At 40.8% G+C, this 133,775-nt stretch overlaps 2 protein-coding genes across 2 annotated transcripts; one reads left to right on the top strand and one right to left on the bottom strand.

The window, feature by feature from the left end:
* Positions 1 to 16,437: 16,437 nt before the first annotated feature.
* Positions 16,438 to 93,454, bottom strand: Cd96 (CD96 molecule). Its single transcript, XM_057765222.1, has 15 exons — positions 93,394 to 93,454; positions 90,890 to 91,246; positions 80,186 to 80,304; positions 69,427 to 69,634; positions 66,177 to 66,232; positions 54,360 to 54,450; positions 51,922 to 52,110; positions 47,034 to 47,126; positions 35,795 to 35,867; positions 35,276 to 35,343; positions 27,435 to 27,548; positions 22,691 to 22,753; positions 21,866 to 21,952; positions 18,752 to 18,875; positions 16,438 to 16,546 (listed from the first exon to the last, which is right to left on the bottom strand). The coding sequence occupies exons 1-15, from the start codon at positions 93,452 to 93,454 to the stop codon at positions 16,438 to 16,440; spliced, it is 1,812 nt and encodes a 603-aa protein (XP_057621205.1).
* Positions 59,753 to 60,295, top strand: Zbed2 (zinc finger BED-type containing 2). The gene is given in 5 exon segments (XM_057763696.1): positions 59,753 to 59,791; positions 59,894 to 60,098; positions 60,101 to 60,157; positions 60,160 to 60,237; positions 60,240 to 60,295. Coding segments are annotated over 5 exon segments (435 nt in total).
* Positions 93,455 to 133,775: the final 40,321 nt, after the last annotated feature.

Consider the following 133,775-nt stretch of genomic DNA (forward strand, 5'->3'; position numbering starts at 1 on the left):
TTCTGTTTGTTTGTTTTGCACGTATATGTGTATTGAATGTTTGTATGCACAGTTATGTATATTGGTGCAAGTGTACGTAGAGGCCAGAAGTTAACACCAGTGTCCTGTTTAATTGCTCTCTACTTTATTCTTCGAGTTGGGGTCTCTAACTAGACCTGGAGCTCACCAAGTTCAGCCCCTTCCTTGATAAACTAATTATATGAACTATAATAATAGTGAAAACCAGAGAAAGGAGATTTGTCCAATGTAGTCATATACTTTGTGAAGATGGACAACGGGATCCAGTGACCCCCACTAAGTTCATCTTCAGGGTCATTATGAGGGTAGGGTGTAAATAGAAGGTAAGATATATATTACTAAACAGTACAAACAAATTGTCTCCCATTCTACCTCCACTTCCATTGTTTTGGCTCCAAATTTCTCCTGCATGGTCATTTGGAAAATTGTAAACCTTTATCCAAAGATGAAAATTTAACTTCTTTGGATTCATTGCTTCAATAGTCTGATTGCAAAAGAGAGAGGTACAGATGTCTCTAGACTATACTCATATAATGATATTTTATTTGTATTTTAATAAATAAAACTTGCTCGAGACCAGAGAATAAAACAGCAGCCCTGGTCAGCCTTATAAACTAGGCAGTGGTAACATACACCTTTAATCCCTGTAGCACACTTGTTTGCCATAGATACCAGTGTTAGTGGTACATGCCTTTAATCCCAGCACTAGAGAGGAACATAAGAAGGAGGAAACAAGCCGGGCGGTGGTGGCGCATGCCTTTAATCCCAGCACTCAGGAGGCAGAGGCAGGCGGATCTCTGTGAGTTCGAGGCCAGCCTGGTCTACAAGAGTTAGTTCCAGGACAGGCTCCAAAACCACAGAGAAACCCTGTCTCGAACAAACAAACAAACAAACAAAAAAACAAAAACAAAAACAAAACAAAACAAAACAAAAAAACAAAAACAAAAACAAAAGAAGGAGGAGACAGCTCTCAGACACGGTCTCATTCTGAGGATTCCTGGAGGCAGGATCGCCATTTCAGACTGAGGTAGAGGTAAGAGCCAGTGGCTGTTTTGCTTTTCTGACTTCAGGTTGAACCCCAATATCTGTTTCTGATTTTTATTAATTGTGCTACATATTCATTTCTTCCAGACAGGCTGTTTACAACCTTGTTTGTCTGTGTTTTATTATTTTCCCTTTCTCCTTCCCTCTATTCCCTCCTTTGTCTCTTCTCCCTTTTCCCATCTTTTCTCCCCCCCACCCATTCATTCCTTTCCTTTTGGAGTGTGGACATGGGTCAAAGAATCCCAAGCTAACACCAAAAGGTTTCAATTATTATTTTTGCTTATTATAAGGAACAAACTCACGGAACAGGAATGAGAAGTCCAACCTCAGGTGCGTAACACGGGAACCAGAGAGAGCAAGCCCTGGATGCGCCAGTGGTTTTCTCTGAGTACCCAAAAGTTCATGCCCTAACCTGGTCCAACCTCTTAAAGTTCATTGACTGACAGATGTTCCCTATGGCCTCCCCCTTTTGTCTAAATAATAGAGTTTCAAACCCAATACAAAATTTTATACACTAGGAACAGATATCAAGTATAAAATTAGGATTACAACCAGTGTAAACAATATTAAGCAAGGAACACATGTTAAATGTTTTATCCTAAAGAGTTTAAGTCTTATATTGGAAATGGCTTGGTTAAATTATACGAGGAAGATAACTACGACTATCTAATCTTTAAATCCATCAAATGCCTAAGAAGGGAGATAATATTACTTGAGTAGGCAGGAAATGCAATCAAACAGCTTCCAAAATGTGCAGTAGATGACAGAGACAACTGGCTGCCTGAGCAATCACCCAAAGTCTCATTCGCAATGTTGAAGCAACCATCTTTGGCTAAGGCCTAGAGTAACTGACAGACCATTTTTCGAGGCAGGAAAAATTTTAGAACTGTCTTACCCTGTCTTGGCAAGGTTTGGCAGTCTTTTTTCTTGTGACCTGCTTATCCAGCCTGGATATCATGTACTTTGTCGGTGGTCGAGGAATAGGCAATTTCTTGCCCAAAGGTCAATTGTGCCAAGAAGAAAACAAACTCCAAGTGGAGTGAGTGTCTTTGGTACTCAACATTTTCTCAGGAATAGATGGGTGTTGTCATGAGCACTCGTGTTTCGCATCAACAAAACCCTAAGTTATTTAAATGCCATGTTTTACAGATCCTTGACGTGGTTGAAGATTACCTATCTATGTAGAATACAATCTCTATGTAGCTAAAGAACCTAATTAATCTGACTATATGTATAACAAACATGAATAACTATTGACTTATAATACTAAATACATATATAACTTAAAAACTAAGACTTTATATCAGAATATTAAATAATCTGTAAATAACTGTGCAGTAAATGAGGACAATGACCTAAAAATGTAAATAATGTATAAGTATCTTAATCAGATGTAGAAATATATAATGTAATTTAAAATATCCTAAAAATTGTATCAATATATAAAATGTCTTAAACAGAGGTAGAAACATGCATGCATACAATCTGACAAAATAACTTTTCATAGGTGTACAAATATTGTAAACAGAAATAGCAAATATGATTTGAACTTGTATCAATATACAGGAAACTATACCAATGTAAATTGTTCATAAATCATAGCTCACAAATATTTACTCTATTACTCACTATTATTATTATTATTAGTGTGAGTAAGTTTACACTAAATTACCTATTATCCCATTCAATTTTCCTTCTCTCCTCTTTTTTTTAAGGAGATCTCTGGGTCTACATGATTTTTACCCCAACCCTCTACCCTATACAAGTAATAATCAACTCCTAAATGGTGTCCCTAGCCCTGAGGAAAATCTATGTTGGAGTGTTGATGCAAGTCAAAGAATCCCAAGCTAACACCAAAAGATTTCAAATACACACACACACACACACACACACACACACACACACACACACACACACACATTATAAAGGGCAAACTCACAAAACAGGAACAAGAAGTCCAACCTCAGGTGTGTAACCAGAGAGAGCAAGCCCTGGGTGGTGGTAGACTGGTGGTTTTTTCTGGGTACCCAAAAGGTCACACCTTGACGTGGTCCAACCTCTCAAAGGTCATTGAGTAATGGAGGTTTCCCATCACTTTCTGTTTCTCTTTCTTTGCAGAAAGGGCCACAAAGAACCAAGCATACTCTAGAACTTACTATGGGACTAAATAGCACCTTGGACTCCTGAATGGTGAGGTATTAGGTAGGAAATGATGAGAATAAAGAAGATGAGAACTTCTTTATTAACTCCTTTACAGAAGGAGGACGAAAACAATAGCTGGGCCCAGGAGATCTTGCATGAGCTGATGACTTGTGCCAAGTAAGTGTATTAAGAAGTACAGCACCATTTTTATGATTTGCAGGGGGAAAATGGTCAAGGGTAGTGGAGAGCTAAGTCAGACAATGTTGGTAAAGAGAACAAGGTGTCCTTCTGACCTAGCTGCCCAAGGGCTATATAACCATAGCCCATAGAGAAGAACCATAGTCCCCATAGTTCCCAGAAGCTGCAACCTTGACTCCAATGTGGCACTAGCTCCATCATCAGACAGGCCTTGCCAAGTCCATTCCTGGACTTTGCCCTTTTATAGGGTCCTCTGAGAAAGTCTCCGGTCAGCAGGCTCCCTACCCTTGATTCTTGGTAACAAGTTCAGGAAGCTGGCTCTTTCCCTTCCCAGGTTCTTTTACTTTCCCCTGTCTGTCCATGATGCCTCAGAAAGAAAGAGGCGATTAAGAAAGCACCAAAGAGCTCCTTGCGGTGGACCATGCCTGTAATCCTAGCACTTGTATGGCTGAAGCAGTACGCCCAAGAGCTCTAGACCGGAGCAGGCTACAGAGTGAGTTCCGGGTCTTCCAGGTCATGATGGGCGACAGTGGGAGAGACCCTGTTTCAAAAACAACAACGACAAAACTACTACAGACATTTACAAACATCATTTTCAAATAAAAAATAGTATTCAGAAATTGAGTGTTCATGATACGATGCTGTCAAAGTTGTCGAGGGGACAGGAAACTAATAGGAGGGAAGAACATGTAAAATTAATGCTAATAAGTAGTCCCAACCAGTTGGAGTGCTTACCATGCACAAACCGTTCCGACGGATTCCAGGGATGGAAAGAAAGCGGAATGACTCCCAGACTGTATATAATCAGTAAAATAAAAAGAAAGTGGGGCCAGGGGAAGGGAAGAAAAGTGCATTGTAAGTAGTGGGGTGACACGGAATGAAGCCATAGCCCAGACGTTTCCAGACACAATAAAGAGGCATAGAATGTGACAAGGAAGGACGTGGGAGGCAGTCAGGGAAGGACTTGAGTTCTAAGAAGGTCTGCTCCTGGAAGGTGGGGGTGTGGTGGAGTAGAAAGGCGGGTACAGCCGAGAAAACACGAGCAACGCTGTGGCAGCGAGTGTAGGTGTGAGCAGACAATCACACCGGCGCGGCTGTGAGAATAAATGGACACGCAGCACTACTGTTTTCGGTTAACTTTCCCAGCAGCCTCTGGAACTCGGACTCTTGCTGCTCTCCTGCTCAGAGGCTGAACACGTCCCGGTTTTTAGGAGCGGAGCTGTGACTCCAAGGCTCTCCACCATTATGCCAAGGACTCCCTGCTCTACGCTACCTATCATTATCCTAAATCAGGCAAAGCATGTTTATGACCGAAGCGTATTAAAGCGTTGACCCTTTTCTTTGGGCAAGAGAAACGATTGTAAATTTTTAGAACAAGGGAAATGAAACTACCTGGTATTGTAGGAAGATTCCTACAGCAAAGTGGTAAATAATGGGAAAACAAACATAATTTAGGTAAATGATCAAAATCGATTGTCTAAGCAAAAATAAGTCGGAGAGCCAGGCAATAAATGCATGGCCTTCCTTAAGTCTGCTGCTTGTCTTTCTCAGCCTATAATTCTGGAGCCTGGGTGGGCATCCAGACAACCTCTTAAATTATATTTATCACGTTAAACCCTCATCAAACTCTTCATCCCTTTTTATTTTACATATATAAAACCAAACCTGTTCCTTCTTGCAGATCCATTTACAAATTTTGTTATCTGAAAGGTCCTCTCTAAGACTTAAGTAAGGAACATAATGGATTCCTGAAAAGATGGCTAAAGCACTTGGCCCCTCCTTAAGGGCTATGCTATATTTGGAAATATCTATATTCTGACGCTGGTTTATTTGTTTTGTTTGGATTCATGGTATAAATGATGAAAGAGAGTTCCAGGGCAGCACCTAAATAGTTCAGCACCTAAATCTGTTTGACAGGATTCCTAGCCTGAATTTTCTATAATTAGAGGCACTCAAAGATCCTCAAAACAAATATATAGTCTTAGAGGTGTGGGAACTGGGGCTGTCTCTAGATTCAGAGCCTACTATACCGTGTAGGCTTTTCCGTCTGGGCCATGTGCTAGGTGAAAAAAAGTACAGATCTCAAACAGGATCAGCAACCAGGCCAGGTATATCTGATGCAGGGATGCTGCTTGAGATATGAGAGGTTATATGATGCTCTGAGTTCTGCAGGGGTCTCCCCCCCCGACTGTCTTTCCTTCTCTGTCTCTGCTCTCCTCCCCCCAGCCACATATGCTTATTTCTTTCTTTTTCCATGAGAGTGTAGAAAGGGAACTAAAATGAGCAGCCAGAATGTAGAAGATGGAATGTCATATAAATGTAATGTAAACTGTTTCGTCACGTCATGTCACCACAGTCTCAAGAACATGTGATACAACACACATACGCCTGACCATGAGGCAGCATTCATGTGTTTGGTCCACATGTTTCGTGCTCAGGGCTGGAGCCCCAAACCCTTGCTCGGCTCTTATTGTGACTCGGGGCCTTGACTGTACCAGGACTGTACACGTGTGAAACAGGGTGAGACAGCAGGGTCTTAGCAGGAAGTAATCATGGGCTCTTATCACATGCAACCCTCTGTTGGTGGTCCACCGCTGAGACTGCAGAGGGAGACAGGAGAGGATGTGCCAGGGGTTGGCTACATTTGTAAGCACACGTGTTTAGTGCACTCGTGTCTAGTCAGAGCCTTTGTGCTTTCCAAAAGTATGGCGCAACACGATTTTGATCTCTAAGAAGAAAATTTCCCCTAGCAACAACGCAGTATTTCTGCAGAATTTCCTAAAGGAGAGTTCCCCAAATTGATTATGGTAGCATTTGTTTTCATATCCATTTCCTCCTCCAACACCTTCTTACTCCTGCGGTCAGACCCGCCTTATATCTCAGGCCTGAAAGCCCTTAGCCCTGAGGCAACAGCTGTGATTTCAGAGGCGAGAGCGCCACCTGCTGGCACTACAGCAGAGTGTCTTTCAGTTTCCTATTACTCCAACAGGTCTAACCGCCGGCACCAGGGACAATGGAGAGATTGTTCCTGAGGTTCCTGGTTCAAATGCCAACCCTCTTGGGTGGGGTAACATTTACCAACCTTTAAGAAAACTCCCCTGGGAATTTTTATGTCCTAAATATTTGAGACTTAGTCTGCGAAAGACCAAACTGTCTTATGTGTGTGTGTGTCGCGGGGGGAACAGGTAGAAAGAGAGAGCAAGCAATTATTCTACACAGTGCATATCAATTTACATATTTAGAGAAATGTACCTGTGGCAAAAATAGTTCATCTGAACTAAATTGGCAGGAAAACCAGCTCCTCTGCCCCCCCTTATCTTTCTTTTTTTTGCTTCTCCCCCTTCTCCCCCATCTCCTACCTGCCCGTCCCCCTTCATTCTCTTCTTATTCTCTCCTATTGTTCAGGATGGTTTCCACCTCAACTCAGGACTGGCCCTGCCTGAACTCCTGATTCTCCTGCATTTACACCTCCAGTGCTGGAATTATAGGCCTGTGGGACCATTTCAGCCTGTGTCCCCCGCCACCTCACCCTGAGACCTCACTTATTCAGAGACTTTTAATAACATGTCCCTTAGTGAGAACTCAGATTGTAATTATAAATAGATGGGTCCCTGCCCATGCCTTATCATTTAACAAGCTCAGTCTTCTAAAGGAATGCAAGGAATGCTTGCTTTCAGCCAATTTGGTTGACTTTGGATTTGGTGTTGGTGGTGTGAGTTAGAAACATCACAAGGCTACCTTTCTTTCTTTCTTTCTTTCTTTCTTTCTTTCTTTCTTTCTTTCTTTCTTTCCTTCCTTCCTTCCTTCCTTCTTTCTTTTTTTCTTTATTTCTTTCACTTTCTCTTTACTCTTTGTTTGATTGTGAAGAAGTTTACCTACAGGATTCAGTCAGTCTCATCAGCAACAAATGATAATATCCAAGTCAGATAAAGAGATCTCTGGGCCACCAAACCCTCCACTCTTTTGTAGCCAGATGCCTTTGGCCTTCAAGTTTTAGACCACTATGACTTGCCTGATTAGACTGGTGGTTTGTAGCTACTTATTTGAGATTTTAGTGATTCCTTGCTCATATATACATATATATACATATATATATATTTACCCGTTGGTACTTCCTTGCCACTACTGGTCCATATTACGCTATAACTGAACACATATACATATATTTCAATATATATAAATATGAATAATATATATGATTCAATTGTTCATTCTAAGTCATTGGCCAAACAAGCCAGTTAGGTGTTAACTTCTCCTAGCCTCAATGATCTGCCACCTGAAGAATATTTAGAAAAGCATTGATTGGAAATGTATGCATTGACCTGTGATTGTTGTGGGTCAAAAATAGTAGAGCTCAGCTGAGCTGAGCGAGACACTTTTACACTCTTGTAATTACTTATTACACCAGGCATTTGTTCCCTCCTAGTCAATCATTTGCCACTCACTCTCCTAGCATCCTACCGAGGACTGACTTGTCCCGGTCTCACCCCTAAGCTAGGGATGCTGAAGGATGCAAAGGCAGCTGTCCTTAGCCCAGAATGCTGGAGTCCAGTCCAGGACTTCATAACCTGATCTTCCTAAACCAGGGGGACACTGCGGCCATTGTTCTTATTCTTGCATTTCTTTCTTTCAGTGTGTGCGTCTGGGGTGGGGGTGATACCAGGGTGTACGTGGAGGTCAGAGGACAGCTTGCTGGAATCGGTTCTCTCCTTCTACCATGTGGTTTCTGGGAACTGAACTCAGGCTATCCGGCTTGGTGCCAAGTGCCTTCCCTTAATGCATCATCTTGTTGGTCTGGCATTGCAAATTTTGATTGAAATGTTATGGCTGGAGATGGGCAGATGACTCAGTGGTTAAGAGAGCTTGCTGCTTCTTAGAGGACTGGAGTTCAGTTTCCTGAACCCCAGGGGGCAGCTCACAGTTGCCTGTAATTCCATCTCCAGGATATCTAACACCTGCTTCTGATTTTCACCTCTTATCACCATGTATGCACAGGGACATAGATACAAATAAATAAACTAAATATTTAAAAATAAGTAAATAAACTTCATACCAACGACAACAGTGAACAAAATTTTCATCTCAGTAGAATATTGAGTAGATGCGAGTTAAGTGTTTATTGACTATTTACTGACTTCTTTATTGAAGACTGGATGTCTTCTATCCCAGACTAGTCTCAACCATCTTGCTGAGAAATTTGGCCTCGACTAAATTTCTCATTATCGTACTCCCAGTTTCTAAGTGCTGGGATTAAAGGTGTGCACCATCATTCCCAGTTTGTGAGGTGCTGGGGACTAAACCCAGGGCTTCGTGCAAACTATACAAACACTCTATCAATTGACCCACAATCCCAGCCCCTGCAAGTTAAGCATTTATTGAATAAATAACTAGTGATCAAGTCCTGTACTCAAATATAAAGGTGATAGAAAGAGGTCTTGTAACTTGTCTGAGAATGGCCCCCACAGGTTCATGTATTTGAAAGCTTAGTCATCAGGGAGTCGAGATTCTTGAGGACTAGGAGGTGTGGCCTTGTTAGAGGAAGTGTGTCACTGCAAAAGGGCTTTGAGGTTTCAAAAGTCCAAGCCACAGCAGCTCTCTTGGTCAGCTGCCAATAGATCAGGATGTAGCTCTCAGCTGCGGCTCCAGCAGTGTCTGTCTGTGAGCTGCCTAAAGAGATCGGACTCACCTCTGAAACTCTAAGCCAGCCCCAATTAAATGCTCTCTTGGTAAGAGTTGCCATCATCAGGCGTCTTTTCACAGCAATAGAGTATTGACAGGTCTAGAGGAAGAGACAGGAAGTGACTTCAGAGGCTGCGGGAGTCAGCGCCACGCGGGTACCCACAGGTTCTCTGAACTGCAGTTGCCTCCACTGCTCTCTGTGTGGGAAATTCTTGCTGCAGGGCCCTCGTAAACTGGGCTCTGTTTCCATAGTTCCCACTAAGGCTGCAACAGAAAGCTCCGCCTCAGGGTTTGGAGGAAGAAGGGAGGTCTCACTCTCATGGGTGAGGTCTGGGCAGACACAGCTCAGCTTCTTTTGATATGAAATTGTTTATGGGAGGGAGGCTAAGTCTGCCCTAGAGTTTTAGGGAAATCAAAGAACCTCATTCATTTCCTTAAAGGGGAAAAAAAACTGATTGAAGTTTTAGTGGATCCCAGCCAGGACCTAGGGCAGAACAAGACTCAGCAATGAAATAGAAAGAGTGAACTTGCCAGATAAAGCCGCCTTCATTTCCTTCTGAACTTCATGTGAAGCCATGCTTAGAGAAAACAGGAGAGCTCTCTTGGAGAGCTCAGCCCCACGAAACAGACTTTGGCATTTGTTGAAAAAATAGGCTGTTTGTGGATAAATAAGCATCTTTTGTTAGGTCCTTGCGTGGGCACTTTTATTTACCTTTTCTATTAGGACTTGGGAGCTAGAGATAGGAGGATTACACCTTTGTGGCAACCCTAAGTAGCATATTGACACCCCTCTTTTGGAGTGAAACCAAACAAAGCCATATTTGTATTTGAAAATATTTTCGAACTTAGAACAAGATTGAAAAATGAAAACTTCATAAGAAAGTAAGGCAAACTACTTCTATTCCTAGATTAAGCTGTTTTTAATAATTTACCCCCTTACAACATCGTTTTCTCCTTTTCTCCTGCTGTGAATATGTATGTTTGTATATGTGTGAGCAGGCACATACATGAACACACCGTGTGATGGTTGTGTACATGCATATATGCCTTTAATGCTCAATGTTTCAATGTGTATTTCATGAAAATATTAATACCCTTTTAATATAGCATTAGCTGAGTTAACAGTACCAGTCCTCAACCCACATTATGTTGTTCTCAACTTCTCTCCCCATACTCCTTATAGTATCTTTCCGCTTTTGGTAGAAGATCCAGTCTGGGATCAGGTATTGCAATTAAAATGTCTCTTTAGTTTTGTTTTTTTTTTTTTTCCGTTTCTTTTCTTTTCTTGGTCGGAAATATTTTTAGAGTCTTTCTTTGTCTTCTAGATAGCTACATTTTTGAAAAATACAATCCCCCCTTTATTCTGGTCCCAATCAGATTAAGAAACAAGACACTGTTTTCCCATTTCACTTAAACTACCTTTCTAGTGCTTTAGAGTAATTTTCTTAATAAATCGGTGCCAAAATGATACTACTGTTATTATTTTTCCTCTTGCTTGTTTCTGAGACAGGATCTCAAAGTACTCTATGTTAGCCCCAAATTTATCCCGTACTAAAGATGACTTTGAACTTCTGATCCTCCTGTTCCCACCTCCCAAGTGCATTGATTATAGTCCTGCAACCCCACAATCCTATCTATGTGGTGCTCGAGACGCAACCCTGGGCCTTGAGCATGCTCTCTACCAGCTGAATGAACTGCACCCCATCCCTTGTAGTCGGCTTTATTTGGTTAGATATGTTTTCCTAAGATAGTATATTAGAAATAGTCTGACAAAATTGAGGGAAAATGGGCATATGCTCCTGGGGTTTATCTGAGTGCTTCTTGTTTATAACTTGATATCTGATTTGTTGTTTTGGGTCTTGATAGCCTGAGTTCCCACAATGGCAGAGCCTTTGAACACATACCAGGAGTCATACAAATAATTGAACAGTTATTAAAGGATTCCTAGAGGCTAGCTGAAGAGCGAGCACTAGATTATTGTTCCTATGTTAATCTTCCTGCAACTAATGTCAAGATCCATCATAGTTGCACTCGGTATATTTTTGGAATAACTTACGTAAGTTTTCTCTGCTCCTGAGGTCATACTCTCTCCTCTTGCTGGCAATGCCTTCCTGATTCAGCATGCAGCTTGTTAGCCATCTCAGCATCTGGAAAGAAGCTGCCTTGTGGCAGCTGGAACACAACCTACTTTCGTCCCCAGTTTCTCATTCTGTGTTGCTGGTTGGAACATCAGCCCATTTCTGCTGGCTAATGGCTTTTCTCCTGTGGTAGCAGCTCTCACTTGCCAGTGCAGCTGCCCCTGCTCGAGGACTCTCACTCTGTTCTCCTGGCACAGTAGTGGGTGCCGCTGTCAAAAGCACGCAGTTTTCAGCTCTGCCTAGGAGATATAGTCTGTTTCTGCAGAGTCAGCCTTCAGGTTCAAGGCAAAGTTGCCTCCGAGGCCCTCCACTGCTCGGAACCTCTGAGGAACAACATTTCATTGCCCATGACGTTGGCAAACTTCTCTAGACTTTCTGTTCTGCTTCTGATTTTACTCTATTTTTCGTTATCTACTCATTTCCCCTTTCTTTCTAGGCCATCTCCTCCTCAGGGATCAATTATTTCTGCCTTTGTTCTGTTTTGTTTTCTGTTAAAAATTTTTGAAGTATATTGCCTAGACAGTTAAAAAATCACTAATAACTTAAACAGGTCGTCTCTGTAGTGAAAATAAAAAGGAGGTATGGAAGCAATCAAAGATGGGGAGCACTGGAGGTAGGAATGAGAAAACTGTGCCACCATTTTGGTGTTGCTGCATCTAGCTGTATGACCCTGGGCAACTCAACTTTATGGATTTACCTCTCTATTTGTAAAATGACCTTTACTGTCCATCCTTGTTAAGGATCCTATGATTTTAAAGACTTAGAATGCAAAATGAATTTTGTGAAGCCAACTATACCTTCTTTAGTTAAAATTAAAATGTAGGCTGTCTGTATCAGAGCAAGAGTTCTTTTCTGGTTGTGGCATGTTCTTTATCTCCAAGTGTGGGCATTTGCCATTAATAAAAATACATCTTTCTTGATCTATGTGTACAAATATTGCTACAGCAATGTTATATGGTCATCATAAAATTTCTGTGATATGCAAATACTTATGTATCCCAGGAGGTCGTAGGTTATGGGGTTGGCTGGTGTAGCTTTGGCTTGGCTTATCCAGTTCAGTTCTACACCATGAGCTTCTCATCTTGTTCTTAGTATTATCAAGCAAGCTTGAAAATGTCTCACAGCAATGCAAAAAACAAGAGTGTAATTCCAACATCCATTCAGTTTTCCAAGCTTGAGTTAGTCATGCCATGATATGCCATTGATCAAAAGAAGTCACAGGACCAAGATCATTATCAAAGTGTAATAATGGTGCAAGGAGGTGAGAAAATTCTTGTGTCTGAATAACAATGTCATATACAACAGGGTGATTCTATATAAATTTCTCTTAGTGAAAATGAAGGCAGTGGTGAAGATGTGTATACTACAGAGGTAAAATATTGATATTTCTGTAGAACATAATTGTGTCAAAACACACACTAACACACACACACGTATTTGGAGATAGGGTGTTCATATAGCCCAGGCTAGAACCAATCTCTATGTAGTAAAAGCTCACCTTGAATAGCCTGATCTTTTGCCTTCCCCTTCTGATTACTTGAACTACAGGTAAGAGCACCACTGCTGGCTCTGAGTCTATTACTGATGTGGGATTCCCCAGTGTATGCTGTGAATGTGTTTTACTACCTCTGGTTAATAAAAGAAACTGCTTCAGCCTATAGCAGGCAGAATACAGTCAGGCTGGAAGGGATATGTAGAGAGAGTAGGCAGAGTCAAAGAGAGACAGCATGTAGCTGCCTCAGGAGACAGACACCAGACAGATGAAACCTTACTGGTAGGCCACAATCATGTGGCAGTACACAGATTAATAGAAATGGGTTAATTTAAGATATAAGAGTTAAGCAGGAATATGCCTGAGCTATTGTAATTAATATAGTTTCTGAGTGATTGTTTTGACTCTGAGTGGCCGGGAAATGAATAGTCTACGCCCACATGTTTCTAAGAGAATGGAGATACTGTTTGAGGCTGGCTGTAGGGTTTCATTGGTACCCACTTCAAGGTGCTTCTGATACCTTCATTTTGCTTGAACAAGGGATGTCAAGCCCACAACACTACCTAAAAGATGCCTTGGCCCCTCTACTTTGTAGTTCTGTGAAAAGTTACTCTGAGTCACTGACTGAGCAAGCAGATAAATGACTGATTTTCTAGTCATATGGCAGATGAATTTGCACATGGTGACCAGAGCAAGACTGAAAAAGACCAAATAAAGCACTTCAAAGGAGAACCAACGTAAAAACACCAGCACACCCGTCACAGAACTTAAAAAAGACATAGACTTACATTGTACTGTAGAATCACCTCTCCCTTTACTGAAACTATTTACATCTCCAAATCTGCCACTTTTTAAAAATCTTGCTGTTTCTGCTTGTCTTCATGTCTCCAAATAAAACAACAAACTTAATCCATAATAAAATGTAAACACATCACTGATGATTAAGTTGTTTAAATAAAAATAATTATCTCACTAAACAATAGCTATGTATACGAAGCAAGTCTTTGTTACTTGGGGAGCAAAGAGAAGTTGAGAATAATTAGAGGGGGCAAATATTAGTTTATTTGTCCATTTGTTGAGTTGTGTTAGTTATCTACTGCTATGTGGTAAATTATACCGAAATTTGGTGGTATTAAACAAGCATTTATTTCTCTTATAGTGCCAGCAGGTCATAAATTTAAAAAAAAAAAAAACAAACATAGCTTAGTACTGTGCCTCTCATGAGCTACAGCATCAGCTGAAGTTGCAGTCATTTGAAGACACGGCTGGGGAATCTGGTACCAGGGTGGTGGTTGCTTGCAGGGCTGGTGATTTAGTTGGTGGATCCTGCTAACAGAAGCCCTGGGGCAGGTGGGTGTCAGCAGGGTTGCTTGCATGTCATCATGTATGTCACCATGGCATGACTGGGCTTCCTCCAGAGACAGTGATTATAGTGAGGAGAGGGTTAGGGTTACAGTGTATTTGATGATCTAGTCTTGGAAGGCATACCTTGGCTCTTCTTCTGTATCTTACTGTCTAGACCAGTTAGACTGGTCAATAACTCTCAGGGTTATGCAACGCGATGACAATGAATGCAATTATGTCACTCTCTGTTTCACCCTGAGTGCTTCTCTTCAAGACTGGTTTAGACAAGCAGTTCTACTGATTGTTGGAGGGGATGCAGAGGTGGCCAACCTTTTGACATAGTGACACATGACACTGTGATCTACAAGTGAGTTCATTCGGTCACATTCCTAGCTATCCTGGGATGAATACAGTGTATGGTTCACAACTTGATCATGCCCAAATGGGACAGGGCCACACAAGAGTCAAGTATCTGACAGAGCAGGTCTGTGACCAGGGACTTGCAATGGTTCTGTAGTTTTTATCTTTGTCTGACCATGCACTGATGCAAGCACCTCACTCCTCAGAGAGGAAGGCTTAATGGGCCAGGGGTGGTATCAGATAGTATTAGAAAACACAAACTTTGAAGCTGTTTTCATGTGCAGTTAGGAATAAGAACATTGCCAGTGAACAGAATGGCTCTCCGGGGGACTAAAGTCCACTCAGTATTTCCCATGATCCTGTCTGCCAACATCTGTTCTTCCTTCCTGGGGAAAGGGGTGTGGGAGAGTTTGAGGTGACAAGGGAGAGCTGTAATTTATTCCACTGCAAAGTGTTGCAGAACACAGTGTTTGTCTGACTAACAAGACTATTTTCCTCTTCATTTGTAAAGTGTTTCGGAAAAAGTCGGCAGGAATAGGGTCAATCTGTTACCTCCAACCCACTCTATCTGTTATAAAACCGGTCAAAGCAGTGGGCTGGAAGAACAGGGAAGTCTCCAGTTGGACTGCCTGTAGACTTAATGTAAGCGTCTCACAGCAGTCTGGTGCATGCGTGCATATGTGCACTTGGGCAAACATACACTAACAGTCAAAACTAATGATAAAACCAGCCCTAGGAATCAGTGGATTTCATTCATATCTAGAAGGCAGCAGGTTTCTTGGCTACGTATCTTCTTACTCTTTCTCCATTCTGGTGCATGTGGCCAACGCTTGGGTTGAGCAGGATGAAGGGGAAGGGTTAGGGAGTACTGGGAATGCAGTCCTTGTACAGGGTGATGTGTTTTCCTCCAGTGGAAAAGATGCATAGATTTCAAGAGGAAGACCTTCCACAAACATTGGGAGTTACTATGATAATTTTCACATCTTTGTCTTAGAATGTTCTCAGGGAATGGGGCAAAAGTCCGAGAGGATCACAATTTTGGCAACTGGTTTAGGAGGATGGAAACAATAGAGAAGATTTTGTGTGGGCATGTTTACGGTTTGACGGTAAAATGGTCTCCACAGGCTCATGCTTATACAATTGGTCCTCAGCTGCGGACAGTGTCCAAAGGTCATGGGACCTTTTGGACATGGGATCTGGCTGACAGATGTAAGATGAGGGTGTGGGGATTGAGGGGTTCCAGGTTGGCTGTTTCCAGCCCAAGCTCTGTTTGCTGCCAGTGCCGTTTAACAAGCAGCTGCTACATACTCCTGTCACGTGATTTTCCCTTTATGATGGCCTGCATCCCTCAGACCGTGAGCTGGCAGAGCTCCTCTTTTGCTGAATTGCTTACTCTCAGGTGTTTGGACACCGTAGCAAAAACTTTAACCAATACAAAGCAGATGCTGGAAATCACTGTCCTCCCCCAGTAGAGCGCTGAGATACAAAATAGAAAGAATGTACTTTTTAAAAATGACAGCAGCCTATGTGCGCTTCTTACGTAAGACAGGGAGTCTCTAGAACAGCAGCCTGATGTGCGCTTCTTACATAAGACAGTGAGTCTCTTGAACTTGCACTGGGTGTAAACATTGCTTCATCCTCGGACACAGTGGCGCCCAACCTTCCTAAGGCTTAGACCCTTTGACACAGTCCCTCATGTTGTGGTGACTCCAACCATAAAACTATTTCCATTGCTACTTCATAACTGTCATTTTGATGCTATTATGAGCAGTAATGTAAATATTTTTTGGAGGTAGAGGGGTCGAGACCCACAGGTTGAGAACCACCACTATAACTCGTATCTACATCTCAAGTGTGTGCAGATGAAAGAGGGCAGGTGTTGGGAAAGCAATTTGTTTATTTCCGGCATTCATTTGAGCTGCAGCCAAGGCTCAGCTGGCTGGTGATGATAGTAAAAGAGAACAATATCTAGCTTTCAATACGATGGCAGAAACGCTCTACTGCGTGTCAAACCTCAGAAGCTCAGAGTGTCTCCATCTCATGACAAGGCAGGTCATGTCCAGTGGGCTCTTGAATGCACGTGTACTTGATGGGAGGCGGTGGTGGCTTGAAAGGTGGGGGTCTTTCCATGCTGAGAAGAAAACATTTCTCTTTCAGTGCTGAGAATGTGGGGTGGTGTTTCTTAAACTTAGGGATATATTGATGGGTGAGGAAGACATACACTCTTATTTAGAGTTTTTGACAGCTTAACTCTGCAAATGATCTTACCATTAATTAATAGGGATATGTATGCATGCATATGTGTGTGTGGATGTATATATACACATATATGATTAATGTGGTATTTTATAGTTTGCAAAGTGATTTTGATCCTGGCATCACTAATTTTGTATAAGTGATATATATAACATTCACATATGTTTATATATTACAGTATTATTATACTATATATAATAACTGTGATTATTATAATCACTGTTTGACAGTTTGAGGCAAAGAGGCTTTAAGTCACTTAGCTTAAGGAAAGCAGGCCAGCAAAAGAAGTCTTGTAACGAGATCCCATAATCTCCATGGCAACTGCCTCCTAATGGAACTTTACTCTTACATGGGTAGAACATCCCTCCAGAGACAGAAACATAAAATTCAAGGACTTTTTGAAAGAGCAACTTTGCTGACTCTACCCTTAATTTTTATGCAGACACTCATGTACATGGTGAGGATCCGGTACAAGCAGGAAGAAAGGTGTTCCTTACTCCGGGGTTGGTTGGCTGAATAATGCATGCTTGGCATTGTCTTTGTGCAAAACCCTATTTTGTGTTAGCACAATGCATCTCTGTCTTATGTGTGCCAAGCATCCAAGTTCATGAGGGATTTTGTTGTGCCAATGCTCAAGACATTTTGATAGCAGGAAACAGGGACATCTCTGTGAGACTTTTTGTGTCTATGTTCTGGCAATCAATAGCATCTCAATTTAGACAAAGAATGAGTGAACAGAAGGGGGAGGGAAAGAGAAATGGGAGAGAGAAAGAAAATATTTTGTATACTTTTATCTTTACATAATACAGATATTTAAGGAGAGAATAATTGAAAACTCAGTTTTTTGTACTTACATTTATATTAATACAAATACCACTAACTTAAAAAGATTTATCTTTATTTGTGTGTATGTCAGGTATGAGAGCAAGTACCCCAGATACTAGGAGACACAATTAAAACAACTGTTACTTGAGGTTGTGAACTATTAGATATAGGTGCTAGGAACTGAACCTCAGTCCTCTGCAAGAGCAGCAAGGGCTCTTAAGCATTGAGCCATCTTTCCAGTTCCATAATCTGTAATTCTTATTACCTTGCTTGTAAATGTTTAAAAATATGCCAAAATGTAGATTTGAGTCTAAGAAATTTGTACTTTTTTTCAAAATTTATGAATTTGTTAAGGTCATATAGTGTCCAAGGTCCAGTCCTTGGATAAAAAACAGAATATTGCTTTTGTTTTTCATTAACATGAAATATTTGTTGCTCATAGTTATAAAACAGAGGCATTCACTTTTGAAATGGTGACATCATCTTCCCCATTTTCAAATGTACTGGGCCACATTCATAGCTTTTCTGGGATGCATGTGGTAGGTAGAATGTCTGTTCGGCCCTCCTATTGCAGTCTTAAGGGATCCTCTGGGAAGAGGATGCTCTGCAGTGATGACTGTTACATTAGAGAGAGCAAACACACGGTGATCAGCACTGTGTATTCTGGGCCTTTCCTGTGATCACAGCCTAGTCCAGGCTCATGCTCCATCACTGAATCAGAAAAAAAGGGGTTTACCTTTATACCTACATGAGATTGCTGTGTAGAGAATTCAGGAAAATAAAGTACCTCTTTCCCCCTCTGTGAAAAAAGGGAAAGGGCGGGAGAAGCCCAATCTGGTGGAGAGCAACTGGAAAGTTCTTAAAAATTACTTCTCTTACTCAATTTCACACTTGAGCATCTGGGCCCAGCTGATCCCAGTCAGGTCAAAAATTCAGGAAAATGAAAAAAATAATGAAGATTTAAAAAAGACAGTCAGTTTTAGCTTCATGGTGAGGTGGGCTCAGTTCTCGTTTCATGCCTACTGACCTGTGCACAGCGTCTAATGTTCCTCCTGAGTGAGCTAGTGCAGACAGGGGGACCGAATCAGGATCTCTGTGTTGAGCCTTCACTGAATGATGCTGGGAAATTTTTCTCTGAGCTTCTAGAAGCCTGGATTGCTCATTAAATTGTGAGATGAATGCAGTGTAGTCTTTGTATTAAGTAAATATTTTACAATGGAAAGTGTAGATGTCTCTACATGTCTCACATACTCACATTTCTTTTTGATACTGACACCATTTTCTTACTCCTAACATGAACAATATTGCACAGAAAAGGAGCAAAGCTGCTACAACCACAGGCCAAGACATTCCATCTCTGGACTTATTAACAGTGATACCTGCAGAACAGCAGAAAAAGATGAAAGTTAGTGCTAAATGTTGGCATTGGGAAAAACAGGGATTTCTGTAGTTCACTGTAGCCTGGTGGTAGAACGCTTGCTCAGCATGCATGAAGTGTTTCATATGATCCTAGATGTCACAAAACATTAACTTTTTATATGGAAGAATGCTGTAGGATAATGCTTTTGTGCACTATAAAGATTTGTCACTCATGTTGGTTTAATAAAATGCTGATTGGCCAGTGGCCAGGCAGGGAGTATAGGCAGGGCAACCAGACCAGGAGAATTCTGGGAAGAGGAAAGGCAGAGAGTGAGTCACCAGCTAGATGCAAAAGAAGCAAGAAGAGAATGCCTCACTGAAAAAAGGTACCAAGCCATGTGGCTAAATATAGACAAGAATTATGAGTTAATATAAATTGTAAGAGTTGTTAGTAATAAGCCTGAGCTAATAGGTCAAACAGTTTATAATTAATATAAGCCTCTGTGTGTTTCTTTGGTAGTGAACAGTTGCGGGACTGTGGAGACAAAAACTTCTGTCTACAGAAGAGACATGTTTTTCCCAAGATGTTCACTGACTATGACCATATGTTCTTTTGTATAGGAGATGACAACTTAATAGTTGATTAAGTATCCTGTCAGTAATTTTCTATGACTACAAGAACATATATGTATATGTGTGTGTCATCAACAGATATCATATATTCCATATATTATAAATGGGGCATTCTTATATATGATTCTGTTCCAGCTTTCTTGGAGCACACTTGAGTTATTTTCATAGTAATGTATAGAGATACATCTCATTCTGTCCCATCCCTGGTTAATTCTACAGTACCGTAGTTAATTTAATTTGTTTCATAATGTTAGATTATCAAATTATTTCAAGCTTTTCTTTTTCTTCTAACAATACTTGAGCAAAATTTCTTAGCCATACAGTTTACTGTTTTTGAGACAGAGTTTCATGTAGTCTAGGTTTCATGAAAGTCACTATGTAGCTGAGAATGACTTTGAATTTCTGATCCTCCTGCCTCTACTCCCTGAGAGGAAGATTATAGATTTGCACTTCCATTCTTATGAGGCTTTGAAGATTAAATCAAAAGTTTACTGCATGCAAGTTAATTACTCTACCAATAATTCTCAGACTTCATTCATTCATTCATTCATTCATTTATTCAGTGAGTCAGACTCAGACCCCTGCATATGCTTAGGCAAAGACTCTATCATACCTTAAGAAATTCATATTTTTCTGAAAAAAGTTCAAGTTTCTTGGTCTCAAATCCACCTTTTGATATATTTCTAAGCCTCCATTGAAGCATTCACAAAAAATGTAATGAGAATTACAGATCATTGGGCTGGAAAGATGGCTTAGTGCTTAGGAGCGCTGTGTGCTCTTGCAGAGGATCCAGGTTCAGTTCCCAGGCCCTGCGTCAGGTAACTCACAATCTCAATTGACAGTAGCTCTCTAAGGGATCAGACTGCCTCTTCTGGTTTTTGAGTGCACCTGCACTCATACTCTAGCCATAGTTAGTATTATTTTGTGAAAATAATACTTAGTATTAATTTAGATAATACAAATTATCTAGTTTATTTGTTTTTTCAGACTATTTCAATTTGGGTGATAAATTACTTGTAGGTGGTGATAAGGTTTATGTTTCTTTTGTTTCCTAGTTTTGGTTATTGATTTTTATGTAGTAAAGTTTCAAAAAATAAGAATGAAAGGACTGACTGAAAATATTAGTTTCACGAGGTTGGGGCTGTAGGTCAGTGCTAGAGTAGTTAACTGATATGCATGAAGTCCTGAGTTCATCACTAAAAAATTAGTGTTATCAATATTTTGCATGTTTACATAATTTTGACTGCAGTCTCATGCTATTGCCATGTGTATCAGTGTGATTAAATCTAGAGGCTCATCCTTTTCAGACAGCACACATTTTGGATCTTCCTCATGGCCACTCCCACCACAACCTGCTATAGGAGACACTGAAGGTATCTTTGAAGCTCATGATGTTCTGTTCATAGTTACATACTGCTTTCTTTCTGCCAAGGCTAGAGATTTCATAGCATAGACTTGTTGGGTAGCATGAGGGGAAAAAAAAAGAGAACCATCATACTGAGCCTAGAGCTGAGTTCAATTCATCAAGTCAAAACTTACTAAGCTATAGCTGGAAATTATATAAGAGCGAACATTTCACAACCAGCACTTTAGAAGACAAAAGAAGAAAAGGTTTAAAACAAGTTTTGCATCAAGGTGGGTGTATCACGGTTTGAACACAGTTTTCATAGTGGAGATTCGACCTTCCAATCTCTCTGAGCTAGGAAGCCAGGATGAAGCTATTAGTTAGAACTTTGTCTTCAGCTTTTTTTTCCCCCCATGATGTATGTGGGATGATGCTGTAGTGATGGGCAATTGTATGGCCACCCATATGGAAGGTTATGTGGCTCTCAGGTCAGCTGAGCATGCTCCGCACCATGGGAAATTACTGACTATTCCTATGACTTACTAACCATGATCTCTGTGAAGGACAAACTCTATTGAGTCTCTTGCTCTTTCAAGATGTAGAACAAAAAACTGCATTTTGCACTGACATAATTATTATTAGTTGAGCTGCAGGGGTACTCTTTATTACAACAATCTTTCTTGACTCAAATAATGTTTTCACAAGCCTGCAATGTTTCTTCTACTTTTCAGCAGGCTAATTCTTATTCCATTTTATTCTTTCAGATTTTAATTTAAAATATAAGCACCTCATCACATTTCCTATTCTGCAGTTGAAATCAGGTCTTTCTCTGAATTCTGAGAGCACATTATTATAATTCTTGTCACAAACAAGTTCAGTTGTCTGATTACTTCTTTTTCACATGTCATCTCCAATGGACCGTAATCTTTAGGATGCTAGTGTCCCTGTATACCCAACATGTGTCAGAGTGTCTGGAAAGGCTCTGAAAAATAATTTCTGAGTAAACAAAACATAAAATAAAAGACAACTCACTGGTGATATAGTTGTAGTCATTTTTAGTCATTCCTCTCGCCGTTGTAGTGACATCTGGATATCCTTTGGTTGTGCTAGAGATGACATCTAGAAATATAAAGGCAACACCTGAATTCATCTTGACAGCCATCTCAATATGATCAAGTTGCATAAACTTGTAATTGAATTTCAATGTGAATGGCCTCAGCATAGCCATGCTAAATCTGATATGGCTATAGAGATGTTTCTACATTAAATTTAATTCTAAAGACCTAGGTACAGCAAGACTGGGGTCCAGGAATCTGTCTAATGTCTACCAAATGAGTGGGATTTCCTGGTGGTTTAGGGAACAGAATCTTTATACTTCTGAATAACAAAACAAGGACGGCTGAAGAAACGCCACCCAAAGTATAAGTAGCTTTGCAAAATTCTGCAGGCGAGGACACGGAAAGATATGGTCCTAGCCATACTCTCATAGGTTAGTGAAGATTCAGCTAATTAAAATTCTGATTCTCCATGCTCATATATAGTGGAGATCATCAGAGATTCTTTTGCAACAAATAAACAAAACCATGTTGACTCCTCATTGCATGCCTGGTGGATTTTCAGGGGTCTAACTGGCCAAAATGTTGTCATATATGTTTCATTTGAAGCAAACATAAAAGGCTCTGTCCATCTTGTCCGAGTGACTGAAGGATGGTCACACCTCTTGTTGTCATTTTCGTCATGAGGATGCTCTTTAAAACACCTGCCTGCAACTGGCATCTCATTGTTCTTGCTTTCCGTCTGGGCCTACTTAAGCATAACACTGTTTCCTGTGTTACTCTGTCTTCCCCAAGTACTCACCGTGTGGAGCTAAGCTTGCTTCTGAGGGGATTGCAGTGTGCATCTCACTGGGTATCAATGAATCTGCTAATGGAAGAAGATATGCAGTCCATTTTTCTAGTTAGACTTTTTCCTTCATCATGAATTGTATCTAACAACTGGGAAGAGGTACAGTGACGAATACTTAAAATAATCTTATTCAGCAGCCTTGCAGCGGATATTAGATTGTTACACACACAGTGGAAGTTAAGGGGTTGCTTATGGTTTTAACACCTCTGATTGGAAAAGTTTTGATGACAGTCGCTGCTGAGGTCTAAAGGTGCCTTTTCTCAAAGATGTTGACATGAGAGCACTGATAAGTGAGTCTTTAAGAGGTCAGCACACTACAGGAGCTTGTCTCTGATGAACAGTCTTAAGACCCTCATGAAAGAGGCTTCTTACAGTGTTTGCCCCGGCCTTTTAACCTTGTACTCTGTGAGGTCTTAGTAAGGTCTTCATCAAATGCCTGTATCTTGATCTTGATCCTCTAGTCTCTAGACTTATAAAAAAAAGACATGCATTTTGTTTATAAAATATGTGGCCTTATTCTGCCACAAGCCTGAAAGTGGACTGACTTAGTCTTTTAGGAATAAGGATGGAAGAAAGCTCCCTTGACATGGAGAGTAGGCCGTCTTTGCTTTCACGCCCACCCCACAGAGAAGCAGAAAGGCAGGAAGAGAATGAAAGCCCTCATGTGTTATGGTCAAGTAAACAGATAAGTAGGACTTTGCTGGAACATTCAAGAAGGAAGAAAGGCATTTGTGCTTGTGGGTCCCTGGCATTTCTAGCCAACTGTGGACTGTGAACTGCATCAGCAAACCTCCATGGCCACAAGTCTTTTTAGCCCAGGCACAGAGTCTGTGCAACACCTGGAAGCAAGCCTTCGCATTGAGCAAAGAGCAATGACTAATTAAAAATCAGGTGTGAACAGGCCAGGATTTGGACAAAATAAAGAAGGCAGCAGATTTTTCTGGATAAACTTATTTTTTTTTGTTGTTTTATTTTCTGTTTTGCTTGATACAGTGTTGCTTTTACCGTCTTACTTTCAGAGCCTGGCATCTTTTAGTATCCTTTCCATAGTATGTTCATGAGGAAGGATGCAATATATTAATTTATGCTAAGGTAAAATTGGTTGAAAAACTACTATCTATTTAGGAGAAATCCATATTTAAAGCAAAAATATTTTTCACTGCGTGTTTATTATCAGTGAACCAATGAAGAAAATTCTATAATTAGTAGCCAATGAATATTAATAGAATTTGTCCTAAATTTGGGAGAGCATTTTTTTTCTTGTTAGTACTGATTTTTTTTCTTAAATTAAAAAAAATCAAGCTTAATACAATGCAAGGAGCATTGCCACAATGCACACAGATTATAAAAATATCAATACTTAAAATTATGCAAATTGATGATTCAGTAAAATTTCTTTTTATTCAACTGCAACATTTCTTAGAATAAAACATAGTATATAATAAAATTAAAATATAAAGCCACTTTGGAAAAGGCGGGAGCTAGTTTTACACATTTCATTTTGTTTGTTCTCCTTATGTGTCTCTGGGCCTCTCTGCATAAGCCGTGCTGGCCTCACATCTGCGGTGATCCTGTTGCCTCGCTGCCGCCTCTCTCAAGTGCTGTTATTACAGGCATGTGCCCCCAGTCTGACTTGTTTTCTTTTCTGCTTTAAGAGCTATTGTTTTACATGCAGTAAAAAGTTTAGTGGCAGGGAGAGAAGTGAAGAGAAAGAAGCTCCTATTTGATTCGACATGTCTTAAAAACTTCAAATGAGTAGAAGGAGAAATTTCAATAGAAAAACATGTTAGGAAATCTTTTAGTAAGATGAGGAGATGACTCTCTTTTTTTTCTTTGCTCACTTCCATGTGTATTTGTGTCTCTGTGCATGCATACATTGACATGCATACAGAGATTTAGGATTTCATTTCGAAGTCACCCTGAACCACTCTTTCACCTTATTTATTGAGATATGATCTCTCAATGTGGCTGGCCTAGTTAGCCAGTATGTTGGGATGGGGGACCCCTGTCTTTTCTTTCCCAAGTTGGAACTACAGGCAGGCTGCATACTCATGGATTCTGTGAGTCTGAACTAGGTCCTACTGCTTGCAAGGCAATCACTTAATAACTGAACCTTTTCTCTAGCCCCTATGAGTAGTTTTGATACTGATTGCTCCCAGAGGAGAGCCATCTTCCTGAAGCATGCTTGTGAATAGAATTCTCTGCAAGGTAGAATTAGTTACCTCCAATGACCTATCTTTCATTACCTAGCAGTTTTCCGAAAGCTTATTCAGTCTCCCCATTTAAATACCCCATTCTTAGCAATCCCACTTTCTATCCTTCAATCTCTCAGGGAGTTGCCACGCAGAATGATGTTGAGTTCTTGGTTGGATGGAAATGGTCTGTGTTGAGGCCTCATCATGTTTGCTAAATAAATAAGTTAATGTTCCTTTAAGTCTTTTCAGCATCTGTTTTCATCAAAATCCATAAGGAGCATGGCTTTGACATGGGAATAGCAAACAGTAGGGTAGCCAATAGCATTCTCTTGTACGCAACCAGTATCAGCCACAACTGTGAACACAGGGAGACTGTCATAGAATCTCAAGTACTGTATCCTTCCTTGGATGGCTCCTAGGAAAGTTTGCTCAGCAGGAAAGGGCACTTCTCTACAGAGAGGGCTTAAAGATCCTAGCACATCCTACTTTTCTCCACTAGGCATAGTAACTTTTCTTATTCACTTAAGTACTGTTGACAGTTGTCCAGGAAATGATAGCATATTAGCAACTGTTTCCCATTGCAGCTAAATCTGCTTAGAATTATATCAAAGTCCATTATTATCAGACTTTTTCAGTTCTTTTTAATATATACATATATTATATGTATATATGTCTCTCTCTCTCTATATATATATATATAGACAAAGTTTCTTCATAGCTTTGGTGCCTGTCACAGAACTAGCTCTTGTAGACCAGGCTGGCCTCGAACTCCCAGAGATCTGCCTGCCTCTGCCTCCCGAGTGCTGGGATTAAAGACATGCACCACCACCTCCCAGCTAAAAATATTTTTGTATTTAATTTTTAAATTATTCTTTTAAGATGGCATATAAGCATTTTTCTATATGTGTCATACTTTATTCTAATGTCTACAGCTCTTTTGATGAAACCACAGATAATTTTTGTCATCCTTATAGATTTGTTTTTATCTACTGAGTATTTGGAAGATTTTTTTTGCATCATTTTTATACATATAGAAGACTTTCCCTATTTTTATTGTTGAGACAAGGTCTCATGAATCCCGTGTCGTCCTTGAACTTGCTATGTAATTTAGGATGACCTTGAACTCTTGGTCTTCCTGTTAGCACCTTCCAAGTTAGGATGATAGGCATGTATCCCACTCTGCTTGGCTTGTAAACAGACTTTCAGTGAGCTGTTTCTTGGTTGAGTTTCCCATAAAGGAGTGTTCTTAAGTCCCTGATTTTTGCCCCAGAACATGGCAGAGATGGCAAAGAATATCCAGAGAGCAAAGACAGGGATTTGGGTGGTCTGCCTTCTGCTCTGCATTTTCCATCAAGAAGAATATGTCTGGATATAGCATCACACCTTTCTCCAGAATGTACAGAGTGGTGCTGTTGTGCCCAGTTTTGCCATGACCAGCAGATGTCACAATAAACATGAGATGCCACTCACAGTCTTCGTGGCCAGAGGAAATAGCATTCTAATAAAAATGTAGACTTTTAAGTCAGAGAAGTAACATTTTTTCTTGAGGCTAACTTCGGAGGAAGCAATGGGTGGGGGGGATGGGAAGAGACAGTGCTTTAGAGGTGATGGAGTGGAGAGAGATATGAGCTGAAAGCAAGACTTTAGAAGTGGCGGACAGAAATGCTGAATTTAGACAGCAGGACCGACAGGGGCAGAGGGACAGCAGGGATCATTGCCAGCTCCCTGAGGTTCTGACATGGCATGATCCTGCTGCTACTGTCTCTCAGGTCCTCATTGTCAGCCTCCTCCCTCTCCAGGTCTGCAAGAAGCTCACACTACATAGCACAGGAGAGTCTGGACCTACTGATCCTCGCGCCTAATCTTCCAGCCATAGTTGGCATCTGGCCTCCTCCGCTCCTTTTGCCTAAGGAACATAGAGAGCCTGCTGTGCAACCATTAAACTTTACGAATATCAGCAATATGAAGAATTCTAGCAAGGACTAGGGGCAGAGTAAACACACACACACACACACACACACACACAGAGGTTTGTAAAACTGAAGAAATGGTCATAACATTTGAGAGTTAACTGATTTATGGTCTAAGAACACAAAAGTCCCCAGGTGGCTGATGAAGATGGGGGAGGGGCAGGTTCTAGTGCTGAACAACCTCACAGTCACTGTGACCATGCAGGTACCGCGGGGCTGGAAGATGGTTGTGTGCTGAGAGGGCACTGATGTTTCTGAAAATTTCTACAGAAACAAGTTAAAGTACCTTGACTTTCTCAGAAAGCTGATGAATACCATCCCCTCTGGAGGCTCCTACCATTCATGAGCCCCAACTGTGTTTGGTGGACACATTGTCGGAGGCACGCAACCCCACAAGACCAAGCGATGCCTGGCTGCCCTGGAATGCCTCAAGGTGCTGGATGGGATCCTTTTGCCTTATGACAAGAAGCAGGTGGCGGTCCCTGCTGCCCTCAAGGTTGTGTTGCAGAAGCCTGTGAGAAGTTTGCGTACCTGGGGCATCTGGCTGGAGAGGTTTAGTGGAAGTACTAGGCAATGACGGCCATTCTGGAGGCGAAACCGAAGGAGAAGGCCCAGATCCACTACTGGAGGAAGCAGCTCTTGATGCTACAGACACAGGCAGAAAAGAACATGTAGAAGCAAGTCAGCAAGTTCACTGAGGTCCACAAGACTAACGGACTTCTGGTGTGAACCTCAATAAGACAGTGCCTCCAAAATAAACAAACCAAAAAAAAAAACCCCACCCTAAAACAATAAAAATCTCCTTTTAAGGTCAGTAATGGCAATTATGAGGTCCAGGACATGAAGATGTTATGTATGGATGTACTCGGATGAGTCAGAGGCTTCAGGCCTCTGGGAACCTGAAGTGCTTTTTTGCTTGTTTACCTCAAATTGGTTGGTTTCAATGTAGCCTCAGGCTTCATTGGACCAGGTAAATGGCAAGGGAAATCAGGAAGAAAGTAATTAAGATTCAATTTTCTTCTCCATGGCCTGATGACCCAAGCACTGGGGTGAAAATGTCTTCCAAGATGTCATTAACCTCACCCACTGGGGTATGAAGGTGTGCCGGCAGACGGTTCCCATTGCATGGGTGCTTAAAGTAAAATACACATTTTGGTTCCGGATCCTGGGGAATTTGGAGGCTGAAGTAGGATTAGATTCCAATGTCTTTTAATACCAGCCTGGATCTCGTTAAGGTAATACACAAAATGACAGCAAAAGACTGCATTCAAACATTCTTACAAATGAGGATAAATGCAACGCAATAAAAGTGGCAGAAGTATTTAAATATGCATGAGGCCCATAAAGTGAATCTCCCAAGATCATGTTCACAAGCAGCAAAAGACCCTGAAACGCAGAAATCCATCCATTATCATTCTTTCTCCGACCGTAAGCACTTCATAAATCTATTGAAATAAGCATATTGAGGAGAGAGAGAGAGAAAAGAGTCTCATTACCAACGCCTGTCCTGAATCTTGCCAAATGCGTCATCCAATATTGCACGTCGCACTACAGCCCAATTCAACTGGCAGCAATATGTTTCAAAACAGTTGAGGAGTGAGCATTCAATTTCAGCTTGTTAGATTCTAATGGATTTCTGCGAACGATTATAAATAGAGCAACCCATGGCAGGGTACTTTTTTGTTTGTTTGTTTCTTCTTTTAAACTTATGGAGGGAAAATGGTCACATCTTATTCACGTGGTATTGAGAAGGTGAATCTCCACTGCCAGTGAGACATCCTTTGTTCGATGGATGTCAGAGTCCCTTCCTAGACTTTATTGTCTGTAAGACCATTTTAGGATAAGACCACTGATGAGATGTCCTTGGAAAAATGAAGTTTTCAAATGGTAAAGAACAGAAAATAGGGGCGACTATAATAATTCATTTCATTATGAACTGTATCAAAGAGACTAAGAATGCAATACTAGATGTTATAGTATTGGTATAAACAATAAGGCAAGACCAAGTGGCATGGGAATCTTTGTTTCCTAGTTTCTGAGCTAGAAGCTGCTTTGGATAACTGTCCAGTTGGAGCTTCTGGCTTGCCCCCGCACAAGCTGGAAAACTCTTACTTTTCTACTTCTTCCAACCCTGCCCACACTAAAATCTCTAAACGAAGGAAAGGAACCAAAAGCTCAGTTCCACCTTTCTGGCAGCCAGTCCAGTCCACTTTCCTGATATGACCAGCCCGCTCTAGTGCCTGCCCATGGGCTTAGCCTTTTGCCATACTTGGGGACAGTCCTAGCTGCTGGCTGGTACCCCATCATCCTTCACCTAAGGTCTCCTAGGTGAGACTTCTCTGGCCTGTTCCCTGAGACCAGTGAATGTACCTGGGAGTTGCTTTGTTCTGAACAAGTATGCTGTTATACTTGTAATTTGGCTTGATCTGGTTTACTGCATCAGCGGGGAAACCTATTATCTGGCTAAAAACATATGAATAACCTCTCTGCCCTACCTCATGCTAATGTACAGGATGCCAAGAATATTTCTAGTCTTTCTTTTCCGTTCCTCCTTTCCTCCTCTTCTTCCTTCTTCCTTCTGTCTGTGCCCCTAACCCCAGCACAGCATAATATAATAACAATATAAGTATGGTAACAGGCTGAGAATGTCACTCATTTTGGTAGAGTGCTTGCCTAACATGCATGAAGCCCTGGGTTTGATCTCCACCACCACAGACAGACCTAGGTATGGTGGTGTGTGTCTGAAATCCCAGCACTCAGGAAGTAGAGGCAGGAGGATCCGAAGTCCAATTCAAGTCATTCTCAGCTACAGAGTGAGTTGGAGGCCGGCATGGGCTACATGAAACTGCCTCAAAAAAATAAATTTCCAACGTCCAATTAAACAAATCATTTTGTTTTACTGTACATCTGCCCGAGTTGTCTTCTTTATATGCAATTATCTTTCAACTCATTCACTCTCCGATGAGCACAGACTGTGTGCCTATCATTGTTGTAGATGTTAGGATACATAGGACAGTGAGACAGAGGTCAAAAGTTTTAGGTCATGTTCTTTCATACCCCACACCTTAGTACAACTTAAAAAATAATATAAATAATGAAAAAGATTACACATTGAAAAGTATTATGGTGAGAATTAAAATATGAAATGCTTTGTATGCACAATAACAATTTATCTTGGGATTATCTTTTCCAATAACATCCTCAATAAACCTTTATCTCTACTGCTACAGAGTTCTCACTCTACAACCAACAAGTATCCCTTCGTCTATCTGACTGTCGCTCCTTCACTGGTGTTTCTGACTTGTCCAGACTGTCCTTAGGGACAAGGCCACAGGTAACATAAAGGGTTCGTGGCACTTGTTTACACGACACTCTAAAGAATAAAGGATGAGGGGCTGGAGACATGGCTCAGTGGTTAAGAGCATTGCCTGCTCTTCCAAAGGTTCTGAGTTCAATTCCCAGCAACCACATGGTGGCTCACAACCATCTGTAATGAGGTCTGGTGTCCTCTTCTGGCCTGCAGGCATACACGCAGACAGAATATTATATACATAATAAATAAATAAATAAATAAATAAAATGGATTGATTTAGAAAAAAGAATAAAGGATGACAAGACACTGAGGTAGGTAGAGAATTTTTGCAGTTATTGTAAACAACTCTTGTTTATATTACACATCATAAGTGTGGACGTCTTCCTTTGTGTCACTAATATTTTCTTGTCAATTTGTCCACTGGGCAAAGCCTTTCGAACTTGTGTCTTTGAATATATAAGATGCATTGAGTATATTAGTACACCCTGTCTTTTTGATGTCTTCATTCATTCCCTTCAACATCCTCCTATTGTTGCTTATTCTCTTGGCTTAATATTGTCTCACTTTTATCTATACAAATAGATTTTGGGTTGTTATAAACAACAGTATATTTTTCCTGTCTTTTAAAGTTCCTAACAATACAGTTCTGAATGTTATCACATGACTACTCTGTGTATTAAATTATATTCTTTATAATTATGTTTTTGAGATAGAATCTTATCTATAGCTCATATGGACTTGAAACTTACTATGTAAACCATGCTGGCATCAAACTCATGGCTAACCTCCTGTTTCAGTCCCTAGAGTGCTGGAACTACAGATGTAGCACCACATCTGGCTACATATTTTATTTTTAAAAATTAAAATATATGTTTTCCCCTGGAATTTTTTTTACTGAACACAAATTCATTAAGATTTATTTATGCTGCTACACATGGCTACTCTCCACTCATCTTTTGTTCCTCCAAAACATTTTCTTTGTACATACAGCAATTTATTTGTTCTATTGACCACTGTCATTTAGATTATTCATAATTTTTGCTGTATAAATGGAGTTTTCTGACAGTTTTTATGCTAATTCCTCCTGTACACAATAAACTGTGGGAGAAGGCCTATAACTGGGAATAAGATTGTTGAGTAGGGTTGGCCCCTGTTCAGCTTTGACACATCATGCTGGAACCGTGGGAAGAGAGAGTAACAACATGTGTTCAAATAAACAGCATATATAAGTTGTAATTACAATATAGCAATTAACAATGACAATGCAGAAAAAGTGACTTTGGTTTCAGTTTTTATTCACCTTTCTTGATTCCTAAAGAGTCAGAACAACTCTTTAGATGTTTCTAAGCTGGTGTGTTTCATAGTTTGAAATGAAGGGTTGCTTCCATTTTCTATTGGCTTTTGTTGTTGAGTTCTAAGATTTCCTCACATACTTTTTCTATTGTCCTTTGTTTTGTTGTTTTGAGCTGTAAGCATTCTTTACACCCTCTCTTTCCTTTCTCTCTGCAGGTATTTGTGTAGTACATGCATGTGGATGCATGTGTGTGCATGCATGCATGCATCCATATACATGCGTACAGAAGCCAAAGAAATGTAAGCAACAAATCATTATGGTAAATTTTCAGTACGAAGTGTGCTTAGCTCATCACAGACTCACAGATAAGCAGAAAAAATGAGGCTTCCCTTCAGCCTTCGCTGGGACTGACACTGGCTAGTCTCAACATCCTGAGAGCTGGAAGTGGCAGACAGTCTGCTTCGTGACTGATGGACAGACATCCTTATTAAGAAAAGGGTGTAGTCTCAAGCCCCAGGATGTTTATCAGATAAGGCTTTGCATCCTGAACCGATAGAACGCTCATAGAGGGTAAAGATTGTAACTCACTAGAGTACCAGTCTGAGGGCAGCAATTTTGGGGGACCAGGGACTTTAAAACCACTGTCTGTCTCAGGCCAAATCAACATGCCAGCCATTTTTGTTTCTTCTCTATGCCGGTGTCCTTTCTGCAGAACCAAAAGCTGTTTCACTTTTGCTAGTCTCCTGAGTTTGTAGTTAAGGAGGTGAGGATCTTGTTTCTCACAGAGGGATGTCAGCCAGCTGTCCTGCTCTGTCACGTTCTACCTCATCCCCCTGAGATACAGTCCCTCACTGAACCTGGAGCTGGCCAGCTGGCAAGCCTCAGCAATCTTCTTGTCTTTAAGGCCCCTTTCTACTCCACAGCACTGGGCTGGCAGGCACATTTACCTATGCTGGATCTTGATAAGGTGCTAGGGATTTGAACTCAGGTCCTCATGCTTGCACACAGAGTGAACAATAGTTCCCCCTGGGCTATTTCCCTAGTCCCTCCTTACATAGTTGTAAGGGTATTGAGTCCTTTCAGTTGTGAAATATGTGGCCAATATCTTCCCCCATAGTAGAACTTCCTTTTATAAACTTTTTTTTTTTTTATATTCTTTTTTCTTTTTTAAAGGTGGTGGCGCATTCGTTTAATTCCAGCACTCAGGAGGCAGAGGCAAGTGGCTCTCTGTGAGTTTGAGGCCAGCCTGGGCTACAGAGCAAGTACCAGGAAGGCTCCAAAGCTACACAGAGAAACCCTGTATCGAAAGAAAAAGAAAAAAATTGTCTTCTCATGAACCAGATTTCTTAATTCCATGTAAGTTATCAATCCTTTTAGAGCCAGTATAAAATCCACACTTTTATTTCATATTTAAATTTTTGTATTTTGACATCAAGATCTTAAGCTATGTTTATTTTAGCTGTAAAGAAGTTCACTAAATTGAACAGACTTGGATCTGTTTAGTTTTAGTATGTGAGGATTTTGTTTATTTCTAAATTTTTTAAAAATATAGTTTATAAAATCAAAATAGGACTTATTCACTTATTATGTATACAATATTCTGTCTGTGTGTATGCCTGTAGGCCAGAAGAGGACACCAGACCCCATTACAGATGGTTGTGAGCCACCATGTGGCTGCTGGGAACCGAACTCAGGACCCTTGGAAGAGCAGGCAATGCTCTTAACCTCTGAGCCATGTTTCCAGCCCCAAAATAGGTCTTAAACTATATGCAATTTGCTTTTGTATAGTGTATGGTATGAGTCCATTTGAATGCTTTTCTTAAAAATAATCAGTATTTCAGGTAAGTTGGCTGAAAAGTTCCTCCTTTTTCACCATTATCTGCTATGCTACCTCTGTTTTGTGTCTAAACTCCACTGATCTGTGCCTCTCCTTTGAGCACTGCTTTTTCATCCCCTGTTTTGGGGTACTGAGTTTAAACATAGGCATCAATTATTAGTATATTTAACAAAGGGACTATGTTAAATTATGAAGGGTATTCCATTGGCTAATGAGGAAAGTATGCGATGAATTAAAGATTGTGATTGATCTAACTTTTGGCCTTAGGTCTACCAAAGAGATAAAAGCAATAAATAATATTACAAAGACCTGTACTATGTGAATTCTTTTTTCTCTCCCAATTACTGAGTCAGCCTTCCAGTGACACAGTGACTGAGCCAGCGAGTACACATGAGCTCAGCAGTTACGTCTGATTTTGAACCTTAAGCCAGTGATGTCATCGCTTCTTTTTATTCTACTCTACATGTGTCCTCCTCTGTCAGCTCTTTGTCTTCTGCCGCACAGAGGTCCTCTGCAGGCTGTTAATATCTACTAAGATGGGCCCTGCAGTTGGCACGGTTCCACGTTATAGTGGTGCCTATACATTGCCTTCGACTATCTCTTCTGTTTAAAAAAAATATATAAATTTATTCTTTGAGAATTTTACACATGTATACAGCATATTTTGTTTATGTTTCTTTCCCTGAATCCCTCCAGCTCCCTCTGGACTCTCCCCAACATACTCCCTTCATGTTTAATTTGTTTGTCTGTCTGTCTCTCTGTCTGTCTGTCTGTCTGTCTCTTATCTACCTATGTTTTATCATCAATCTACTTTACTCCTTCCTTTCTCTCCCTGTCACCTGTAACTCAATGAGTCTAATAAGTGCTGCCCATATGTGCATGAGTATGTAACCCTCACTAGAACATGGTCAACCTGTCAGGGACCACACCCTTAAAGAAAACCAAGTCTCTCTCTCCTAGCAACCATCAACTGTCAATAGCTTTTCAGTTAGGGGTGGGAGTTCATTCTCTTTTACTTTTATTATGGATACACATATCCTTGCTAGTTTGCATTTTCTACACATGTATTCAGAACTTGGTCTGACATCTTCATTGGTTTTTGGTTCTATCCATCACCCTTCTCTATATCCTTCTTCCCCCTCCTGCTCCTTCCAGAATGCAGTAGTTCCAATGAACTACCTATGCATCAAAAGATGATCCTGAACTGGCTGTATGGCCAGGTCTTGAACTCATTATCCTTTCTCTTCATCTCCCCAAATCCTGGGATTACAGGTTGAGGAAGCAATATGAGAATGTCTCACTGAGAAAAACAAGGCTGGAAACCCAAGAAGAAACAGAGGAGGAAAGAAGAAAGTGTCAGGGAGACACCATGCAGCTGCTGAAGGAGAAAAATGTCAGAACCTTACCAGTAAGCCTCAGCCTCATGGCGATACACAGATGAAAACAAATGGGTTAATTTAAGATATAAGAGTTAGCTAGGAATATGCCTGAGCTGTTGGCTAAACAGTGTTGTAATTAATATAGTTTTTGTGTGTGATTATTTGTGTCTGGGCAGCCAGAAAACAAAAGTACAGTCTCTGTTTACAACAGGTGTGTACCATCACATCTTACTTTTGGTTCCTCATGTTCAAGACAATTTCCCAGTTACCATAGCAGCCCCTGCTGTCCTCCCTTGACTCTTCTCATGTCTGTGTACTGAGTTTTCTTCCTTGTATCATTAGTTACCATGTGTCTGTCTCTCCTCACAGCAAATTTGGAACTTAGATCTTCTTCATATATGTATTCTAATCATCAGCAACAGTACTTCAAACATGATTGATGCTTGTAAGTTTTGAAGAATATGGTTATGAACATAGGACATGGTGCCTGTCAATACGTGTGCTGGGTGACTGAATAGAAGACACAAAGGGACCCGTGGTATACTCAACAGTTTTTGCCGTCTGTTCCACTGGATGTCTGGACATAGTTGAAGCCTTTAGTCGTCATGCTGGAATTGCTGGCTAAAAGATAAAATTATTTTCAGAATCCAACTGTTTTTTCTTATGAAACTGTAATTTAATTTTGCTTTGACGCACTGTTTTTTATCTGTGTGACTTTGGGGACATGTGAAATGTCCTTCCTCCTCAGACACTGGCTGTTCTGAGGCTGACACTCTGTGATTCGTGTTTAATGTCAACTTGTTACTGGCGGTTTCCCTTTTTCTAACCTTGTAACTGGGTTACTTTAATGTTACCTTAAAATCCCTTGACAAATGAAAGGTATGCTGTAATGCAGGCCATCACAGTTTACTGGTAAGATTATAGCGATCATCACAGCCTTATGTGGTCACTGCAGGGTAACTCTAAATCAGCTGAAAAACATAGCCTTTCCCCAAACCTCAAGGTTTTAGACATAGTAGTAAGACAATGAGTTGCTGAACATGAAGCATGGGCAGAAAGCCCGCTTACTCTCCCTGGGGAGTTGCATCTGGTGTCGACACATCCCCGTCTACAATGGCCATTGAAGACATACCTGGATATCCTGTTTGTAAATCAAAATTTCCAAATTGCTGTAAGTATATATAGTCACATGTTTAAACAAGAGAGTCTTTGGGAGGACTCTAAGAAGGCACATATCTAATGGCTTCATTTTAAATATGGAAAAAATCTCAACAGGTTACACAACAAATATTCAAATCATTCCTTTGCTACTAACACAGTTCTAAACTCAAATCTATTATATTCACTTTCCAAACACATATTGATTCAATATCTGCTTTGTACTGAACACTATTCTAGGTGCTAGGGTTGTGGCAATAAGTGAAGTCAAGGTTTCTGCTTCACAAAATTTACCTTACAGTGAATTTTTATAAGGATAAAATATTTTCACCTGTTAACGATGGTTTCCTATTTACTTTGATTTTTAGCTGACAATGAATTTTCATAAGAATGTATTTTCACATACTATATTTTTTGCATTTATTTCAATTCTTAGCTTACAAAGTCGTCTCCATATTTACAACACACCCTTTTCTCTCTTTTTGTTTCCCTGGCCACAAATAAAAATATGGCTCATGGTTGCTTACAACATGAATGCTTCTCTGGAGAGGAAGCAAGACAGATGAAGGAAGAAGAGCATCCAACAACCACACTCTGTTGAAAACTTGTCTGCATCTTCTCAGGAGACACATTTTTAGTCTATTTTTGGTGTGTGTATTTCTCCTTTGTTCCCAAACACACCTAAGGTGGCTTATGTAAATACACACGAAAGAAACAAAATGGCGACTAAAAGGAGGAAATAAGGACAGAGGAAACAGGGAAAGTTGAGCTCTGCTGAAACCAGGACAGGGCTAGAACACAGTGTGCATCTCTCGATATTTTGTTCCTTTAGCAATAGAGTCCCACATTCACCGGAATTTTCTAGGCCAAATGATAAGAAAGAAACAATGTATATTAATTGATTGATCTGTATTAAAAGAAAAAGTAAGTCTCTTTTGGAGAGTTATTCTTTTTACCACAGTTGAGAAAAAGATTTTCCAAGTTCTTGTATGATGACTGTTGTGTAAGTTGTACAATATCCTCAACAACATCATTGCAGTATGATAGCAGCGGACTGTGTTTATGCATGCGGCTCTGAGTAGAGAACGGTGTACAGTGTCCTCAACAACATCCTTCAGTATGATAGCAGCGGACTGTGTTTACGCACGCGGCTCTGAGTAGAGAACGGTGTGCCAGCTTCCTGAGTGCCTCGATTTTAGAAAAATTATCTTAACCACTGAGCCATCTCCTCAGCTCCGGAAAAGTTCTTAATTGGAAAAGATGGATAATGAAATATTTGAAAAGGGGGCTGGAGAGATGGCTCAGAGGTTAAGAGCACTGACTGCTCTTCCAGAGGTCCTGAGTTCAATTCCCAGCAACCACATGGTGGCTCACAACCATCTGTAATGAGATCTGGTGCCCTCTTCTGGCCTGAGGGCATACATGGAGGCTGAACACTGTGTATACAATAAATAAATAAATCTTAAAAAAAAAAAAGAAAGAAATATTTGAAAAGATGTGTGTGGTAAATAAATTGGTGCATGGTTTACAAGTAGTTCACGTGCAGAGATGTCCACAGCGAATGTTTCTGCAATGCAGCCCAAAGAGATTCAGTGTTATGTATTCTTCCATATAAACTGCCACATACAGGGAGCTCTTAGGAGATACCTTATGCTACTTGGAGATTTGAATAGGCAGCATCATCAGAAAGGGAATACCTGGGATGGGGAGGATCTCAGCTCAGTCATGTGTACTGACTTATGCGAATGTTTTTGAACTCATTCAGAACTCAACATCTTTCACAGGCAAAACTCTGGCATTTGTCAAGGGCTTAGAACATGTGAACTAAAAGGAAACAAAAGAGTCAGCGAAACCTGGCCTTTCTATCCACGCAGAACATGGTCAGGTTTACTGGTCTTCTGCTTGGTTTTTGTTATCATTCTTGGCCTGTACAACTTTGCATAGGTCATTGAAAGAATGAGTCATTTACTATGGGCCTTATTAACTACAGAGAAGTAGCGTTGAATCCACCTGGGCAAACAATTGTTCTCTAAATAAATTCAACCCGCTCTCCTTCCTGCGGGTTAATACCATGGCTCGGGGATTGAGGTCCGCTTACAAGCCACGGCCACATCTTACCACTCATAGTCAACCCCCTGCAGGCACTCTTTGTCCAACAAACATTTGAGGGCTTGTATCTCTTAGGTACTGACCTTGAAATTTGGAATATTACTCCTTTGCAGCCTATGTTCATGGAGGAGACATGAATGATTAGAGGAGACATGGAAGGGACAGATAATCAAATCTGACAGCAGGTAAAGCTATGCGTTCCCAGACCGGGAATGCCATGGGAGAATTCGACCAGGGAAGGACAGGTGGAAACTTCCCTGCATTCCGAGGCTTAGTAAGCTTGAGGTAGCTGCCTATCCCTATGTAATTATCCAAATTTTAAAATGATATTTTTTTAAAAAGTGATCATGTCTGATTGTCTCTACATGCAGTAGAAAATTTTAAAAAGAATTTTATTTGCAGTTTTGAACCATTCACATTGGTAATATTCTTAGCATGCCAATGGGGCAGTTTGCTTTAGTCTCTTCGGTTTCCAGGCTAAGACCACCTCCCAGCACACTAAAACCTCTTGCTTTCCAATAATTGATTTTACATTATGACACACTCTAGGCAAAATGAATGAAAACCCAGATGATAGAGAGTTGATTGCTGTGTTTCCTGGCTGTTTATTTTTCCTTCAATGTGAAGATTTACTGTTATTAAATTCTGCAAGCATTCAGACATACATCATCATGATGGTTTTTTCCAGGAAAAAAAAAATAAGCAACCACTTCATCCAGTTTGTTTTGTTTACCCTAGTTCAGAACCTTCCATGAGGTTAGCCGAGGTTTAAAGCCTTCCAGTTCACTGAATTTTAACTCTTTAAATATGTCCCGCCTGAAGGGACGCGGTACTTTTTTAGTGTTTCTGTAGATATTCATGTAGTCTGGGTTGAATGGAGGGGAAAGAAGAATGCTCTGCAAAGGTTAGTTCTGGCTGTTGCCACACGCCATTGTGCCAACTGCTTCTTACCCTCCATCCTTGTTTGCTTTCCCGGGGACTGACCCCCTGCATCTCAGAGAAAGCATAGATGGGTAAAATGCCGGTGGTTCCTCAGTTTGGTAACTTTTTGAAAATTTTATAAGACAACTGCCCACGCATCCATGAGATGACAGTGGTCAGTTTTATTTTTCATAGCCTAAACTGCCTAGATTAGATTAGAGCTAGCCTGTTAAAGGAAACCCTTTTTTACTTATTCCTTCTTTCTTCTCTGTTCTCCGTGTTCCCTGAGGGAGGGGTTCTAAGCCAGGCTGGAGTCAGACCAGGGCATTGCGAAGCTATTTCCTTGTCTTTGCCTCACACAGACATAAAGCACAAAGTCAATTCATGTCAGCCCTCTGCGGCCAACACAGACCCATGCTTGCAGAAGGGAATGAAGAGAAATTCTGGACTAAATTAATTTTTTTCAAGTTTCGGCACTTCATTTGACAAGACTTTTAAATTATTGATATATGTCTGCTCTAGGGGCTGAAAAAGACCAGACGACATTTATTATATGAAAATCACCCCCCAAAGGGCCAAGTAATTTGTCTGAAATTTCTTCCAGCAGCCAAGAAACTATTCAACAGAGCTCATTTGAAGAGAGAATAATGGAGAAAATAATTTTTTTCTTTTTTTGCTACCCAGTCCAGCTTATATAATCAACCAAGTGCAAGAATAAAAAAGATTTGCAAGTTCAGTCAGAACGATGTGGTTAGTCAGGCCAACTCATCCAAGACTTCCCTTGTATCCCAGGGATATTGCCTGAAAATTAAATTATTTTCCATATCACAGTGTTTTCAATCAGCCTTCCGCTGCATCACTATAGCATCTACTGAATGTACTTGGATCAATCTGTCAATTTCCTGCACAAACATAGAGTTTCTCTCCGTCAGCTCTCTCCACCCACAGCACAAAGGGCCCTTAAAGGTGGTACTGAGATGGCAGACTTGTGCTTAAGAGAATCTGGGCCATACTGACACATTCCCACGAGCCTTATCAGTCCCAGAGGTGAGACTGAGGTGTCCTAAAAACACTCCAAAACTCAAGTCACAACCTGCTTGTCTAACATGTTAAATGAAGGGCTAACAAGACCATATACCACCAGATTATTGGTCTGAAAGGGGTTCAAGACCAACTCAACGAGGACAACAGAAAGCAAGGCAGAGTTCTCCACATATGTGGTACAGTTGCAGACAGGATAATCGTTAGTAATTTTAAAAATTGGTCACCTGGGGCTGGTAAGGTTGTTCAACAGGTAAAAGGGCCTACTATGTGATCCAGGTGACTTGAGTTCAGTTTGTAGCATGGAGAGCAGAAGAGAGTTGACTCTCAAAATTTACCCCACCCTCTGAGGCGCCTTGCTGCCTCGGGATTTTCTAGAACTAAAAGAGAGCATGGCGATTTTGTGAGCATGATGTTGTAGAGCCGTACCTACAACAAAGACTGTATTAAGGTGACTGTAGGCAGAGGCAGAGCACGGAAGGGCGCTAGGAAGGAAAGCAGGGAAGGGTGCTCTTTCCTCTGAATTATTTCTAACAAAGGAGATGTGAGGTCCGTTCTTGGAGACTAAATTTCTCAAGAACCTCTGGTCCAGCAAAGAGAAAGATTAATACAGGTGTTCTGGGTGAGCAGGCACAATAACAACTTCACATGAGCAGGGATTTATCCACCATAAAAGGCATTTGTACTGACAGAGGCAGTGATCTGACTACCTAGGCTCCTTTCTGACTTGTCAACCTTCTGCACGACTTTACTTTTGCCATTTAATCTCTTTGTGTCTCAGTGTTCTTTCCTGTGAAGTGGGTGGTAATAACCCTTCAAGTTTGTGCTATTGGCAGAATGAAATGAAACAATGGATTTATAGTTGAGAATAATTCCAGACTCACTGGGAGAACTCGACAAATATCAGGGACACCGTTCAACTATATGACACAGCCATGTCAGTGGGAAAAAAATGGTTAGATAATTGCTAGGAGAAAGCCAGAAGGCACTTGTGTGGCAGTATTCTAAAAGCCTGTCTTTGTCCCCGTATTTAGTCACGCAATCCTGGTGAGGATCTGCTATGTGACCCTCCATTTCTACAAATGCCTTGTTGAGACTGCCATCAACGTAGGTCATTGTAAATCAACATCACCCAGTCTTTAGGCTGCCTGCTCTTGCAGCTCCCATTCCATGCACATCGCTTCCTCTTTCCTTTTCCTCATACGCTGACAAGCCACAGAGACTGTCATCCAGATCACTCTAAACCCAGAGCCCACTGGTTTAGCTCATCTTCACCTGGCCCCATCACACCTCTCTTCCCACCGGTCCTTATGACTCCTGCCTCTCTTCTCAAAGATGCCCTCAGTTTATTTACAGCTGTGCTGAAGATGACGATTTTAGTTTGGGGCCCTGGTTAATTTCGGTGCGTAATTGTTAAATAAGTCATAAACTTTTTAAATAATGAAGTTTAAAAAGTGTTAAAAGGATAATAATTTGAAGACCCATTTTGCGTCTTTCTTCCAGTTGAGCCGATCCTTCCCTCTAGACTGCGTGCAGCCTTCCCCAAGCCTACTGCATGCTCACCGTGGCACTCTGAGCATTGTTGTCGTAGTTGGTTGTGGTGGTGATAGTAACGGTGCTGGAGAGATGAGCCCAGGGATCTACATATGTTCGTCAAGATTTCTGCCTTTAAGCCACACCCTAGCTCTCTCTCCTGCCTTGCTCCTTTTCCATGTCTATATATGGAAACTAATGGAGTTACCATCACACCCAAATCAGCAACACCCTCTGCCTCCTTTCAACTCTCTGGGACTCCCTTGCTTTAGAACCCAGTGTCTTGAACTGCTGATGCTTGTCTGTGTGTCTTCCTTCTGATATCATCCAATAATGCATTTCCTGAGTCTGTTCTCAATCCATTTCTGGCATATTTATTTGTAAGTCTCTAGTTTTGTTGTACCCCCCCCCACTCATTCCCCTGCCCTCTGCTTCCCATACATGATCATCTGCTTTCTTCAGGCCAGCTGTTACCACATGAGGAACAGGCCAAGGGCTGGAATCAGAGCAGACCGGGTATTGTGCTCTATATGTTCAGAGTAGGAAATCAGACGGTGAGAATCAGGTAAGTTATTGATGAGGGCTCAATATCAAAATTAATGTCAATGGGTCAGAGGACCGGGCAGAGACATAAAATAGGAGGCAGAGCCAAAGGGTCTGTGGTATTGTGGGCAGAGAGATGAGAATCAGGCCAAGACTCATGTAGCCTGTAAGCTCTGTACAACAGAGCCACTGAGTCCCCTTGTGACTGTAGTGTGGCCCCATATAAATTCCCCAGGATGTTTGCAAGCATGCTGTGTTGTCTGTTGTAACATGGACAAATGTCTTGACTGATTACGCAAGCCTGGGTTCGTGCCCCTGTGGCCTGTTTTACACAACATGATGAGTAGCTGATGAATTGCAAGCCTGAGAGCACTGTTCTGAGTGCAACCGTACCTCTAAGCTTACATCACCGCTACTTCGCCCTCAGCTTGCCACACGTCTCTGCTTGCTACACCCAAGCTTTCGCTGAGTCAGCCTCCCATCTTTTCTTCTTTCTTCTTTTTTTTTTTTTTTTTATAAAAACAATTTGTTTTTACTGTTTAAAATAAACATAAACTATATACACTGTGGAGCCAGAATGACCGTCACAGAGCGTGGATGATAGTCTGGCTTCGAAGTTGCTGAATATACTCTTTGGCATGGTCAACTGTTGTCTTGGGTGCTTCGGGTAGGGGTGGGGGTCCTTCCACCAGCTTCACAAAATAGTGGCAATAGACCTTCTCCATGATACCAAAGCGACCTCGGCCATGGTAACAGAGGCGCTTCAGGCATTGGCCTCTTCCTGAGGTGGACTCAGCTATATATAAGTTGGATCTGAATTCCACATTATGGTCTCTCACTGCCATGTCTTGTGCTTCTAAGAGTACCTCTTTTATTATTTGCGCCCCCTTTTTATCATTGAACTCCAACTGAGCCATCTTTTCATTGAACTTCACTGAGGAGACAGCGGGGACCCAGCACACATTAGTGAACTCTTGTGAAGAGGAAGGAAACTTCTTGCCATTTGTTTGAGCTATGAAGTTCTCCTTCTGGAATGAAAGAGTATTGCATCGGTACGGCCTCCCCCCCCCCCCGTTATTTTAAAGATCATCTTTTATTGAGTACAAGCATGGGAAGGCCACCGCTTGCAGGCAGAAGTGGAGCTTTGTAATGTGGATTGAGTTGCGTATCTCCTTACACCTTGGACTTGAGAGTGACACATGGTCTTCTGAAAGCCGACTTCTGTGTCATGGCAAATATGGACTCCTGCAAAAAAGCCTTCAAAGATGTCTCCTACCAGATTCTGTGTCAGCAATGAGGAGATCTTTACAATGGCCCTCTAGGTTGCTGCCACTATAAGGGGGTAAGTCAATGACTGGACCAATCACATAAGTTCATTTGAGGTATGCTTGATAGTTACTGATTTAAACATGATCTTTGGCATATACCAACTAGTCAAAAAATTGTTTCAAATGTAATCTGTAGTCACCATCTTGAGGAGCTCTCACTTGGATTTCGTAGAGCAAAGGATATCTGTCCTAATTGTACCTGAGGTTGATCTAAAGCCAGGTTTCTCAGACTCAGCACAGTTAACAATTTGAACTAAATATTGTTTTGTGATGAGAGCTGTGCCATCCTGTGTTATGCAATATTTGGGGGAAGCCTTCCCTCTACTCACTGGATGCTGTCACCTAACTGAGTCAACTCCAAATCTGTCTGGACACTACCAGATTGCCCCTCATTGTTGGGAGGGTAGATTATTAAACTGTCATCTAAGAAAGTTCTTAGGTCATTGAAGTAATGGTACCTTACTTTAAGGAGGGCCTAGTTCTCCAGAAACTTCTCAGTTCTGTCACCTTACTGGAGAACCACCACTACCACACACACACACAGACACACACACACACAAATACACACACACACAAATATATATACACACACATTGCATACAAATAAGTTTCCTGTGCTTTCTCTGTTAAAATGGCAGCTATGTATTTTATGTTTTATATTTCTTCACAGATATAAGTGGTATTTGGTCAAACGTAAGCACTTAACATGTTGGCTAGCTCCACAAACAAGTCAACTAGAAGGCATTATTGTCAGGATGTAAGTGCCAGGAGGGTATTTTTCTATTTTGTTTGTTGCCACTTGGCCAGCATGTGGAAGAATAGTTGATGCCAGTAATTGGTGAATGAATTGTTACCTTATTTCCTCTTTTAAATATTTTAAATTAAAATATAATTATGTTCTTCTAAAAATAATGTGTTTAGTGAGCACCTGTCCCATTACCAAAGATATTGTCTTAGTTAGGTTTTTTTTTTTTTTTTTTTTTTTTTATGTGAAGAGACACAATGACCATGGCAATTCTTATAAAGGAAAAAATTAAATTGGGGTTGCTTACAATTTTAGAGTTTAGTCACATTATAATCATGCTGCTACATGGTGGCAGACAGGTAGGCATGCTGCTGGAGAAGTAGCCGAGTGTCCTACAGTTTGACTTGCAGGGAACAGGAAGTGGTCTGCTTTATTGGGTATGGCTTGAGCATATATGAGATCTCAAAGCCCACCTCCACAGTGATACACTTCCTCCAGCAAGACCACACCTACTCAAATAAGGCCACACCTCCTAATAGTGCCACTCCCTTTGGGGTCCATTTTCTTTCAAACCACCACAGATATTATTTAAAGTGTGGTTATGTTGGACTCAATGTTTTCTTTTGTCTGTTTTCTCCAGTCTCCTTCTTTCCTCCTCTGATACACGATACTGTCTCCTTGACCAAGCTTATGTACTGATACTTTCTCAAGTGATCCCAAACATAACTGCTCATGTCATTTTCTCTAAGACATTTTTCAAGGTCTTCCTCTAGTAAAATGAATATGGTACACACAAGACCTATTTCTCCCCCCCCCTTTCACCTCTCTTTTTATTTCCCTTCCCCTAAAAATGTTTTTGATTGCCTGAAGCCATAGGGACAACTAATAACTTTAAGCATAGCACTTCCTGACCCATTGTCCTGGGATATTTCCATTCCACAGGGTATGTCCCCTTTCACTTTCCTGCTTTTAATTATGGTCACATGTGTATGTCATCTATCTCATGTGGGGCTTCAAACTTTCTGATGGCAGAATAAAAATTGCCATTATTTTTAACACCATAGCGTTCTTATATATAATATTATATACCTATAATATTATAAATAGTAAATGACATTTCAAATTATAATAGTCTATCAATTCTTTTATTTGTTGAGCTATTCAATTAATGTTTATGACCACCTATACATACTATCTAGGTACATGTTAGAAACAAAACAAATCTAGCCTGGTCTGTTTAAGTGTTAGACTGGTTGGGGAAAAGTGTTATCTAATGCAACTAGATTCAGAGTCAGCAGACTTGTATAAATAGAGTCTCTGTTACCACTAGGTGCTGATCATGTTTAGTGTCTCAGTGTCCTGCTTGGAATAAGGGAAAGGATATTTGTGCTCTCCACTATGAAAAATAAGGAAGGAAAACAACATTGCATTTAATATAAAAAACATTTAAAATGATACAGCACAGTGACTTATATTTGATCACAATTCCTACTCTTCCCTTCAAGAGATGGAATCCTAGCCTTTCCCCTGAGAATATACTTGTTTCTCATGGAAAGAACGAAGCAGAGGTGACCTGCACTGTGGGAGAGAATGACTTTAAAAGGCTACTTTTCTATAGCCATTATTTCTTGAAGTACTTTGTCAGGAGGAAGCCAACAGCCTTATTAGATGCAGTCCTACTGAGGGCCACACAGTGAGCACTGAGGCATCTTGTTTTGAGAGCATGCTTGAGCTCAGATGTACGTGCTATTGTTCCAACCGATCTTTCAGATGACTGAAGCACAGGGCAATGACTCAAACTCAACGGCACTAAAAATCCTTAGTGTGGTCCAGCTAAGCTGTGGATTCCAGGCTCCTGGAACCATTTGGGATGTTTTACAATGCATTAAGTACCAAAGTAATTTTTCACACAGCAATGTACAAATGATACATAAGGCACTGCAGAGGTTTAAGATATTATTATTATTATGATGATGATGATGACGATGTTTGCCGAGTGAAAATGTCTGTTGTAATTTATTGGCCTTTGAAAGTGGTAGTTAGAAAAAAGAAGAGAAGGGTGATGACAAAGAAGAAGGAGAGGGGAGCAGGAGAGGGAGAGTGTTCTAAAACACCAAGAACCTGGACGTGAAACTTCTGATGGGTGGTTTACAGGCATTTTTCACCTGCCAGACACTTCTCACTTTCTGCAAGGTAGCTGTGTGTGACAGTGACCGTAGGTGAAATGTAAAAGGCTACCAGCTAAAGCAATTGTTCACTCCTGTGGCCTGCTTTTGTTTTATTTCATTTTCCAGCAAAATCGATAGTTTTAATTAAATATGAAATGAAAGCCATGCTTCTACTCTAAATATACTTTAGTTTTTTTTTTTTTATATATCAGAGGTCACCATGGATCTCTAAATGTACAAAGGCCGTGGGCATCAGGATTATGCCTTGTTCGCATCAATACAAACCTCTGAGACTCCCTGCCATGCATGACTTTACCATAGCAACACTGACCAAGGGCTCCCACTGTTAATGCTGCTGTGGATGGGAGGGTTGAACTCACAGTACTCACTAGCCATCCTGGTCAATTAATTTGAGGCCAGACAAATTTAAACATAAAATGTTCAACTATTTGAGACCCACAGTCTCTCCATTTGCAACAACTTTTTTAAGCTCCCCAGTGAGAAGATGTCTTGGAGAACTGCCAATTTACTATTTAATAATGAATACAGAATTTAAATTCCTCGCTGAATATTTACTGACTTCAATTTGTCCATGACTTCAAGTGTTAGCTCTTAAGAACTATGAGAACAGCACTTTGGTTTATGCCAAAGGTCATAGCAAGGAAAGACATGAACCATACAAGTCTCCTAGTTTTAACCACCTGGTTAGTTAAAGCATTAGTAGGTTATGTAAATTAAAAGTAGTGTGAGAACATCCTTACTTGTAGAAGACACCTTGTCATTTGGAAAAGGTTGTGTGCCCAAGGTAGATCCTGTCACACTGGTGAGGTGTTCCGTTGGGACATTCTCCGAATCTGAAAGTGTTAGGCAGATGTTTATAATGGATAAAATATTGTAAGTAAAAGATATGAATTTAGCTCTAAGCATATTTGTTCATTATCTAGCAATCAATATTGAGGACTTGATACAGACCAGGCAGTGAGATTAACTTGTGAGTTGGAGGGGTGTGGAGCTACCTTTAATTTTCTTTCAATACTTTAAAATATTTATTTGCTCTCTCTCTCTCTCTCTCTCTCTCTCTCTCTCTCTCTCTCTCTCAATAGAAGCTAAGATGTGTTGTTTTGCACTCATTTAATTTTCTTTAACCACCATTATGTGCTTTACAAATAGTTCTACTGAAGGAATTTTTTAAAAAATTATTTTGTTTTACGTATATGGGAGTTTTGCCTGCATTTATGTATGCAGACATGTGCACCAGGCAGCCTCCAGGGACCAGATGAGGGGATAGGATCTCTCAAAACTTGACTCACAGATGTCTGTAGTTCACCATCAAACCCAGGTCTTCTGGAAGACCAGCGTATCTTAACCTCTAAGTCATCTCTCCTGCCCCTGAAGGAATTTTTTTTTTAATTACAAGTATAAGGAGGATTGGTTAACTTTCGAAAAAAATATAGATGAAATAAATGTGGTTAATTAATGTTTGAGCCTGGACAATTTTGTGAGTTTTCTAGATACAACATCACTGTTTAGATTAGAGTCATTAGATTACGAAAATGATCACACTCTTCTTGTTTACCATCTACTGTAGTGATGAGGTGAGCAGGTCTGCTTTTCATCCCACCTGGCACCCACATGGCTAGCTTAGCCCCGGAAATAATAACACAGAAACTGTATTCATTTAAAACACTGCTTGGCCCATTATCTCTAGCCTCTTCCTGGCTAACTCTCACATCTTAATTAACCCATTTCTAATAAATCTGTGTATCACCACATGACTGTGGCTTACCAGCAAGATTCTAACCTACGTCCATCTCGGGCAGGAGAGCCATGGCGTCCTGCCTCACTGCCTTCTACACAGCATCCTGTTCTGTCTACTCCGCCTACCTAATTTTCTGCCCTATCAAAAAGCCAAGGCAGTTTCTTTATTTAACCAATGAAATCAATGCAAAACAGAAGACCCTCCTACATCAGTCTACAATTAGTCTCGAATCCTCAAACGTCACACTTAATATCTTGGTGTTGACCATCTCTTTTCCATCTTTCATGAACTACACATTCTATCCAAAAGGCAGTGTTTTGACCCAAGGGTAGTTGACTCATGAAGACTTCCTAGTCTTTTTGCCATTTCTCAGCATTTTTACATTTTCAAGCTTTCTCATATGAACCTCTTTAAAATTTGGGCTTCCTAGGGGACCTTCATGATATACCTCCTTCCTTTGATCTTAATGCTACCAAGAGTCTTGTCATTTTTTATTGATGGGTCATGCCCCTCCTAATGAAGAAAAACTGGTTTAGTTCCTCATTGTGTTTACAGATATTGATACGTAGAATGATGTAGTATAGACCATCATTTCCAAATTGCCAGAAAGACCAACATTAAGTGCCTTTCTGACTGCTCTTAATAAGCATCCTCTTCTAAAATGGCATGCTGGGAAGATGGGGTGTGTGGCTGAAAGATGAATGCTTACATGGTTATCTCTCTGGGATGGTTTGACAGAGGCTGTAAGCCAATGCATATAGTCAAATCCCACTCATTCTTACATTATGTATGAAATATTTTTGGGATACAGTCATACTAATTTGCTTACATGCTGTGCATAACAGCCTTTGTGCTGTAGTTCTTAGTTGAGTAATTATGATAAAGATAATATTATCTACAAAACTTAAAATATATGCTGTCTCACCCTTTATAGAGGAAGTGCCAATTCCTGGAATTGAAGGTATTGATTATGTTCTGTCCCAGATTGATACAATGTAAGGCGTTTATTTTTTACTGATGGTCATTTTTGTTTTAGAACAGTATTCTGATATATTTCATAAGCAAACATCTTTGGAAGGCGAAGGGGTCAGCCTTGCAGTACATTTTGGAGATTTTACTATAAGATTTGCATACTAAGAAGAGCTCTTTGCCCCATGTCCAAACCCACATAGATTTCAACATGAAATCTGAGCTCATAAACCATCTGTCTAACTTCAGATTGTACCAAAAAGTAGAAACACTGCCTTGGTCAAAATAAAAATTGGGGCTGTTAAAAAGACATGACTACAGCCTAATAGGCATAGGTTATTTCCCAACACTCAGGTGTAGAACCAAGTAGGGTTGCTTCACGAACATTTTAGGTCACTCTATTTGCTGCAATGTTGAAAGGGATGGATTTCTGGCCCTCAACAGCCCTATTGTAGGCAAAGAAGCCTCTCACCACCCCATCAGCAGGCATGAGTTTGGCCCACCAGAACATCTGAATCAGTTCTGAGGTTTCCTATGAACAGCTGTCAGCCCTTTCCCGGTACATCTAAAAAATGAGCCAAATCCCAGGGCACATGAGATCCTTTCTTCTCAGAGTGGAGCCCCCTGACCAGCGGGAGAAGTTTTTTGCAGCATCTTGTTAGAATACAGAACTCGGCTCCAGACTTGCTGAATTAGAATCTACATTTTAACAAGATGTCTGGATGATTTGTGTGCATAGCAGATTCTCTATATTTTCAGGATCCCTAGAAGCAGACACAAGTATGAATTTTGGCTTATTGTAGGAAGTCACGGGGCAAAAAGTATCTGTCTAGAATCTTCCACTTAAATGCTTAGTGTTCCTCTTCTCTCAGCTATAGAGATAGCTTTTGACTTTCTCCATACCCTGAAATAATACATGAGCACACTTACACAAGTAAGAACACAATGATTTGTTGATTTGTGTTTGGATGGGGCCAGAAAGGGAGCTATAGTTTTGGGAACCAGATTTTGGGAAACTCCGAGATTTATTAGCTTTAATATCTTGTTGTGAAGGCCAAAAGCTCATTTGGTGATTAAAATTTCCCTATTCACTCAGAGTCTACACTTATGAAAGAAGAGGGACTTCTCTGTAAAATTTGAAATATAGTGTGTTTGGGTATGAAAATCAGTATTCATTTTTATCTTAAAAGTTTTTATTATTTTCTGATCTTGAAACAAAGTTTGGGTTGAATATCAGAATGCACTGGTTTGGGGACACATGGGAATAGTATTCTGTTTAAGAACTGAAGATCTTAGAGTGTTTTAGCTCACGGCTTCAGCTTCTGCCAAAGCTCAGCTCTGGTACATCTGTATGAGACATAATAAACTTCCTACTATTCTTAGACTGCAGCCCCACCCGTGTGCCAACTTCTAAGAAAGAGTTGTGCTCATTTTTCAGGGAGCTGACTGAAGTTGAGTAAAGCTGTTTTCATATAAGTCCATCGAAATTTCTGAATGAGTGACTCCGAATTGACAGGGATTCTTTTTCATATTTAATTATTTGGACACAAGTAGAGTCTCGGGGGAAATTGCCTTTGGCCCAGCATGGAATGCCACCTGCTTCTTAGTGTGGGAAAAGCTTTGTACTAAGATATACAATCCTTCATCTGCAGATCCAGTAACCAAGCATTGTGTCTAGGATGCTACCAGGGCGCAATGCAAACTGTCCTGTATAAAAGGCTTCCGGAATAAATTAGTATATGCTTATGGATGGTTATAGACAACTTTTATGAAGCTAGGATAACAGTTAAAGAGGTTAATAGCTCTATAGTGCTGTAATAAAGATTCACAAATCTGTTTGGTGTTGTCTGAGTGCTACTAAATATGCACATTTGACAACCATCGTTATAGCTTTTTAGAAATACACATGTCTGCTGTCACCACATTTCCTGAGACCATTGTCATATTTTATATAGTCAAATCTCAATTATTTTTGTATGATTCAGGGTAGTAAATTTGGTTATTCAAATTTCATAATAGCTGGGGTGGCTGAATTTATCAATATTTTCCAGTCATAAAAGTCTCCATGTAGATACTATGGTTTAACTAGGGTAGTGAAGTTATTATGGTACACAAGTCATCCATCTCTAGACTGAGGTTACACATGCTGGGACTAATTAAATCTTCTCATTTTTATTTTCTTCATTTGAACATTTGTTTATTTGTGCGTGTGCGCCTGAGTGCATATGTCGTAGCACACGCCCCGAGGATCAGAGGACAACTTTCTGGAGTCTGTCCTCTTCTTCGACCATATGGGCCCCGAAGATGGGACTCTGTTGTCATGCTTGCAACAAGTGCCTTTACCTGCTGAGTCATTCACCAGTCCAAAATATATTTATGATCCAGGAATTTTAAGATAGTTTAAATTTCTGCTAATACTAAGTGTTATTATTAATTTGCATGGGATGATAAACAAACCAGTATGCCAGTTGACTCAACATTGTGATTAGGCTATGGTGACTAAGGACTCTAATTCTAGCACTGGGGAGGCTGAAGTGGTGGATTGCCAGAAGTTAGAGATCAGCTTGTACTAGATACTGAGTTCCAGGCTAGTGGAGGCAATAACCTGAAACACCCATCTGGAAAAAAAAAAAAAGACAAGACAAGAAGAAAGGGTTATCACAATTAAAAAAAAAATACTGTGAGAAAATCTTTATAGAAAAAGGAAGCATTTTTGATTTTTATTTGGAGAAATTATTTTGTGATTCTACTTACGAATTGTTTAATATTTTGAAATTTAGCAATTTCAGGTTATGTGGAGAGCTTTCTGGTATTGTACTGGTTTGGAAATAATAAAAATACCATTCTTTCCAATTAGTCCTGTTCTGAGGTGGTGGCACTCTTGGCTCAGCCTTATTGACTTTGCTCAACAGGGAACTCACCCAAAGGAAGCATGATGGACTGTGATGAGATATTCCACATTTTGTTTCTGGGGCCCGGGGACAGAGCCATACACTGAACTGTCACGTTGTTGGATTGGGCCAGCCTGTTACCATGCATCCTTGTTAAAACCGACTTTACTTCCCCAAATCCACTTCTGTCAGTCTTCTTATCATTTGTAACGTATATTCCTGCAGGACAGATGGAGGAATGATTAGTCCCTGACATTTTCTGTATCAGCCAGATGGAGATGCCGAGACATGGCATAATAAAAGTTGATTTGAGACTTTGTTTTGAGATAAGGGTCTCTGTGTGTGGTTCAGACCGGCCTTTAACGCGTGACTCAAGTCATCCTCCATCCCCATCTGTGTAGAGAGCCTAGAGACTGATGCTGCACCACACAGCTAATTACTAGTAATGTAGGCTCTCAAGCACTTGGCATTTAGCTTTGGAGAAGCAAGGCCCAGTTCTAGCAAAGCTGGCATTAACCCGTGGCGAGTGTTCCAGCCCTGTGTGGCACTGACCCATAGTTGGGCTGTACTATGCATTCTTTCTATGATTTTCTCCTGACTATGGGTTCAAAGGCTTGGGGTAGATTATTTCAACTCATTAGTGCCATTTAGTAATGGAGAAATTGGTGACTTGTACTTGAATTGGCTTGAACTCTGGGGAGGTTCTTCTGTAGACTCTGGCCAGGTAGTAAAAAGATATCAAAGGAATATAAAACAGCTCCGTCCTGCTTTGAGCTTCCCTAATGTGAGGAAGTGCATCTGGGTGTGGTCCTTGCAGAGTGAAGGAAGGGGGTGTGAGTGGATTGGACTTCCTCCTAACTATAAATGTAGTAGATGATGTGGATTCTAATCCTGATGCCTTATCATAGCCTTCTCCTGAAATAAGTTGTGTATTGATAAGCATTTTCAGTTCTAGTCCCAAGAGCCTTCTCTAGAATCTTTTATCTGTCACTGTTAGGATAAGTTCCAAATTGTATGCATTGTGGCAATAAATTACAAAAAAAAAAAAAAAAAAAAACCAAAACTAAAACAAAACAAAACAAAAGCCGGACGGTGGTGGCGCACGCCTTTAATCCCAGCACTCGGGAGGCAGAGGCAGGCGGATCTCTGTGAGTTCGAGGCCAGCCTGATCTACAAGAGCTAGTTCCAGGACAGGAACCAAAAGCTACGGAGAAACCCTGTCTCAAAAAATTAAAAAAAAAAAATAAATAAATAAATAAAAAAAAAATAAAAAAATCTGTCCTCAGAGGCCAGTTCATTCTGAACTCTCACAGAGTCCTGACATTAAAGACTCTTTGTTTCTTTTGAGACCAGGGTCTGGTATATCTCTGGCTGACTTTAAACTCATTAAGTAGTCAAGCATGACCTTGAACTTTTCCTTAACCTCCCAAATACAAGGATTGCAGGCCTGTGTCAACATGCCTGGCTCCCATGAAAGGTTCTTCCTGCTAATTCTGAAGCTATTAGTTAGCAAAGTATTAGCCAGATGTTATTAGTTGTATGTTGGTGGACTTCTGACCACATTGCCAGGCCTCTTGTGTGAGAACGTACTGGGCACGTCCTATCTGGATGCTTCACTTAACCGAAAATATACTTATTGTAACCTTTAACGTAGACTTTCAGGATTGTGTTGTGTTATTGTAGTGAACTGCTTTTAAAGTGACCCCATTAACCAGTAACTAATCATCAAGGGATCTATAAATTCATCTACCAGCAGAAGTTGTTAATTTTAGAAATTAAAAGAAATAATTGAGCAAGAGTTGTGTGATTCAGCTATTGTTCTGTGTGTTGGAAGGGAGAGTCAGTGGAAGGCCTGCTGTCCAGGTGCAGATGCCCGAGCTTATTCTGGCAATGCTGCCATGGTTACCACCTATGAGAAACACTACTTTCTTCTGAAATTGTCTGTGTGTTTCCTGCCCCAGAAACTAAATCCTCCCAGTAAACTTGTTCCTTATGAAGGAACCTTTTATATCCATCCCTACGGCCACACCCCCAGTCCTGCCTTAAATATTCACAAGAGAAAGTGAAAGTTATCAATTGATTTAAAGCAGTGGTGTTTTAAAAAAATGAACATAATATGTTAAAATAACAAGGCAGAGCAGATAGTAACACTACAAAGTCAGAGATATTATCATTAACTACATGTTTATTTGAATGCTTTTGTTCTTGTAAAGAATATTTACTTCTGCTAACACCAATTGAATGGTTTGTATGATCTGAAGAAATCAACTATACCAGTTTTATTCTGGAAATATTGCTTTCTGCCCCCTTGGCGGAACCAGATGAAGTACTAGAAACTGACACCTGGTAGGTAAGATGATGTTCTTTTCTTAGAGCAAGAATTAGTTTTAATGCCAAGATCAACTTGGGCACAATGCTTTCTAATGCTTGGTGTTGCCAAACACGTTTCCACAGCTTTGTTTCCTCACCTTCTTCATTGCCTTGAAGAAACCTTCCGTTTATTAACCAGGTGATGTTTGCTCTGGGGAACACCTTCTTCAGTAGGCAGGTAAATACTCTCTACAACAGACAGAAAAGGGATCATTTTCAAACTCGGAAGAAATTCCTACTCCTTGTGTCTCCATTCCTATGAGACACTTAACAAGAAATGATTTTGCCTACCTTTCATTGTGCACAGGACACACAGGGGTTTTGCCTTTGGGAGCCTTGGCAAATTTGTGGCTAGAACCCTAGGTCAATCTAGGAATGTCAAGACTCTACTAATGTTGCAGGAGGTTTATGGGCTCTGAGCAAAGAGAACTAGTATTAAGCTAATACTAAGTGGAAATCAAAGAATAGAAGGAAGAAGCCCCAGAGCCAGAAAAAAATGTGACTAGATTAAAAGGGAAAGAGGATTGAGACATTATTTTTCTGTTTCCAAAATAGTGTGAAAGACCATCTGTTGTGAAGGTCATGGAAATGATTTTAAGTAAATATATTATTTGGGGGTTTACATTTTTCATAACCCCCTTTGTTTTTCGTCTTGATTCTCTACAGTAGACAGCGCATACTTCCTTATGGTAGGTGAAAATATGAAAAACCAAGTGTCACATGGTTAAAGGAATTAGAAGCAATCAATGGTATTGCAGCCCAAGAGATTTCTTGGTAAAATATTTTGGATTGAACATAGGAGGATGAGTAGCATAGTGGTCTGAATGAGAATGGCACCCACAGGCTCATATATTTGAGTGTTTGGTCTCCAGTTAGTAGACTATTTAGGAAGGATTCAGGAGGTGTGGCCTTGTCTGATGTGGTATATTGATGGGGGTGGGCTTTGGTGTTTCAGAAGCCTACATGGGCCCAGTCTTGCTCTCTCTGCTGCCTGTGGATAGGATTTAAGTTCTCAGCCACTGCTCCAGTGTCATGCCGGCTATCTCCTGCCATACTCCCCACCATGGTGGTCAAGGCTCACTCCCGGAAGCTGTAAATAAGCCCCGGTTAAGTATATTATTTCATGTTTCCTTGTCTATAGTGTCTCTTCACAACAAGAGAATAGATGTAATTCCTGCATTACTCTCAGTACATTTTGCCCACCACAGTACCATTCATGAGCCAAGCAAGGGCGTGGAGATTGAAAGAATACACAAGAGACCTGGGTCATTCAAAAGGAAATCAACCAAATGCTGTTTATTCAAGTTTAGGAAAAACCTTACATACCTAACTGCTGCATAATGGAATTCCCCCCAGGTAGGTGGGAAATTACCATACCCGAGGTGGAATAAATATGACCTATAGCTAATCACCAGGCAGGGCAGAGGGAGCACAGGATAGCTGGGAAATGCAACAAAATGTCTGACCAGAAACTGTCCTCAAGATGAACCTCAGGAGGAGGGGTAGACCTGGGCCCTACAAACAGTAATTAAGACAGGTAATTATGTTATAAAATCAAAGATAAGTTAGATCTTTTCAACACTTTCATTATTTTGGAAAATAGCATTGTGAACACATCCAAAGATGTTTATTTGTTTGCTTATCTGATACTCTATAAAACTATAATTCTATTTCTAGCTATATATTTTCTTACTACCAATGTGTGAATTTTACATATGCCTTGTCCTTGATCTTGGTAGCTAAACATTTCCCACAACTGTTGACTCTAACAGTAGTTAACTGGTAAGGAACAGTGAACTGGCTGTGTGGGATCTACCAACTAATTACCATCAAATAAGCCAAGCCTAGAAAGCTGTGAATCCAAACTCAAGGGTTCCAGAAGACATTTTTTCTGGTAGACTTCTTCTCCTGATGTGTGGTTTCCTGCCCCTCAGTGCATTGCAGTTAACTAGGAAAAAAAATGACTTCCATAATAATCCAATCTTAGGTCAAATGCTTCAGGAAATATCAAACATATTTGGTATTGCTGAGGAATTAGTGTTGTCCTCATTTAGAGCCTTGCTTAAATGAGCAAGAAGAGAACGTTAAATCTGAAAGAAAAATGGAGTAAATATGTAGAGTAATGTAAATGCACACAAAGGTGACTTTTATGGACAGGGAAGTATGGGCCCTGATTGTATTGGTAGTGTCTATTGGAAAGTGGCGAGGATTCAAACCTGGATAACCAAGGTGGGCTCTTTAGCCAAGAGGAACAGATGTAAGTTGGAGATGTTGTCCTGGAACCTGGAAGATGTTGGCAGATGATGATAACAAGCTAAGATTGACAAGGCAGAAAAAAAATACAGCCCTGACTGTATATGACTCTATATGTACACATGTATACATATACAGTATATACGGCTACTCATTTTTTTAGCTGGACTTATAGTTCAGAGAACTTAGCCCCACCTCCTCCATGCTGCATTTAACTACATCTCTACGATTCATTACTGGAAAGCAGCTCCATGGGGTCTCTTCTTAATCATTCAAGGAGTGTTGGTCCACAATAGCACAAAATAGCACTGAGCTGAAATCCCCGGATTGTCTCCTCCAGTTCAAGACCAACGACTTAAGATTTTCACCTTCTACAAAAATGTGATGGCTTCATGAGTGCAAAACTCATAGATTGCTGACAACCCCCAGGCTCTGCAATATCTGCTGATTAGATGTCTGGGATGCATCAGTTATTTCCTAAGTTAAATCCCCCACTGCTACCCCCAAGCCTAGAGCTTTAAAAAATGGTATGAAACGCACCAAGCTCAGATGGCCTTCCAGGATGCGGCCCATGAGCATCTTTTTTACTTTGCTGACTTACCAAATAAATCTTTTTCCTTGCTCCATTAATACTGTCTTTTGTGAGAGGTGAGTGGACAGGCTAAAGAGCAATTCCTCACCTACAGATGAAATACTGAATTATTGCTAGTTACCACAGCTACATTGAGACAGTACATTGCCCAATGGATTTGTTTGCTTTTTTAGGACAAGTTTGAAAACATCAAGGTTTTAAATCTAGGACCAAAGAAAGGCACTGGTCACTGACTTGAATCTTTGTCCCTCTGTGTTTATGCATCTGACTTTCCTCTTCTGTGTCACTGTCTCCTAGGAACCCAGGAGACAGTGTTGACTGCTAAGCACCGTTTTAAGCAGGGACCGAGCGTCAGTGAGCCTCGCAGGATGGAATAGCCCCCAAAGAGGTTGATTCTAAAGATGGTAGGTGCACCCTGTAAGAGGAGTCAACAGCTCATGGGAACCAAATGATCCCTTTCACTTAACAACAGGGGTGGGACATTTCCAGACCCCCTCTTGCAAGCCAGAGCTGAGCAGTCACCAGCCACAGCACACCATGAGCAACACCACTGCCCTCACCTTCTGCCCCAGTGCTCTTTGTGATGAAACTGAGAGCTCAAGGCAGTACGCTGAAGATGCACGTAGGGTTCTTCCCAGTGTGGCTGTGGTGGTTATATCATTTATATTTCACCAGTACCTCTCTTTAATTGGTGTGCTGGGATAGGCACTGAGCCTAGTCTGTTGGGACTCCCAGGGTTGGTGCTTTTTTATCCTAAAACTCCAGTAACAGAAAGATAATTAAAACAAACAAACAAAAAACCCAAAACAAACAAACAAACAAACAAAAAAACGTTTCCCAACTTTCCAAAGCAATTCTTGATCTCACTTGGATCTTTCCTCTGCTCACGCCACCTGGCTTAGAAACGCAACTTTTAGCCTCTCCATCATCTGCACTGTGACATTTCTCTCTTTTCTTCTATCCTGTAAACGTCTCTTCCTGTGGACATTGACTTTAAAGACTTTTCTGTCTCCTTGTGGTAGGCTTTGCTTCCCCAATTTAAATACAAATGTGAGTATATATTTCCCGTAAGTGGTGATTATCTTTCTGAGAAGATAAGCCAAGAACGTTTTGGTTTTTCCAACTCTAGTTACATAATGTAATGAAAGCACTGCAGAATTCATATCTTAATTTGCCATTGTTCTTTGAATTTTCAGTTTTCTTTCACTTAATATCCTCCTTTCTGTGAGTTCTTTGGTTTTTCTGCTGGCCACATTGACAGCAGCCGTGGATTTTTAGCTAAGTATAAAACTTAATGATCTGGTAGCTGGGAAGATACTTGAAGTCACAGAGGTCTTTGCATTCAGGGGAGTATTCCATCCCCTCCACTTTTTCTTACGCTGTTCTCTGCTTGAGAAGCTGGATACCCATGCAGGATGCAAGTCTACTAAGTCACCTACAGGTACTCCATACCTGCACATCAAGACCTCCAGGAAGAGGGAGGGGCTCAATCCAGAAGTGTCCTCCCCCCGGGATCAGGGATGAGCTAATCATCATCCTAGGTGTGCAGGGGTATGCTCATGGAGCACCAGAAAGATCAGAAAGGAGTCCAGAACTTCTCCTGCCTCTAAGTGCCTGCTGTGGCTGGGTGGAACGGGAGTGAGAGCAGAATTTCCTGACCATTCTGAGCTGCAAGCTGGACGAATACATTTCCCATTCATGTACACAATGATCCAAGAAAGGACGAAGAAATCAGACTGTTGTTAGGGGGCAATCTGGTTTCCCACTTACTTCTTTGTACTTGAAATGGGGCAAAGAAGTAAAACATCTGCTGTCAGGTGCCTGGGGAACGTTTGGTTGGCTGTTGGCTTTGCAGGCCACTGTGCCAGGAAAGGAAGGATACAGTAAGCTGCTGGCAGGAGACAACCAGGCAGGCCCAGTCTGTGAAGACTGGCCCATGTCCTTCTCCTCCTGGCAGGCCAGACCCTCCTGCTTAAAACCGCTAAGTTTGTTCTTGAGGTTCCTTAGAATCCCCAAAGCAGAGGGACCTCTGTGGGTCAAACATGCTGGGAACCTTTGGCATTTCAGCCTTTAGACCACAACACACTGCAGTAACTCCTCCCTCCCACACCACCTGCCCTGTTCACTTCATCCGTGAGGCCCTATTGTGCGCCTCCTGAACAGCACCAGAGCAGGCATTGTTGTTCTTCTTACTGCTAAGATGCAGCCAGCTCTCAAGCTGCACAGAGGCAGAAAGCGGCTAAGAGGGGGAGTCAAGGGGGAACCCTGGGTGTTTCAATATGAAAGAGTGGTGACGTGGGAATACTGGGTCTGCCCAAGAGAGTTGGATTTGCTAGGCAAGGGATGTCTCTGTTTCTGAACATCTGTCTGTTGAGGGGAGAGCAGTGAGTGTCTGGGGAAGAGGACAAATGAATGAGCTGGCTCTTTCGACTCACCCCAGCATTCCAGCAAAGCAGAAGATTGAAAACTTCACAGCAGCGTGTGTGGTCAGATTTGGAACATTATTGTGAATCCTCACGCCTTTTCTAACCGTTCATCAACTTTGTTGTTCAACTAAAACATTCTGCATACATCTAGGCACACTCTAAAGACTGTGGAAGAGGAGGCAAGATGAGGCCAGAAGAGGATGAGGAGAAGGTCAGAACCATGATGTTGCCAGAAGGAGTTTCAGAGACCAAGAAGGAGGTAAGTAAGGTGGATGCCCGGAACAAAGGCACTTGATTTTCTAAGGCCTGGGAGTATTCCAGCTGAGCCCCATTCCAAATCATATGCTACCTGTCTTGTCAGACAAGAGAGGCATGGCCTGGGGTCAACATGGGTACCACCATCCCATGGAAGCATCTGCAAAGCATGAACAGAGAGGAGTTGAAGAAGAGCAGCCACAGCCTTGCCAGGCAGCACCAAGATCATGCCCCCTGGATCCCTCTAGGCATGGAGGATGACTGGGCCAAGCTCCCAGAGCCGGGAGATGTCCTAACTTTATGGGCCAGCCAGAGGAAAAGGAAGTGCTGAGGATGCAGAGGGCAGTAGAATGGTGGGAGAGGACTGTGGAAGGGAAGAGCGAGCACGTGAGTAGGAGGGAAGAGAAATCCTGGAGATGAGGCAGAAAGTGAGAGGAGAGATGTGTGCCTGCATCCAGAAAAGGGCCTGCCTGCAGCAGCACATTCCTTCCGTCTGCTTGAATGCTGACTGTGGGCATGTGTTTTAAGAACACTGGCTTTCACCTTAGCTCTTATTCAAATAGGAAGCAAAAATGGTCTATGGGGTGCTCTAAAGACACGAAGAATCGTGCGAGTCAACCTTTACAGGTATGAGCAGAGCAAATACTTAATCTCCCGGGTTCCCAGTGTCTGCTTATCCTCGGTTAGAACTTCAAAGTGCGCTAATGAGACATACAAATTACTTTGTCACAATATCTCCGAGTCGTTTCAGGTTAGAATAAATGGGTCAGCATCTCCAGCACTTGGTTTCAGGGGACGGGGAGATTTGAATGAGATGCACCTACTTGAGCAGCTCATCCCGAGAGGCTCAGGGACTACAGCAGGACGGGTGTTTGCAAGCATGCTGGCAGCGACCTGAGACAGCACACACAGGTGTGATCCAATGATGGAAGGACCGAAAGCCTTCTGTCTGAGCAATGACTAGCTTTTTCTTCTGGCCAGAATGCTTTGCTTTACTCTTACATTAAAACTGTTTCATCTGTGCAGACTTACTGCATCTTGTGAGATTTTTCAACAACCTAACTAAAGCTAATTAATGCATAATTAGGACTGAGAAAATACAATACCTCTCAATTCACTGGGTTTAAATGTTAAGAATAATTAAAAAAAAAATTTTGGGTTGGTAATGTGGGTCAGATGTTAAAAGCATCTGCTAGGCAAATCGAAGACCTAAGTGCCGTGTCTAGGACCCACCACAGAAGGGGTGAGCCAACTCTTGTAAGATGTCCTCTGATCTCCACATACGCACTGTGGTACTGTGTGCCTGCACTCACACATACAGTGTACACACACATACATGCTCACACACGCACACAATTAAAATAAAAGTTTTTAAAGAGTAAAACTATTTTGCTCACAAATATTTAAATTTAACCACACTCCACATTAAGGTATAAGGAGAAAGAGTAGGTAAATGCAAGTCAAGTGAAACTCAGAGAGAAAGAAGGGAGGCAGTATAAAGAGAAATGAAGAGGAGAGAGAAAATTATACAAAAAAAAAAGGGATGGAGAGAAGTGTAAAGATGGAGAAAAAGTGGCACTGTAAGAACATTTCACGATGAATAAAGAAAAGAGACCATGCTCTCCAGGGTGACTAAAGGAAAGAGAACATTCCTGTTCATCCCAAAGGCACAATTTTAATGAGTTGACTTTGTTTCATGCCCAGAGACCAGACACTCATTTGTGAAGTAGGTTTTAGATTTTTGTTGCACCTCTAAAATATGAGCTGCATGGCCATCCATTGTCTTCTGATATTTTATTAAAAGGCTCATCTTTAAATGTTCAGAGATGCTTTGGGGGAAAAAAAGGAAAAGATTCTAATAGTTCACATGGAAAAAAAATTTCTGGGTTGCTGAGGCTATGTCTAAAATATTAACTTAGGGACAGAATAAAATAAAACTAGATGTGAACATGGCTTCTGTGCTGGGGCTGCCTGCTAGCTGGGATAAGTCAGCCAGCACCTTCTCCTCCTTTCTCCTTCTAATGAGTTGGTTAATCTGCATTGTCAACTTGGAAGGATTCTGAATCTCATAAGAAACATGCCTTGGCTGTATCTGAGGGCATTTCTAAAGAGGTTTAACTGAAGAGGGAAGACATCCTGAATATGGATGACAACATCTGTTTTTTACTACACTCAGACAGAATGAAAAGAGAAAAAGGAGCTGGTCTCACAACGTGGGATTGCCCTTTGAGTGCTATGAATGTGTTTTTACTACTGCTGGTTATTAAAGAAGCTGTTTTGGCCAATGGAGTAAAGCCAGGCAGGAAATCCAAACAGAGATATAAACAGAGAGTAGGTGGAGTCAGGGAGATGCCAGCTGCCGGCCAGAACTTACTGGTAGGCCACAGCCTCATGGCAATACACAGATTAATAGAAATGGGTTAATTTAAGATGTAAGAGTTAGCTAGAAATATTCCTAAGCTATTATCCAAACAATGTTGTAATTAATGTAGTTTCTGTGTTATTATTCGGGTCTGGGAAGCCGGGAAATGAATGAGCAGTCTCGGCCTACATGCTCACTTCTATAATTCCTGCACTCTGGAGGTAGAATAGTAAGTTTAAGATCATCCTTGGCCACATAGTAGGGTTGAGACTAGTTTAGCCTATTTGAGACCCAAGAGAGATGGGGAGAGAAATAAACTGAGCTCCAACATTTATCTTTCTCACTGAGGACACAGTGTGACCAGTCCGGCACACCCTAGCAGCTATGGTTTTCTGAGAAATGACTGTATCCCTCTCTTAACTGGGGCACAGTTCTCTTTTAAGATGCTTCTGTTAGGTATTTTGTTAGACTAATGAGAAGGGTGGCTAATCACAGCAGAGCAGAATAAGGACAAGAGGGGAAGACAGTGGTTTCTGTTCTCAATGATGAACAGGCATTCTAGCACCAACCTTCCTGAAAGCAATGGAGACCTGGTCTTCATTGAAAGGTCTCACATGCCCCTCTCTTAATGACCTGTCAGGTAGAGATGATAGTGAGACCTGCTTTCTCAGTAAGCTATCTGTGGAGCAAACGGAAGTCTAAACACCAGGCTAGCAGAAACTCTGGCCACACTGCAACCCTGTAATACTCCTTAGTTTTCTCTTGTTCTCTTGAAAAATTGAAAGGTCCCTTCCTACATGGTCTCCTTACAAGTTTAAGCCCCACTTCCAGGCCTGTGTTTAAGATTTGCAAAACTCAAAGTAAATAAACACAAGTTATTGGATTCTGCAAACCACCACCAGAGTTCTGCTAAAGTAAGACCCTAACTGCCACATTCATTTATATGTTGGGCTATGGTATGTTTTCCATGGGTTTTATTAATGTAGATTGTCTTCTTCTCTAGATACCACAGCCTTAAACTGCATTTGTTTCTTGTGTTTTGTGTCTGGTCATTTGCTGTAGACTTGATTTTTCTATATTCTATTAAAATAATAAAAGAGCATAATGGCAAGGAGAGCCCATGGAGAGCAACAGGTTAAAGCAGAAAGCATAAATCATAAAGGAGACAGCGCGGCTTTTGAAAGTTCAAACTGTTCAATAAACTCTGGGGATTCCATGCATGTCTCTCTCCTTACTGTATTAGCGGCTGCAGACTGTGGGACTGTTTGGCTTGGCATCTTATAGTCTGATGCAAAAGTGCGCACATGGAGGAACTCTGAACTTTAAACTAAATTTGTCTCTCTCGGCTGCAGGAGCGAATCTGTATGTCGTGTGGCAGCCTGTTACGGCCTGTCCTCGGGAACACATAAGATCATGATAGGCACAGGGAGAATATTCTCTGAAGACATTGCTAGTGTATCCAATTCTGAGAGGCATCATCGTTAGAAGAAATGCTGAGTCTTGTTTGTTGTACAGAGAAGACATGTTAGTCACAGGCTTTGTAGGTTTAACTAATAACACTGGGTCGCAGCTCATAATAGACTGAGTCCCCAGCAAAATCTTAAACTGAGGGCTGTTAAGTTCAGGCCTCTGGTACATGGACAGTCACTTAATTCCTCTTTGGAATGAGAGGCTAGGGAATTACCTTAACCGAGCACCTGCGGCTACTACATGGCAGCTGCTTCGCAAGCAGTCTCTCATTTGATCTTCGCATCACTTATGAGGCTGGTATCCTTCACTGCCCACTTCCACGTATAAGGAAGATAAGGAAGCAAGGTTCCAGTTTCTCAAGTTAGTAGATGGAGAAGCTAAACACAGCTCCAGCAGATTCTACACTGTGTCTTAGTCTTCCCCTTTCTCTATCTCAATTTGTCTCCTGGAATTGATCACAGATATGGGAAGGCACAAGCAGAGGGAGGAGTTGGTGAAGCAGAGAGAGACTGGTAAGGGAGGAGGGAAAAACATGCCTGAGATATCTACTGTGTGCCAGAGACTCTGGAATTGTATATAGATTTAATTCTCCTAAGAATCTTACGAAATATTTATTAGCCCGAAGTTTCAGAAATTAGCACTCTGAGGCTCACAGTGGTTAACACCTTGATGTCAATAACAAGGTGCAGTTAGATTCTGCTTTGATGTGCCTGCTCCCTGAGCAAGGGACCCTTTCTTCTCATCTTCCCCGGGTGATGCTCTCATGCACTCCGCCTCAGTTCCTTGTGAGTCACTCAGCTAAACGTTCAGGGCTCTCTGGTTTGAACATCTTATCTATAAAATAACAGCTGCTCTATTTTGGAGGCTGGTTGAAAGCAGAACAAAATAAGTATGTCAAGATGCTTGGAAGAGTTGGAGAGTTATTAACGATACAGCACCAATCCTAAGAATATTAGAGTGAAGGAGCCTTAATGTTTGGCGAGAGTTTCAAGCATCTCCAGGCCAACCATGGTGACATGGAGGTGGAGAGAGCTGAATAGTCACCAATTCCTCAGGGAATAATGCATGTCCTTTTGTTTCCCTAGCCGGCATCGATGCCTGCTTGGGTCCCGAAGAGGAAATTTTATGACTTGTGGAACGCTAAGACAAGTATTCCCTTCTTCATTTCCAACTGGGATTCTTGGATCTGGTTTTATTGTTTTATATCTGTACTGAGGTCATCTTACTCAGAAACTCTGGCACTAAGAATCTGCAAGAGGTTCTAAGAAAAAGAGCATACATCTTCTGAAAGCCGCATTGTTGGGTTACTTAAACCACCAAAATGAATGAAGTGCACTGATAAACTTGGGGCTTAGTTGGAACAGAGGGTAAATGACTAAACCTGTCCTTATTATTTTACAATTCATGATACCGTGAATAGACACATAAACTTAGATAATAGATATCTAGGGTCCTCCAGAATCACTCCAAAGAATTTGAGCCATGATTTATGTGCAGCTGTGGAATTAAATGACTGATATCCAGCAGGATCAAAAATCGTAATATTTGTGGGGTGAGAGGCAGCTAAATATAAATTGTCCATACCATATAATAGGAAATGCACGAGAATATTTATTTTCCTTGGAGTTTTGACAAGCGTGGGTGAAGTCACAGGTCACAAGACATTAAACTAAAACAGATAATAGTGTTGCAGTGTGTGGTGGCACACATCTTTAATCCCAATGCTGGGGCAGAGGCAGTTCAAGGCTAGCATGTTTTACAAAGTGACTTCCAGAACAGCAAGGGCTACACAGAGAAAATGTGTATCAAAAAACCAAACCAAACTAAACGAAAAACGAGAATAGCAAGGATAGCAGCAGCAGTATGTATTGGCCATTTGCCACACATGGCACGCTCTTTTAAGAATTACTCATGCATTGATTTCATTATTAAAACCACAACAACTAGATATTACCATTAGATATGTCATGCTAGTGGAGACCTGACTGCAGCCAGATGAAATCATTTGTTCTTGAGACAACCAGCTGGTAAGTGTGTCCTGATCCAATGACTGGAGGCTGAGAGCTATTCTGACGAGGGTGAACTCAGAGCATCCTGCTCTACTTTCCCTTTTCTCCTCCTGCTCTCTCTCTGTTGCCAGGGAAATAGGAGGAGGGCAGGAGTGTACCATTCCTCTTCTCAAAGCAATGGGAAAGCCAGCTCACGGGAACAACAAATTAGCCGTCAGCTGAGCAGAACTCTTTCTTTTAGCAGGATTCACACTGCTTTCTGTCCCACTTTCCCTCAGTTCAGAGAGATTTAAACAATTGAAATACCCCCATGCTCCAGGAAAGTAAGGCCTAAGGATGCAGCTCACACCTTCTGAGAGCAGTAAGTCAAAGCAAGGTCTTCTATTCAGTTTCCAGAATCACCCCAGCTTTGCCTTCCTTCAGAGCAGCAGTAAGCTGGCTAAGGGCCAAGGGATAAAGTCTTTGGAGGGAATGTTCCTGGCAACCATGCAACCTGACACAGCTTGGCGTGTAATAGTATAGATGTTTACAGGGTTTATGGGACTCACCTCTCCAAAGACATCCATGGTGCCGTTTTCCATGATCATGAAGATTTCTGGCTTAGCTTAAAGATAAATAAAATACAGTTAGTGGCATTGGATTCTGTACTACTTGCCTGCCTGTGTGTGTGTGTGCGTGTGCGTGCGTGTGTGTGTGTGTGTGATAAGTGTGAGTGCTGGCTCCCGAGGGACATAATGTGCCTATAAAATATCAGCTTTCAGGAGTTTGAACCTCTCTTTCCACCTTGCATTCTTGGGGGAGAGTTCAAACTCAGGTCACTGAGTTTGTGTGCAAGCACTTTTTAACCCCTGAAGCAACCTACACACTCCTGATATGTATTTTGTGCCACAGTTCAGAGCTCTCAGCAAGACTGATCTCTGAGCTTGAAGAAGTCATGGGTTTGATCATTGTTCATTCCTTGTCTTCTTTCTCCTCCCAGGCTTAATTTCCACCCCCGTCCTGTTTCCGAGGATGACCTCTCAGACAAACTATGATTGTTAATAGTTTTAATGTCCAAATATAATTTATTTGGGGATATTTTTAAATTTTACTTTTTGATTGCAGAAATTTTTTTTCATCCAATTTATTCTATTACGTTTTCCCTCTCTCAAATTCTCCCAGATCCCACCCACCTAACTCTACAGGTTGTTCTTTCTTTCGGCTTAGAAAACAATCAGATAAACAAAGCAAATAGCCAGAATTTAATAATGAATAATAATAAAAATACATATACAGCCGCAAAAGCAGAAACTGTAATATACAAGAGATCAGTAAGACTCTCCCACCCACCCTCCCCCCGTGAAAAAAAACAATCCAAAGCAAACCAGTGTGAGACAACAAGTCTTCAAAGATACCATTGGGCATTTTGTGTTAGCTTCTGCTGCTGAGCCTGGCAGCCTGCCGTTAAAGTGTGGTTAATATAACCAGTGAGACTTTTTACCATTTGCAAACAGATAACAGATGCAGATAGCTTTTTGGGTAAGGGTGGGGTCCCTGTCTACTCCTACCTCTCAGTTCTGGGTCCCCATCTCAAATAAATTAATTTAAATCAAAGTTTTATTTAAATGCCCATCACCTCCCACCTCACCCTCTGCTCCTGGGGATTCCAAACCAAGACACAGCCCAGAAGTTATCAAACAAAAACAAACACAGGTAGAATGAAGACCCTGAAAGAACCCGAAAGTCACTGGGGTGGTCGAGAGAGACAGTCTATAAATGCGAAGCAGTCACATTCTCAGGCTCTGAATAGGGGGAGCAAGCAAAGCCTCAGCGGCGAGTTGGTGGTGGATGCAAAGGGGCAGGCTGCCTCTGTTCCCTGCTCTGCAGAGAGTAGACATCAGGCAGTGATGGCTTGGGAAGAAGAATCAAGTGTTGTAGAGCATGATGGATGGATTGGCGACACAGTCAACACAACATTTTCCATATTCCGTTTGGGCTTATTTGATGTAGGGAAACACTAATGGATGAAAGGCAGATTTTATCTATCTTTTATTTGGCAAGGTTTCATTCTGCAGCATGGGCTCAAACTTGTAATCCTCCTGAATAAGTTGCCCAAAATTACAGCTGAAACAAACGTGCCCATCAGAGGTAGAGCAAAATCATGGAGACCCTACTTTGCAGCCAGCAGCGTGTCTGTAAACGGTATATTTGCTTAAGAATTCCAGTGAGCAATGCAAACTTAATTGCAAAATAAGCAGCCGGTGTTCCATATTTGTAAGCACTGTCCAAAGGGAGCTTAAAAAGAAGAACGTACCCAGACAGAGAAGTGGGGGAGCAGAGACAATGCTAAATGTGGGAGGAAGGAGCATATGTGCCTTCCAGACCAACATGGAAACATTTGAGGGTGGCGAAGACGTGCAGCCATGGATTACATGTTGACAAGGCACTTAGATCATGCTGTGGTACAAAGATCTCGCCTAAGTTAAAATGCATCTTTCTTCCCACATCCTGGATGTCTGCCTTCCTTGGCATGCCAATAGCAAGGCCAGATGAGTCAGTTTGTGTTTGTGCTAAGATAGTCACACCCTGGAAGGGAATGAACGGTGCTATGGGTACAGTAAAAGCAAATCAGTCTGTTTGGATGTCTTCATGGGACACTGTCTAGGTTTCACAGAGAGCTGATGGGAATGGATAACTGTGATCTAGTTCACCCTCCCAGGAGACACGGGAGAGAAGGGAGGCATAGAAGTAAGGAGAAGAGAGAAGAAAAGGGGGGCAGGGGAAGACAATGAGGCACAGGAGAAAACTATATTCGTGAAACTCCACATTAAGTATATCTTGCCTCAGCTATTTCTGTCTTTATTAACTTCTCTGTGTTTTCTTCCACCGACCACATTTTCTGACCTCTAATTCAGTGCAGCATGTTTCCAAATAAAAAATAAATAACACCTTTTATATTTTATTTTATTCTGTCTGCCATATCATTAAGAAATCTGAGAAGTAATCTAGCAGCCCAGGCCCTTAGATTTTAGGAAGTGTATTTTCTCTTTGCTTACCTCATTTTCAAAAACAATTGAATGCCCATCCACGAGGCCACTTTTCCCATTGCCCTCCTTTAGAATGACTTTAAGAACTACAGGCCATGGTCAGAAAAATGAAAAACTAACCAAAGTCAGGAGCTTCTCTTTAGTAATATTTCTTTGCACCAGGAAACCAAATAGAATGCTCACATTTTTCTAATCAAATTGCAGCCTGCAGAGTCTCTACATTCTGAATGAGGTCACGGTAGATTTCACAGCTAGGTGTTCTGAGGATCAGGTCAGAGGCTTCACTATCATTGCAAAACCCCAGAGGATTCTCACCCCAGGGGGCCCTTGCAGGATGGTGTGGGGCCTCCTGCAGTTTCTCTGGCTGTATTTACCAGTCTCTTTTGCTGCTGGTGGCCTTACTGCACTTTGCACGAGAAAATAACTCAGATAATTAGACAGTCAAGCAATTAGACTTTGGCAGTTATAATTAAAGAGATTTCTAGTACCCAGAGGAAACATTATGCTTGCAAACAAGGCAGAGGCCACCAGGAAGCTGACCTACATGTGACTTTCTGGTGGCTTTATTCTATTAACTGAGTAATTATTTTTTAGCCTTCCACCTTTGGTCCCGCCCCCAATGAGAATGATAGGAATCAAGGAAAGGGGAATTGCAGGAGTTACCCTTATGTGGCTGTTGTCCACTGTAAAAGGGGGACTCCCTTGTCAGGAAAGAGCATGACCAGAGGCATTGACAGAGGTGGCAGAGAGCTCACTGAAAATAACTCCTTACCAAAAACCTTGACTGTAGTGGAGGTCTTCCAGACTTCAAGAGGAGTGACTCTCAGCTGGCAAGAGAATGTCAAGCCATCATCTTGGATTTGGACCCGGGAGAGGTAGAGTCCAGAGTCTGCACCTAACTTGACTCTGCCTTTTAATGATGTGGAACTGCTGATGTGGTCATCATGGGTGAGGAGAACTTCCTGGACTCCATCTTTCTCCTGGAGAGAGAAATAATTGTCAGTTACGGAACACAGAACATGTGAATCTGCCTCAACTGATTGTTCCTTAAACACTATTTACTTGTTTTGAATTATGTGCAGGTATGTCTACGTGTAGGTGCACATGAGTGCAGATGCTATGGAAGCCAGAAGAAGGCATTGAATCCACTGGAACTAGAGTTGGTATGAGATGCCCAATGTGGATACTGGGAGCTGAACTCAGTTCCTCTGGAGGATCGACAAGAACATTAACCACCGAGCCACCTCTTCAACTTGACCAGTGCTATTTAAACATTAATAAAACACGAACAATGAAAAACCGAGCAGTGGTGGTGCACATCTTTAATCCCAGCACTAGGAAGGCAGAGGTAGGTAGATCACTGTGAGTTCAAGGCCATCCTGATCTACAGAGTGAGTTCCAGAACTGGCTCCATACCTACTGGGAAACTCTGTCCCAAAAAACAAAACAAACAAACAAAAAAAGGGATGATGAAGAATTAAAATGGGAGGAGATTGAGTCTATTACTAGAGAAAGTATTGTTGTCCTTACAATTTAATAAACATTACTCTTATTTCCGAGGAAGAGACCTGGTCAGTCATTCTCATCAATTTAGACCATGAAACCCAATATGGACAAGTTCAACAAAACGGCCATGTACAGGCTGCCCACGCATGCTTCATTCGTTTCATTTACTCTTATTTCCTCATAACAGGAAGAGAAACACCCTTTGGACAGATCTAGCTTCTCAAAGCCTTGCTTTCGGGGCAGGGGAGAGTGCCAACTGCAGACCCCAAAGCTCATTGAGGAACTTCTGAGTTCATACTGTTAAAACGTGCTGAGGACATTGGGGTTTTGATGGTAAGTTTTTTACATTAACTTCATGATTCCACTTATCTTCTCTTCCCAGAATTCCCTAGGGAAAGGTCTAATTTAGTTCCTTTCAGAATCAGGAGTAGGATGAAGTAGAGACGAGAGAGCAAAGAACTTAGGGAAGACACATTTCAGAGTCTGGCACACGAAGGGAAGGAACCTGTGAGGAAGGGACCTCCTCAAAATTTGTCCCTGGGTCCTCCTTATTGCAGTTCTTCATTATACTCGCTGTCCTGGCCATTGTTTCCTTGCTTCTGTGGATTTAGTAGACCCAGCGAGAGCTCCTGAAAAGTGGCTTTAAATGCTAATGTGACTTTTGTTATTGGAATTTGCTGGGGGAACCTGACAGCTCCATTTCCTGTCCTGTCTTGGGCTGATGAAGAGAAGCTCCTATCATTTCCCCCACTACTAAGGATGTTCATGCAAGCCTTGTGATCATGATTGTGAGTGTCATGACGTTGACTAGCTGTCTAGGGGGGATAGAACTTTTGGGGAGCACAAGGCAGTGTGCTGCTTAAATTTCTTCTCTGTGCTAGCCTAATTCAATCTTCTCAATTAGCTGTTTGGAAAATGTTCCCGGCACGAGTTTCCCTCTAGAGATTCACGTTCAATCTGTCTGAGCCCAGGCATAACCTGGAACAATTTTAAAGTTCCTCAGGGGAGCAAAGTCTGAGAATGGCTGGTCTAAACAGAAACTTTCCAGATAAATTATTATCCACAAGGGAAATGGGAGGAACGAAAGAGGGGAAGGGCAGATAGGAAAGCCCTTGATATGGGGAAAGACTTAAAATAATGAAAGCAACTCTCTGTGACTTGGAACCTCTAGTTTAAAAAGTTAAAGTAGGGGTAGAAGTAGAGTCTAGGTCCGTGAGTAAATTCAACACAGGAAGACTTATTAGAGTAATTATACAGAAATTTCCAGAGAATACTGAATACCAGTTCTTATGTAAGCCACAAGTCTCTGAATCTGGGCAAGATGCAAGATTGTTAACAGTGTTTCATACAGATGGAATTCTAGGGTTTCTTGCAAACTATCATTAGTCTTACCCCCCCCCCCCCCCGCCCCCAACAAGGTAAAAAACCTCTACAGCTTTGTGAACCTGACCTTTAATCTTCCTTCTGAAGAAGAGCAAAGGGAGGATGCATTCCCAAGACGGGGTGGAGTACCAGCAGAATGAAGTAGAAGGTATTTCCCTCAGCATCACAGATTTGAAGGTAATAGTTAAGGAAGCTGGCTCCCCCTGCAGGCCCTTCAGCACGAGGTACTTCTCAGATCATCTTACACATGGGCTGGTTTTATAAAGATTGTGTAGTTCAAAACGTTCTTTGAGTGTCTTTAATGGGCGTAGCTTCTACCATTACTAGGAGACACTCTCCCAGCAAAATCCCTGATAATCTGACTCTTACATCTCTTTCTACAATGCTTCCTGAGCCTTAGGTGTGGCAGTGTCGATGTATCCATTGGAACTGGGACCCACAACTCTACATTTTGATTGGTTGTGGTTTTATGGAATAGTTTCTGTATCAAAGAGAAGTTGCCTTCACAGAGGAGTGAGTATAAAGACAAATGATTGCCTACCCATGAACTGAACAAGTACAACACAAACAGACATAACAAAGTGGACAAAGGGAAGAGCATGGTGCCTCAACCCTACTCAAAGAACTACAGGAAACCAGTGACTCCCAAGAGTGAGAAAAAATAGCCTTCTCCAGGGAAGAACATAGCTACTGGTTTTCTAATACCAAATGTCAGCTCTGGAAACATGCATGTATGCAGGTAACCACAATTAATAATAATAAAAAAGAGATCACGAGTTTGAAAATGAGCAGGGAGGAGCTTGTGAGAGGGTTCAGAGGGAAGTAAAGGAAAGGTTACATACTTGCAATATCAAAAAGAAAAGGAAAAAAGGATTCTTGGCCTGCCAACAGTCAATCAGGAATCAGAAAGAAGCTCATGGGGCCTGGCCCCTCCCTGCTGAACTGCTGACTACTAACGGATCCTGCTGGAAGGGCAGTAGCTGTCTTTAACTGTGTACCCACTGAGGAACCAACCGTACTCCAATGGAGAGTTCCAAAGCCATAGTCACACAGATGGAGCTGGTTAAGGAGGTGAATGTGGGAAAAGATCTAGTGGAAGGAGGGGGCTCTGGCGGTGGGAGGGAGATAGGAAGGGACCATTGTGTGAGGGTAATTCTAATGTATCACATACATGTATGAAATTGTCGAAGAGCAAATTTAGCCGAAGTTATTTTAAAGTGTTCTTGCCTGTTCACCATGTGGTTTTCTATTTGGGATAGTCCCATCTGTCACGTTGTTAAATAGGGTAGACACCGGATGGAGACCGGTAAAAGCTGCTTTTGCTTTTATTATATATCAGGGCTGGCTTACTTTAATACTTTTGTTGATGAAGATAGCCATACATCCATGCATATCAATGTATCCAGCAGTTGTTTTGCTTTGCTTGCTTTCCTTTGGCATTTAGCAGTTGCAGAGGGATAGGGTAACTTTGTTTTTTAAAGATGAAATTTCAGCTAGCAAGTGTCCTGAAACCTGTAACGTGAGGAGATCCTGAGGGATTCTAGGGTCCCCAGTGGCAGGGGAGTTCTATAATTATGCTCTGACTGCAACTGGAATAGTAAGTTCTCATTATTAAGAATATTTTTCTTTTAAGCTACATTTCTTTTTTGAGATTATAATATAATTGCTTCCCTTCCCCTTTCCTTTCCTTCTCCAAAGTATCCCATGTACTCCTTTTTGTTTTTGTTTTAAAATTCATGACCTCTATTTTATTGTTCTCTCTCTCTCTCTCTCTCTCTCTCTCTCTCTCTCTCTCTCACACACACACACACACACACACACACACACATACACACACACATGTGTTCCTAAATACATATGTACAACCTTCTCAGTCTATGTAATGTTATTTTCAGGCCAGTGATTTGGTAATAGATAACCAACTGGCTAATAGATAACAGATTGTCTTTAATCTGTTTAGTGTACACTATGTTCTAGACACTGCAAAGCTTGTTAAAACATATCTTATACTCCTTGTACAGTCTGGAATAAATTATGGTTAACTTGCCCAAAACCATACAGAAGAAGAAGGTACTCAAACCAAAGCATTTTAAAGCAAGGATGCTCAGAACCAAGGAAAACCACGCCTCAGGACTGCACATATAGGACAAATCTCAAGCACTAAATAACTAAACAATGATACTTTGAGGCATATCTGGAATGAAGAATGTAGGATAAATCCCAGAAAGTCACAAAGCTTTATAAGGTTGTGGCATGCAGGGGTCAGGGCAGGATGCTGGCTGCAAAGGGCCTTATGTTATACCAACCATTTGTGGTGACCAGCATCATAGGGTACATTCACTCTACTCTTTTGTATTTGCTCAGAATGGGACAGGCCTCCCACGGGCAGGAGCAAAGCATGGCATATCAAGCTGCCCTAAGATCAAGCACCTCCCCTGTATTTAGTCTGGGCAAGAATTCAACATGAGGAATAGGTCCCAAGAGCCAGCCAAAGCATCAGGCACAGCCCTGCTTCTATGACAAGGTGTCCCACAAATAGACCAAGCTACACAACTGTCACACATATGCAGAGGGCCTAGGTCAGTCCCATGCAAGCTTCCTGGTTCAGACACTGTGAGGTCCCATGAGCCAGTCTAGCAGAGCTCAGCCCAATGCTTAGCAGTTTGTCTCTGAATCCACCCCTATCAGTCACTGGGGTTGTCACCCAACCAATACCAGGGCATGACCAGATCAGGCTACGTATCCACTGCTCCCAGAAATCTCAGTTGGGGGCCCTTATGTTTTGATGTATACATTTAACTAGCTGTGTAGTCCAGACACTTAGTAGGTGGTCAGTAATACAAGTTCACCTCTCCCTAGTTCTACCCACAAACACTCTGTGATTTTATGAACATTTACTGTATACCTAGATAAATGGAAAATTTGGAGAATTATTTCTGTGGTTTAAATGGCTTTGTTTTTGTATCTCCAAAACTTATTCCCTGTTGGGCCAAAATTATCTCAGGGCCTGTACCTTGAAGCCTATAGGACAGAAAAAAAGCCTGGCTCCAGTTCAGGGCCTGTACTTCGAGGTCTGTAGGACAGAGAGAAAAGTCTGGCTCCAGTTTGAGTGAGGATGAGACAGCAAAAACTAGGTATATGCCCCTTCAGCCAGAGGGAGGGTTTAGCACCTCTCACTAGCTGGCAGTACCCCCACATCACAGGATGTCACTTAACATATATAAGCTGACACAGTAATAAACTGAGATCCTGCTTTGACTCGACTCCCTATCGCGTCTGATTGTCCCGCATAGTGGGGCTGCAGAACAGGCATCTTGTGTTGTGGAGCTGCAGAACAGGCGAATAGCGCACTCACCTTTCCCTGGGGAATAAGGAGCTCAGGATGCCGAGCAACTCCCAGTGCCATAGAGGTAACTAGGCTATGAAATCTCTTCCCATATGAAAGGACTTGTGGCTCACAGCCAACCCTACCAATACAGCAACCAAATCAAAAACCTAAAACCAAACCATACCAAACTAAAACCCAAAGCAAGCAAATAAACAAAACAAGGTTTGTGGGAGTAGAATCCCTCGCCTCCACTCTTCTGTCACATAGGGACACAATAGTCAGCATCAGTAGGACAGCATTTGAGCAACTGTCTTGGAAGCATAGAGTACGGTCCCCAACCATGCACTGTGATTCTGGACTTTCTGGCTTTCAGAATTGTGTGAGAGCAAGTCTCTATTCTTCATAAAGCTCCCAGGCACAGGTGTACTGTGATAGTTACACAAAGAGGGTTAAAACAGTTATAAAGCCACACACTGCTCTGTTTATCCACCTCTGCTAACCCACTACCAGGCTATGTGATGACCTTTAAGACTGAAGAACCACAAGGATTCGGAGAATACTCTTCCATGGAATGAATATATATGTAAAATGTATGATGCACATAAAATGTGGTTTCATAACAAATAACCAACCATGGGACTTTATTTAAAAGTTAGATATTTTGTTCACCATGTTTTTTTTTAATATGTTTTGAAAATATTGTATTAAAATATTTATCTTGATTATTGATTTTTGCTGCTCCTCTGAATGCTGCTTTCATTGATAAGGGCCTTCCTCATCTCACTGTAAATTGAGCCCTTCGGTTGCACAGCCCAACCAGTAAGGACTTGCACATACCGTTTTCTCTCAAAGGCCATGTTGTTAGTGACTTTACTACATATAGCCTTACAAGAAGCAGAGGGCTGTCTTTGCCTTATCTGCTTGTAGTCTATTTGAGATGAATGCTTCACCAGAAGAAGTTACAAATCAAGGCTCCAAGAAGGGACATGAATGAATGTGTCATTAAATTATGTAGAATTGTTTGTTTTAACAAAATTAGTGTGATAGGGACTGGATAGGTCATATTGATTTATGAAAAATTGCTGCCATGTGCATCTCAAGCACAACTCATGATAAAACTCATCCTTTGAGCCGCCCATGTTTTGTCCTGGGATCCGATTTTCCAGTTTTGCAGGGAACACGGGCACTATTTGATTTAGTGGTTCTGTCTTGTCTCTGACTGGCTTCAGTTGCCTGGAGCCAGCTCTGAGTTAGCATTGGCTGCATTGTGCACAGTGCACAGCAGGTGTTGGGTGCTCTGAGCTCTTCCAGTCATTGCTGACTGTATTGATCCCTGCTTCTCTGTCTCCAATCTGCTTTGTGTCTTTACATTTTCTCCACGTATTCTCTACCCTGCCAGCACTGTCAATGTAGGCTGCTTGCCGAACTCCTCACAGTCATTTCCAGCGGTGCTGGACCAGTTTATATCTAACCACTATTACTTGTTTGTAGTTTGGCAGGTACTTAGTATTTTGGTAACAGCCAAGACAATGATAGTCAGCTGCCACTAGCTGACTGTGATGCTGTTTCTACACCTCAAGGTTTTATATGTTCTTTTGAAACTATTGCTTCTTGCCTGATTATAAAACAGCACAAATAAAAATATGATAAAAATTTTAAACAATGTAAGCGTCTAGTACTTACTTATGTGACATTACCATGAATATCGAGTGATTTAAATGTTGTATCCTGTTCCCCACTTCATGATTTAAAAGAAAAGATATGAAGATCTTTTAACATTTTGTTTATTCTTTGAGAATTTCATAAATGTATAGTGTTTATTTTGATCATAAAATGATCTACTTGCGTTTCCCTCCTCTTCCTGTTGGATCCCCCATCGCCTCTTCCTCTTCCATCCTGCCCCCTTCCTCTGCCTTCTCCTTTTCTTCTTCTCATTCTTCATCGCTCGCTAAGTCTAGAGCTACCTACATCTGCATGGGTTTAGGAATGTCCTCTAGAACATGGGCAACCTACCAGGACCACATCTCTGAAGAAAACCATCTCCCTCTCCCAGTATTCATCAACTATGAATAGTTCTTCAGTTTGAGGTGGGCCTCATGAACCTCTTTCTGGTTATTAGCTGACTACTAATTGGACTGATCTTGTGGAAGTCTGTGTAGACACCTGTAGCTATTGTGAGTTCATGGGTGCAGTGGCCCTGCCCTGCCACATCCAGAGGACAGGATACTGTTTCACAGAAGTCTTCTTAACCGCTGGCTTTTATTATCTTGCTGCCTTTCTTCCATAATGCTCCCAGAGCTTGTGGGGAGTTGGCATGATAGAGATGCCCTGTCTATGGCGGAACACTCCATAGTCACTTAGAATTGGTGCTAATTGTGTATGCTTGTGGTAAAAGGAAGCCTCTCTGATGAGAAGTGAAAACTGTACTGACCGATGGGTGTAATAAGTATTGAGATAGGCCTCTTTCTGTTTTTCATTTTTAAATATATTTCTATTATTTTGAAGATTTCACAGGATGTACTTTGACCATATTCACCACGCCTCCACTCCCTAACTGGTCCCAGACCCACGCTCACCCGGGGTTCATCCTCCCAACTTTGCGTCCCTCCCCCTCTGTTTAAAAATAATCCATTGAGTGCAATTTGTGCTACTTGTGGATTACTGGGTGTGAGGTCATCATTTGATTGTGGTAGAGCCACCAGGATCCACACTTCTCAAGAAAACTGATTCTCCATCCCCACAGAAGCCATTACCCATCCAAAAGTCTTCAGTCAGGGGTATAGGATTCTGAGCACCTCCTCCTCCACACCAGAATGTCGACCGCTTTGGTCTTGTACAAGTCTTATGCAGGTGAGCACAAGCTACTGTGAGTTCATAAACAGTGGTGAAGGATCTCTATTTAGTTCACTGACTGTGATAGCAAATATTTCCTTAAGACATTCCGTGGGGTATACTACTAATTTGTCTGTATGAGTCCCAGGGTCTTGTTATAGCATATGTCTGTCTTTTGCTATTAAGTGTCTTTAATTATATGGCTCAAATATAAATTCTTCAAAAAGCTTTTCTGGATTTATCTGGAAAATTATTTTCCCTGAGTACTACTATTTTTTTACATTTTATTATAAATATATGGCATGATAGAAAATATATCTAATATAATTTTGTATCCCTATAGAAAACCCAGCACTCAAATCAGATTCACATCTGTTTATTGGATTGAATTAAAATTTATACTGTGAGAAATCACAGGATGATAGTTTGTAATGAAAACAGAATATTAGAATGTACTTAGAAACTCCCAGAATAAGCCTGAAGAATTTCCCTGATGCTGGTATGTGTCCTAGGAATTAAATAGCAAAATTAGCACTTGCTGTTTATCTACCAACCCATTTCCCAACTAAACCCACATAGGCCTCAATTTCTTATTTAGCACTCCACCGTTCACATGGTTGCTCACAAGCTGGTCTTTTGTATTTTCTTAGGTATCCGAATTATCTTGTGGCACCCGAACATTAGATGCCCTGTGTTTGTGTCTGATGCCCATTGACTTCAGTTAGTACAGTCTTGAATATAACTCCCCCCAAACAAAGGATTGGCTCCGTTTAACACAGCTGCCATGAGACCAGGTCCACATGCCAAATGCATTTTTTACAATGATATTGAGAATCTTAATAATAACTTTCCCCATGAGACTCGCAAGTGACTTAATTAGGTTTTATAATTCCACATACGTGACAACATGACTTTTATTTTCTGGAGACTTGGATAATGTTTGTCTATAGAACTCTTCCCAGGGTTTAATGAAACACTCGGGGCGGGAGGCCTTTGCAGTTTCCCAGGGTTTCGGCGCCTGCTGAGCTTATCTTTATCATTTCTACTCTTTAGCCTTTTACTTAAAGCCACATTACTTCCTGTTTGTAAGAACATGCGTGACCTCTGCAGACACACAGCAATGATGGCGGGGGGAGCTTTCTCTGTTTCCTAATACAGGGACATTAGATGTTTTCACTGCAGTCTTAGTCAATCCTAGAGCCATCAGTAGTTAGGACATGGCTGAAAGTCCGTGAAGCAAACAGATTTTGACATTTAAAAAGAGAACACACAGCAGGAATTTAATCAGCTCATTGCCAATCCATTATTCCCTTTGAAGGAAGGATTCTTTCAAAGGGATCTCTCTATTTGTCTATATTACAATCCAGTCTTTAAATGACTGTGGTGTGAGGGTCTGCTGAGGCTCAAGACTTACCCCTCCTCCCCGCACTCTCTCCAGTCCTCATTTATTCTAAATGTCCTGATGGGATCATAGGACATGTCTCTACCACCTTCCAAGTTTCCTTGAGGGATACTACTACATAAAGGAGACTTATCATTCGTCTAGTATTTGATCCCTAATGATCTGGCACTAATGAGCCAACCAAATGGCATAAATTTGGTGACCATCGATTTAACATGAGGATGGTGAAAAGGTGACTTGAGTTCTATTCCTGGGACTACGAGTTGGACGAGGAGAACTGAGTCCTCTGACCTCCATACACGTCGTGGGGCATAACTCCATAAATAAATGCAACTTTTGAAAGTCCCTGTTCTGGACATTTGTAGAGGTTTTTAAAGGTTGTGGTTACTATGGACCTATAGCCCCTGATTCAGCAACAGAACCGAACAGCGATGTGCTTCTGCAGAGCCCGTTTCTCCCATGCACAATTCATGTGTGTGTTTGCCTGTGTGTGTGTGTTTCTGTATGTGTGTGTGTGTGTGTGTGTGTGCAGGCACCTATGGAGGTCAGAGGGGGGCAACAATGAATCCCTTGTGTGTCTTTCAGTATCCTCTGATAGGGCAGTAAGCTTTCCTAACTGCTGAGCCATCACTCCATCCTCTTCTTGTATTTCATAAGCATCAGGTTTTGCATTTCTCGATTAAAGCAATGCAAGATTATGGCAATGCAAGTTCTGGGAAACGAAGTCTATTTCTCTACATATGTTATTTGTAAAACAAATATTAGTGACTAGAGACTTCTGTATGTGACTTTTCCCCAGGGCAGCATCACTCCTTGTTTTCTCCGCAGTCACGGTCTGGTTTATAATTTGAAACAGAAATCAACCTCTAACAGCTAATTTCAGAGTTCCACCGCATGCATCGCTGCTTGTCTAGCTGGAAGACACCCCCGTGCCCTTTCCTTCCTTCCCCAGTCTTTCCCCAGCCACTGGCATAATGCCTGTGTCTCATCAAGTGTTTCTCTATTATTGCTTGCTATTCATTTCAACTCATTAATATTTAAAGATCATTACAGTTATTCACTGAAAAGGGCAACGCTTACCACCAACCATGAAAAGGTGAACCCAGGTGAAATTTCCGAGGAAGTATTTTGAAAGCATGGTATTTCCAGAGTCCAATTCGTCTCTGTTTCTATTGTATAGTTGTGTTCCTCTTGTATAACTGGAACAAAACATAAGGTGGAAGATGCATGGATCTTGGCATATAAGGTACATTTTATCAAACAGACAAAACCAGTTTAGAATAGAAATTCATCTATCTTCAAGACACCTATGAAGTAACGAGGCAGAACCTCACTGCGGTCCACATAGTTTAAATGGCAAAACTGAGCCAGAAGGAGCCTGGGGAATGGCTCATCACTGAAAACTCAGAGAGATCATTTGACAATCCAGCTTAGAATTTGATGTGCTCTTCTGCTTTAACCCCAAATAGGTCCATCGCCTTCAGGTTCCACGTCCTCATTAGAAAGAATATTAAGTCTTATAACCTAGCTTCTATTTGTATTTTAAAATTCATTAGGACTTGCTTTTTTCCTCACAGCAGCTGGAGGTTCACAGCAAAAGCGAGCAGCAAATCCTGACAATTCTGGTGTATGTGTAGTTCTCACATTTACACACATAGCTCTTCTGCATCAGCGTCGTACACATGAGTGCATTGCCATAATAAATAAGACTACATTCACAAATCATTATCTCTCAAGGCCCACAGCTTGCTGTAGTGTTCATGTAATATATATCCTATAGGTTCTGACGAGCCTATAGTGACATACACTCACATTAAACCCAAATGTTTACTCTCTGGAAACCTCTTCTCTCTTCTTCTGCAGGCTTTGGTCTCAGGAGAAAATCCTTAAGCCCTCAAGTTCCATATGACCCAAGCATACCCTAGAAAACTTACAACAAATATAATGGAAAGGCGTGCAGAGTTTTATGTTATGTTTTTAAGGGTAGGGCAAAGAAAATGTGCATGTTCAGTATATATGCAATTTGTTTTCAAATCTTCCTTATCTGAAGTTGTACTTATGGAATCTACAGATATGAAGGGTCATCTATATTATTCTAACCTTGTATTTTTTAGAATATCCTTGTCCATTAATTTCAAAGAAATTTAATCACCATATTTCCAAGTGGAGTTACACTTGTGTAACAGCATCCAAATTCTAACACATTGCATACCACTTTTAAATTTTATTTTTAAAATTATTCTAACTGTTCTGCTTAAATATAATTTAAACCGGGTAATCTAGTTAATCTATGTTGTTCACAGAATGAATGCATATGTTAATATTTTAATGAATATTACCCAAATATACAGTTAGTATATAAATTATTACTAACTTTTATTTAATACTTGACTTTTTGATCTTTCTATACCACCCTGGATGGCTTGGTACTTGCTATATAACCCAAGCTAATTTCACATTCGTCACAATTGTCCTGCCTCAAGTATGAGGGTTACAAGTGTGTAGCATCACACCCAGCTCCACTTTTGAAGTTTGCTCAGATTCTGGGCATAACATTTTAAATATAACTGATATCCCTTAGGCAAACAGAGAAAGTAGTTAAAATTACCTAGAAAGTATCTACAAGAATATCAAACTACAACATGTCCCCAGTAGCAAATGGTAACAAAGTACTAGACCACGGTAGTAGCAGCTGTGGAGAAAGAAAGCAGGGAAATGGATGGTGCTTCTCTAAATGGCCTTTAGAACCAGAAAAGTTCCCGCCCACAGTGGGTGATCTCCACAGAGATAGCTGGCTGATCTGAGAAGAGCAGCAGGAATAGAGAAGGAGGTGAGCAGGCCTCAGATCAACAGTTTCTTCTTGGGGAATAGAAGAAGTCCCCCATCCTGAGACACATGAGGGTTCATGGGATGTCGCCAATGCTGTGAAAAATTCCTTGGGAGAAGAATCCAAATTAAACTAGAAAGATCCAGTATGGGAAATCAAGGAGGGAATTCATAAAGAAGTGGGAGACGGGAGACAAAAGAAAAGGAAGTATATCCCCACAGTCTCACGGCTAGTGTTTACCTTGAAAATAGCCAATCAGGGGCTCAAGACACAACAAAGTCTACAGAGGAGCTAGCCTGGCAGGCCTTCCACAGTAAGAATAAAAGCATGCTTAAGCCTAAGCAATAGGAAAATGAGTACAGCAGAACAAACTGCAAAAGTTACAGTGAGAAAAAGGCCAGAAAATAAAATAGCAAGTAAAGCTATGTGATAATATATCCACATATAAATGAAAGCTACCACTTCATTATTCAAAATGAGATGAATGAATAAAAATGATATAAATTGTACAAAATTTGGAAAGACTGGTAAATGAGTTCATTGAAGAAAAAAAGACTTGTGAAAGATAGGTGATGTAATTTAGGAAGTCATTTTAGAAATCACTCTAAGAATAAGGAAATCAGAACAAAGCATAAACTATATGTGCACAAAAGCTAATGTATTGAGAGAAATTTATAAGATTAAATGAGGAAAATATTTAAATAAATAACTCTAAAAATAAGATATTCAAGTAATACAGAAAATACAAAGAAAAAGTGTGTGTGTGTGCACGCGCGTGTGTGCATGTGTATATAAAACAAAAGACTTTGAAGGGAAAAAAAGACATGGAATAGTACAAATTCTAAAAATTATAATTGGGAAAATTTCTTTAAAAGTGACTATAACACTGCTGGCGGAGGCTGCTAGTTCATTTTCCAATCACCCTGACTCAAAAAAATACCAACATTTGACACCTAATGTGGAGCTAAGTCTACGTAAAACATGAGAAAGCTTGGAAAGGAATCTTAGATACAAAAGAACAGAGTTAAGTATGGCTTTTCGGTAGCAGCATTTTCTCAGGTGGGCTCTGTTTGCGAGAAGCAACCAGAGGCATGATTCCTTTAAGACAGGTCTTCCTGAATCAGCTATTGCGTAAAACAAACAAACAGACAGACTGACAGACAGACAAACAAGCAAAACCAAAACACCACGCGGTTTCAAAATGGCAGCTTTCTGGGCTGTGTACCAGCATGAATTCTGGCTCTTTCAGGAGGACAAGCACCTGAATAAGGTTTGTGGGCAGTGTGCTCCAAGTTACTTGGTGGCATCATGGGCCAACTGGTTGCCAGAGTTGAGGTGGTGAGCATGGCTCCCACCCGGAAGTCTTAGAGACAGTGAACGGACCTCTGCTCTGTTGGACTGAGTGGAGCCAAAAGGCAAGGCAACCTTAGTCCTAGCCAAACTGCTTTGCATTTTAAGAAGTACTCCTGGATAGAAAAAGATTGCAGATATACAACAGGACAGATTCAGACATAAAAGACCTCTAAATGAGGCACAGTGTGTTTTAAAAAAGTACAAAGGCTTGAGAGAGAGAGAGAAGAAAAAGAGTAAAGAGACGGTAAATGCAATATAAAAGAGTACAAACATAGATTAAAGGAGTAAAGATGATAAAATAAATACTAAACTTGTAGAAAAAGTAATAGAGTAAGAAAAATAAGCCATGTAAAGATGGAATATACACAGAGAGTCTTAATTATGTATATTATTGTGTTTTCTTTAAATTTCTTGACCGTGAGCTAGATAAGTACAAAGAGACATTTCATTGTCTGGGCTGCTAAGCTAAAGCAACATATGTATTTTAAAAATATGATTTTAGAATTTGGGTCTAAACATTTGTTGCTTTGGAAAAGAGGTTCTTCTTTTGTTTCCACAGAGAATGAGAACCCGTGGAATCCTTCTAGACTAATATGGTTTGAGGACCAAGATCCCCTGAAAAGTCACTGTGAACACCCCCCAAAAATTACAAAAGCAGGAAGCAGTTAGGAGAGAACTGTGCCCAACTTCCCTAAATCATTGTTTATAAATATTTATTTACATTTAAAGGGGGGATATGATAAAGATATGAATAATTTGCATTGGTATGGATCTTGGTCTATTGATACAAATTTTAGGTCAATCTTATTATATGTATATTTCTGCTCTTGAACTGTGCTTGTGCAGTTCATTTAAAAATGTAATGTGTAATTAAGAAAGACAGGTTAATAGATTGTCATCTATAATAGTCAAGCTTATAGTCATATTAGTTAGGTTTCCTAGATGTATAGAGATATATTTCAGATAGATAGGTATTCTTCAAATCTTTCAGAGACCTTCAGAATATGGCACTTAAAATGTTTTAAGAACTTTGGACTTTTCATGACAATGAGACACATCTGCTCCTGGAAGCACCAATCTACTTCAAAAGGATGATGGGCATCTAAGAGGCTTTTCATGGAGTTTGTTAGCCTTTTGGGCAAGAAACTGCTCTTGCCTGAACTGTTTGACTGGACTTACAGGACCCACAGAAAAATTACTCCTGAAGCTCTCAAATCTCAACACTTAAGAGGACAAATCTGCTTACGGTTTTTACATATTGAATGGATAATTTCACAAGATGTATAAATTCTTGGTAGACTGTTATTAATCTTAGTATTTTGGACAAGTCTTCTGATAAGAAGTGCCTTGATTTTCTGATTGTTCTATCTATAAGGAATAAGTTGTTTTTTTTTTCCTATTTTGCTTCTATGCTTCACTTGTTTTTATTGCTACTTTTATGATTTTTCTTTCTCTTTGGCTTTCAGTGCTGTATGGATATTGTCTGGTAGATATCTCTGTGTTTGTCTTATGTGGCCCTTCTTAGACTTCTTGGGAGAATAGACTAACTGATAGAAAACACTAAAATATTGGGCGAAACTGCCATCATCAAAAACGATCTTCTTGTTTCCCTTCCTTCCTGCTATAACTTAAAAGTGTTTTGTTAAGGCATGAAGGGAGAGGGGGGAGTACGAGGGAAGAGGAGGTCATTAGCAGGAGTGGGAGGGAAGCAAGACAAGGGAATGTGGGAGAATAAGATCAAAATATATTAGACATGTGTAAAAATATCACAATGAAACCTATGTTTATGTGTAATTAATGAATGCTATTACAAACTTAATAAAATTTGTCCCTACTTTTGAAGAGTTTGGTTACCTGTTATGGATCTCAATGACCCAACTTCTCAGAAATCTTAGTCAGTATATAGAAATCTTATACCGATTCTGTGGTATAGTTAACTCATTTTAAGCAGATCCTGTCCATTGGCTTTGGAGTATAGTTAGGTGCCTTGCATTATTTAAAACTGCCCCCACTGCAACACCAACACAAAGCTTTGTGCAACCACTCAGACTGTTTCCATTCTTATTGACCAGCTGCTAGAAGCTGTGTCAACACTTCCGTCCCCCTCCCCCGCCTCTCACTCCCTGCTCCTCCTATCTGATTTCTTTTCTCTTCCATAAAGCCACCAACACAAGCTCCTGCGAAGTGGTCAATACCTTTCATGTTCCTAAATACAATCCAATAACCATTTGTCTTCACAGAAGCATCCGAATTGATGGCTGTTGCCTATATGCAATTATCTTTCTAGGCTTCTGCAACCCAGTTTTCTTGTCTTACTCTTACCATCTTAATCTACTCTTCTCAGCACTGTGTTCTGATTGAAGCACCACACGGCTTTTCTCATTTGATTTCTCTACCTAGACGATCTCTCTCATGACTAGAAATTTAGTCAGAATCCATGCTCAGAAAACTTACAAAAATAGTATCTTTGCTTAAGCCTCTGTGCTAGCTGAGGGGTAGCATGACTAACGGTGTGCATGCTATTATCAGCTTCCTGCCTACGAAATATAACTTGAATGATCTCTGTACAGTCTGGTCAGACCCCAGCGTCCCTTCCCACAGTGAGTGAGTTATACATTCTGAAAATCAAAGCATCATGCTTGGCAATGCTTTGAATTTCAAATTCCACATATGCAACGCAGCATGAGAGTTTATGGAGAACCCACTTAAACACGGCTTTGGTCTGAACATTGCTCTCCATCTCTGTCACCCTACTCAGAGTTGCCAGCATGTCTCCTCTGTGTTTCTTCTATTGCATTATTTCCTAACTCAGTTGAACTTCCACTATCCTTCCTGTTTTTTTTCTCAGTTCATTCCCTAGACCTTAGTCAAAACAAATATAAAAACGGCCCCATATTTGAGATGCAAGATGAAAAGTGTTAAAGACCACACTAATCTTGTTCACTAACCTTGCTTTCAGCTGCTTTCACTGCATTGTTTTTGCTCTAGTTATAAGTCTTTAGAATCTCCATGGTCGACACAGTTCCTGCACCACAGAGCCTGTGCATAGCCTGTTGGCTAAAGTAAAATTCTAGGTTCTCCAGTTCTTGATTAATAACTGCTCCAAGGGACTGATGGTATCTAGAAAACCTCTCCTGAATTTCCCAGGACACCTCTTCATACACTGCCTAATTCACCTCTGCATCAGAACGTCTCACATTGTTCTTTGACATTTAATTGATATCAGTCCTTATTGGTCTTGGAGATGCTGGAGGACAGGGCCGTCTTGTCTGCAACCCACATCACTGTATCCCTGGTACTCGGCACTACAATCTCTCAGAAACTCTGTGCTGGACAAAGACTACCTCCAAGACACTGAGGAAAGTCAGCATTCAGGCTCAATGACAAATTGACCTACAGGAGTTTAATCACATGTGTAAGACTTAAGTTATAAATGTTCTATTTTTTTTCTCATCAACATTTTTATGTTTTAAAAGGAAAATGGTGGTAAACTTAGAATTTACAATATGGTATCTTTTGGGCTCTATGTTTGTATATGCTTCAATATTTAGTGCCTCCCCATTGGTTTCTAGCCACTCAAGATCACTCTTTCTTTACAGTTCTGAAGCTAATATTTGTTTCATTATTTTTAAATAATTTTTTATTAATCATTTGTTAATATTTAAGTATTTGGAAGTCATTTGAAAATTTTATGCATGCATACAATGTGTTTTAAACACTTTCATTCTCCACACCAACCAGATCCACCTCTTTGCTCTCTCAAGTTTGTGCCTTCTTCTAAATTATTTTTCTAACCCAGACTCCAATTTGGGCTGCTCATATATACTTACAGATGCGTGGTCTTTCCTTGAAGCACGAACTATTCACCAAGGTCCAGAATCTTAAAGAAAACTGACTCTTTCTCTCTTAGAAGCCAAAAACTGTCAATAGCTTTTCAGCTAAGAGTGGGAGCTAGGATGGCCCTCCCATTCGTGCTGGAATGTTGGTTGGTTTGCTCCTGTGCAAGCAATTGTTCAGCATTATGTTTTCAAGACTAGAATGTTACTATTCATTGCCGTCATCACTCCTCCTTCTCTTGGGTGTTGGTGAACCCAGAGCCTCCCCATGAGGGTAGATGCTGTGTCCCTGGGCTTCACCAGCACAGCTATTCCTCCTGCGTGTATTTGTGCTACATCTCTTTCTAGTTCTCCCAACATCCCTGTTGCTGCTGACAACATTAACAATCCCTGGGCTTTCGTTGCAATTTGGGAAATTAAGTCGTGCTGTGTGCTCTTATAGTTTATTCTAATAACCACAATTTTTCATATGCTAAAAGAGGTAAAATCTGAAGTACCATTCTAATTTCTGAAACGCAGATTCTCATAAACCAAGGACTAACTCGGGTAACTATGCTTCTTCAAATAATTCAAAGATCTCTAATTTAGGGAGAAATGTATCAACATGAGATGTAAATAAAGCAGGCTCCAAATTAATTATTCATTGTTTTTCCATTTCTATTCACAGCTTCTGCACACTAAGACACACAGGGACAAAATATTATGAAAAAGGAACAACTAGCTGCCTTTCTTTGTTGAGCCCTCAGGGGGACACGAGACCAGGACTTGGAGCTCACAGTTTTGTAAACAGATCAGGAAGAATGACTCAGCTGACAAGAAAGAGGAAACAGGAAGAAATAGTTAACCCATCCTCCTCCGAACTTCTGCCCGGTCTTACATAGACTCATGTCACTCCAGTTTGCATGTACTCATGTTCTTCCTAGGTGTTTTTGCTTCATGTATGTGCCTTGCCTACACACCCGGCTTGGGAACATGAATATCTTGCAGGAGCTTTACAGGGACCCTGACCTAAACAGGAAAGAAAGCAAGGAAACATCGAGAACACAAGGCGGAAAGATGGCACAGCCTTGGGTGGGGACTTGACCATGCTGTCAGAAGGGAGGCACCTCCTCTAGGCTAAATTCTTTCACTCCTTAGCTCCGCAATAAGCCTACATTTCTGTCACTATTATGTAAAATTTTCTTCTCTTCTTATTTGCTTTTTTATAGACTGTGATCCTGTAGCAAATATACAATACTAACATCTTTTTTTTCCTCACTAGGTTGTTGTTTTCCATCTGACTCAGAGGATCAACAGCAAAGCTCAGAATGAAGATTGAAATTTTCCAACCACAGAAAACTTAAATATGGCTCTGTTTCTTTATCTATTCACAGTTTTCAGTAGCTACAAGCTTAACCACCTTGCATTGCCTTTTATTTTAAGAAATGTACTTTTCTTAAAGGCAACACCGCTCATTTCTGAATACCTTTTTCCATTACTGCTTTCAATGGAACCATAATATACCCTCGATTTTATAGAGTACACCCCCTTGTCCAGAGGACAGATCCTGGGAGTTTTGTAGGCACAACAATGGAAGATACAACCATGTTGCCCTTATACAATAGAGTATTGATCAGGTCCTTAGAGATGCCATAGCATAGTCCTATACCAAAGCTGAACTTAAAGCTAATGACTAGTTGTACTTGTGCTAATGTCTGACAATATCTCACTGGATTCCAAATAAGACCACTATAAAAAGAAAAAGAAGTTCCTTTTTTAATAAGAATTAAGAAATAAAGTCCCTTTCTGTATTATTATTTTACTACTATTAACACCAGCCATTTGCAATGCCCTTACTTTATTTTAATATTCATTTATATTTTATTTATATGAATATTTTGTCCTCATTATTTATGTGTGCCTGGTGCCTGAGGAAGTCACAAGAAGGCATCAGATCCCCCGTATCTGGAGTTACACATGGCTGTAAGTCATTATATGGGTGCTGGGAACCGAACCTAGGTCCTCTGCAAGAGCAACAAGTACCCTGAACTGCTGAGCCATCTCTATAGCCCAACTCCTACCTTTAATAGGAACTGAAGTACTGTACACAGATCACCTTAGTGGATTTTCAAGATAAAGGTACCGATGAAAGAACTGTAAATATCTACATTTGTTGTGTCAGAAACCGAAAGCCCAGAAACCTGAAATGGTTGTGAAGTGTGAATGATGCTGTGTATAGTAAATGACACATCCAGTGCCCCGCTGACGCCCAGAATCTGAAGTACCCACAGCTAAACGCTGCCCTCAGCTGGTCTTCTGTCTCTTTATTTCAACCACATTCTGACTATCCTGTCGTCAACTGATTGGAAGTTGTATTTCACTCGGTTGATGGAATCCTACTTTATACAGAGATTATCCAAGTATCACTGCCTAGGAGCAGCAGGAGTTAGATATGGGGAGGGGCTGAGAAGTCCCTCCCTGCTGCGTATCAGGACAGCTGCGCGCCCCCTGCAGCAAGGCTTTCCTGAGGTAGGTCTTATTGTTCTTTTCTCTTATTACCAGGCTACTTATCCCTTGAGTCTAAAACATTCAATTTCCAGTATGCTTTCTATTTGCTGGTTTTTGTTTGTATCTGTTCCCGTTAGCAGGAATAGAAATCATTTTACCTCAGAACTGGATCATGTAGGGCAGGTGTTATCATGATAAAGACCAAAGCAGGCTCAGAGAACTTACAAGATGGACCCCAAGTTTAATTCATTTCTAGCCAGAATGGACCTAAAGCTTAAATTCAGGGTTCCATCACAAATGTACAGTCTGAATGCTACATGTTCAGGAGCCTCTCTGACCCATTTACTTGTCTTACAATAAACATCCAAGTTCACTTCCGCAAATTCACTCATGAAACCACGCCACTTCCTTCATCTTTTATCCCAGCAACTGGCACCAACAGGCAGGTGTGCACACCGGGAGTCCAATGCCACCCTCAGAGTTTCTTCTGTCTTCTTTCAGACGGCCTTGTCTATATGTATTCTATGATCAACTCATGTGTGTTTTATACTCAGTATATAAAATGCATGAGTTTCCTTCCATGTCTACCAGACAACTACTATATTTCTTCTGGGTATCTGGAAATGGTCTTCTAATATATTCCCATCATCTTTTCTTTGTCCACTTTAAAGTCATTTCCATACTGAAGCCAGGATCATGTTTTTATAACAAAATACAATCAGACCACAAACGTTATCCTAACTGCTTGTTGGAAAAATTTCATTTTTTTTTTTTTTAAGATTCTTACATAAAAGTCAGAGCTTTGAACGTAGCCAACAATATCTGACATGATCTGGTCCTCACTGTGTCTCTAGCCTTACCTATCAATCTACACTTGTGTATTTCCATTTCTTTAAACCTTGCAAAATATTTCCCATGGCTGCCTCCGCCCCACTTCTGGGTCACTCACAACCCCCACCTCTTCTAACTTGCATTAACAGTACTCACTCCTCAGACTTCGACCTGGGTGCTCCTTTCTCAGCCACCATTTCACTGGACTCTGCTATGCTCTTTCCTCTGATCGTTCTCCTTAGTAATACTTGCTACTGTTGCAACATCACACTTACTTGTGGCATTCTGCGATTTGTTGCTACTTCTCTTATCAGACAATACTTCTTTCTGCTGAGCCTCTGCATGTTCAACACCAAATCTAGAACAAGGTTGTTGTCAATGTGTGCTTGCTAAATGGGGAAAAGCCACATGAAAGCATGAGGCATCCCTTCTTGTGTAGGTTATACTCACGAGGTGCCACAACAAGGTTGTAGACCGTAGTCTGGATACCTTCTGGATACACAGTAAAGCTGCACTCATACTGTCCACTGAAGGTGGTAGAGATATTCTCTAAGGACAGAGTCCATTCTGTTACATTCCTCTGAATTTTGATGGAAGCCACCTGTGCCCCATGGGCATACCCCTGAGCATAGTGGAAGCCGTACTGAGGATGATAAACCACGATGGGGTCGTTTTTATCAGTGACCTTAGACCACTGTGCCTGTACCAAGAATTCTTTCTCCTTTGTTGTTTGACAGGTCAAGTTGATGTCAGATCCAGGTGGCGAATATATGGTTTCTCCTGCGTTGACTCTTTCTTCCCATATGCCTGGTAAAGAAGGATGTAAGTAATCAGTTTGCATAATTCACCTGGAGTGCCCCTTTTAGAGTGTGTGTGTGCGTGTGTGTGTCTGTGTGAGCGTGCGTGTGTGGGCATGCGTGTATGTGTGTGTGTGTTCTTTAAAAAAATTTTGGTTAGCATGCAAAACCCAGAGTGACTCTTAAAAACCCTGTTCAGTGCTCTGATAGGAGAGAGTCACTGAGATTTCTTCCCGGCTGCCCTAGGTGTAGAAAGTCTCTCGCAATTTTGGATGAGTGGAGGAAACAATGAACACTTGCATATTTCTCTGTTCATCTGCCCCAAAAGTAACTGAAGGTCTCTGACTAACTGTGAATAAGACTGAGCGTATCTGAAGGTTTATTTTATTATTTTTAGTTATGTATGAGTATGTGTCTGTGTGTGAATATGAGCGCAGATGCCCATAGACGCCCATAGATGTTCCTGGAACTGGAGTTACGGCTGGTTCTGAGCTGCCAGTTGTGCAGACCAGGGTCCAAACTTAGGTCCTTTGTAAGAGCAGGAAATGCTCGTAATGGCTGAGCTCCCTCTTCAGCCGACAAATTAAGCTCAGTTAAGTGTCCTGGTAAATCTATCATGAAACTGATAACACATCTGAATATAGTTGATCTTTCTGAGTCAGTTTCTGTAATAACTAGTCTAAGTACAGTAGTTTGTTTTCAGACTTTCTCTGTAAATTCTTTGCAATAGAGTGACTTTTCTTTTAGAAGAATATGTGTTTACCAGGATATTTTAAACAACTATTGTTTTAAGCTTCATGCATCATAAGAGTGATATTGTTGTTACCTTATCAGAAAAGAAATCAAAGCACTGAGAAATGACGTAGATGAGTTAGAGGCCACTCCCTTAAGAGAACGTAAATTCTCTTTGCAATTAGTCACATCTGTAATTTTTCTTTAACATTAACTTCATAACTCCAAACCGCCTCCTACATTTAGTCTGGTTGAGTAGAGTAAGAGCCTTGACATTTTCTCTGAGGAGAAACGGACCTCATCTCCATGTAGGTGAATCTCCAAAGGGGAAAGGAGGAGATGCCTCAGCTAGAGGTACCCTGGGCATCATCTCTACCTGGCTCATGAGATACTCAACATAAAAGAAGATTCTCTCTCTCATCAGAAACCTGACCGCCTGGTACAGACCACTAAAAATTTGTTCAGCATTGAGTCTTTGATATGTCTTCAGAAATGCTGGTCTCTGTTTTAGACTTTACCATTACAGAAATTATACATTATTGTGACAAGTCCCCCAGAGCTCATAAAGGGAAAGGATACAAAGATGACAACTGCTGAGAAGAAACCAGCCCTCAAGGGCACTGGATGGATAGGAGTTACATTACACTCACCGGTGCACAAAGCTTGGGTAGACAGAGGTCCACCTCTGAGTGTAACTCCCTGGAAGGGATCCTTCAATGACATGCCTCTGAGCCTATCTATACCACCAATTTCAATGTCTTTGATTCAGAAACTCTTACAACCTTCATAGCCAAACACAGTTAGTTAATAAAACCCTCAGGCTTTCAATAATAATCTTGTACTGTGGTATTCAGATCTAAGCTTTTGTCCTTCAATTTTGAAGTAGGCCTTTTAGGTTCTGGTTCCCATGGCCATAAGGACTCCACTTGGCTTTACAGAGCACTCCTTGTATATGACTAAGACACAACATACATCCAACCACTAATGACATTGGTATTACAGAGTAGAAATGCTTGTTAATCTAAAGAGAAAAGAAATGCTTGAGATAGGATTAAAAGCTTAGCAAAGCTTTCTGCCCATGGACACAATTGTAGGGCTGTTTTAGTTTTCTAGAATTGTCTTTATAATGGTCCAGGAGCATTTCCTCTCCAAGACACAATTTTCCAATTACTTGAGACTCTTTGAAGAGGGAAAATGATGAAGAGAGACCATAGCAATGGCACAAACCATCCATTCCCTTCTTGGCTCATGAGAAATCCTGTCTAGACTCTAGCATCCTTTCCTGGCTGTCACATGCATAACTGACAACCTTAGCAACAGTTTGCCCTTTAGTGATCAACTCTTGCAGCAGTCATGAGGCATTTCAAAAGAGCAAAGGTTCCTAAAGCAGTCATCTGAAAGGACAGGATTGAATGGATGTCTTACCCCTGAAAAACTGTATCTGGATGATGGAATAAACCGCACAGTATGTCCATTTTCTCTCCATTGTCTCCCAAACAGCTCACATCAGCATTTCTGTAATGATCTCAGGAGTCAGTGAATGTCTCTAGCTAAGCAAACGCTCCTCACCCTATTCGTGCTCAAAACCCCAACTCTACCACAGGGCTGGGGTTGTTGATCGCTTGGCAAGTCCCCAGGAAATGAAATGCAGACAGGAAAGTAGTGTGGTTCAGGGCTAAGTATAACCGCCACAAGAACAATGCAGAAGCTGTTCTCTGAAACCTTGTGTCTCACCTCTAAAAGATTTTTTTCATATCACAAGATTCTCTCCTTCTGTCTCTTTGTCAGTCAAGCTGCTTCTAAAATCCAAACAAAGGAAATTGTACAGAGCAGTCCCTGTGTGCTTTTTATACATTTTCTTTCAAGAATACAAAGTCGTTTAGCAGACATGAGCTCTTAGCCTCTCATAACAGCGTTTCAACCCAATCTTAAGATATATTTTCTGTCCAAAATTGCTCCAGGGTGCAAGAACAATGGTTTACATATTTGATTTTAATAAACTCTGAAGAATAAGAGGGAGTAATGTCAGCTATCCTACTGAAGTCGTTGTCTAGCTTCTTGTAGGGAAATCCACATTTCTGGGGAGGGGAGAAGCAAGTGTCTTTTCCACTCCTTATCTTGATAGGTTGGAGGCCAGAAGGGGCAATCCTTCATTGTGATGGTCAGGAGCCTTTTTAGAGGATGACACAAGAGCTCTATCTGGCTACGCAAAGAACCATAAAGAACTGCATAGCACATCAGTGAGTATGTTAAGCCCACTCTAGCTAGTTTTCTGTTTGTTTGTTTGTTTGTTTGTATCATTTTGTTTTGTTTTTGACACCTGGTTCATGATCTAATGCCTAGGAACTTCTGTGGTCTGATGACAGGATTTTACTTATTTTCCTTTGGGATCTATCTAGACTCCCAGAGAAGACAGTTTTCAGTTACTCATGGCATACAGACTGAATGTATCTGATACCTTGAAGTGACAAGACCCAAGTGGCAGCCCCTCCATGGCTGTGTTTCTGCAGCAGGTGGCAGCAACAGCCTGCGGACCAGAACAGCTCTCCCAGGTGATGGGAATGGCCTCCATGGCTTTTCCGTCCTGGTAATATTTTCTAAAGGCCCTTTCAGCAGGTGGATAGGCATTCTCTGTACTTAAAAATAACTCCTTTATGAAGCTATATCAATCTCTTCTATTATCCTCTTTGCTCACCAAATCCCAAAGCACACAGCATTTCTTCTGTCTTATATTCCAGCTTGCTGCATATGAAAAGGAAACAGAAGCAGTCAGTTTCACAACGTGAAGGGAAACCTTGAACTTCTTGAACTTCAGAGGCAAACACAATTATTTCCAAAGGGGAGCTGGGACGTACATTCCCTTCTGCTAGAGAAGCAAGCCAGGACTGTGTTTGGACAACGTTTTTAAACAGTCTATCTAAACACTCAATTAGACAAGGGCGCTGAGAAGGAGGAAGAGAGCAAGAGGTAAACTTATTTTTGTGGTTGCTACAGTGATTAACTCAAATATTACTGGATTTTTATTTTTAACCCACTCACATAAATTACAAGGAAGTGAAGTGTTATACCTTTTGAGCACTTCCCGGTGTGTTTGAAAACAAGACACTCAAGGATTCAGTTAACTGAAAAACATTTATTGTGACCTTTCAGGGATCACTGAAGACATACACGTCTAGGTCATTTAAATATAATGGAAAAATCATGGTCTTTGTTCTCAAGAAACTTGCCATTCTGCTGGGGAAAGGGCATCCGTGTGCATCAGAAAATGAAACAAACAAACAAAGCTAAAGTTCCACCCTTGTAACGCGCTGCCCGAGCGAACCAACACCACAGAATTTACAGAACCAAACAGGGAGAGGTCTAGGGAGAAAATGACCAGAATCATCTGAAGTATGGAATCTGAACCTGGCCTTAATGCTACCGAAGTCATCCTGGAAGAGACTGGGAGGTGAGTTATTCCGGACAGAGGAGCTAGGAAGAGCCGATGCTTGTGAGCATTGAAGTTCAAGGCAGATGCAGTGTACATCTGAGCTGTTCTTCGGGGGCAGTAGCTGGAGGCAAATCAAAGCCACTGAGAGGCAAGTTTGAAGCACAGAGATCTTTCAAGTCCAGGCCATGAGCATAATCTCTCTTCTTCACTTGGGAATTAGTATAGGTTTGGGTGTCCCCCCCGCCCCAGCATCAGCATAATGCAGTATTGTTTGATCACAAAAGACGAAGAGGGTGGGCGTAGGCAAGTTGAGTGGATGAGGGGTAAATCGGGAGGCAGAATGTGATGGGTCTGTATAAGAACAGGTTCTCCAAGAGTCGGGCATGGGTGAGGAGGAGCTCAAGGCAGCCCACCCTCACTGATATATTTTCTACAGAGACACTCAGAGAGATGGAGAGTCACTGCCTTCAGTGGTGGACCCACTGTTGACCTCCCTGTGCCCCAGTAAATAGCTCCAATCCAACAGTCCTATAGATGACCTTGGTTACACTGTGGGTCGCAGAACAAAGCCAAACTCATCAATTTGGGAAAAGAGCAGGTATGGAGGAGGGGGTTGATAGGGATGGGAGGATGATAAAAAAAAGGCCAGGGGAGAAAGTAATCACAGAATATTGTATTGTATACATGTATGGAATTGTCAAAGAACAAAATCAATTGTACTGATTTTTTTTTTTTAAAGGAAGGCAGAAGACCTGTTGAGAAATTATGTTTCTCTTGGCAATCTAGGAAAGTGCCTGCTGCGTGGCAGTGGTGTCCACACTGTAATGGCAGTGTGGCCTTTCCTAAGGAAAGGAGTACATGATGAGCTGCCCTTTGTACTGCTCTGTCTGCAGTTCTCAGAACAGCCATGGCTGTGGAATGGGTACTATAGGAAAAATTTTCAGTAAAACTCTAAGGCAATGCCACATCTATTAAAACAGTATAACATTATCCCTTTACAAGATCTACAATGTTGAAATAAGGTCATCAAAAGAATTCCAAAAATCCTACCTGTCCTTTGTTTTTAGCAAATCATATAATTCATAGTTCAGCAATTTTTCCAAGAACTTCCCTTTTCTAAAAAAAGCTGCCCCTCCAAGATGATGCATCCCTGCCCCCTTGAAAAATACCCCATGGTCAATAAGTGGCCAGTGACAGGCAAAGCCCAAAGGCCTGAGCACTTCCTTTGTTTATGGAAACAAACTGCATAGTGTCCGCCAGCTCCTGAGCTGGGCTACAGTGAGGCTGTGCTACATCCTTAACACAGACCAACATCTCCTTCTTCCCCTCTTGCTCTCCTCATCCACTTGAAAGCATTGATTCTGAGCGTTCTGCTCAGTGAATTCCCTGAGTACCAAGCACACTTCCTTCCTCTTTGCCGTGATAAAACACCGTGACAGAAGCCACTTAAGGGAGAAGAGGTCTGTTTAGGTTTATAGCTCCAGAGGGAGACAGTCTATCGTGGGAGGGAAAACATGGCAGTAAACCAGGGAGGACGGTGCAGGACGGGAAGCTGGCCTGCCATCGTGCATCTCGGTTCAGGAAGCAGCGTGAACAGGAAGTGGTGCTGTTACAAAGCCTTTGTTTTAGCATCAGCCTGGGGTGTTTGAAGGCTTGTCTGGCTACAAGAGATGACTAGGTCCAAATGAGGAGCAGAAGGAGGGAGAACATGAGCAAGGAAATCAGGACCACGAGGCGTGCACCCACCCACTGTGACAGTGGAACTGATCTATTGGGAGCTCTCCAAGGCCAGCTGGACTGGGACTGAATAAGCATGGGTTGAAACTGGACTCTCTGAACAAGGCGGACAATGAAGGCTGATGAGAAGCCAAGGACAATGGCACTAGGTTTCGATCCTAATACATGAACTGGCTTTGTGGGAGCGTAGCCTGTTTGGATGCTCACCTTCCTGGACCTAGATAGAAGTGGGAGGACCTTGGTCTTCATGTAGAGCAGGGAATTTGGACTGCTCTTCAGTATCGAGAGGGAGGGGGAGTGGACTAGGGGGAGGAGAGGTGGAGTGGGGATAGGGGGAGGGGAACAGGGGAAGGGGGCAATATGTGGGAGGAGGGGGAGGGAAATGGGAAACGGGGAGCAGTTGGAAATTTTAAGTAAAAAAGAATAAAAAAAAAATAAATAAATAAAAAAAAATAAGCCAAACATAAAAAAAAAAAAAAAGAAAAAAAGAGATGACTAGTTGAGACTCAGTATCCTCCGTCACTAGGAGACCTGATTAAGTTCACCTTCACAGAGTCAAGGAAGTTTCTACTGCATTAGGCTTCCACGCCACCCCATATGCCTCCAATTCCAGCTGTCTCCCCTCTTACCGTCTCACTTCATTCCATCCTTCCTCTTGACCCACCCACCCTAGCCCACACCTGTCCTCACTTCCTTCAGTCCACTCTTAAACTATATTCTATTTCCCTTTTTCTGATAGACCCATGTGTCCTCCCTGGACCCCTCCTCTACCTAACCCCTGCTGGTCTAAGTATTGCTGTTTGGTTATCATTTACTTAATGAGTAATATCTGCTTATAAGTGAATACATATTTGTCTTTCTCAGTCTGAGTTATCTCATTCAAGATTTTTTTTTTCGAGTTACATTCCTTTGCCTGTGAATTTCACTATGTTGTCTTTATCAGTCAAGTCCATTGTGTAAACATACCACATTTTCTTTATCCATTCATAAGTTGAGCGACATCTCGGTTGTTTCCACTTTCTGGCTATTATGGATGAAGCTGCAGTGAACATGGTTGAGCAACTGTTCTTTGGGTATATGCCCAAGAGTGACATAGCTAAACTTTCAGAGAGATAGATCAATTCCCAGTTTTCTGGGAAACTGCCTTATTGATTTCCATAGTGGCTGTACAGATTTGCACCCTGCAACAGTGGAGGGGTGTTCCTCCTTCTCCATACCCTTGCCAGCATAAGCTGTCACTTGTGTCATTGACCTTAGTCATGTTGACAGGAATAAGATGAAAACTCAAAGTAGTTTTGAATTGTATCTTCCTGATGGCTAAAGACGTTGAGCATTTCTTTAAATGTTTCTTGGGCTTTTGAAATTTTTTTTTATTGAAAATTCTTTGTTTATATCTGTACCTAATTTTTAAATTGGATTATTTATTTTTTTGATATCTAGTTTCTTGAGTTCTTTATATATTTTGAATATTAGCCCTCTGTCAGAAATGGAGTTTATAAAGATCTCTTCCCATTCTGTAACATGCCACTTTGTACAATTGACTTACAGAAACTTTTCAGTTTCATGAGGTCCCATTTATTAATTGTTCATTATAGAGAAGGCACTACTGGTGTTCTGTTTAGGAAGTTGTAGCCTGTGCCAACGTGTTCAAGGTTATTCCCACTTTCTCTTGTGTCTGGTTTTATGCTGAGGTCTTTGATCCACTCGGAGCTGAGTTGTGTGCAGGTTGGTAAATATGGAGCTATTTAGATTCTTCTACATGCAATCATTCAGTTTGGCTAGCACCATTTGTTGAAGACGCTGTCTTTTTTCTAGTGTGCATTTCTGGCTTCCTTGTTAAAAATCAGGTGTCCATATGTGTTTGGATTTATATCTGGGTCTTTAATTAAATTTCATTGATTAGTGTGTCTGTTTTTAATGTTATACCATGCTGTTTCTTCATTAGTATAGTTTCTTTAAAGAGATTTGGATGAATATCTTCTTTTGCTGGCACAGAGCAGAACCTTTGCTGAGACATTTCCTTAAGGGGGCTGAAGAGAAAAAGAAGCAACTTGTCGATGGAGTCAGAGAAGATTGTGACATTTCTGCAGAAGTTTCCCATTTAGCAAAGTAAAGCAGAAGTAACAACATCTTGGACCAGATATAAGGAACCAATACCTTAATGACAGCACTCGGGAGGCAGAGGCAGGCGGATCTCTGTGAGTCTGAGGCCAACCTAGTCTACAAGAGGCAGTTCCAGGACAGGCTCCAAAGCTACAGTGAAATCCTGTCTCAAAAAAAGAACAAAACAAAGCAAAGCAAAGCAAAACAAAAAGAAACAGATACCTTGCAGGGAAGCTGCCTTTAAGGGGGTGTAACAGAGTTCCACTGTAATAGCTCTCTCTTGGAGAGGAACGGGATTGCCATATACTGTAAGGGGACCATCCCCTACCACACCCCAGTTTCAGGTGTAACCTGACTTCACAACAAGTCAGGATATCTTTACCCCCAGAGCTGCAACACTTGCAAACTTTATATTGTTGATACCTAGCTTTAATTTGTGGTGTTCTGATAGGATGAAGGGAGTTATTTAAATTTTCTCTATCTGTTGAGACTTGCTCTGCTTTCAAGTATGTCAACTTTGGAAATAGTTTCACGAGGTGCAGAGAAGTAGGTGCATACTTTTGTGTTTGGGTGAAATGTTCTGTAACTATCTGCTATGTTCATTTGTTTTACAATGTCTTTGAGTTTCAGTATTTCTCTTTAGGTTTTGTCTGGCTTGTGGAGGCCCAAAAATGTGAACCTATTTCCACCTTGTCTGAAGGTCAGAGAGTTTGAGGTTGCTCAAAATTGTTGACAACAACTAGGGCTACACATCCTGACCTAGGGTGTGGTCACTTGGTTCTTTTGACATTAAGATGGCCCACTCCACTTTGACCAATGTTCAGGAAATTCAAGCATACTTCTGCTCCTTCTTTTGAAATGGGATGTTTGACTTTGGGAGTAACTGCCTTCAGGATTCTTGGTCTAGGGTGGATTCACTGCCTAAACACCTTGCTATCTCAAAGTATTGAAATAAGTAAGTGTTTTAGTTGCCCTTTGCATCATGTTAAAGCAGTCTTTTGTCTTCTTCCCCCGTGGTACCGTGGTATAAAAGTGTATGGAAACTTAAACGTGGTGATTTTCAATATTCACTGGAACTCCCTCCTGGTACTATCCTATGCTTTCTGTTTTATTATTCTCACTCGTGTCTTTACCCTTTTTACTATTTTTCTGGTCCCCGTGTCCATACCCTGGTAAGTGATATTTTTGTTGAAGCTGGTTTCCGACACTGGATAATCTGTTCACTGGTGACTGTGGGGTACTGAAGTTTCCCACTATCAGTGTGTGAGGGTCAGAGTATAAACACACGTGTAGTAGTGTTTCTTTTACAAATTTGAGAACATGGATAAGAGGTGTCTAGAAGCCAGGATAGACATTTCCTGGCCTCCTCTTCTGCATGGTAAGTACTAGAAAACCAAACTCTTAGAAAGGCTGGCTGTTGGCTCAAGACATCAAAGAAGAAAACTCCATGCTGCAGGTCTCTACTCTTGTTGCAGAAGACCTTGGGTAACAAGTCATTTTCACAGTTCTTTTAGATTCTTCAATCTGCCACTTTAACCCACTGTCCTTTGTCTTATCAGTGTTCAGCCCCCCACCCCATTTCTTCTCTTTAACATCCCGGGCCTTTGCTTTCACTTCCCATTTAAAACATCCATTCTCAACGAATGGTACTAAGGATGCTGATAAAGAAGCTCACGTGTTATTGGTGGAAATGTAAATTTGCATAGTCATGAGGATTCCTCAAAAATAAATAAATAAAACTGTCATATGATCCAGCAATTCTCCTATGAGGCAAATTACTATTTGTTCTAAGAGAGAAAGTGGCAAATGGCCAAAGTGAGAAAGAACATTCAATATCTTCTTCTTAAGAAATGGTTTGTAGATATAGGAAATGCTTTGGAGCTTGAGGTTTGGTACAAATGAAAATTTTCATTCATTGGAAATATTAATCCAGCTTAGCTGTTAAGTCAATGACCTTGGCTAAGTAACACGTCACAACTTCACTTTCTTGAACATAAAATTAGGATAACAACAATGCTTGTCCCCAGAGACTGCTGTGAAGATTCTAGGGTATAACCTATGTGAAAGTCCAGTATCTGGTGCACACATCAGCTAATAACATCACAGCAAGAACTATAAGTGCTTGGAACAATGGACAGGAGTAAAAGGGCAAAGATGGTTTCTAGATATCCCTCTTCTCAGATCAATGGTGTCAGACAGATAAGCCATTTGATTTTTCTAGGCTTGCATTTCCTCATTAGTAAAGTAGTAAATGACTAAAGATTACACAAATGAAAATAGCTTTCTAGTTCACTGACTCAAGACAGGCTTAATGGTCATCACTAAATGATTTGGTCTGCCATTAAATTATAAAATATGAGATTTCCATGAAATATAGAGAAGATGATAGTCCATGTAAAACAGAAAATTACAATAAATTATATGGGTAAATATCTTTGTCCTGGCAGTTTTAGCCTATAATCCCTTAATGCATTTCTTCCTCCTGGAAGGAGGCTTTTTCTTTGACCTTAAAAATCAATGATGGAGTGAATTAATCATAGCCTGCTGTAGTGATTGGATTAATGGGCAGATCTTGCTAGGACTTACATAAAAGCCTAAAGTAAATTGCTACCCTATGCACAGAACTACAGGGTTAGACACAGGGATGCCATAAAAGAAATTTAAGATTGAATTAATAATTCCATTGCTTTAAAAACATGCCTCTAAAAATAAATTGAGAGTTCAAATTCTCTATTATTTGTCTCCATAGAAATTTAACCAAAAAAATATTTTTTAAAACTAAGACTGTAAAAAGTTGCAGGAAAGTCAGCAACTATCAGCCCCAATTACTTTCTGAATTGCTGTAGATAAGAACTATGTTAATATTTTCATCAAATTCACTCCTGAAGATCATGTGTGTTTGTGTGTCTGTATATGTGCACGTGTGTGGCTTGGGGGGTGCATGTGTAGGACACGCCCACGTCAGGTACCTTCTTCAATAGCTCTTTCTTAGACAGCATCTCTGACTGAATGTAGAGCTCACTGGTTTAGGTAGATTGGCTGGCCAGCAAGCCCCAGAGATCCTCTTGTCTCTGCCTCCCTAGCCTGGGATTACTAGCTACTGCTATGCTCAGGGTTTTTACAGGAGTTCTGAGGCATCAAACTCAGGTCTTTAAGCTCATGTGACAGGCCTTTACCAACTAAGTTCTCCCCTCAGTCCCCATTCTGAATTTTCATTGGCCTCAGGTCATTCAAAAATCAAGTCTTTTAGTCTTTATCTAGAGAAGCAGTTACAGTTTCCACTGTGGTAGAGGAGGGCAGAGCAAAGCAACTTAGTCTCCACATTTTCCTGATTTGAAATATTTGGGCCAAGGGCCCAGGGAACTATTAGTCAATGTCCATAGGCTTTCATAACTTTCTTCACAATGCAGTTGACCAAACAAGAATAAAGCCAAATGAATCTATGCCTATGAGACTGGGCTCAAAATCTTATATTGGACTTGACTATTGAATTTTTTTCCTTCCAACTTCACATATTGTCCCTTATTGCCCTGATGGGAGCTAGAAAATGGCCTTGTGTAACTCTGTTCATGACATAAAACATCTTAAATGGATGACATAATTACCTTGGGTTCTTCTGCCATTGGAGTGCCATAAGCAATTTAGTGTTTATGTGTTAGTGATGTTTGGGGCTTCATGGAGACCAGACAGGAATGCCTTGAAAAGTGGTTGCAGAAACGAGAGCGTGTCTTTAGTGATGAACGCCCTAACATGTTATTTATTGCTGTGTGCCCGAGCAAAGCCTTTGTTCTGCTGCCTTCTTCTATACAAGTTACCTCGCTCATCTCCTTTTATGTGATTGCTCTGTCTACTTGTTGCCCACCTTCCACTTTGACCCAGTTGTCAGATGTCTGTCTTTCCCACATCAAATTTATCATATGGCCTCAATCCACATGTCATCAATTTGGCCCTTTGATATCTTCTGACATAAAATCTCTCTGGCTCAAGTCTTCAAGGCAGTAAAAACAATAAAATGCTCTTTTTAATTTGAATTATTCTTGGGTTATAGTCTGGCATTTCTTCTAATAATTGTCAGTTTGATGATACGTCCTAAAGTCTGCTGGTAGGCCAAAGACCAGGAATGTGTTCCATTAACTAAAATAAAATGGGGGCTGGGGATGTAACTTAGTTGGCAGAGTACTTGCCTAGCATCCCCGAAGCCCCAGGTGTGATCCCCAGAATGGAATAAAAGCAGTTGTGGTAGTATGTGCCTGTCTGTAATCCTAGAAGTTAGGAGACGGAGACAGGTGCATCGGAAGTTCAAGGTTATCTTACATACTGAGTTCTAGACCAGCTTAGGCTACGTGCGATCCTATTTCAAACAGAAAAAACAAGCAAACAATGACAAGTCCTGAGAAAAGAATGGATCAAGGACACTGAGACAAGCCTGGGTGTTCTGGAGACCTCTGGAGCCTCTGCGACCACAAAATTTAAGGATGTGTCCGGGACCCCATCCTCAACCCTATTCCCTTGCTTCATGCAAGTTTAATTCAAGAAACACCAGTATGTTCCACCTCAGTTCCTTTATATCACATATGGTCTACTATCTCTCCAATGTATTTTTAATTGGGTTGTGAGATAGTATTGTCTATATGGCTTTTCACAATTCTTCCTTTGGGTTATCCCTTCCTTGAGCTCTGTGATATCCCCTATACACCCTCACCACTCCCTGATTATGCCTCCACACCTCCAGTATTCCTCTCTCTATGTCCTGTAAATATTGTCAAAAGCCCATGGTTGAGGAGACCATAGGCCCTTGAGTTGAACCTGCTCCTGTTGTACTCTAGGCCTTTGTTAAAGAAGCTTTTTTTAGTCATGTACAACAGTCAATGAAGAAATGCATACCTGGGCAAAGTGCTGAGAATAAAAGTCTGAGAGCTCAGCCATAATTGGAACACCTCATCCCCAGTCCATGCTGCCAAGGTTGAGGGAATGATGCGAGATGTTCTTCTGTATATGTGTTGCCTTTATTGGCTAATGAATAAAACACTTTTGGCCAATGGCTTAGCAGAATATAGCCAGGCTGGAAGAGATATATTTAGAAAGAGTAGGTGGAGTCAGGGAGACACTATGTAGTTGCCAAAGGAGAAGAACACACTGGAACTTTACTGGTAGGCCACAGTCTCATGGTGATACGCAGATTAATAGAATTGAGTTAACTTAATATGTAAGAGTTACTTAATAAGAAGTCTGAACTAGTAAACCAAACAGTGTTGCAATTAATATAGTCTTGTGTGATTTTTGGGTCTGGGCAGCCAGGAACGAATGGGCAGTCTCTGTTTACAAGAGAACATCAAGGAAAGCACATAGAAAGAATGTGAGAAGTTGGGACTGGAGAAGCTGACTTGTTACAGAGATTGTACGGCTCTTGCAGAGGACTCTTCAGTTCAGTTCCCAGAGCCTACGTTGGAGAACTCATGACTGCTTATAACTCCAAATCCAAGGGATCCAACATCTCCAGCCTCTGTTAGTACTTTCATTTACATGTACATATCCCCACAAGATATATATGCCTACATGTAATTAAAAATGACAAAAATACATTCATACAAAATAATGTAAGAGCTAGATGATGGGGAAGAATATTGTGAAATGCTATTTTTCAGAAATGATGTAACTATTCCTATGAACTCACAGTGACTGTGGTTACCAATGCAAGATTAAGTCATCCAAAAATTTTAGCATAGATGAGTTAAGCACTCCCCCAGGTCCTCCTTTGCTGAGGAGCTATTGGGAGGTGAGATCCACTGGGGTGAGAGATGGGGGAAGAATCATTCTTTCTAAAGGCTAAGCCCATGCACCATTGGGTCACTCCACACCAATGCACATATGGGCAGTATCCCCTGGCATTGGTAGGTGATCCCAAAAAAAAGGACATCAAGTTTGGACAGTGGTGTATTGAATGAATGCAGGGAGACTTGAAGAAGAGAAATGGTGGATATAATCATGTCTCATTATGCACACATATGAATTCCTCAAAAGTAAAGAGAAATTATTTTAAAATGAAAGCACCGATCTTCTTTAATAAGAACAGAAGCTATAGATACAGAGTTGTTAAAACTGAATTTCTGAGGTCTGGAATGTGTGAGTGGTTGGGACGGGGAAGTGCGCATGCACTAACCCACTTTACAAGGCTGTGAATAGAGAATATACTGGAAAGTATTTGGGCAATGAGGCATCTGGGCCAGTTCACAGATGGAATGACCAGACCCCTAACAAGTCTTTCTTCTGTGAAAGAGAGATCATGAGATGGATTGTGACGAAAATTGAAATACCAGCACCAACCAAGTTCTAACAGTTTTTATTTGAGTTCCTGGTGTGTGACTGGTGAAAGAGAAGAGACCTGGGAAACTAGTAAAGAAGTAATTTCTTGACTAGTGACTGAAAATATGGGGACAAGAAGCTAAATAGATTCCTGAGCAGCATCAAGGCTGGAGAAGATGGTAGTGGTGCTTCTGCCAGATCCAGCACCGCTTGATGTCCAGGGTGCAGGACAGGAGAAGGCAGCTGGGCAAAGTGAGTGTGAAAGACACAGTGAGATGAAGGAGGACTGGCTATATGACTACTGTGTATACATAGAGACAATTGGAACCTCAGGAAATGGCGAAAAGATGGGGCTAAGAGCAGGAGTAAAAGGGACAAGAGGTGGGAACAGGAAAGGCCAGCTTTCTCTTGTTCTCCATACTACTCAGTTCATGATTTCAGCCCCGGTGTCACCGAGAGCTTACAAAGGAGCCTTTGAATGACAGCTGAATTAAAATTCAGCTCCTTCTTATCCCAGCAGCGCATGGCTGTTCCAACTGGCACCAACATGTGCTAGAAAGGTACTGCACGTGCCATTGTCCTCCTGAGTGGAGTAAACAGGAAAAAGCTTCACTATGGCCAGAAACACTAACTGAAACCCACGGACTGTGTTCTTAGGCTCTGTAGAGGGTGGGCTGTCCCTTAGAGGAGTCGGGATGCAGAAAAGCAACTTGGCCCATGTACTGTTATTCGCCATGTTGTGTCTTTAGGTAACTGTCACCAAGGTGAAGAAGGGATCAGGGTGTTCTTGTGAAGCATGACCTGGCATCATGCTAGTGTTCAATTATGGGCTAAGAGCCGGCAGGAGGAAAATTGCCAAAACACGTTTTACATCCAAGTACAAATGGTGCCAGGCCTCGGTTGTCTCTTTATCTTTGGATGGCTTCCAAATTTCATCTCAGGAGGTCTTTATTTTCAGGAGACTGAAAAAGAAAAAAATCAATCACTTAAGTCTTGATGAGGTTAAGGTGGAAGATTAGAATGGATTAGAGCTGATTATAAACACAATTCCTCTGCCATGCTCCCTGGGGACCAACAGAAGTCTGTCAGACCCTCATTAAAACAATTACTCTCAGGAGCCAGTGATAGGATACATAGTTTAGTGACCAGGCTGAAGGTTAGATTGAAGCCAAACTACAGAAATTTAGAGAAAAAAACAAAAACAGAAAATAAAGTATACACTAAATCTCACAAACCTCCAGCCTTCAAATGAGAGGAATCTTCCTTATAACCAATATCATCTGTTATCTGTCAGTCTGTCTATCCATCATCATCCATCCATTTATCCGTCCATCTGTCCATCCATCCATCCACCCATTATCTGTCTTCTCTCACTCTCGTGTGTTTGTGTGTGCACATGCATTTAATCTTAGGTAAACACAAGCAAAGATCATTAGCTTTGGGGGTGGGCCAATCTAGAGTCCAGTAGTTGATCCTTATTTTATGAATTTAATGGCATGCAAAGAACAACGGTGGTGGTAGAAGGTGAGCAGAACTTAAGTGAGTGGATGCTATGAGCCACGGAGACATTTGAGGTCAGAATATGTGCTGGCCTCCTCTTCTTCATAAGACAATGCTTATGCTAGTCCCAGATTTTGTGTGCTTGCAAGGCTGACTCCTCCATCAGAGCAGATTCCAGATGAGGAATTCCTATTACTCAAAAGAATGGCTGCATGGCCCACAGATGTGTTATTTGCTGGGTGCCAAAGTTTTACAAGCTAAAGTCCCTACTGTGTGACCTCAAAGACATTGCAAGCTATTTCCTCATCTTTTATGAATGTTAATTGGGTCAATATAATCCTTATGTGATTCTTTTTAACATTTTGAGTCTTCATAATGAGACTTTATTTTCCAAGAATTTTTAATGAGAGTGAATAGCAGCCTAATGTAAAAATTAATATAAAATTTGAAACATTTTAATGTAAAAATGAAAAAAATTGGCATTTTTGTCACATACAAAAGAAAAAATGTGAACTTCAGACTCCCTGTGCTGTACCAATCCATCACTTTGACAATACAGAGAGTTTTTTACGTATCTGTGGGGCATGAACGGTGCTACAAGGGGTGCTTTTGAGTTCGCTTTGTTATTTTCAGCATGAAATTGTTGCTGCTATATACATGCTTACAAACGGCATTGTTTTTGTTTTACTGCTGTTGTGCTTCATTGGTATTTTTCTTCCTCAAGAAGCCAGCGTTAGTGAGCTCTGAGAGAGGACAAGGACATTTACTTGGTGACTCAACGAGAGCCTGAGTTGTTAAGCAAAGGTCTATAAGGGCCCCGGAGGAAAGCATGGATTAAAGGGCAGGTGACAGTGTTCTTCCTCACTGAAGTGGCCCAGCCAGATCGTTTAGAGAAGGGCCTTTCCCACACACAGGCTTAAAACTGAATTTGAGCTACCAAAGAAAAGCTGGACTTTGAGGCCTAACACCACCATTTATACTTCCATGAGCTCCAAAAGAGCATTGCTTCACTTGTAGGTCTTTTGTCTTATCTGGAATGAAAATTTCCAGGGTCTTTGAAACTGGAGCAAGAATTCTCTTGGGTTTTTAGAGGTGTTAAATTGACTCACCAAAGGAAAATGACTTAATACAAAGCCTGACGAAGTGGGCATGAAAGTAATACTTGACTATCCTCAATAAAGGATACCTTTAAAAGCTATTTTGGGGGTCACATTTAGGGTCATTATGGCATATGGAGAAACATGGGTGCAAATAATGTTGTAACAATCTCCAAAGCATGATTATTCATAATATATCTGCGAAAATGGTTCTGACAATAAGAATGTTCTAGTTTCTTTCTCTAATTTTGTGGACCAGGAAATTGACCTAGGGAAGAAGAGTATAGCATCCAATGTCACACAGTTCTGTGGCGGGCCATTCATCAGGAGTAGAAACCCTTGCTTTAAGTGTTATGCTTTCTTTCTTTCTTTCTTTCTTTCTTTCTTTCTTTCTTTCTTTCTTTCTTTCTTCCTTCCTTCCTTCCTTCCTTCCTTCCTTCCTTCCTTCTTTCTTTCTTTCTTTCTTTTTTCTTTCTTTCTTTCAATGCTATTTCGGCTGCCACAGTACCAATCATGTATACTGTCTTAGTTATGGTTACCATTGCTGCGATAAAACACCAGAACCAAAGCAACTTGGAAAGGAAAGGGCTAGTTTGGCTTCTCTTCTCACATTGTAGTACATTACTGGAGGAAGTCAGAATAGGAACTTAAACATGGTTGAGACACAAAGGCAAGAGCTGATACAGAGGCCTTGCAGGGGTGCTGCTTACTGGCTTGCTCTTCATAGCTTGCTCAGCTTGCTTTCTTATTGTAGTGAGGAGGCTACTTGTTGATTTCTGGCTGCTCAGTCCTGAAATAATTAAACAGAAACTGTATTATTTAAATCAATGCTTGGCCAATTAGCTCTAGCTTCTTATTAATTTAACCCATTTCTAATAATCTGTGTATCGCCACATGGCTATGGCCTATGGGGTAAATTCCCAGCGTCTGTCTCTGACTCTGCCCTTCTTTTTCCCAGTATTCAGTTTAGTTTTCCCCACCTACTTACCCTATCAGGCCAAGGCAGTTTCTTTATTAAACAATGATATTCACAGAATATAGAGGGGAATCCCACATCATCTTATAGAACTCAGGACCTCCAATTCAGGGTTAGATCCTTCCCCATCAATCACTTATTAAGATCTTACAGAGGTATTTTTCCAATAGAGGTTTCCTCTTTTCAGATGACTCTAGCTATGTCAAGTTGACATAAAACTATCCAGGACATAAATACATGACCATGGTGCCCTAAGAATCTGGAGGTTAAACTGGAGTATTTGGTCTGAGAAAATAGCTGAACCTGGAATGTGTTCAAAATCAGAGAACAAAAGGGAACACACAGTCTGACTGAAGTAACTACTTCCATGAATTTATGGAAGAACGAGAGCTGACCTGGAAGCTAACCACTCTGGCGCCATGGACTTCTCCATAGTGGCCTGATTGACTTCATCCTAAATAGCTCTCCGGGATGGTGGCAACTGAGAGTCTAGACATAATGGATGGAATCAAAATAGATTTGAAGGGCTTCCAAGCTTAGCATCTACTACCCTTTTCTTAGACATCTCTTTTTCAGATTGGGCACATAGCCAAAATTTTAAAACACATAATATGTAGCACCCTTTAGGGAATATTCACCCAGCCCCACTAAAGGACTGCATGGATTTTAATAGAGGGCATTTGTAGCAGTGGTTACAGAGGCCAGTCTGAATGGTTGTTGGGCTGGCTGGCTGCATACTCAGGAAAGCTTCTCAAAAGAACTTGCTAAGTAAGAGGTTCCCCCCGCCCGCCAGGTTCCTCCATGCAGACCTTATGTCAGTCAGCTTATAGTGAGTCTTAAGCATCTCTGTTTTATAAAAGTGTTGAGAATGTTTTGAACTGGAATTGCCACAGTAGCTCAGGGTGAGAGGTATTGAATGGGAATAGAAGAAACCAGTACCGCCCGCCAGGTTCCTCCATGAGGACCTTATGTCAGTCAGCTTATAGTGAGTCTTAAGCATCTCTATTTTATAAAAGTGTTGAGAATGTTTTGAACTGGAATTGCCACAGTAGCTCAGGGTGAGAGGTATTGAATGGGAATAGAAGGCACCAGAGGCACCCTGTAAGGACTCCAACACTGAAAGCCTCTCCTGTGGCACGAGCACGGTGATGTAAAAGGTGTGGATAGCATGTTCACTTCATCCTGCCCTTGCAAAAATCACTTCAGCTTCCACGGTCAGACTTCACTGTACATCCATCAGAATCCAAGTGTGTACCTTGAACACATCCCCTTAGCATTTTACTCTTCCTACTGCACTTTCCTGTGTCCTTGACTTGGGTGGAAATTACAGACTGAATGGTCTTCAGTGACCATTGTATCTAGTAGCACATATATGGTAAGAATGCAATGAACGTTGAAAACATACATCAAATGTGGCTTCTCATCAACGTGGCTCTAGCTATAAGAGCTTTGATGAAAAGTCTCACATCCCTGAGAATTTAGATTTGTCAGGAAATTGCGAGGATTAATTCTTCAGGTCAATTTTCATGAGATAAAAATTCTAACCTAATGAGCCTTACACCACCTACAGTGTAACTTCAGGAGATGAGCAAGTGGCCCCTGGGCTTTCCACATGGTTTTCATCATTCTTAGAGTCTCAGCCAGTGGCTATTAAACAAACACAGATGCTTATCTGGAAAGCAAATTAGCGCAAAAAGCTGTATACCATACATCAGCCCTTAAATCAACTGGGATACTTTGGGAAGCATGTAATCTCTTGAAGCAGATTTATCAGCAACTGGTATGAGTTATTTTGGGGACTTATAAAACTAGAATGCCAGAATGAGAAAACAAAGAAAGTGTTAACTCATTCTTGCACTCTAAGAATTTCAAAACATGAACAAGAGTTATTAACTCATGAGACAACCCCGCTGCTTATAACCAAGGAAAGGGGGTTCCAGTTGAACATGAACTATGTTCCCTCTTGGTCATGGTGTAGGCAAGAGAGGGCAAACATAGCATACTCTGGAGGAAATCTTCTGCAAGATAGTGGTCTAGGAGAACTCATCTCCATAGAAGAGTAAGAGAAAGCTCGGAACTGTAGCAAAATATTTATCTGCATTAGGTGAGGGTATCGGTATAGCTTTTGGGATCAGATTCAGATTTGTCTGTTGACCTAGTCCTTGTGAACTTGTCTTGGTCCATGGCTAAGAGAGCAACAATGTGACAATAGTGTGGTATTCAGTGCATAACTACTGGAATATGTAGGTAGCATACCAGCGTGCATCTAGTCAAGGTCGAAACGTTAGACGTTGTTTTGACTGGGCATTGTGTGAGTAGAGAAACTTCATCTGTACCTACTTTAATGTAAACCTTTTGTTCTCTTCAAATTCTCAGCATCCTCAGATCCCCGGAACTCCTTTATTCTTGCATTCTAACAGAATTATTCCATCTGTGTCATCTTCTCAATGTTCTGATTCAGTAATTCCTCTCTCTTCGGCAAAGAGATTGTGGTTTGCATCAGATAAAGGCACGCTCCTCTGGGAAAGCAGCATGCTTCCTTGCCTTCCCACCCTGCACAGAGATAGTTCTTTTTTTCCTTAACCACTTTGCTCTAATATCCATCCTCTTAGATTTTATTTTTTGTATATTCACAAAGGAGGAAGATGGAGGGAAGTAGAAGGAAGGGAAGAGACATATATGGCTTCCATTTGTTAACAATTTTCTTATTCACGGCTATTTCAATAAAACTTCTGTAAGCTTAGGACCCCTTTTGCAGTCTGATTAATGAGAATATCACATGATGGAGAAAAGTGTCCTTAGAGTTGTCCAGTACCCTGAAATAGGTTTAGACTATGTTCTTAAAGATAATCTGTGCAAGAACAAACCCAGCGAAAGTGAGGGAAGTCAGCCAGTGGTAGTGCATTGAGATAATCATGGCATATTGCAGCAGGGGCACTTGACAGTACTGTGATATAGACAGTACCATGGAGAGGCAGAGACCATGCTGAGGGGTAGCACTGGTATCCTTTACAACCCTGTGGAGGTGACAGCACTGATAACACAGACCTGCTAAGACCATGCCGAGGGCTAGCACTGGTACCCTGTAGAAGCCTGGACAGATGACAGTGTCACTGATGCTGCCGATCTTATTACACAGAGCTGCTGAGACCATGATGGGGGTAGCATTGGTACCCCGTAGAAGCCTGGAGAGATGACAGTGGCACTGATGATGCCCCATCTGTAGCACCCAGTGGGAGAATCACTAGGGGCTCTGTGAGTTTACTGGTTCAGGGCTCCTTCACCTGGTCCACAACAACTGGAGGTCTTGGAATCCATCAACCATGGGTGAACATGGAATATGAGCATAAGGAAATGGCATGAGATACCTTCTAAGAGCTGAGGAACTAATACGGAGCTGGTTAAGACATAAATAGAAAGGCAGTTAGAGTCAATGCAGAGAATTTCCTTTTTAATTTTATTTTATTTGAGACAGGGTTTCTCTGTGGCTTTGGAGCCTGTCCTGGAATTTGCTCTGTAGACCAGTCTGGCCTCAGACTCACAGAGACCCACCTGTCTCTGCCTCCTGAGTGCTGGGATTAAAGGTGTATACCAGCACTGCCCAACTGAGAATTTCTTTAATGTCACTGTTTTTCTGTAATTTGATACCATGCTGGAAAGTAGAAAGAAGCCAGAGATGAAGGTGTATGGTCTGAAGACATATAAGCCACTTATGACAAAAGAAAGTAACATCAGTGAGCAACTTAATAGAAAGTAATAATTACCCAGGTTTTCCTGGCAAAGAGTAGACAGAAATTGGCTCTTTGTAATCCAAATTCCTTTTGGAAGTGCCTGGAAGTTTGCACTTAGAAGCCCTATACTAGATCTAGAAAACATCATATTGAGTGAGGTAACTCAGACCCAGATAGACAAATATCATATGTACTCACTCATAAGTAGCTTTTAGATATAAAGTAAAGAAAACCAACCTACAATTTACAATCCCAGAGAACCTAGACAACAATGAGGACCCTAAGAGAGACATACATGGATATAATCTACATGGGAAGTAGAAAAAGAAAGATCTTCTGAGCAAATTGGGATCATGGGGACCATAGGAGAGGGATGAAGGGGAGGGGAGAAGAAGAGAAGGGAGCAGAGAAAAGTGTATAGCTCAATAAAATCAATAAAAAAAGAAGCCTATACTATATGTCCATCTACTACCTGGTTCAGTGTGTTCCTAAAGTAGGGATCTGGAACATGAGCCCTTCTTATGGTTCATTACCAGGATTCTGGCCTCCAGACTTTGTTTTGGAATTAGATATGTTTAATGTAATGTTTGTGTTGAAAAAAAAAGTATATTATCTTGTGTAGCCTCCTAGTATTAGCTTGTTATCCTCAATGAAACAAAAAAAGGAAAGGTTAGTGAGACTAATTTATTTTAATGCTTAATAAAATACTTCAGTTATAACTGAAAAAAGCAGTACCAAGGAAAGGCTGAGACCATGTTGAAGGGTAGCATTGGTACCCTGTAGAACCTGCTGCTGCTTCTGATGATGTGGAGCTGATGAGATCATGCTGAGGGGTAGCATTGGTACCCTGTAGAATCTATGCTGCCTCTGATGACACGGAGCTGGTGACACCATACTGAGGGGTAGCATTGGTCCCCTGTAGAACCTGATGCTGCCTCTGATGACACGGAGCTGGTGAGACCATGTTGAAGGGTAGCATTGATACCCTGTAGAATCTATGCTGCCTCTGATGACGTAGAGCTGGTGAGATCATGCTGAGGGGTAGCATTGGTACCCTGTAGAATCTATGCTACCTCTGATGACACGAAGCTGGCGACACCATACTGAGGGGTAGCATTGGTCCCCTGTAGAACCTGATGCTGCCTCTGATGACATGGAGCTAGTGGATAGGTATCCTTTTTCAGTCTTCATTTGACCAGCTTGGGATTTGTTATTTGATGGCTTTTAGACTAACTTTGGTATAAAAAGCCAACAAAGGCAGGAGTTTTGTCATGAAGCTACCTTAAAGGTAGACCTTGCAATTTCAGGTATGTTCCTTACCATTCTATGGGCCTCGTGAGTGCTTCTTGGTCACTGGTTTAGAAACTATTGTGCTTGGAGAGTGGACACGAAAGCACAGGAATTACCTAGGTCCATTTGAGGTGATTTGTTCAAGGCCAGGTATTGGATGCAGCCTGAGCCTGGATGTCAGGGAATGCAGTTAGCTCAGGAGCCAGCTAGAATTATATCTGAAAGTCACAGAGAAGCTCTGGGTGAGGGATGAGGAAACTGATTCCTCAAAGCACGTTTTCTCTTCTCTGTGATTTAAAAGCCAAAATCTGTACAATGTTTGTCAACTTCACGCTCCTTTAAAAATTAGACACAAAGAGTAGAGAATCCCCAGAGGAGGTTGGAGCAAAGAACCTTAAACAGACACAGTGAAAGAAAGTGCATTTAAAATTTTATCAAGTAGCATGTTGCAATGTCACATGAATAACAAGTGCCCAGGGGCATGATTTAAATGATGGCTTAGAATTTATCCTCATTGCCCTCTGTCCCCTCTTTCAAAGTAAATGGCAAGGAAGGTTGAGTAAGAAATGTCATCTAGGCTTCCCATTCTTCTTCTGGTCACTTCAGGCACAAAACAATGTTTATGCTTTATTTTGGCCACCTTTTGTTAGGCTCCTCAATGCAATCCATCATGTCCTCTAAAAATATTAACCATTCTGTTTGACCTAGAAGAAGACAGTGAGTTCCAAATTGACTTGCCAACAGGGGTAAGTGATCGACAATGCTGCTTCCCAGCTATTTTAGGGAAGGCCTACGTATGACATAACTCTGATGGATGATGGGACAGCACACAATGGGTCAAAAGAAAAAAAAAGAGGCAATGAGAAAAATGTAATCAGGCTATTTCCCCATCTCCCTCTCCACCTGCGGCCCTGCGAGACCACGGCATGTCAGAGAGACCTTTACTGGAGTTTATAATTGTTCCTTTATTTAGCATGGCCCAAGGCTGAATTATCAAGGACTCTGCAGACAGACTTGTTGAAACAGCCACGAAAAGTAAAGGATAAAGAATAGGTAAAACCAAACTTTTTCAGAGCGATGCCTTTTCCACACGTGGGAGTCACCATCCTGTATTCTTTATCCACTTCTCATCTAGTCCACTCAGCTTCAACCTTGTCTAGGGCAAGACCATATCAACTTAGATTTTAGAGATACATTTATCCTTAATAAAAAATATAATGAAAGATTTCTCTCTGTCAGTTTCACAATGATTTTTGTTAGCTCATCCAAAATGAATTCACTTTCTTTATTAAGAATTTAGTGGGTCTTAAATACTAAATAGTATTAAATACTAGAGAAGAAAAAAATGAATAAGATCAAATTTCTTCCTTCAAGGAACTCCTAATTTGGGTTTCATATGAAAATCATAATTTATGCTGCCTCGTCCCTAAACCAGCATAATTCCTAGCTACATTCTAAATACTTATTGTTATACCCACTGTAAAATGGAGTTCTCACTGCTCACCAAAGAAACTTTTTTTTTTTTTTTTCGGCAGATGGAGACCATTACAAAAATCCACAACTGGTCAAACTGTAGAAGACAGCTGACAGTGGGTGTCACCCACCAAAGGCTCAGGAAATGTCGAGGAGGAGGGGCTGAAAGATTGTAAAGGCCAGAGGACCAGGATGTATGCTGGGAGACTGCCTCTTTATCTATGGGATGGGACAGCTTCACCCAGGAAATCTCAGCAATATGATGGCCTAAACAAGACCTAAAAAATGATAGCAATTAATGTGCCAACATGAATGGACAAAATCTCAAAGACCCTCACCCCTAGATGTAGAGCCATAGGAAATCATGGGCTGTTGAGAGTGGGAGCTTTTTTCTTCCTGTCTTCTGGAATTTCCATTATATGTGTCTTACCTAACTGTCACGGTTGTTAGATGAGCTTTCTATTTATTCTCATTCTTTTCTCTTCCCTTTCTACTTTATGTCTATCTGCAAGTTCACCAAATCTTTGGACTTTGTCCAGTCTACAAAAGGGTCATCAAAAACCTTTTTTACTATTAGGAAACTTTTATGGTTTTACTAGCATATCAATTATACATGGTAATGGATTTCCTGAGGATATTTTATGAATGAATATTATATATTGCCATCATCCCCATCCCTCCTCTACAACTATTTTTGTCTCCTCCCTGCTCCTACTAATCCTTTTGTTCTTCGCAACTAGTCCATGTTCTTCACCATTGACTTTTCCTGGGTTTTTGGTTTAACAGGAACATGGACACCTTACCAAAGAAAATATCTCTCCCTCCTCTAGCAACTATTAATTGCCTACATATTCTTAGGGAAGTGGAATCTTGTGAGTCTCTCTCCCTTCCTTCATGGGATTTTAACGCACCCAATTTTGTGGCTTCAAGAGTTCTATGGCCTTGACATACTTAAAACGTGTTCCACCTCTACCCACATCATCCTTTAGCTCAGAGCTTCTTAGCCTTCCAGTGCTGTGATCCTTTAATCCAGTTCCTCATGTTGTGGCAACCCCTGACCAGAAAATTATTTTCATTGCCACTTCATAACTGTAATCTCATTACTGTTATGAATCGCTATGTAAATATCTGATATGTGGGATATCTGATATGCGACCTCTGTGAAAGGGTTGCTTGACCCCCAAGGAGTTGCAAGTCCCAGGTTGAGAACCACTGCTTTGGCTGTCATACCATTTGTGCTGTCTCTCCTGCAGTGTCTCTGGGTCTCGGAGTGGATGATATAGATATCTCACTTATGGCTGAGCAGTAAACAGCTATTCGTTCTCAGCAGCAGTGTAATCAGTTATGAGTCTCTGCAGTTACTACTGCCCATGGTGAGAAGCAGCATCCCTGACCAAATCAGACAGCAGGGCACTTTTATTTTTAGCATTTCCTTTTGATCCTTTCTTAGACTTTCCATATGTCTGATTAGTTATCAGTGTACTGTTGATGTCACTTTTTCTATCACAGCTTTGAGAATATTGATCATAGCTATTTCAGATTCCTGTTCTTGCAATTCTGAGCTATATGTGAGTCTGGTTCTGGAGCATGATCTCTCTGTGTAGCCTGGATTTTACTTATTTATTTATTTATTTATTTATTTATTTATTTATCGTCTAGCTTGCTTTGCAAATGTTTTTTTGGAAGCTGACTGTTATAGGTACAAAAGAGGAAGTGAATGGCTTGTAGTTCTGTTTACCAATTAGACTATATTTACCATTTGCTTTAGCTACAGGTATCAATAGCTAATTTTTTTCTTTGTTGTCTGTTTTTGCTTTGTTTCTTTTTCTTTCCTGTTATCTTTGAGTTTTCCCGGTGATCTCTTTTTGGGCAGATTCTGAGGTTTATATTGCTCTTAGCCATTGTTGTTGTTATTACACATGGGGTCTATCTGGAGTGATGTGTATTAGGGAGAAGAATCCTATAATCTTGTGGTTAGCTTTCAGTGTTTTGGTGAGTTTATGTTCTATAACCTTCAAAAGTACAGCTCTTGTCCCTCCTTCTGCTACAAATATGAAACAGGAAGATGAGGGAGATCTAGATGCCTTGTTTTATTTATAGGAATCAGCAACCTTTTTCTTAAAAAAGCAAAAGAGTAAGTGTTTTAAGCTTTGTGAACAATATGATTTTCATTATACCTACTTAAACCTGCTATTAAAGAATAAAAGCCACATTAGGCAATATATAAACAAATGGGTGTTGCTGTACACTAATAAAACTTCATTAGTCAAGGAATGAACCACACTAAGATAATATTTCATTGCACTAGAATGACTATAGTTGAAAAGACAAAAGTAAACAAATATTGGCATTGGTGTGTTGGCCTAAAAGAGTTCCAAAATAGCCTGGAATAGAGTATAACAAAAGTTTATTTATTAGGGGGTAAACTCACAGAAATAGTAGGGATTTGCAGTCCTTTGCATGTAATGGGGGCTGGAACCGAATCCAGCAGTCAAAAGGCCCATGCATGCTTTTTGTCTGCATTTATAGTACACGAGACCTCATCCAAAGTGGGCTGGTATCTTAAAGGCTACTGGCTGGAGGAGTTTCCACAGCACCTCCCCCTGTGTCTAAATAAGAGTCTAAGTCCAATACAAAACTATATACAATAAGAAAAATACAAAGTATTATCTCTGGAAAAGAAGAAGCAAAAACATACATTAAAAATTAGAATTACAACCAGCATGAACAGCATCAAGCAAGAAATACATGCTGAATATTTCAAAGCTATCCTACCCTAAGAAGTCTAAGTCTAATATTAAAAATGGCTTGGCTAAAGGAAATCAACTATGACTATCTAGTTTTCAACCCCATTCAAAGACCTGAGAAGGGAAATAATATTACTTGAGTAAACAATAAATGCAATCAAGCAACTTTCAAAAGGTGCAAGAAATGACAGAGACAACTGGCTACCTGGGCCATTACCCAAAGTGTCATTTGCAATGTTGAAGTACTTTGACTAAGGCCTAGAGTATCTAACAGATCATTTTCAGAGGCAAAAAATTTGAAAAACCATCTTAACCTGTCTTGACAATGTTTGACAGTCTTTTTCCTTGTATCCTGCTTGTCCAGTCTGGACACTGTACATTTTGTCAGTGGTCAAGGAAAGAACAGTTCTTTGACTAAAGGCCAGTTTTGCCAAGAAGAAAACAGGCTCCAAGTGGAGTGTATTCAGTGCTCAACATTCCCTCAGGAATAGATCAGTGTTGCCAGGAGCAATCGTATCTCATGTCAACAGAATCCTAAATTATTTAAATGCCTTATTCTACAGTTCTTTGAAGTGTTTGAAGATTATGTATTTATCTGAAATACATCTCTGTACATCTAGAAAACCTAAGATGAATATAATGTTTGATTAGTATAGATGACTATTATCAGTATTTATTAATTATACATTACATTTTTAAATGAGCTGTACAAACACAATATCTTAAATAAGAGCAGAAATACATATATACAGTTTAGCAATTTGAACTTAGATTTGTATCAATAGACCAAACTCCATACCAATGTAAAGCATTCATCTCTCTATATATCTCCTTTATTTATTTATTTAGAAATTGACTGTGACCATTAATCCCTTATAACCAACCCTTTTCAAACAAAAACAAATATTTATAAACAATCATTTTGGAAATATGGGGTAGTTTCTTCCAAACTGCTTCCTGCTGTTTTTTTGAGGTGAACTACTTTTAGGGGTTCACAGAGACCTTTCAGCGGTCTTGTTCCATCAAACCACATTAGTCTGAAAGGAATCCATAGGTTCTCATCTTCTGTAGAAACAGAAGCAGAACCTCTTTTCCAAAGTAACATATCCTTAGACCCAAATTTTGAAGTCAAGATTTCCACTATATAAACAAACTGAAAAATAAAAACCATATGATCATCTCATTAGATGCCAAAGAAGCTTTTGAAGAAATACAATATTCCTTCATGATAAATGTCTTGGAGAAAGCAGGGATACAAGGAACAGACCTAAACATAATAAAGGCATTATACAACAAGCCAACAGCCAACATAAAACTAAATGGAGAGAAGCTCCTAGTGATTCCACTGAAATCAGGAACAAGAAAAGTTAGTCCACTCTCTCCATATCTATTCAATATAGTTTTTGAGGTCCTAGCTAGATCAATAAGACACCAAAAGGAGACCAAGGTGATACAAATTAGAAAAGAAGAAGTCAAACTCTCACTGTTTGATGATGATATGATAGTTTACATAAGCGATCCCAAAAATTTTACGAAGGAACATTTACAACTCATAAACACTTTCAGTAATATAGCAGGATACAAGATTAACTTTAAAAAAATCAGTAGCCCTCCTGTACACAGATGATAAAAGGTCTGGGGAAGAAATCAGAGAAACAACACCCTTCACAATAGCCACAAATAACATACAATATCTTGGAGTACCTCTAACCAAACAATAGAAGAATTGTATAACTAGAACTTTAAATCTTTGAAGAAAGAAATTGAAGAAGATACCAGAAAGTGGAAAGATCTCCCATGCTCTTGGGTAGGCAGAATTAATATAGTAAAAATGGCAATCTTACAAAAAGCAATCTACAGATTCAATGCAATGCCTATCAAAATCCCAGCAAAATTCTTCACAGCCCTTGAAATAATGGTACTCAACTTCATATGGAAAAGCAAAAAACTCAGGATAGCAAAAACAATCCTGTACAATAAAAGAACTTTTGGAGGCATCACAATCACTGACTTCAAACTCTACTACAGAGCTACAGTACTGAAAACAGCCTGGTATTGGCATAAGAACAGACATGCAGACCAAGGGAACCATATAGAAGACTCAAATATTAATCCACATACCTTTGGACACATAATTTTTGACAAAGAAGCAAAAAATATCAAATGAATAAAGAAAGCATATTTAACAAATGGTGCTGGCATAACTAGATACCAACATGTAGAAGAATAAAAATAGACCCATATCTATTACCATGCAGAAAACACAAGTCCAAATGGATCAAAGACCTCAATATAAAGCCAGTCATTCTGAACATTATAAAGAGAAAATGGGAAATACACTCGAACCCATTGGCACAGGAGACCACTTCCTAAATATAACCCCAGCAGCACAGACACTGAGAGAAACAATTAATAAATGGAACCTCCTGAAACTGAAAAGCATCTGTAAAGCAAAGGACACAGTCAACAAGACAAAACGACAGCCTACAGAATGGGAAAAGATCTTCACTAACCCCACATCATAGAAAGGTCTGATCTCCAAAATATACAAAGAACTCAAGAAATTGGCCACCAAAAGAACACATAATCCAATAAAAAAAATTGGAGTACAGACCTAAACAGAGAACTCTCAACAGAGGAATCTAAAATGGCTGAAAGACACTTAAGAAAATGTTCAACATCCTTAGTCATCACAGAAATGCAAATCAAAACAACTCTGAGATTTCATCTTACATCTGTAAGAATGACCAAGATCAAAAACACTGATGACAACTTATGCTGGAGAGGTTGTGGGAAAAAGGGAACACTTCTACATTGCTGGTGGGAATGCAAACTGGTACAACCCGTTTGGATGTCAGTGTGGTAACTTCTCAAAAAATTAGGAAACAACCTTCCTCAAGACCCAGAAATACCACTTTTGGATATATATCCAAAGGATGCTCAATCGTGCCACAAGGTCAAATGCTCAACTATGTTCATAGCAGCATTGTTTGTCATAGCAGAACCTAGAAACAACCTAAATGCCCCTCGACCGAAGAATGGATAAGGAAAATGTGGTACATTTACACAATGGAGTACTGTACAATAGAAAGAAAAAAGACATCTTGAATTTTGCAGGAAAATGGATAGAGCTAGAAAACTTTATTTTGAGTGAGATAACCCAGATACAGACAATTATCACATGTACTCACTCATAGGTTGTTTTTAAACATAAAGCACAGAAAACCAGCCTACAAATCACAATCCCAGAGAACCTAGACAATAATGCGGACACTAAGAGAGACATACATAGATCTAATCTACATGGGAAGTAGAAAAAGACAAGATCTCCTGAGTAAATTGGGAGCATGGGGAGGGGAGAAGCAGGGAGGGGATCAGAAAAAAATGTAGAGCTCAATAAAAAGAAAAAAACTAAAAAAAAAAACCTTTAAAAATATATAAGTTGAGCCGGGCGATGGTGGCGCACGCCTTTAATCCCAGCACTCGGGAGGCAGAGGCAGGTGGATCTCTGTGAGTTCGAGACCAGCCTGGTCTACAAGAGCTAGTTCCAGGACAGGCTCCAAAGCCACAGAGAAACCCTGTCTCGAAAAACCAAAAAAAAAAAAAATATATATATATATATATATATATATATATATATATATATATATATGTAGGTTACTTTAGCAGCTCCCAGAATCAAATGTCTGTCTGCAGTCAAAAAATAATATATGTATATTCCAGACTCTCTGTGTATATTCCATCTTTACATGGCTTATTTTTCTTTACTCCATTAATCTATTACTGTCTGCACTCTTTCATATTACTTTTACTGTCTCTTCAAAGAATTTGTTTCATTTTTGAAACTATTTATTTCTTTTTATAGCTGTCAATACTCTTTTTCTTCTCTTTCCCAAGCCTACATACTTGTTTTTAAACATACTGTGACTCATTTAGAGATCTTTTATGTCTGAATATGTCTTTATTGCATATCTGTAATCATTTTCTTACTATGAGTGCCTCTTTTTTTTTTTGGTTGTTCAACTGCAATGCTTTCAAAATTATTTTTGATTTATATCTCAGAATTGCACCCAGTCAAACCTACAAACAAGAATGGGCATTAAACAATTCAGATAAATGGGCTTTGTATGTTATCCAGTGTTGTGTAATAATTGTACCCTAATAGCATTTTGTTTTATGGTTTTGTTTTTAGTCATAGGGTCTTTGAAATATATTTATTTATTTATTTATTTATTTATTTATTTAAGATTTCTGCCTCCTTCCCGCCACCGCCTCCCATTTCCCTCCCCTTCCCCTAATCAAGTCCCCCTCCCTCATCAGCCCTAAGAGCAATCAGGGTTCCCTGCTCTGTGGGAAGTCCAAGGACCACCCACCTCATTCCAGGTCTAGTAAGGTGAGCATCCAAACTGCCTAGGCTCCCACAAAGCCAGTACGTGCAGTAGGATCAAAAACCCATTGCAATTGTTCTTGAGTTCTCAGTAGTCCTCATTGTCCACTATGTTCAGCGAGTCCAGTTTTATCCCATGCTTTTTCAGACCCAGGCTTGCTGGCCTTGGTGAGTTCCCGATAGAACATCCCCATTCAATGGAAGATTGGGTGAAGAAAGTATGGAATATATACGTATTAGAGTACTACTCAGCAGTAAAAAACAATGACTTCTTGAATTTTGCATGCAAATGGACGGAAATAGAAAACATTACCGTGAGTGCCTCTTAAAATGCTAAGCAGCATGGCTAGGACGAAGGCTGCTTTGTCTTTTGGCTCCACCTAGTCCAATATGACAAAGGTATGTTCACTACCCCAGCTCCAGGGATGCAGTGGGTCTGTGTCTTCATTAAGCAACTTGCAGCACTCTGTTCACAAGCCCTGTTTAAATGCTTTTTAACAGGACATTCCGAAAGAGCCAGAGGCATTCCATGATGTCAACACAAATCAGGAAGCCAGCTTTTAAAGAAGCTGCACTGCTGTTTGCAGTGTTTGTTTGCAGCAAACAGAGACTATCTGAAAAAAAAATGCAGCTACCAAGAAGGTGTGTTTGGCTCCCATTTGTGTGGGTATAGAAACTCTCTTTTTTTTAGGTCTTATGTGGATCCATGCCCCAGATGATGGGCACCAATTTGTAGGTGTACAAAAGAGTTCCAAAATAACCTGGAATGGAGTATAACAAAGATTTATTTATTAGGGGATAAATGCACAGAAATAGTAACGATCTGAAGTCCTCTGCATGTTCTGGGGACTCGAACCAAATCCAGTAGCCAAGAGGCCCACATGCTTTTCATCTGCATTTATAGCACACGAGGCCACATCCAAAATGGGCTATCTTAAAGGCTATTGGCTAAAGGAGTTTCCAAAGCATTTGCATGGTATGATTAAAACAGCCTTTCATTCGTTGTCAATTGGGATGTAAAGGGCAGCAGCCATATTGAAGAAGTTTGTTTTTTAAGGAATTAAACATAAATGCACCAGAAAGTCCAGTCCACTGGAGGAAATAAAGTCATTGCATAGTTTAGATTTACATGTTCATGTTCATAATTGCCTGAAATGTGCCATTACCTACATACCAACTGACTTTGAAATGAATAAGCAAGTTGTGATATATACATTTATTAGGATATTACTCAGTAACTAAAAACTAATGAAAATATATACATATTTCAACAAAGAACATTGAAGGCATTGTGCTAAAGGGAGGAAGAAATCATAAAAGACCAAAGGTTCTGTGACTCCAATTATATAAGGACTTAGAGGATCAAAAATAAACAAACACAAACACAATAGTCTCTCTAGTGGTTTGTCTAGAGCTAGAGGTGGGAATGGGTTTATCTATAAATGAATATGAAGGGCTCTTTAATTGTGTGGAAAATAATACAACTCAATAAATTTACCAAACACCATTAAGTTGTATATTTAAATGATGAATTTTATAGTATGTAAAATATACATCAATAAAATTGCTGTTGGTTATGAATCATTTATGAGAATAATTTACAGAAGAACAAGCAAAATAAACAAAGCAAATAGTTCTCACGTAAAGCATTGTTCTTGCCCTTGATCTACTCAGAAAAGCCACTCGTGAATATGATTTATTTTCCTGTTTCTCTGCTATATCTTATTTTTTCTTTATTATTATTTTTTAGATGTTTTCCAGTTCTTAAAGGGAGCCTTTATTGACTTAGATATTTTTTACAGGCATGACTACCCTTTTGAAGTGGTTATCTGTAAAGTTCACACCTGAGAGCTACACAATCCAGTTATGTAAGTATTACAGAAAACATCTCATCATCTTTTAAGTAAGCTTATGACATTGTGATGGTAACCATTCCTAGTTCTCTTGGGTCACATGCAGGTCACAGGTGGCAGGTTGGACACCTCTGAAAGACGTATGTATTCCTACTTTATCAGCACAATACCAATTTCATTATTGCTTCATAAAACGTCACCTAATTTTTCTCGTGTCACTCAGCCAAAATGTATTTAGAAATTTGTTTCTTCTTTTTTAATTTTCTAAATATTTTGTCTTTTATATTTATTATTATTGGTTAAAATTTATTCAAATTGATCAAAGAATAAGCTTTGAAAGGTTTGAACCTTTTGAAATGTCTGGGACTTGTTTAGTGATTGGCATACACTCTGTTAGTGACTGCAACAAGTTCAGTGAAAAGGGGTTACTTTTATTTTGTTTTATTTTTAGGTGGAACACTTGTTCATTTGTCTGTGCACTACAAGCATGGTTGGTACCTGTGGAGAGGAAGATGGTATCATATCCCCCTTGAACCAGAGTTAAAGATGGGTGGGAGTCACCACATGAACACTAGGAATTGAATCCAGATTCTCTGGAAGAAAAGTCAGCACTCCAAACTGCTGAACTATGTTTATAACCCTTGTATCTTTTTTTAATTTATCAAATTCCATCATTAAACAAGGAAGTATGTGGTGTGGGAGGTCCTTCTGTCTATGTGTGGCTTTTTATTGGTTAATGAATAAATAAACTTGGTTGTCCTATAGCAAGGTAGAACTTAGGCAGGGAAAACTAAACTGAATGCTGGGAGAAAGAAGGGTGGAGTCAGGGAGAAGCCATGTAGTCCCGCTGGAGACAGATGCCCGAACTTTACCTGGAAAGTCACAGCTTCATGGCAATACACAGATTAATGAAGATGGGTTCATTTATGGTGAGTTAGCCAGAAATATGCTTAAGCTATTGGCCAAACAGTACTGCAAGTAATAAGGTTTCCATGTAATTATTTTGGAGCTGAGCAACCGGGAACTAACTAGCAGCCTTCTTATTACAGGTATGTTATAATCTGAAGCTTTCTGGCAGTGGATTTGCTTGAAAGACTACAGCTACTAACCTGTGTTTCTAGCTTCCATCCTGGCCTCTGCTAAGATTTAATGGATGAAACTGAAATAAATTGGCTTTTCCCATCCCCTGTGTACTCTCTTTTGCATGTTCCTGGTAAATGCAGAGAGAGAAAGACCCCACTTTTCTCTGGCTGCAAACAAGTTCCTCTTGCATTAGAGAATGATGGCTTGTTTTTCTAACTCGGGGAATCAAAGTCTTTTCAACCTTTCCAAGTTCACTGGGCTTGTTCAGGGTCAGAGACTGGTATGTATGTCCTGCAGCTCAAGAACGAGCTTCTTAAGCTCATCCCGGGGCTAATGAAATTACTTGACCTTCAATTTTGGCATATGAGTTTCTCTTATCTTGAACTTGCAGTGATGCTACAATCTTTACAAACACATATTTAAGGCTATTTTAATAAGAAATTAAGAGAACTGCTGTTAGTATCTCAAGTCTTCCAACTACTAAATTTCATGCACACCCAGTATAGCCTCTCTTTTTTGTTTGTTTGTTTTGATTTTTGATTTTTGAGACAGGGTCTCTCTATGTAGCTTTGGTACCTGTCCTGGAACGGGGTCTTATAAACCAGGCTGGTTTTGAACTCACAGAGATCCGCCTGCCTCTGCCTCTTGAGTGCTGGGATTAAAGGTGTGCGCCACCACTGCCTGGTCAATACAGCCTTTCTTAAGGTTCCCTGTGAATACAGACCTAAATGGCATCTCTGGGTTTTTGTTGTTGTTATCGGTTGATTGGTTGGTTTAAAGTGAGAAGAAATGAAGATATTTTAACTTATACTTTACTATGCTGGCGATGAACTTTATAGCCTTTTTAAAAATCTTTTTAAATAAAGTATTCATTTATGTTACACCCCACTCTAACCATAATTTCCTCTCTCCTCTTCTTCCAGTTGCTTCCCCCACTTCACCTTTTCTCTCTGCTACATCCATCCTCTTTTGTTGTTTTTATTCAGAAAAGGGCAGACCTCCCATGGACATCAACAAAACATGGTAAATCAAGTTGCAGCAAGATTAAATACTTGTTTTGTATTTAGGTTGTGCAAGGTAACACAGTATGAGGAAGAGTACCAAAAGTCAAAAAACAAAAAACAAAAACAGAGTCAGAGACAGCTCTTGCTCCCACTGTTAGGTGTTCCACAAGAAGACCAAGCTACACAACTGTCACATATAAGCAGAAGGCCTAGGTTAGTCCCATGCATGCTCCCTGGTTGTTGGCTCAGTCTCTGTGAGCTCCTATAAGCCCAGGTTAGTTGATTCTGCGGGTTTCTTATGATATTCTTGACCCTTCTGGCTCCTTCAATCATTCCCCCCTCCCTTCAGCATGATTCCTGAAACTTGGACGAATGTTTGACTGTGGGTTTCTGCATCTGTTTCCTTCAATTGCTGGATGAGAACTCGTTGACCACAATTGGGCTAGGAACCAATCTGCAAGTATTGTTAGCTATCCTTATATCAACATTTTTTTTCTCCCGTCCTGTTTGTTTCTATCCTAGGTTTCTGGGCAATACAGACTCTGGGTTCTGTTACTCCAGTCAGGGATGGACTCACTTTCACGGCATGGGTCTCAGGCCCATGGGACTCAGTGACTGGTCACTCCCACAATCTCTGTGTCACCCTTAACACCACATATCTCATAGGCAGGACAGACTGCAGGTCAAAGGTTATGTGTCTGGGTTGGTGTCCCAGTCACAGGGGACACCTGGTCATAGGGGATGGCCAGTTCAGGCTACGTATCCCCTGTTGCTAGTAGTTTTAGCTGGGGTCATTCTTGTAGAATCCTGGGAGCTTCTTTTGCACCAGGTTTCTTCTTGACCCTGAAATGACCTCTTTTCTAGTTGTCTCTTTCAATACTTCACCCCTGCCCCCACCTGATCCCTCATGTGCCCATTCCCACCTGCCCCCAGTCCACTCCTGAAGTCTCTTATACTTCCCCTTCCCAAGGAGATCTGAGTATCCCCTTGAGCCCTCCTTGTTACCTAGCCTTTCTGTGTCTGCAGATTGTAGCCTGGTTATCTTTCATTTTATAGCTAATATCCACTGATAAGTGAGTACATACCATATTTGTCTTTCTGGGTTTTTTTCTAGTTTCACTCATTTGCCTTCAAATTTTATGATGTCATTGTTTTTTAACAGCTGAGTAGTAGTCCATTGTGTAAATGTACCACATTTTCTCTATCCATTCTTCGGTTGAGGAACAACTAGGTTATTTCTAGGTTAGGGCTATTATGAATAAAGCTGCTATGAACATAGATGAGTAAGTGTCTTTGTGGTATAATTGAGCATCCTTTGGGTATATGCCCAAGATTGGTATAGCTGGGTCTTGAAGTAGATTGATTAGTCGTGGATAGGGGCCACTGAGTCTATAATTTGTGATCCTAAAGAAGCTAAATAAGAGGGGAGCCCAAGGAAAAACATATAGTTATCCTCCTGGCTATGGGAAGTAGACAAGATTGCAGGGCAAAAAATTGGAATCTTGGGGGTGGGGTGGGATAGGGGTAAGGGGAGATGGGGAGAGAAAAGTGTGAAGGAGAGGATGGGGGGAACTTGGGGAAACGGGATGATTGGAGATAAAGGAAGGTTGGATAGGTGAGCAGGGAAGCACATATCTTAGTTAAGGGAGCCACCTAAGGGTTGGCAAGAGACTTGAACCTGGAGTGGCTACCAGGTGCCAGGGCAATGTCCCTAGTTATTTTCTTGGGCAGCTGAGGATACGGAACCTGAAATGACCCTATCCTATAGCCATACTGATGAATATCTTGCATATCACCATAGAACCTTCATCTAGCGATGGATGGAGATAGAGACAGAGGCCCACAATGGAGCACTGGACTGAGCTCCCAAGGTCCTAACGAGGAGCAGAAGGAGGGAGAACATGAGTAAGGAAGGCAGGACCACGAGGGGTGCACCCACCCACTGAGACAGTGGGTCTGATCAATTGGGAGCTCACCAAGGCCAGCTGGACTGTGACTGAAAAAGCATGGGATAAAACCGGACTCTCTGAACATGGCAGACAATGAGAGCTGATGAGAGGCCAAGGACAATGGCACGGGGTTTTGATCCTACTTCATGTTCTGGCTTTGTGGGAGCTTAGACAGTTTGGATGTTCACCTTCCTAGACCTGGATGGAGGGGGGAGGACCTTGGACTTTCCACAGGGCAGGGGAACCCTGACTGCTCTTAGGGCTGGAGAGGGAGGAGAAGAGGAGTGGGAGGAGGGGGAGAGGGGCGGGAGGAAGGGGAGGGAAATGGGAGGCGGGGAGGAGGCAGAAAATTTTTTTTCAATAAAAAAAAAGACACCATATGCTATCAAACAAACAAAAAAAAAAAAAAAGAAAGAAAGAAAGAAAAGAAACTGTCACATTTATTTCCAAAGTAGCTGTACAAGTTTGCACTCCCTCAAGCCATGGAAGCATGTTTGCCTTGCTTCATATCCCCTCTAGCATGAGCTGTTACTTGTATTTTTGATCTTGGCCATATTGACAGGGGTAAGGTAAGATCTCAGAGTCATTTTGATTTGCATTTCCCTGATGGTTAAGGATGATGAACATTTATTTAAGTGTTTCTTGGCCATTTAAGATTCTTTTGTTGAGAACTGTCTGTTTAGATCTGTACTCAATTTTTCAATTGCATTCTTTGGTTTTTTTGATGTCTATCTTATTGAGTTATTTATATATTTTGGATATCTGTCCTCTGTCAGATGTAGGGATCCTGAGGATCTTTTCCCCTTCTGTAAGCGGCAATCTTGTCTTATTGACTGTGTCCTTTGTCCTACAGAAAGAAGCTTCAGTTTCATGAGGTCCCATTTATCTGATCATAGTGTCTGTGTCACTGAGATTCTATTCAGAAAGTGGCCTCCTGTACCAATGTGTTCTAAGATATTCCCCACTTTCTCTTCTATCAGGATCAGTGTATATGTATTTATGTTGAGGTCTTTGATCTGCTTGGGCTTGAGCTTTGTGAGTGGTGATAGATATGGGTCTATTTGCATTCTTCTACATATAGACATCCAGCTATGCCAGCACCATTTGTTGAAGATGCTATCTTTTTTCAGTTGTTAATTTTTGCTTTTTTGTCAAAAGTCAGGTGTCCATAGGTGTGTGGATTTACATTTGGGTCTTTGATTCAATTACATTGATCCACATGTCTATTTTTATACCAATACCAAGTTGTTTTTATTACTATAACTCTGTAGTAGAGCTTGAAGTCAGGGATGATGATATATCTGTAAATTCATTTATTATACAGGATTGTTTTAGCTATCTGTTTGTCTTGTTTTTCATATGAAGTTGAATATGAAATTGTTCTTTAAATGTCTTTAAAGAATTGTGTTGATATTTTAATGGGGATTGCATTGAATCTATATCTTGCTTTTGGTAAGATATCCACTTTTACTAAATTAATCCTACAGATCTGAGCATGGTAGATCTTTCCATCCTCTGATATCTTCTTCATTTTTTTTCTTCAGAGACTTGAAGTTCTTTCTTGTATGTCTTTTACTTGCTTGATTAGAGTTACACCAAGATATTTTATATTATTTAAGGCTATTGTGAAGGTTGTTGTTTCCCTGATTTCCTTCTGAGTTTATTTATCATTTATATAGGAAACCCACTGAATTTTTCTTGAGTTAATCTTGAATCCAACCACTTGACTAAAGGTGTTTATCAGCTGTAGGAGTTCCCTGGTAGAATTTCTGGGGTCTCATGTATATCTTCTTCAAATAATGATACTTCTTTTCAAATTTGTATCCCTTTGATCTCCTTTAGCTGTCTTATTTATAGCCCTATTTCTATACACAAGAGTATGTGAAAGCCATAAAATTAACCTGTGAACAGTACTTACATTCTTTAGACTTTACACTTTCAAAAATTCATTCCTGGTTGACATGTCTTAATTTTTGAATGCAACCTGACTTATATGAGTTTTGAAGATGTGGAAACTGTGAAGTTATTAGCTACACATATCATTTTTAGTACAATGTTCTAAATGGTTCTGAACATATGGTGAGACATTCAGCTTGGTTATATCATTAAGTAGTCAATTAGCCTTTGACTGTTCACTACTGTCAGGAGGAATACAGGGGTCAATGGAGCTCACAATGCATACAGGTTTTCTCAAAAATATCTACTTTATTTATATATCTTCCTTTCTTTATATATTATTATCATAAGGTTGACTTATCAGTTTCATAGCTATGCACTGACAAATGACAACTGATATTATAGTGTCTATTTTAGGTCATCATACATGTCTGGAACATCAGCCAAGGTTCTATTGCTGCTGAAAGTCCTTCTTCATTTGTATCATGGCCACCTTAATGGAATGTTACCATTTGGATTTTGTTCTGTTTTGTTTTCCTTTCACACTGTATACCTTCTACCAGGCACAGGAATTTGTAATATAGCTTTATATAGAAGTCTTTTAGTACATATATCAAGAAAAACTTGGATTTTTGGAACTTGAATTTTCACATCTGACGTATATGAGTTTTGGCATACACTTCCTCTTCCGTGCTGAAAAGAAGTGCAAATGTATAAGCCTATTTGGATAAACTTAGCAAACTGAAAACACATGTACACTGATAAGCTCCATTGATCGTGTACAGCTCCTCCTCAGATACAGAATAACCAACTCTGATTGGAGCCATCAACATGGCTGTTGACTAGAGCACTTAAATGCCACATAGAGCACCAAAAACTCCCACCCAGGGAGAATAGGGAAGAAGTCTGCATTATTGGAAGAAGAAATCAACAGTTAGAGAGATATAAGCTTCTTAGGGTGGAAGGATGAATCTTTAAAGACATCCTAAAGAAGCTAAATAAGAGGGTGATCCCAAGGAAAAACATACAGTTATCCTCCTGGCTATGGGAAGTAGACAAGATTGCCGGGCAAAAAATTGGAATCTTGGGGGTGGGGTGGGATGAGGGTAAGGGGAGATGGGGAGAGAAAAGTGAGAAGGAGAGGATAGGGGAGCAGGGAAGCACATATCTTAGTTAAGGGAGCCACCTAAGGGTTGGTAAGAGACTTGAACCTGGAGTGGCTACCAGGTGCCCAGGGCAATGTCCCCAGTTATTTCCTTGGGCAGCTGAGGATAGGGAACCTGAAATGAACCTATCCTATAGCCATACTGATGAATATCTTGCATATCACCATAGAACCTTCATCTAGCGATGGATGGAGATAGAGACAGAGACCCACACTGGAGTACCAGACTGAGCTCCCAAGGTCCCATTGAGGAGCAGAAGGAGGGAGAACACGAACAAGGAAGGCAGGACCACGAGGGGTGCACCCACCCACTGAGACAGTGGGTCTGATCTATTGGGAGCTCACCAAGGCCAGCTGGACTGTGACTGAAAAAGCATGGGATAAAACCGGACTCTCTGAACATGGCGGACAATGAGAGCTGATGAGAGGCCAAGGACAATGGCATGGGGTTTTGATCCTACTTCATGTTCTGGCTTTGTGGGAGCCTAGCCAGTTTGGATGTTCACCTTCCTAGACCTGGATGGAGGGGGGAGGACCTTGGACTTTCCACAGGGCAGGGAACCCTGACTGCTCTTTGGACTGGAGAGGGAGGGGGAGAGGAGCGGGAGGAGGGGGAGGGAAATGGGAGGCGGGGAGGAGGCGGAAAATTTTTTTCAAAAAAAAAAAATAAAAATAAAAAAAACAAAATAAAACAAAAAACAACAACAAAAAAGACATGTTCAAATATCAACAGACAGTACCTGCATTGATTAGGTTTGTTCTTTTTATTTTCTTAGCTTGATAGAACTCAGAGTTATGTGAGAGGAAGAAACTTGGTGGAGAGAATACCCTCATCAGCATGGTCTGCAGGTAAGCCTGTGGGAGAACTTCTTAACTGAAGATTGATATAGATAGGCCCAGTCCACTATGGGTAGTGCACTCTGGGCAGGTGGTTTGGGCTTGTACAAAAAGGCAAACTGAGCAAACCATGAGGAAGAAGCCAGTACGCAGAGTTCCTACATGGTATCTGCTTCAGTCCTGGCCTTCAGGTTTGTACCTCAATTTTCTGCCCTGTCTTCTCTTCATGATGGACTATAAGCTTTAAGGTGAAATAAACCCTTTCTTACCCAAGTTGCTTTTAATCATACTGTTTACCAGCAATATAAAAGCAAATTAGGACAGCACCTCATTTTCTAGGATGAACCCACCAAGTTACCAGCACTCTCTGAGAGCTGCCAATAGGACCTATGTGCCCCTTTCAGAGCTGTTTTATTATGACATACTCCAAGCTGTAGAAACTATTTTGGGCATTGTCACCAATTCATTACTTTCTTATCCTCTCCCTCTTTTTCTCTTCTTCTTCTCCATCTCTAGAAGACCTGCTTTTAGGTTCTTATCTTTCTTTACCCAAAATAATTCCTACAAATGAGAGAAAATACATGACCCTTTGCTCTGTAGGACAGATTTATTGCATGGAACACATATTTCCAGTTCCACTCATTTTCTTTCAAAACCATAATTATTTATGGTGGATTAAAAACACCCTCTCTCTCTCTCTCCATATATATATATGTATGTATATACGTATATATGACATTTTCAGTCACTCATCTCTTAATGAACACCGAAGGTGATTTTTGTGGTTTCACGATTGTGAACAAGATTCTCATGAACACGGGGGTCTCTCTTCTAAGCAGACTTTGATCCTTTTGAGTACAAGACTAAAAAGCAATATAGGTGGGTCTTATGGGAGTTCTATCTTTACATTTTTTAAGGAGCCTGATTTCCAAAGTGTTTGCACTAGTGCATATTTCTACAGTGTACAAAAGTTCCTCTGAAATCATATCCTGACAAGTGTTTGTTACTGTTCGGACAAACAAGGGATGTGACCTGGTCATCACCATGAGACAATCATCCATAGTGATGTGGGAACCACAGTAAATGGGAGCTGAGTGCCCCAATGCTACGTTCTCTCACATACCTTTGCCTGACAATATTTTCTGACTTAGAGCCCCGATTTAGTTTCTAATGTACAGATAAAACTCAGTTCTTCAGGCTTTATCAAGCCCTTCAAATACTCAAGGCTGCCTTCCTGCTCCATTGA

Source organism: Chionomys nivalis, chromosome 3 (genome assembly GCF_950005125.1).
Source record: "Chionomys nivalis chromosome 3, mChiNiv1.1, whole genome shotgun sequence".
Classification (NCBI taxonomy): Eukaryota; Metazoa; Chordata; class Mammalia; order Rodentia; family Cricetidae; genus Chionomys; species Chionomys nivalis.

Bases quoted from the DNA above. Each gene is read 5' to 3' on its own strand.
- Cd96 (XM_057765222.1), bottom strand. From the start codon at position 93,454: ATGGAGAGAAAATGGACATACTGTGCGGTTTATTCCATCATCCAGATA. The intron at 35,868-47,033 runs GTAAGGATGTTC...ATTTACAAACAG, and splicing joins TGACAAGGTGTCTTCTACAA to GATATCCAGGTATGTCTTCA. The intron at 35,344-35,794 runs GTAAGCGGGCTT...TCTTTTAGCCAG, and splicing joins GATGCAACTCCCCAGGGAGA to CAATTCCAGCATGACGACTA.